Source organism: Rana temporaria, chromosome 12, assembly GCF_905171775.1.
Source record: "Rana temporaria chromosome 12, aRanTem1.1, whole genome shotgun sequence".
NCBI lineage: Eukaryota > Metazoa > Chordata > Amphibia > Anura > Ranidae > Rana > Rana temporaria.
Genome location: NC_053500.1, coordinates 16886731 through 17028832, shown reverse-complemented (window position 1 = coordinate 17028832; position 142102 = coordinate 16886731). Strand labels below are relative to the sequence as shown.

The 142102-nt window shown below is 47.8% G+C and overlaps 2 protein-coding genes and 1 long non-coding RNA gene across 7 annotated transcripts; 2 read left to right on the top strand and 1 right to left on the bottom strand.

The window, feature by feature from the left end:
- The first annotated feature begins 3822 nt into the window (after nt 1-3822).
- LOC120918479 lies at nt 3823-7583 on the top strand. Its single transcript, XR_005744380.1, has 3 exons — nt 3823-3921; nt 4274-4486; nt 7240-7583. It is a non-coding gene; the product is annotated as an uncharacterized LOC120918479 (long non-coding RNA).
- Nucleotides 7584-22350: 14767 nt separating this feature from the next.
- NKAIN4 (sodium/potassium transporting ATPase interacting 4) lies at nt 22351-97598 on the bottom strand. 3 transcript variants are annotated; one of them, XM_040331628.1, is made up of 8 exons: nt 97381-97598; nt 48849-48986; nt 44048-44128; nt 39867-40064; nt 32129-32189; nt 26831-26915; nt 22872-22916; nt 22351-22725 (listed from the first exon to the last, which is right to left on the bottom strand). In XM_040331628.1, the coding sequence occupies exons 1-7, from the start codon at nt 97432-97434 to the stop codon at nt 22874-22876; spliced, it is 660 nt and encodes a 219-aa protein (XP_040187562.1). In that variant the 5' UTR covers nt 97435-97598; the 3' UTR covers nt 22351-22725; nt 22872-22873. The 3 variants fall into 3 exon arrangements, with proteins under 3 accessions (XP_040187562.1, XP_040187563.1, XP_040187564.1); XM_040331629.1 differs by lacking the exon at nt 22872-22916 and having other exon boundaries at nt 97381-97596; XM_040331630.1 differs by lacking the exons at nt 22872-22916; nt 26831-26915 and having other exon boundaries at nt 97381-97597.
- Nucleotides 97599-109993: 12395 nt separating this feature from the next.
- Nucleotides 109994-141617, top strand: ARFGAP1 (ADP ribosylation factor GTPase activating protein 1). Of its 3 annotated transcripts, XM_040331624.1 has the most exons (13): nt 109995-110139; nt 112446-112509; nt 113145-113254; nt 115567-115738; nt 116835-116935; nt 117042-117131; nt 118057-118168; nt 118259-118315; nt 122048-122080; nt 131862-131918; nt 134231-134290; nt 138705-138781; nt 141067-141617. In XM_040331624.1, the coding sequence occupies exons 2-13, from the start codon at nt 112450-112452 to the stop codon at nt 141407-141409; spliced, it is 1272 nt and encodes a 423-aa protein (XP_040187558.1). In that variant the 5' UTR covers nt 109995-110139; nt 112446-112449; the 3' UTR covers nt 141410-141617. The 3 variants fall into 3 exon arrangements, with proteins under 3 accessions (XP_040187560.1, XP_040187558.1, XP_040187559.1); XM_040331625.1 differs by lacking the exon at nt 131862-131918; XM_040331626.1 differs by lacking the exons at nt 131862-131918; nt 134231-134290 and having other exon boundaries at nt 109994-110139; nt 138711-138781.
- Nucleotides 141618-142102: the final 485 nt, after the last annotated feature.

The following is a 142102-nucleotide window of genomic DNA, read 5'->3' as shown; positions in this document are numbered from 1 at the left end:
CAGCAAAAACGAAACTTAATCTAACTCCGGGGGAGGAGCTGGGAGGAGCAGCAGGTCTGCACTGAAACACAGGCTTTGTTGGGACACTCCCTCAATGCCTGTCAGAAGGCAAAGCAAGCCCCGCAATTCGAGCAGACTCCGTTCCTGCAGTGAGTCTGGTGACTGAACATGCGGGCCGGACAAAACCTCCTAACGGGCCGGATGTGGCCCGCGGGCCGTACTTTGGAGACCCCTGCCCTAGACTAAATGAGAATGCATCTAAGGGTATCAAAGGTTAAAAAAACATTTATGGGAGAACCCCCTCTTTAATGAATAGTCTCTTGCTTTTTTGATTAAAAGGTTTGAATTTGGTTGGGGGAGGGGACATTGGATGCCCATAGGACAGGGGTGTCAAACTCGATATCATTGTGGGCCACATCAGCATTATGATTGCCCTCAAAAGCACCGGTTGTAGATGTCCAGTGCATCCCCTCCCATTAGATTAGGGTGACCAGACATCCCCGGTTTCAGGGGACAGTCCCCTGATTGAGGACACTGTCCCCAGACAAAATCTGTCCCCAGTTTTGTCCCCGGATTGGATTTGAACAGGGGGTGGGGCAATTTCAAAGACAGTCAGTGCAGAATAAAAAAAAAAAAACGGAATTCCACCCCCACGCTTCGCTGCGCCTAGTAGCTTAGGGGGTGTATTTTTTCCATTATCTGTGCCCCTTTCTGATGATCATGTGCTGGTCAGAATGAAGTGAATATTTCTTCAATTTCGGGTGCATGCCCATTCAGCCCCGCTCGCATGTTCTTCTGCCTTGGCTCACGTCTCGGCCAGCCACCTGCCTACTTATGTTCTTGCCTTCCCCAGTGGAGTGATCTTCCTCCACTCCCCACCCAGTAGTAGCCGGGGCCCGGAGAGTGAGACTTGAGAGGCTGTGAGGGGGGGCGGTGGCGGGCAGAGAGTCGCTGATTGCCACCATTACTAGTAAAAAATGTCCCCTGATTTCATTTTAAAAATCTGGTCACCTTACATTAGATGTCAAGAGCCACCCCACCATCTGAAGTTGAGTCCCTTACATCACAGTGCACCCCCTTTCCTTATGCTGCTAGGAAGAAGCTGGATGCATTGCTTGAAAGGGGTCTGGAGAGGACCAGAGGAGGGCTGGAGCTCTCCTGCAGCTGCAGGAGGCGCGAGGGCAATATGAAATGGCCTGGATTTGGCCCACGGGCCTTGTTTGACACGTGTCATAGGATGAATAGTACTTTGTAGAATAATAGTTGTGTCGCACTTCTCAGCAGAACAAAAGTAACTGCACATATACTTCTCAGAACAAAGATGGTTGACTCTGAACTTGACAATCTTTTCCTCGACGCACAACTTAAAGCTCTTCACTGTCCATTAGTCTCCTGTCACACCATCAGCATGACTAGGCCTCACTCTGAATCTGTCTAGTGTCCTTTGTTGATGGTCCTTTGTAGGCCGGGATCTGCAGTACTCCTGTTGTAGTAACCGATTTGATTAAGAATAAGGGTACTTGGTGGACTACTGATCCCAGAAAGTCCAACTGCAAATCCTGGCTGCAGTGACTTGACACAAACTCCCAGTCTCTCCCTCTGGCTCTACATCCAGCTCCCCTGGCATGCTTTTCAGAGCTTTCCACTGTGTTTGCCACTCACTGACTCCTGTCCTGGATCCTTCCTGAATGACTTTACTCTGGGTGTGCTGACCAACTTTCTCTTTCAGCTCCTGTTCAGGACACCTCTCCATGACCGTGTAAGGAGGCTCCTGAGCTCCCTACCTGAGGTACACCCCCTCAGAAAGGGGGTTCCCTCAGACATGAGTCTAACACTCCATCATCCAGTTCACGCAGCCGACAACCCCCAGCAGGCTCACAATGGGTGTATGTAGGAGGCCTGCCAATCCTAGTTGGGGTTTGGTCAGGGCTCCCACATGCACCCCATGTCACTCCACCTCTCTGCCCTTTCCCTTTTCCAGAACCTTCTCCCTGGAAACAGGATATGCCCAAGAGCTGAGGCACATGTCGCTCACCTACTATACTAAGCCACTCCCCCCCCCCCAAAAAAAAACAGGCCTAGCTCACAGCATAGGCCTGCCTAAATTTACCTGCACAGCTAACAAAACAACCTACACTTGGCACCTACCTAAGGTAGAGGGTGCTACAATGTATTGAGCTTCATCAGGGTTTTTTTTTTTTTTTTTTTTTTTAGAACTAGAGTTCATCTTTAAAGAGAATCTGTCATGAGAAATGTCCTTCTGAAGATGCTGGGACCCTGGCTAGGGTTGCCATCTCATCCCTTTTAAAACCAAACACATTACCTAGGTTATGTGGCTGATTAAGGTAATTAAACTCGGCGCCTTATCTGCAATAAATTGACCTCAGAACCTGTGTAATTTGGGTTTAAAGGGATGAGGTGGCAACCCTAACCCTGGCTGCCATGCTGATTCTCTGGTTTCCCAACTGAATGACCAGGCATGGTCATTCTAGTTTAAATCTAGGTAGGTGTTCATGGTTTTCTTCTAAAAACCCATGAGCAGGAAAACCAGACATCCAATATCTTTAGAATACTAATGGAAAATGGCAACTTCATTTAAATAGACTACATTTTAAGACGAGTCGCTGTTTTTAGTGGCAATGGTTCTGAAACTTCATACAGTATTTTAGACATGTAACACTACCCCCGAAGGAGCTGCTGGTTTGTTTTGGGTGGCACATTACTTCGTGGCTCCTCCACCGTCCTAGAGGTATATAGTGAATATAGCCGTAACGGAATGTCTTTTTCTGTGCAGAATTACCCAGCTGGGTAAAACATTTAAACTTGTGATGAGTAGAGGTGAAGTAAAGGTAGCAGACTCAGGTGTAACAGGGAAACAGTCCTGCTCCCAACAATACCCCCTGAAGGTGGGTGCTGCACTCCAAAGAACCCAGACTAATGGCGTCTGTCCCATAAATGCCCTCCCCGAGCATGCACAGCAAGGCTGAACCCTCCTGATAGGCTGCTGGGGAAAATCGCCCAAACCTCGACTCCACTGCTGCCACCCATTGCTCTACACCCCAGCAACAATAGATGGCCCACAGCCAAGCTGAGACAGACCCAGTTTTGAACATAATAGTCGGTTAACACGCTGATCCCTCAATTTAACTAGCACTGGTACTTTTCGAAGTAACCAGGTGCTACAGACATATTTTCCCTTGTTTTGAAGCCAGAGATGGGAAGTGAACAAGGTCTGTAATTGTTGCTGTCTAGTACAGTAGGCCAAGGTTCTCCACGAGAAGTTCATTTAAAGCGGGGGTTCACCCTAAAAAAAAAAATTCTACCTTTACATTGTGCTCGCTTGCAACAATGAAAGTATGCGTTTTGTTTTTTTTTTCCGCTGTACATACCTTCGTACAGCTATTTTTTTTTTCCCACGGCTTCCAGGTAGTGAATCCCGCGGGAGTGGGCGTTCCTATCCAGCAGGTGATTGACGTGATGACAAACTGCCCCCCCCCCCCCCCCCCGTCGCATAAGGAGCGTCTCGAGTTGCCGAAAGAAGCAGAACAGCGGTGCGCAGGCGCCGACTCGCCGTTGGGCTTCTTTCGGAAACTCGTGATGCTCCTTATGCGACCGGGGGAGGTAGTTTTTGTCATCACGTCAATCACCTGCTGGATAGGAACGCCCACTCCTGCGGGATTCACTACCCGGAAGCCAGGGAAGAAAAATAGCTGTACGAAGTATGTACAGCAAAAAAAATCTAATGTTGGAAAATAGTTTTTAGGGTGAACCCCCGCTTTAAGTGTCAGGTTTGGTACATTGTTTAAACGTGGATTTTTGTTGTGCAGATCTGTATGACAAATGCTCTTCTCTTTCCAGAACCTACCCACATTTCAGAAGGTCCTGCACAAAGATCTGCAATCCAGTCCCCCAAACAACCAGGTAATCGTGACTTATTCAAAATGTTGTGGCATGCATGATTTAACTGTTTCTCGATTCCCAGTCCTCAAGGTGCCCCAACAGGTCATGTTTTCAGGCTTTCCATTTTGCACATGTGATTTTATCAGGTTTGCTGCCTTGGTAATTACCACAGCTGTTTCTGAGGGAAATCCAGAAAACATTACCTGTTGGTGTGCCTTGAGTTGAGGAACGCTGATCTAACTCATGGGTCAGGCATTTGAAGTAAAGGCAAGATATGCCAAAGCCTGTAATTGCTTGTTTGGGTTACAGTTTTGAAGGTTGGATGAGGTGAATCCCCAAATGGTTTGGTTTTGACACAATTTTCTCTCTTTAGAAATGACGCTCACTACAGAGGAACAGCTGCGCCGGCTGAAAGAGGAAAGGATGTGTAAAGTCTGTATGGACAAAGACTCGTCAATGGTCTTCGTACCTTGTGGACACCTAGTGGTGTGCATGGACTGCGCCCCTAATCTCAGACATTGTCCCATTTGTCGGGCAACCATCAGAGGCAGCATGCGGGCATTCATGTCTTGAGCTGGCAGGGCAGGTGAGTAAGCTTGACTCTAAGCTCCGCTATACCATTAACCAAAAAACCTGACCAGATGCCTTCCATCACTTTAACTATTCCTGACTGGGTGCTTGTCTTGACTAGACCAACATTACTTGTATGTAGCTGGGTAAGTAGGTCTAGGTGCTGTGAACTTGGTGTAGCAGGGTTCATTTTGGTATCCATCTTGGGCAGAGTGGGAGTTGATTGGCCAGCTGTAGTTGGGAGTTATTCTAATGCTGGTTCCAGGGCTTGAGTGAAAGCTTTGCGCTCAGTGGACATGCCTCCCAACTTGCAGATTCTGCAGGACTTTCCCACATAGTGTCTTCCTAGAGTCCCGCGGTAGAGGAATTTTTCACCGCACAGAAAGAGGAGCCTGCCTGTTTGTGCTCACAAACTTATGAATAAGGATGAGCTGCGGCGTGTTCGCAGAGCCCGCCAGGAAGACGGCACGGTGCTGCGCTAATCACAGGCAGGGAGACTTTGTCCCGATGCTCAGCTGCAGAGATCGGGAAATGTCTCGCTGCCTGTGATTAGCGCCGTGCCGACTTCCTGGCGAGCTCTGCACGTGGACTCTGCGAACACGCCGGAGCTCATCCTTATGAACACAGGAAAACTTTGGTCTGAAAGGTCACACTTCTTCAATTCTCTGCCTGAAGTTTTGAAAACAAAGTTGGCAAATGGTGAAATGCATAGATGGGACACTAGAGCAGGTAACCTGCGCAAGGATTTGCATTTCGGTCCATCCAGGTTTTAAGACCGACACAGCCCTAATAGACACAACAGCCAAGGGGGTGACTCCAAATTGTTAAGCTATGCTGTCACCTCTCCACCCTATGATCTGCTGGCTGGACAGGGGAGTAGAAGACTGAAGTTGCCCTCTGCTCACTTTTCCCATCAGCAGGGACCTTGCCACATGCATGCAGCACACCTGGTTGGACTGGGGTTGCCACCTGTCCAGGATTCACCCAGACAGTCCTAGTTTTGAGTCATGTGTCCAGGTTTCAGTCCACCTGAAACCCAGATGCATTATTTAGATAGGAATGTGGCTTGGAACAGAGCTTGACAGGAGGGCGAGGGGGCAGTATGGGTGCCACATTACTATTCTCTTTGGAGTGTCCAAAGAGGTGTTCCAGGTCTGTTACAATCCTACAGTGCAGTGGTCGTCAACCCTGTTCTCGGGACCCACTGACGGGCCAGATTTTATGTATTACCTTGGGGAGATGCAGACTAGACTAACAGGCCATGTTTGCAAGATAACTGAAATACACCACCTGTGGTATAATTTTCTGCTCGGTGATTGCAGTAGTGGGCCCTGAGGACAGGGCTGATGTCCACTGATATAGAGCAGTGGTCATCAACCCTGCCCTACAGGGCCCACTAACAGGCCAGGTTTTATGTATTACCATGGGGAGATGCAGACTAGAATACTGCAATCACTGAGCAGCAAATGATATCACCTGTGATGTATTTCAGTTATCTTGCAAACCTGGCCTGTTAGTGGGCCCTGAGGACAGGGCTGATGTCCACTGATATAGAGGATCTAAAATAAAACATTTACTGTGCGCAGCTAAAGTGTTCGGCTTGATGGAAAAGGTGGCAACCCTAGGTTGGACCCCAGTCTTGGCCATCTCTCTAGAAGGGATTGTAAGACTTTGAGAAGTCAAATTTAGATACTTTCACCAGTTGTGTTTTACAAAATGATCTAGTAATGGAGCTGCATGCTACAGCTGAATTTTCGCCAACAGCCTACAAGCTTTAGTCACATTTACTTACAGTAATGAAGTGTCCATATTATACAGGCAGCTGGATCCTTGAGAAATAATCACTCCAGGGATGCCCGTCCTCCTCCTGGCTCTGAACTTCTAGAGATGTAACAGTAGTTTGAGTCTTTGGGCAGAACGGCTTTAAAAAATGGTCTGGGGGGAAAATGAAAGCATGACCCACTTGGGTTGTTGCATGCAGTGTAAATTATATACAGGTTCTGTGGTTTAAAGTAGAACTATAGGAAAAACTTAATTCAGGATAGAGTAAGAGAATGGGGGGGGGGGGGGGTTTATAAGTTGCCAGTTTACCATCTGTGTCCCATTGGGAAGATTTCCCTTTTACTTCCTGTCCACTAACCAAACAGGAAGTGAGGGCAAGTGAAGGAATCCCTTGGGGTAATCAGAACTGGTGTCCACATTGGAAGATTACATTCTATGCAGCCACCCACCACGCAGGCAACCAATTGTACCCATCATGCCAATTGAAAATATTATGTTGGACTGCCTGAGAGGAGACGCCCTTGGAGAAACAGCATAGTAACAAACCTAAAACTATTGATTGGTGCTATTGGTTGCCCGTGTGGTTGGCGGAGTCCCCTTGGTGTGTATAGTTTGATTTTCATTTTAATGTTTCCGATGTGACCAAGGTGGTTTGCCGAAACGCATTAGCCCTTGTACCTTGTAAACCGGAACCAATTGTTTTCATAAGGATTTGTAATGCTGGCTTTTTTACAAAACTTGCCGGCCAGATGCAGCTTTTTATTGCCTTTTGTCTTGCCCTGGGGGCACCATTCTCTCCCCCCCCCCCCCCAAGGATGGGGGCACTATTCTTCCCATTCCTGCTGACCACCTCCCCTGTAGCCATGGCACATTTTCTACTCCCACTGGCCACAATCTGCCCCCACCCCTAAAGCCTGAAAGCTCATGAACTGGCCCTTTGCTTGCTCTTGGCTGTTAGACTAACTTTCCTTTGTGTTTATCGCACAGGTTCAGCCTTGTCTTCAGCATCCCTGGATACATCAAGCATGATCACCCCACGTGCATCCAATCACTGAACAATGAGCTGGTCTCGTAAAGCGCCCAGTTCCTGCAGACTGGCATCTCTGTACAGGACTACAAAAGGCAATCTTTTCTGTCCATATTGGAATGAGAGTGTGAGCTTTTTTTTATACTTGATTATTGTTTTTATCTTTCTAGTAGCTCTGTCTTTTGCAGTCCTGTGCTTTTTTTATTTAATGACAATGGCTTCCTGTGGCCAACATGTATTTATGATGTGACATTCAGCTAATCTATGATGTGCTATTGAATAAAGTATATTTGGTTACAAAATTGTCCTGATATCTGTAATGTGCTGTTGGCCTCAAAACTAAAATGGTTTCAACATGTGGCAGAGGGGGCTCTAGGCTTTGAGGCCTTAGGTAAAACTTGGACATGAGGCTCCACTCGCACCCATAATGGGAAACTTAATTCAAGCAAGAAAAATGGCTGCAGAAAATGCACAGATCTAGCACACAGGTTATCAGCACCACTTCCAGCGCACCCTCCTCACCCATCAGACATATTCAGCCAATGCAAGAGGGGGGGGGGAGAGGGGAATGTGAGAGAGGGGTAATAAAGCGAGGCCTTAGGCGACTGCCTAATTAGAGAGCCGCCTCTGGGCAGAGGGCTATGCTGTACAAATTTCCTAGTGATCAGTCCTTTCATAAAGGCAACTTAAGCCAAATTCCTCTAGACCAGTGATGGTGAACCTCGGCACCCCAGATGTTTTGGAACTACATTTCCCATGATGCTCAACTACACTGCAGAGTACTTGAGCATCATGGGAAATGTAGTTTCAAAACCTCAAAGGTGCCAAGGATCACCATCAGTTTATGGATGGCACTGGTTCCACTGACTTCTGTATGGCAGTGATGTGATATTGTCAGGTCTTGAACTCCAAGTTTAGCATTCCTCCTGTTAAGGAAACTTCCTTTTTTTTTTTTTTTCAAAAAGAAGGGAAACTCCTTTTTGCCCTCCCCCCCCCCCCCCCCTCCTGGTTTTCAGTTACCCACCCCCCCTCCTTCCCCCACAGCCAGCCCATTCAGAGCGCAGTGTGATTCGCGCATGCACAGTGGGAATCCGCGGGGCTTCGTTGCTATTTTTCCCTTAGCGGAGATGGCGGCGGCAGCACCCAAAAGCCAATTGAAAAATCTGCTTGGGTGAAGACTGCTGGATTCCTGTCCTAATAAGTCAGCCGCTACAGTATTTCTAGCTGTTGACTTTTTTAATTTTATTTTCTGCTGGCGCTCCTCTTTACCATCCTGTTCAAGACGAGAAGTTTAGAGGCTTGCCAGTGGAGACCAATTGCAATAAAAAAAATTAGCAGGGGTTCCAACTTTAAAGTTTTTACTGCAGTCGCCCCCCCCCCCTTTGGCTAGAGTTCACTGGAATGGCATCCTTTTACTTGTACCCCTATATGACCACTAGATGGCAGTCCTAGTTTGGGCTTCAACCAGGCGCAACACCCACTGCAGTCTAGAATGTCCTCAATCACTCATCTGCTTTTTTACTTTTCCACCTTTTCCCTCACATTAAAGCAAAACATTTTTAAAGGTATGGTATAAGATGCATTTCTCAAAGCTTGGAACGTCCACTTTCCTAAGAAAAATGGATTTGAATGGCTTGGTCTCCTATTACTATGCTAGAGGTTTCCAGAACCTCTGTTCTTTGTAACAGGTAAATGCCGGTTCACACTACAGCGACTTGGGATCCGTCATGAGAAATTCCATTGAAGTGAATGAAAGCCGTCTTGATGCACACTACTGAAGTCGCTCCGACTTCAGAAAAGGTTTCTGTACTACTTCTTCTAGGCGACTTGTACCCATAGATATCAATGGAAGTCGCCTCCAGTCTTAACTGAAGCAACTTTACAGGTGGGTTCACACTACTACACTACTTTCATCCTACTTTGCTCTGTGTTCAATGTTTCCCTATGAGAGCGTCTTGTAGCGTCCTACACAAGTCGGTCCGACTTTGAAAATGCTCCCTGTACTACTTTTGGTCCTACATTGATCCTACTTCAGGCCCATTGAATATCATTGAAGTCGGACCAAAGTAGTATCCTGTTCATGAAAGTAGGATGGATGTAGGACCAATGTAGGATAAATGTAGGACCGATGTAGCAGAGCAAAGTAGGATGAAAGTAGTGTAGTAGTGTGAACCCAGCCTACAGGAAAAGAAAATAGTTTACTCAGGCAAACCCCTCCCACAGAGCTGATTATTCTGTGATTGGCCACAGCTGCATGTCCTGGAGGAAACTTTAAAGCGGGGGTTCACCCGGAATTTTTTTTTTAACATTAGATTGGGGCTAATTGTGGGAAGCAGAATCGGGTGTGGTTTTTTTTTTTTTTTTTTTTTTTTTTTTTATCAATGCAGTACTTGCCTTTTTAGAGATGTTCTCCGCGGCTTCCGGGTATGGACTGCGGGACTGGGCGTTCCTATTTGACAGGCTTCCGACCGTCGCATACAGCGCGTCACGAGTTGCCGAAAAGCCGAATGTCGGTGCGGCTCTATACGGCGCCTGAGCACCGACGTTCAGCTACTTTCGGCAACTCGTGCCGCGCTGTATGCGACAGTCGGAAGCCGGCCAATCAAATGGGAACGCCCAGTCCCGCAGTCCATACACGGAAGCCGCGGAGAACATCTATCTCTAAAAAAAGTACTGCATTGATTTAAAAAAAAACACCTGATTCTGCTTCCCACAATTGGCCTCAATCTAATGTTAGTTTGTTTTTTAGGTGAACCCCTGCTTTTAAGGCGGGTTGCCTCTGTGTGAACCGACGATATGGTTCCGGCTATCGAGATGGTTCCTGTAAGGGCTGCACAGGTGCAATCCTTGCTGACAGAAATCACCGAACCTCCAGGGCGACGTGGAATTTGAGGTAAGTGGCCAGTCGGCCTCAAGTCCTCGCTTCGCTCGGATGGCTCGCTCGGCCTCCTGGCTTTTTTTTAACATCCTCCAATCCACGGGGATGTTAAGGAATGAGCCTGGATGCCGGCCGAGGTTCGGAGATTTCCGTCGGCAACAATTGCGTCTGCGCAGTCCTTACATAGAGGAGCCATACCGACAAGTCACCGGCTCTTGTTAACGAATTGTTTTTGTCTTTGTGTGGGGTGTTTGTTTTTTTGCTTTTTTGCAGCTTGGACTCAAAGTATCCAACTTTTGCTTTATGTGCAAAATGTATAGGTGGACCCTGCTTTGTCTTGGGTACTGCCAACAGCAAAATTCCCTTTAATTCTAGACGTGTGCTCCCCATCCACCTTATGTCCCAGATCTGTCGGTTGACCTCTCCATAGTATAGAACAGGGTTTCTGGATTGTTTGTATTTTATTTTTTACCTTGGTGAAAAGTCTGAGATCTCTAACAACCCTTGAAATTTCAACGTCTACAGCTCATGGAACATTGGTGGGAGCTGTTGAGGGGGGGTGTGTGTGGCGGCCTGCTACTTTTTAGCCGGCGCTGCATTAAATTTAGAGGGTAGTCTGAATTATTTGACTCGGACCGTATGATTCTTTCCAAATTTTGGGCCTCTGTGCCAGCCATGGCTGTACTGTGAGTGACCACTATTGTCTGGGGTGCCGTTACCACCCCAGGCCAAGGGTGGCAGCAGTCGGGTCAAGGTGTTTTGGGTGTTCCACTGGCTGCCGAAGGGGGAGTTGATCATCCCGCTGTGCATGCTGGGGAGGAGTACTTAAGTGACAGACTCCATTGGACCCGCGGTCGTCCATCCTGTCAAAAGCTACGTTGCTGGAAGCAGGAGTGTTTCCGGACAGAAGTTATACACCTGAACCTGTTACCCTTCCACCTCTTCAACTACTTTTATTCTTTTTACCAAGTTCAGCAAATAAAACAAAGTCTAAAGTGTGGACATTGAACTTTTTCTCAACTCTCATCTGATACCCTAGTCGGCGAGGAAATGGAGGTAACTTGCCACCCAAAACAAACCAGCAGCTCATTCGGGGTAGTGCTACAAGTATATATTTTTATTTTTGTATGTGTTAAATGGAATCCATATTAACCACTTGCTTACTGGGCACAATTACCCCCCCTCCTGCCCAGGTGAAATTTCAGCTTTCGGCACTGCGTCGCTTTAACTAACAATTGCGTGGTCGTGCGACGTGGCTCCCAAACAAAATTGACGTCCTTTTTTCCCCACAAGTAGAGCTTTCTTTTGGTGGTATTTGATCGCCTGTGCGGTTTTTATTTTTTGCGCTATAAACAAAAAAGTGCGACAATTTTGAAAAAAATACAATATTTTTTACTTCTTGCTATAATAAATATCCCAATTTAAAAAAAAAACACTTTTTTTTTCTCAGTTTAGGCCGATACGTATTCTTCTACATATTTTTGGTAAAAAAATCGCAATAAGCGACTGGTTTGCGCAAAAGTTATAGCGCTTACAAAATAGGGGACAGAATTATTATTTTTTTTACTAGAAATGGCGGCGATCTGCGATTTTTATTGGGACTGCGACGTTATGGCGGACACATTTTTGGCGCCATTCACATTTATACTGCGATCGGTGCTATAAATTTGCACTAATTACAGTATAAATGTGACTGGCATTGAAGGGGTTAACACTAGGGGGTGAGGAAGGGGTTAAATATGTTTCCTATGAAGTGTTCTAACTGTAGGTGGGGGTGACCGATCTATGTACAAGAGACACAGATCGGTCTCCTCTCCAGAGACAGCACTGCTGTCTCTGTGTAAAACGGCAATGAGAGATGATCTCATATGTTTACATATGAGATCATCTCTCATTGGCCGCACAGATCGCATCGCAAACGCCCACTCTGATTGGCCGTTCGCGGCAATCTGTAATTGGCTGTGTCCACACGGCCAACACAGATTTTTTCCCCGCTGCGCGCTCTGGAGCGCCTAAAGGGGCAGACGTCAATTGACGTCCACTTGGATTTTGGGATCCGGCGCTGTAGCCGTCAATTGACTATACCGCGGGTCCCAAGTAGTTAAATATACCTAATGTAAATGTGTGCTTGCTTCTATCTGCACAGATTTCTGGGATAAAGGGGTTGATTTACAGATAACGTAGAGTGTAAAATGCGGTGCTGCTGCACATAATATTCAATCCATTTCTAACTTCAGCTTGTCAATTAAGCCTTTGTTTTAAAAAAAAAAAATCACCTGGAAGCTGATTGGCTTCTATGCACAGCTGCGCCCGATTTTGCACTCCAGTTTTATTCGTCCCCAAAGTGTACAGGGGGGTAGCAGGGCATGTTACATGGGGCCACGCTGGACCCTCCTCCCCTGTAATCCCATATACAAATGCATGGGAAGGAGGGGGACAGTGTACTTGGCTAGTACTCACAGAGCTGGGCAGGGAAGCGGGTGGATGTGTCGGCAGAAGGGATGTGATCTACCGCTCGGCTGTGTGATGGGTAGAATAGTGGCAAAACCCTGTTTGAGAAACTCAGATATAGAATGTAAAATGCAGTAAGGATGGTGAAAGTCCCTCATAATGGGGACAGGCGGTGTATAGGCTCAACTTGGAGCTGAGATCTTGCCTGTAGATGCCAAACGAGATGAGACCGGTGGGGTGAGTTTTCAAAATCCAATAAACACTCAATTGGTTTTGGGTGGCTTGAGGCTTTTTCAATATCCTACACCAGTGGTTCTGAAACTCCTGTCCTCAGGACCTACGAACAGGCCAGATTTTCTGTATTACCTTGGGGGAGATGAACACTAGAATACGGCAATCACTGAGCAGCAAATGATATCACCTGTGATGCTTTTCAATTATCTTTCAAACCTGGCCTGTTAGTGGGCCCTGAGGACAGAAGTTGGGAATCTGATCTACACAATGGGCTTTGCTTTCATGCACTGGTATGTTTTCTATTACTGACATCCTTGAATATCAAAATGTAACATTTTGGAGAAGTGATTTCAAATGACATGTTGGGACATAGTGATTCTCCAGGACACAGCTGACTTATTTATATAAAACTTATTGTGATGCCACCAAGCCCAATAGCATTGCTTAACTTGACATACAGTAGGGTGTCCTGGATTGCCCGGGATTATCCCGGCCCTTCAGTCTGAGGTCCAGAGCGCTATGGAGCAGGTTTTCATCAAGGATGTCTCTGTAAATTGCTGCATTCATCTTTCCCTCGATCCTGACCCAGGATCGACCCAGTTCCTGCCGCCGAAAAACATCCCCACAGCAGTGGCGGTGCTTTCACTAAGGGCGCACAGGCACCGTCTAAAAAAAAAAAGCGAACTGCGATTTGCAGTTCACACAGGTTTTTGCTTTACTAACACTAAACCGCCTCTCAGCCAATCGGGAGGCGCGGATCTAATGCCCATCACCTGATTGGCTGAAGACACAGGTGCCCCGATTGGATGCTGGAACAGAACATAAGAATGGGAGGACAGAGAGCTATGGAGGACACAGGTGCTCGCTGCCGTCGCCTGCTGCATGTCCCACAGCTCGCCCCCGTCGCCAGGATGGGGTAAGTGTGTGCCGGTCAAAAGGCGTGGGGGGTGGTCACAGGGGCTGCATTTTATGGGGCACAGTGAGGCTGCAATTGATGTTTTTTTCTCAAGTCGTCTTCCAGGACGGCACCTTGAGAGTAGACTGGCTCCACCTGACAGGAAACACAATCAGAAAGAGGTTTAAAAGCCCCGCCCCTCCCCGTGCACCTCAGTTATTGATTGTGTTTCCCACCAGCGAAACAGTTTGTTATTTTTTATCAGACCTAAGGCCTGGGGCTGGTGGTCCCCCTCCGGGTACTGAGCAGTGGGTCCTGGGGGCCGTCCCTGCCTCAGCTTAAAGGTGTAATGCCTGTCCCGGGGGGTTTTCCCCGTGTGATAGGGGGGGGGGAGGAAGATTGCAAACAATACCCCCCTTCTTTCCTTTCTGTAGGAATCCCTGGGATAGTGGCTATTCCAGTACTCCTATGTGGCCATGTTCCCTCTCCTCCAGGACCCCTTACCTGCTGGGCGGGTGTGAGGGCTTCCTCAGCGTGGCTCCGGTGTACTGTCCTCCCGGGGACATTTTCGAATGGAGCCAGCAGTCGACGCCGCGTCACAGGCGGCGCGCGGTGATGACGAAGTTCCGCTTCCGGTCTTCACCAAAATGGCGGCCGCCAGCGGCGTCGGCTCCTCGCTGTTCTCACTGCAGCAAGGAGGAGAGTGGCGCCTACACGACTTCGCTATGGAGCGCGAGGATCGTTCGCTAGCAGCCGCTGCCGAGGACACCACCAAGGGTGAGTCTGCCTCAGAATGTCAGGGGGGCATATTGGACTGGGTCCTCTCCCTCCCCCCCCCCCCCCCCCCTCTCCTCTCCTCTCACACTTGATGTTTGAACTGTGATATATTTTTTCTCTCCCCTTACAGGGGAGGAGGTTTCTGCCCAGGGGGAAGCTGCTATTCTCTCCCTAAAACACACTTCCAAAACCAAGAGGTGTGGTAACTGTAGCATTAAGCTGGCTGCAGATTACTCCAAACTTCTTTGTGCCAAATGCATACAAAAATTGACAGCAAAGGAAACTTCCCTGATTATGAAAGAATTCCTAGCTGTCCAATCCCAAATGCTCTCCACATTAAAGGAATTTAAGGACACCTTAAAAAATAGGGATCCTGAGCCCATAGCAGCCGGCCCCTCTTCTCAAGAGAGCTCATCCACCCCAGTGCCACGAGTTTCCAGGGCTAGGGAGTCTCTCCTATCTGACACCGAAGATTCAGAGGCTCCAGAAGATGGGGTAGTTGATAGTCATTCTGAGGATGAGGATGAGGATGCCAGATCAGGCAAATATATTTTTTCTACAGATGACATGGGGGGTCTGCTGTCTGCTGTCTATGCCTCTGAGGGGATCCAGCAGCCAGCAGAGCTAGTGTCACCTCAGGACAGAATGTACCAGGGTTTAGCTAAACCCCAGCCAAAGGTTATCCCAGTCCATCAGTCACTTAAAGCGGGGGTTCGCCCTGTAAAAAAAAAAAAAAAAGTTTTTTTTTATTAGACAATTAAATTCGGCATCGTAGCGCGAGCTACGGTATGCCGGTCTTACATTTTTTATGCCCGTACTCACTGCGGTATCGTTGATTGAAGAATCCGGGGAATGGGCGTTCCTCTGGTGAGAGAAGGTGATTGACGGCCGGCCCTGGCACGTCACGCTTCTCCGGAAATAGCCGAAATAGGCTTGGCTATTCACGGCGCCTGCGCATAGCCTGTGCGCAGGCGCTGTGAATAGCCGAGACCTACTCCGGCTGTCTTCGGGGAGCGTGACGTGCCAGAGCCGGCCGTCAATCATCCTCCCTCTCCATAGGCACGCCCATTCCCCGCGGGAGTCGGATTCTTCAATCAACAATAGCACAGTGAGTACGGGGATTAAAAATTTAAGACCGGCATACCGTAGCTCGCGCTACGATGCCGAAAGTAATGGAATAATGGGGTGAAGGAGGGTGAACTACCGCTTTAAAGATATAGTTCTGAGGGAATGGGCTGAGCCTGAAAAGAAACTACTAAGGTACAAGACCTGGAAGAGGCGCTGTCCCTTTAAGGAGGAGTTAGAAAATACTTTGTTTAAAACTCCTAAACTAGATGCATCTCTAGCCCAACTCTCCAGGCAGTCTGACCTCTCGTTTGAAGATGCAGGAAACTTAAAGGATTCCTTAGACAGGCGGGCAGACACCTCCCTTCGCAGGGCCTGGGAGGCTAATACGGCCGCCCTTGGACCCGCTTTAGCCTCTTCCTGCATCGCTAGGAATGCAGATACCTGGTTAACCAGACTTCTGGAGCATGTACCTCAGACCTCCAAGTTTAAAGAAATTAGAGATTCTCTTACAGTCATAGGCAGTGCGGTTGCCTATCTTGCAGACGCATCGATTGAAACAGTCCGATCCTCTGCTAAGACGGGTGCTCTCGTCAACGCCGCCAGAAGGGCGGTATGGCTCAAGACGTGGGAAGGTGATCTTGCTTCCAAGACCCGTCTATGTGCCCTGCCCTTTGAAGGTACTCTTCTCTTTGGGGCAGGACTTGATCAAGCTCTAACTAGGGCCTCAGAAAAGGGGAAACGGTTCCCCCCAAAACCTAGACCTAACAGGAGAAGATTTTTTCGAGGCCCCCAGAATAAAAACCGACCTTCTGACCGAAGATCGGCCTTTAATAAGCGTTGGATCGCGGGAAAGGATAAGCCAAAAGGGGGTATCCTTTTCCCCGATCCCAAACCCGCAGGTAAGGACTCCAAGTGACTTAAGAGTCGGGGGAAGACTCTCCCAATTTTTTCCAGCCTGGGAGAGTATAACACGGAGTCCTCACATTCTGCAAATAGTGAGGGAGGGTTACAGATTGGAATTCCGACAACTTCCCCCCCCAATATTTCTCCTCACTCATCTACCCCAAGATCCCCTCAAGGCAGCTGCCCTTCTGGGAAGTGTCACAGATCTAGCTCAGCAGGCAGTCATAATCCCAGTTCCGCCAGGACAACAGGGTCAGGGGGTGTACTCACATATTTTCATGGTGCCCAAACCTTCGGGGAAATTCCGATTGATCATAAATTTAAAACTTTTAAATACCTTTCTCCTCTACAAGAAATTCCGCATGGAAAACATTTACAGTCTCAAGGGACTGTTGTTAGAAGGAGTCTTTATGGTAACCATAGACTTGAGGGACGCCTACCTCCATGTCCCAGTCTTCAGGGACCATCAAAGGTTCCTCCGATTTGCCATTGCCTCCCCTCAGGGGATTCAGCACTGGCAGTTCACCGCACTCCCCTTTGGTCTGGCCTCCAGCCCAAGGGTTTTCACGAAGGTCCTGGCAGAGGTGGTCGCCTTTCTACATCTGAAAGGGATCTCCCTTGTCCCCTACCTGGACGACCTACTGCTTTTCAACCCCAGCCGAGAACTCCTTCTCTCGGATCTGGCCACCGTCCTGACTACTCTGGAATCTTTGGGATGGATTGTAAACAGAGAAAAATCTTCTCTCCTCCCAGAACAGAGAAAAATGTATCTGGGATTCCTGATAGATTCCATAGAGAAAAAGCTGGTTCTTCCAGAGGACAAGATCCAGAGACTCGGGTCAGTGGTCAGGTCCGTCATGGGGTCAATAGAAATTTCCCTCAGACAGATCATGAGGTTACTGGGACTGATGACCTCATGCATCCCAGCGGTCCCATGGGCCCAGCTTCATTACAGATCCCTGCAGGCCTTCCTGCTCTCCTCCTGGGACGGGAAGGACTCATCCCTAGACTCCAGGGTCAGCATCCCGGAGTCAGTAAAATGCACACTGGGGTGGTGGCTCATTCCTCAGAATTTGGAGGAAGGCCTCCCATGGAACCAGACAAATCCTCTCAGGATAACCACGGATGCCAGCTCCTGGGGGTGGGGAGCCCACATGTCGGGTCTCCAGGCCCAGGGGTGCTGGGATCGACAACAGAGCAGGTCCTCTTCCAACTTCCGCGAATTATTAGCGGTCGGGAAGGCCTTGGAGGCGTTCGAGGAGAGAGTCATAAACCAAGAAATACAGATTCTCTCCGACAACGCAACCACGGTGGCGTTCATAAATCACCAGGGAGGCACCAGGTCCCGTTCCCTCCTAAGGCTGTCCTTAGAAATTCTGAGTTGGGCAGAACAGAGAGTCCTCTCCCTTTCAGCAATCCACATCAGGGGAGTCTTAAACTTAGAAGCGGACTTTCTAAGCCGCCAACCCATCCTCCAGGGGGAGTGGGAATTAAATCGAGAAGTCTTCGACTGGGTTCGACATCGTTTCGGCAACCCAGAGATAGACCTCTTCGCGAACAGGAAGAACAGGAAGGTAGAAAGGTTCTTCTCCCTCTCCCGGGATCAGGGATCGGAGGGTGTGGATGCGTTGGCCCAGGCCTGGACATTTCAGCTGGCCTATGCTTTCCCTCCCCTGAGTCTGATCCCAAGGGTCCTACAGAAACTGAGTCGCTCACGGGGGAAGCTGATCCTGATCGCTCCCCAGTGGCCCAAAAGAGCTTGGTTCCCAATGTTAGAACGTTGGTCAGTTCTTCCTCCCCTTCCTCTCCCGGTCCGAGTGGACCTTCTGCGGCAGGGACCGATCTTTCACCCAGAGCCCGACTTTTTCAGTCTGACGGCCTGGTACTTGAGAGGTGGAACCTGCAGCGGAGAGGTTGTTCGGAGAAGGTAATAAATACCCTTTTGGCTAGTCATAAGGAGGTCACTAGGAAAATCTATGCTAAGACCTGGGGGGTTTTTTCACGCTGGTGTGCAGCCAGGCAAGCCCCACTACCTGAAATATCTGTCATCCTGGAATTTCTCCAGGAAGGAGTTGATCTAGGACTAGCCACAAGAACCTTAAGAGTACAGGTAGCCGCCTTGTCCTACTTTTTAGACAAGAGGCTGGCCCTGGATCCGCTGATCAAGCGATTCCTGTCGGCTAGGGATAGGTTATCCCCTATTCAAATCTCCAGGGTTCCCCCCTGGGACCTCACCTTGGTTCTAGACCATCTATCCAAACCTCCGTTTGAACCGATAGACAGCATTCCGGTTAGGCTGTTGACATTTAAATTCTCCTTTCTTCTGGCTATTACTACGGCCAAAAGAATAGGAGACATGCAGGCGCTCTCAATCAAAGAGCCTTATTTTCGTCTTTTTGAAGACAGGGTAGTCCTAAGTCAGGATCCCCTGTACCTACCTAAGGTGGCAACGAAATTTCATAGGTCACAAGAAATTATTCTTCCTTCATTTTGCGCAAATCCACAGAACGAAAGGGAAGAGACCTTCCACTGTTTGGATGTAAGACGCTGTTTGTTAAGTTATTTGGAAAGGTGAGCGAGTTCAGACGCTCATCTCACTTGCTAATTAATTTTTCAGGACAGAAAAAGGGTTGCCAAGCATCTAGAGCCTCTATATCTAGGTGGATAAGACAGGCAATTTCATTAGCATACATTAAAGCTGGCAAATCTGTAGATCAGCAACGTGGTCAAGCCAGAACACCTTTCTCAAACACTACCGAGTGGAACTTCTGTCACCCCAAGACTTGACGTTTGGCAGAAGAATCCTGCAGGCAGTTGTCCCGCCCTAAGGTAGGCCTGAGGGTTACTTGCTTATCTCTCAAGGTGCCGTCCTGGAAGACGACTTGAGAAAATACCAGTTACACTTACGGTAGCTGTTTTTCTGTAAGTCTTACAGGACGGCAGGCCTATTTCCCACCCTGAGGAATTTATATGGTTTGTATTTTTATATACTGGTTCCCGTGCTCTTATGGTGGTTACTTTATCACTAACTGAGGTGCACGGGGAGGGGCGGGGCTTTTAAACCTCTTTCTGATTGTGTTTCCTGTCAGGTGGAGCCAGTCTACTCTCAAGGTGCCGTCCTGTAAGACTTACAGAAAAACAGCTACCGTAAGTGTAACTGGTATTTTTTCAGTTTGTTTGCACAAATTTTGAGCACCAGCCGCCACTGCCCCACAGCATGATGCTTCCACCACCATGCTTCACTGTAGGGATGGTATTGGTCAGGTGATGAGCAGTGCCTGGTTTCCTCCAGACATGACATTTGCCATTCAGGCCAAAGAGTTTAATCTTTGTTTCATCAGACCAGAGAATTTTGTTTCTCATGGTCAGAGTCCTTCAGGTGGCTTTTGGCAAACTCCAGGCGGGCTGTCATGTGCCTTTTACTGAGGACTGGCTTCTGTCTGTCCACTCCCCCACACAGGCCTGATTGGTGGAGTGCTGCAGAGATGGTTGTTCTTCTGGAAGGTTCTCCTCTGGAGCTCTGTCAGAGTGACCATCGGGTTCTTGGTCACCTCCCTGATTAAGGCCCTTCTCCCCCGATCGCTCAGATTGGCCGGGCGGCCCGCTCTAGTGGTTCCAAACTTCCATTTACAGATGATGGAGGTCACTGTGCTCATTGGGACCTTCAATGCTGAAGACATTTTTTTTTGTACCCTTCCCCAGATCTGTGCCTCCATACAATCCTGTCTCAGAGGTCTACAGACAATTTCTTAGACTCCATGGCTTGGTTTGTGCTCTGACATGCACTGTTACCTGTGGGATATTATATATAGACAGTGGCGGCTGGTGCTCAAAATTTTTGGGGGGGCACAAACGAAAAAAAAAAAAAAAAATTGCAGCCTCACTGTGCCCATCAAATGCAGCCACTGTGCCATCAATTGTCACCACTGTGCCATGCCATCAAACGCAATCACTATGCCATCAATTTGCACTACTGTGCCATGCCATCAAACGCAGCCACTGTGCCATCAATTGTCACCACTGTGCCATGCCATCAAACGCAGCCACTGTGCCATCAATTGTCACCACTGTGCCATGCCATCAAACACAGCCACTGTGCCATCAATTGTCACCACTGTGCCATGCCATCAAATGCAGCCACTGTGCCATCAATTGTCACCACTGTGCCATGCCATCAATTGTCACCACTGTGCCATGCCATCAAACGCAATCACTATGCCATCAATTCGCACTACTGTGCCATGCCATCAAACGCAGCCACTGTGCCATGCCATCAAACGCAGCCACTGTGCCATCAATTGTCACCAATGTGCCATGCCATCAATTGTCACCACTGTGCCATGCCATCAAACGCAGAGACTGCCATCAATTGTCACCACTGTTCCATGCCATCAAACGCAGCCACTGTGCCATCAATTGTCACCACTGTGCCCTGCCATCAAACGCAGCCACTGTGCCATCAATTGTCACCAATGTGCCATGCCATCAATTGTCACCACTGTGCCATGCCATCAAACGCAGTCACTATGCCATCAATTCGCACTACTGTGCCATGCCATCAAACGCAGCCACTGTGCCATGCCATCAAACGCAGCCACTGTGCCATGCCATCAAACGCAGCCACTGTGCCCCTCAATTGTCGCTACTGTGCCAATTGTCACCACTGTGCCCTTTAATTGTCGCCGCTGTGCCCATTGTCGCCGCTGTGCCCTGTAAAATACCCCCTCGCCCGGCACTTGCCTTTCTCCCACATCCCTCGATGTCTTCTCCCGCCCTCGATGACGCTTCAGCCAATCAGGTTACCGATCACCACAATCGGTGAACCTGATTGGCTGAGACGGCCGTCAGTCTTATCCAAGGAACGCACCTCCTGTACGTTCCGAGGATAAGACATCCGGGAGCCGAGGGCTGTACTCGGAAAGCCTATCAGAGCCAACGCTTCTGCACAGCCAACCAGCTGCCGTTATTCAGGTGGTCGGTGCTCACCGTCCGGCCATCTGATTAGTTGCGGCGGCGATGCACTGTTATTCAGTGGCGGTGCGAGAGCCAGAGGGGGCGGCGCTCCAGCGCCCTCTATAGACGCACCGCCACTGTATATAAACAGGTGTGTGCCTTTCCAAATCATGTCCAATCAACTGAATGTACCCCAGGTGGACTCCAATCAAGTTGTAGAAACATCTCAAGGACGATCAGTGGAAACAGGATGCACCCATTCGATCGATCGGATGAACATGGGTAAGTGGATTTAGGATGATGGGTGAAATTTGGAGTGTCATGGCAAAGGCTGTGAATACTTATGTACATGGGATTGTTTTTATTTTTTATTAATAAATTTGCAAAGATTTCAAACAAAATTCTTTCACATTATGGGGTATTGTTTGTAGAATTTGGAGGAAAATAATGAATTGAATCCATTTTGGAATAAGGCCGTAACATAACAAAATTTGGAAAAAGTGAAGTGCTGTGAATACTTACAGGATGCACTGTGACAGCGATGGCTTTGCCACAGATTTGTCTGACTTTTTTTTTTTTTTAACAAATGATTATCCTAACAAAAAAAAAAAAAAACACCGTCCAATTACCGATCAAATCGTAGATTGGCTGCAGAGCCGGTCATGTAAAAAAAAAAGCTGCGGCTACAGGAAAGTGCGTGCGATCGTTCAGCTACTGTACGGTTAGAGAAATGGATGTGACACGACCCCAATGGTAGTCAATTTCAATCGTTCAAATTACTTTTTTTTTCTAGATCTAAAGATCCATGTCGCGGTTTGCGAGGACCGCACTCGATATCCGCGGGTGATCTCGGATAACCGGCCATTCTGTTCCCGGGAAGCAATGCTGGTAAGACGGTCGCTTGACACGGTAAACAATCTAATGTGACAATTTTTATTAAACCTTAAAAAAAAAAAAAACGTTGTATGAACGGGCTGCTCCTCCCCCCCAGGACGATGGGCGCACACTACCTCTGGGGGGTGCTGTATTTTGAACAATGACTTTACATAGGATTGGATTCAGAGAAGGCCTGGGAATCTGAGGGTGGGGGGGGGGGTCAGGAAAAAGGGGGCAGGGGCACCGGCCCAGTAACAGAAGTGCGCAGTCCTTTTTGTCGCTTCGCTGTGACGCATTATGTACAGTGCTGGTTCTTGGCGACTCCTCTGCCCGATCCCGAGTCTGTATCATGGCTGCGACGGGCGTCCCCTATTCCGCGGCTGGATGTACGCTCCTCTCACTTACGCCGGCCTGTGGGGAAGACATGACAGTCAGACTCATAACAACTACGATGACGCGGTGTGATTGTGAATCACTTATCAATGTTATTGGTGATTTATGATCATTATTTCTGTAGCGGACATATTAGTCATGTATGGGAAATTAGAGGAGTTTACCGTCAATTTAGGAAGGGATTCTTTACGGTAAGAGCGGAGGATTCCCTACCGTATGAAAAAAAAAAAGCATGACTGTAGTAAAAGAAAAAAGGTACAAATGACATTTTTATTAAAAGATAAGATCACTTTTTTGTGATTTGTGGGTTGTCACATGCATGGAGGGGGCGGAGACTGATTCCGGCTCTCCAGATTGTGCTGTCTGTTTCTATTGCGCACCAATGGATCAAAAAATGAGGCTACGGAACTCCTGTCAATCAAATCCTAGATCAAGGGGGCGGGGCTGAGCCACACTGCCAATAGACGCAGACAGGGCCGCTCGGGAGCGAGCCTGTGCGAGTGCCCCCATATAAAGCGGTTTTCTATGGGGGCACTTGGTGGTGGGGGGGGGGCAGGAGCACCAGTAAGGGACCCCAGATGAGGAGGATCAGGGTTGCTCTGTGCAAACCCGTTACACAGAGCAGGTAAGTATGACGTTTATTGTTTTAATAAAAAAAAAAAGGAAGCGTTACACCCACTTTAAGGATGCCCATTAAAATCATTGGTTTGCCAACGTACCAGAACGTCTCGCAAATCAAAAGTGCCACATTATTTGGAATGCAATGCACTAGGGTTGCACCAATACCGTTTATTTTTTTTATTGGCAAGTACTTGACTGAAAGTATTGGTACTCACTGATCAAACAAAACGGTAATCGGTACAACCCTAGTGCATTGCATAGATTATATATATATATATATAAACAGTAGATGATGTCAGTAGGGCGGAGATTTGTGGCAGTATTTTTTTATTTTTTTTTGTTACAATAAATTTTCATTCATTTTTTTTTTTTTACAAGTTTTTACAGCCTCATTGGGGTTCTTTGGTAAAATATCAGGGGCCAAAACAGACCTCTGGTGTCTCACTTCTGAGACATGGAAAGGGACTGAGGAGAGAGATTCCCCCTTTCCTCTCTCTGCAGCCAGGCAGCAGGGGGGGGGGGGGGGGGGGGGGCACAAAGCAAACAAACAAAAGAAAATATTCATCAAATGATTACAATGGCCCAGATTCAAGTAGCAATTGCGCCTGTGTAACCATAGGTTACACAGCGCAATTGCTTACTTGCCCCGGCGTTACGAATGCTCCTGATTCAGGAACATCGTAACGCCGACTGCAGCCTAAAATCTGCGTGGCATAAGGCTCTTATGCCACGCATATCTAGGCTGCATTCTTGCGATGACCGCTAGGGGGCGCTCCCATTGTGGTCAGCGTATAGTATGCAAATTGCATACTAACACCGATTCACAATGTTGCGCGAGCCCTGCGTACGCAATTTACGTTGTTTCCGTACGGCGTGTTTAGCGTAAGGCTGCCCCTTCTAATAGCAGGGGCAGCCAATGCTAAAGTATACCCGTCGTTCCCGCGTCGCGACGTTCGAATTTTACGTAATTTGCGTAAGTGATTCGTGAATGGCGCTGGACGCCATTCACGTTCACTTTGAAGCAAATGACGTCCTTGCGACGTCATTTGCCGCAATGCACGTAGGGAAAGTTTCCAGACGGAGCATGCGCTCTACGCTCAGCGTGGGAGCGCGCCTAATTTAAATGATTCCCGCCCCCTACGGGATCATTTACATTAGGCGCCCTTACGCAGGGCAAGTTTACACAGCGCACACGCAATTTACGGAGCTACTGCTCCGTGAATCGCGGGTAGCGCAGTAAATTTGCGGGGCGCAGGGCAAAAACGCTGCCCTGCGCCTCCGTAAATAAGGGGCAAATCTACCTGAATCCGGGCCAATGACTCTTTAACCGCTTGTTTACCGGGCACTTTCACCCCCTCCCTGCCCAGGCCAGCTTTCTGCGCTGTCACACTTTGAATGACAATTGCGCGGTCATACAACACTGTACCCAAGTGAAATTGTTATCATTTTGTTTATTTCACACAAATAGAGCTTTCTTTTGGTGGTATTTAATCACTGCTGTTTTTTTTTTTTGCTTAGAAAATGAAAAAATACAGAAAATTAGAAGAAAAAAAAAAAAAGTTTCATCGTTTTTGAAAACAGGTAATTTTTCTCCTTCATTGATGGGCACTGAAAGGCTGCACAGAGGCACTGATGAGGGGGTACTCATAGGTGGCACTGCTGATGAGGCATTGATAGGCGGCACAGGTAGGCCACACTGATAGGTGGCACTGCTAGTCATTGATGGGCGGCACTGATTGGCAGTACTAATGGGCACTGGTAGGTGACACTGATATGCAGCACTGATGAGCATTAAAAGGCTACACAGATAAGGGGGTACTGATAGGTGACACTGCTGATGAGGCATTGATAGGTGGCACCTTTGGGGGGGTGACACTGATGGGCACTGGTAGGCGACACTGATGGGCATTGAAAGGCTGCACTGATGGGCTGCACACATAGGCAGTGATGAGGCAGTACTGGTGGGCACTGATAAGTGGCACTGATGGGCAGTTGTAGGCCACACTGATGATGCAGCTCTGATGGGCAGCACTTGTAGGCCACACTGATGATGAGGCACTGGTTGGCAGCACTGATAGGCACCTGTAGGTTCCCTCACATGAGGGGAAAACAAAGTAGATTACTGATCTTCTGTTTACATCACGTGATCATCTGTGATTGACTGACAGCTGATCAGGTGGTAAGGGGCCGGAATCGATGGTCACTGGGCGCGCCCCCCAGGGGGCATGCAGACAACTCATGCACAGGAGCACGTCAAATTACGGCCTTTCCGGCAATTAAGGCCCGCACTGTAGTGATCATTCGGCTATAGCGAGGGGGCGGGAGAAGGTTAAATTTGCATTTGGCTTTACAATAAATGTACAGTAATAACACCCAGTCTTTGATTTCAGAAATATGTTTACAGTTCGAATTTGAATGGAATTCGATGGAAAATTCGATTCAAATTTCAACTTGAACTTTGGAAAATTGGGATGAATTTGGTTTGGTTATTCGGTGAACTTTGTATTTGCTGTAATTTGTGTATCCGGATATTTATCCGTATCTCCATATAACGAAAAAAAATCATTTGAATGTTAATTCAGAAACCCAACGAACCGCACATGTCTATCCACCAATGAGTTTTTAGGATCGGGGGCGGGGTACATTTTTAGTCTTTTTCTTCCTTTTTATATATTAAAACATCACCTAAAGAAAGCTCTACCTGATAAAAAAAATAATATAAAACTCATTTGGATACAGTGTTGTATGGCAGAATAATTGTCAGTCAAACTATCACAGCACTAAACACCAGCCTGGTAATGAAGGGGGATGGAAGGGCTGCTACTCAAGTGGTTAAAGGTTATGGATCAAGTCAAAGTGTGCCGGAGCTTCACCCAGAAATGTTGCATTGAGGGGGATTTTACTAAAGGGAAATAGGCTGTGCACTCTGCAAAGTGCTTAGTAAATGAGGGAAACCTCTGCTGACTTCCATCATCCAATCGCGTGCTGTTTTTTTTTTTCTTTGCACGTGATTGGGTATTCTTTGCAGTGAAGCCTCCCCTCATTGGCTAAGCTCTGGAGAAAATGCACTTTGCAAGGTGCACAGTCTATTTGCCTTTAGTAAACCAACCCCAATGTATCTATTCCAGTGTTTCCCAACTCCAGTCCTCAAGGCGCACCAACAGGTCATGTTTTCAGGCTTTCCATTATTTTGCACAGGTGGTTTGATCGGTTTCACTGCCTTAGTAATCACCACAGCTGTTTCATCTGAGGGAAATCCTGAAAACATGACCTGTTGGTGTGCCTTGAGGACTGGAGTTGGGAAACACTGATCTATTCCAACACATCGGCTGAACCTTGGCTCAGAGCTGACCCAGCCCTACAGGTGACGGGTGCACCGAGGCAGCCAATGGTGTGCCTGCATCCATCAGAAAGGTATGATTGGTTAGTGAAGTCCAGTTGGGCATGGATCTGATTGGCTGGAGACGACAGGGCAGGCCGCAGAGTGCCGTCTTATACTTACAAATAACTCTGCTTGAACAGCGGGTGGGTGGACTTTTCATTGACATGGTAGAGGGGGAATGGATCAAATCCACCAATGAAATCAACTGAAAGAAACAAAATCCCAAAATAAAAGCAACAAAAACAATGAGAAGGCATGCAGGGAGGGGGAGGAGCAGAGACATGGGAGGAATGGAGGACAGACAATATGGGTCACACCGGGGGAGGGGTGAAGGTTCAATGACCCCAAATTATAAAAAATGGTTCTTAGATTCGCCCTTCTGGGGCCCCCATCACTGTACAGAACACCAGCTGTGATATCGGCCATTGTAGGCTATGGGAGGGGGGTGGACCGGGCCATGACCTTGTGTCCCCCCCGGTCATTGGCCAGCACTTCTGCCTTGCAGAACCTGAGCGCTGGGTTCACAACCAAGCCAAGACACCCCAACACTCCAAAGACATGCCCTCATATGTGTGATAGGGACCTTCGATTGTAAGCTCTTGAGGGCAGGGCCTCATGTACAATGTATTGCCAAAAGTATTGGGACGCCTGCCTTTACACAGATATGAACTTTAATGGCGTCCCAGTCTTAGTCCGGAGGGTTCAATATTGAGTTGGCCCCGCCCTTTGCAGTTATAACAGCTTCATCTCTTCTGGGAAGGCCGTCCACAAGGTTTAGGAGTGTTTGACCATTCTTCCAGAAGAGCATTTGTGATGTTGGACAAGTCCTGGCTTGCAGTCTCCACTCTAATTCATCCCAAAGGTGTTCTATCGGGTTGAGTTCAGGACTCTGTGCAGGCCAGTCAAGTTCCTCCACCCCAAACTCCCTCATCCATGTCTTTATGGACCTTGCTTTGTGCACTGGTGCACAGTCATGTTCGAATAGGAAGTTGGGAGCATGAAATTGTCCAAAATGTCTTGGTATGCTGACGCCTTAAGAGTTCCCTTCACTGGAACTAAGGGGGCCAAATCCAACCCCTGAAAAACAACCCCACAGCATAATCCCCCCTCCACCAAATAGTGGTGCAACGGATCACAGTTGATCCGTGATCTGAACGGGTCACCCCATTCGGAATCGGCACACACTGTGACCCGCGGATTGGCGGCGGCTCCGGAGCTAGGCCGAAGCCGCGTCCATAACATTAGGAAAGGCCACGGCTTCGGCCTAGCTCCGGAGCCGCGGCCATCTTGGTACACCCGGCGGCGGCCCTCCTCTCTGTTTACACCCACAGAGGAGGAGGAGCCAGCACTCGTGGGACATACAACGCTGGGAGTACTACCTGGGGGGGTCTGTCTGCACTACCTGGGGGGGTGTCTGCCTGTTACTACCTGGGGGGGGGGGGGGGTGTCTGCCTGTTACTACCTGGGGGGGGGGGGGTGTCTGCCTGTTACTACCTGGGGGGGGGGGGGGTGTCTGCCTGTTACTACCTGAGAAGGGGGTGTCTGTACTACCTAGGGGGGGAGGGTGTCTGCACCGAGAGGGTTCTTTACTGAGGGGGGGACTATAGTTGGTGGGAGGGTGACACCATTTTTTTATGCACCGGGTGACACCAACCCTAGTGAATTAGAGTGGAGACTGTGAGCCAGGTCTTCTCATCCAACATCAGTGCCTGACCCCACCTTCTGGAAGAATGGTCAAACACTCCCCATAGACACACAAGCTGTTCTAGCTGCAAAGGGCAGGGGGCCAACTCAATATTGAACCCTACAGACCAAGACTAACCCTACGTGTAAGCGTCCCAATACTTTTGGTAATATAGTGTACATGAGGTCCTGCCCTCAAGAGCTTACAATCGAAGGTCCCTATCACACATATGAGGGCAATGTAACCTTCCAGCATGTCTTTGGAGTGGTGGAGGAAACTCCAGTGTCATGTGTGCGGCGTGTAAAGGCAGGCGTCCCAATACTTTTGGTAATAATATGTTGTATATGTAGAGTGCGGGGGACATTGTTGGTGATCTATAAATACATGAGATAGATATGAGATCACAGTGTCGGCTTTACATCAAAAATCTTTTGTTCCCAAGGAATCCCCTCCCCCCTTGTCTTTTATAGGCTGTGTGTGTCCCTTTAATTGTTTCCCCCTGTAATGTGCGGCTCCCTCCAGTGCTACCTCTCCCCCCCCTCCCCCCCACACACTGACTGATTGTCCCCAATCTGGGTTAATCGAGGGACACGTGATGCCAACTATTAAAGAGCCCGGAGCTCTTCCAGACAGAGAATAACGAGGACACACGCGGGACCTCCGATTCATGGGGGGGGGGGGGGGCTCCGCTAATGAGACCCCCTCCCCCCCACACACCCTGCTGTACATCATTAATATCTGACAGCTGTGTTCTGTACATTGTATGATCAGCCACACACCTAACAATCTGATCTCTCCTATAGATCACCAATGATTGGAAGGGTGGTCCCCACACATGGATTGATTTCTCATCAATTTATACTGGCGAAAGATATATTGATTTATGGCGGCCGTATATGTATCGATTTCTGATCAATTTATGGTGACCGTATATGTATCGATTTCTGATCAATTTATGGTGACCGTATATGTATCGATTTCTGATCAATTTATGGTGACCGTATATGTATCGATTTCTGATCAATTTATGGTGACCGTATATGTATCGATTTCTGATCAATTTATGGTGACCGTATATGTATCGATTTCTGATCAATTTATGGTGGCCGTATATGTATCGATTTCTGATCAATTTATGGTGACCACACTCATATTTATTTGACATCGGTTTACATATAGTAGCCATACATGTATTGATTTGTGATCAATTTATAGTTGCGACACACATTATTGATATATGGTGGCCATACATGTATCAATTTGTGATCAATTTATAGTGATGACACACATAGGCCCAGATCCACGAAGAAGTTACGTCGGCGTATCTATTGATACGCCGCGTAACTTCTAAGTTGCTCCGGCGTATCTTTGTTTTGTATCTACAAAACCAGATACGCCTGAATGGGGGTTAGATCCGACTGGCGTACGTCTTAGTACGCCGTCGGATCTAAGGTGCATATTTACGCTGGCCGCTAGGTGGCGCTTCCGTTGATTACCGCGTCGAGTATGCAAATGAGCTAGATACGCCAATCCACAAACGTACGTCCGGCCGGCGCAATTTTTTACGTCGTTTACGTAAGGCTTTTTTCGGCGTAATGTTACCCCTGCCTCTATGAGGTGTACTCAATGTTAAGTATGGACGTCGGGCCAGCGTCAAATTTTACGTTGTGTACGTCGTTTGCGTAAAACGTTCGCGAATAGGGCTTTGCGTAAGATCATATGATGAGAAACAATCTATAGCGGGGATATGCAATTACCCTGTTTCCCCGAAAATAAGACCTACCCCGAAAATAAGACCTAGCGTTATTTTCCAGGAGGGCTGCAATATAAGCCCTACCCAAAAAATAAGCCCTAGTTTAAAATGCTTTTACAATCCTATAATCCACTCTATTACAGTAGTATATAATGTACAATGTGTGTGTTTCTGTAGTATAATTGCGGGGAAGCGAGCTCTGGCGGGTCACAGAAGCGCAGAGCTGCACTATAAGGAAGATATTTGCCACCATTATATTACAGAAACACACACAATGTATATTATATACTCCTGTAATAGAGTGGATTATAGGATTTTACAAGCATTTTAACTCGGGTCACACTGGGGATTCCTGGCCGGCAGGGAATGAGAGGGGGGTGAGAAGACAGCACATTACATGGTAAAACCTACCCCGAAAATAAGCCCTACTGTGTCTTTTGTTGCCCAAATTAATAAAGGACCCGGGCCTATTTTCGGGGAAACACGGTAGCAGACCTCTAGCTGTTGCAGAACTACAAGTCCCATGAGGCATAGCAAGATTCTGACAGCCACAAGCATGACACCCAGAGTCAGAGGCATGATGGGACTTGTAGTTTTGCAACAGCTGGAGGTCCGCTAATTGCATATCCCTGAATAGCGTTCTGACAGCTAATTGACTTTCCAGCATTCAAATCAATCCATCCAATGGAGGGTGAAGGGGGAGGGGCTTATTTTGGGGGTATCAGTTGGATGGAGGATCTGCAGTTCATGATTCCTATTCAATGGGATCGTTTTTGTCACAATGGGGGTTGTTTTACTAAAACGAGAGAAGGCAAAGTCTGGCTCTGCACAGCAACCAATCAGATTCCAGGTTTTATTGTCAGATTAACAGAACAGGCTGAAGTTAGAAGCTGATTGGCTCCTATGCACAGCTGCACCAGATTTTGCACTCTCCAGTTTTAGTAAATCTCCCCCCGTTGTGTGAGGGACTGACTGACAACCTTAATTGGAGTCGCACTGGGCGGATCGCATAGGAGGGGCAATCATAGATGTTGGTGATTGGACAGCATTTGTTCAATTAGATTGTAACGAGTGTGGGGCGCAGAGATCACGTGGGGTTGGATTGTACAAGAATGGCCCGTCGTGAGTCTCGGTCAGATGGCGAGGAACCTCCCTGGCCCACCACCCATGGGTCCTCCTTGTGATTGGTCAGATGTGAGATTGTCATTTGTTCTTCTCAGACTTGCAGACAGCAATGAAAACCCTGACAGAGGGTCTAACCCAGGTGAGGGCAAACTCGGCCCTCCAGCTGTTTTGAAACTACAAGTCCCATGAGACAATGCAAGACCCTGACAATCACAGGCATGACTCCTAGAGGCAGAGGCATGATGGGATTTGTAGTTTCACCACAGCTGGAGGGTCGAGGTTGCCTACCCCGGGACTCTAACCCCTTGCTATCAGAGGAGTCCCCTTCTCTTCCTTTTCCAAGGACAGCTGTCAAATGTCATCTGCCCCCCCACTTTATATCACCAGAGGTGATCAATTATCGACACAGCATTAAAAAACCTGACAGGAGCCCCAACCCTTCCACCCCCCCCCCCCCCTTCCATCCCTGAAGTAGAGACACTTGGCGCCTCCTTTAGCCTAAAAAATGACCACGACAGGCTGCAGATACAAATCTGACATTCAGGGTCTGTACAGGTCCGGGGGGCTTCTACATTAATAATCATGAATGGCATTTCTATCCCTTTCACTTCCAGTAATCTTTATTAGATTCTCTTTACCATTCCAAAGAGGAGATGGCTCTGTGTATAAGGGTGGCCGCCATACACACTACAACCTGATTGTACAGTTTCCTTCACACTCCTGTCAGGACAACCCTGACCAATCCGTTCAACTGCTATCCAATCAGGAGTGACCCTCACATTACAGAGATCTAAAGGAGATTGTATAGTGTATGGGGAGTGTCTGCAGCCAGGACTATAGAGGGGGTTATACTCACAGCTGTCCTCCTCTTCTGTGAACACGCTGGTCACATAACAGGCGTACACAAAGCCAAAGAGCTGGAAAAGAATCAGTGCAGGGGGTTAGACAATGAACATGTACCAAATACATCCTGAATAATAACATTATTAATATTATGTATTATATCCTGTATAAAGATATAGAATTATTAGAAACAATAATAATAACATGAATAATACCCTGTATAACGATATAATAATAACAACAATAATAATAATAATAATATGTATAATACCCTGTATAAAGATATAATAATAATATGTATAATACCCTGTATAAAGATATAATAATAATAATAATAATAATAATAATAATATTTATAATACCCCGTATAAAGATATAATAATAATAATAATAATAATAATAATAATAATAATATGTATAATACCCTGTATAAAGATATAATAATAATAATAATAATAATAATAATAATATTTATAATACCCTGTATAAAGATATAAATATAATTATTATTATTATTATTATTATATCTTTATACAGGGTATTATAAATATAATTATTATTATTATTATTATTATTATTATAATGCCCTGTATAAAGATATAATAATAATATGTATAATACCCTGTATAAAGATATAATAATAACAATAAAAATAATAATAACATGTATAAAAATATATATATATATAATAATAATAATAAGATATTATAATAATAATAATAATAAATAATAATAATATGTATAATACCCTGTATAAAGATATAATATAATAATAATATTGTAGTATAATAATATGTCTATAGCTGCAGCCATTTTAACTGTGAAGCTGCTGCCTGTTCACTTCCTGGATTTACACAGACACACACCTCCAGCTCTGCAGCTCTCACTGGCCCTCTTATGACTCATCCTCCCTCCCTTCCTGGCAAACTCTCACAAGAGTGAAAGCGAGAGCTATTCATGAGGCTAATGACCAGACAAGAAACAGGAAGTGAGCTGTATAAGGTATTTACTGGCAGAACAAAAAAAAAATTACTATCCAAAGTTAAAACAACAACAAGGGCAGAAGATTTAATAGATGAAAATATGAAAAAATTACTAGGACAAATTCCTCAAACAGCCAAGGCAAAAGGGTCATAAAGCGCCCCCCTCCCCATGATCTGTGAACTACTTCAAAATCCTCTTCCATTCATGGAAACCCTTACTCTTCAACTTCAAACTTCCCCCCAGGAGACTGTTCACATTCTCCTCTGCTATAGGCCACCTGGGCCAAAATCGCAGCTTCTACCATCATTAACAGAGTTTATATCCACTTATACCCTTAACAGCAAACACCTTTTGCTGCTCGGGGACTTCAATCTGTGGGCCAACTCCTCACAGGATCCCATTGCGGATGCCTGCATCGATCACCTGGAGGGATTAGGACTACAGCAACTTATATGCGGGCCAACACATGCTTCAGGTCACACACTCGACCTAATTTTCAGACAAAATCTGAAAATAAACATTTTGGGAAATGAACCTTTGCCATGGACAGACCACCATGCAATTAGTTTCATAATTTCCAAAATTCCACCAGTTATAAAAGTACCCAAGCCGGTGACAATACACTGGGCTAGATCTCAGAGGAAGCTCCATTCGGAACTCTTCAAATCTACCTTGGGAAACCGAATCAAAACTATTCATCCTCAGTTAACAGCCTCAGATACACTGGATGCCATAAATGCAGCTCTGCTACAGTCAGCCGACTTAGTAGCACCGAAACGCAAAGTCCGCATCCGGAAAAAAAAGTCCGGCTGGTTCAACAACCAGCTGTCCCTACTGAAGCAAGAGCGCAGAAGGGCGGAAGCCGCCTGGAAAAGAAGCCCTTCAGAAGATCACCTCATCATCTACAAGGCAATAACAACACAATATCATAAAGAAATCTTCAAAGCAAAGAAACATAATTTTTCTATGACGATTAACAGCGCCATGAACCGCCCCAGAGAACTATTCAAGATGGTCACCCAGACCATGAATCCGGGATGTCTTGAAGTCCCCAATTCAGACACTCAAGAGTTCTGTAATGAACTATCGGATTTCTTCATCGACAAAATCGAAAGAATCCGGGTAAGTATTCTGCAAAATAATACCCCCCTCAGCCCCCTCTTCAATCAACTACAAAACACCAACAGAAACCTTCTACAATCAACTAAGTTCACTCTGGAACCCATCTCCATCGATACCACCAAAAATATCATTGGTGCGTTGCGGAACAGCACAGCACCCAATGACATCATTCCCACCAAGCTGCTGAAGGAATGTGCCGACATCCTGGCACCACCCATCACACAGCTTATAAACCAGTCATTTAAGGAAGGCACAGTGCCATCCCTGCTGAAAGAGGGCACAATCCAGCCCATCCTGAAAAAACCTAACTTGGATCCCAAGGACCCAATTCACCGCCGCCCCATAACAGGCCTAAATATTCTCTCCAAGATAATGGAGAAAATAGTGGTACAACAGCTGCAACAGCATCTGGATACCCACAATCTACTCGATCCATTTCAATCAGGTTTCCGTCCCGGACACGGGACAGAAACGGCCTTACTCAAAATACGGGACGATGCCCTCGAGGCCGCAGACGAGGGAGAATCCTGTCTCCTGGTTCTGCTGGACCTAAGCGCAGCCTTTGACACAGTAGACCACAAAATGTTACTGATGCGACTAGCCAAGGTAGCAGAATCGCAGAAGGTGATTTACCATGGTTTTCCTCCTTTCTTGAAAACCGATCACAAACAGTGAAACTGGGATCTTTCACGTCGGAAAAACGCACGGTGCCATGTGGAGTCCCCCAAGGATCCCCCCTGTCACCGGTACTGTTCAACATCTATCTTCGCCCTCTCTTTGATATTATCAGTAGCCAAGAACTACTCTATCACTCTTATGCAGACGACACGCAACTGTATTTTCGCATCTGCAACAAAAAGGATCATCATCTCAGTTTAGAGAAATGTCTCTCTTCGATAGAAAACTGGATGACAAAGAGTTATCTTAAACTCAACAGTTCCAAAACAGAACTTCTTATGTTTCACGCCAGCCGAAAGAGTCAACTGGCAACAACCTGGACACCGCCGCCCATTCTGGGCCAAATCATCACCCCTAGCTCCAAAGTCAAAAGTCTCGGGGTCATCTTCGACACCTTCATGACAATGGACGCACAAATAGGGTCAGTAGTCAGCGGATCGCACCATTTGTTGCGCCTACTACGCAGACTTATTCCATTTATTCCTAAAGAAGACGTAGCAGTCGTGGTGGGAACAATCGTGAATTCCAGACTGGACTATGCTAACGCCCTGTACCTCGGACTCCCAAAGTACCAAATCTCCCGTCTGCAAGTCGTTCAGAATACGGCCGCCAGACTGGTGACTGGGAAAAAAAAATGGGAATCAATCTCACCTTCGCTGAGAACCCTTCACTGGCTGCCAGTAAAAGACAGAATTGTATTTAAAGCACTCTGCCTGACACATAAGTGCATCCATGGGAAGGCGCCGCAATATCTTTGCGACAAGATAGAACCTCACAATTCTAATCGCGTTCTGCGATCCACTGACCAAAATCTGGTCAAGGTGCCAAAAACCAAATACAAGTCCAAAGGAGAAAGAAGGTTTGCTTTTCAAGGTCCTAGACTATGGAACGCTTTACCAACCAGCATTCGGTTGGAGGAAAACCACCTGATTTTCAGAAGACGGATCAAAACTCTGCTCTTTTGATGTCATGAGACACGAAACATCAAGCGCCCAGAGGCGATTCAGTTCGCATGTGCCGCGCTATATACGTTTTTTCATTCATTCATTCATTACCTCATCAGTACAGATTGCGGGTCCTACCCTTTTTTGCACCCCCCTCCTACTTAAGCACCCAAGGCATCTGCCTCTCCTGCCCCCCCTCCCCCGTATGAATTACAATAATAATATTATGGAGGACAGAAGGCATCCCCGGCACTCAGCTGCTTGTCATGGATGATGTGTGAAGTATGCACAGCTGGATGGGAGGGGTGGCCGGGGATTGGCTGAGGAATGTTCAGTATTGGGGAGACCCCCTGCGCTGTCCCAGCGGGGACATAAAAAGATCACACTCTGCAGGAATGGTGCGCATGGCGGAACGCAGAGAGGGGTTCACGCCGAAGCGTGAAAGTAACATTCCCCCAACATCTTACTTCTAAAAATAATCCTGTGTTTTTCTGCTCTTCCGTCATCCTTCAGGGCAAAACATTCCCAGCTGCTCCTCCAAATACCGGCGAGCGCCGAGATCTCCAAGTGTGCGCCATTTGTAACTGACATCGCGGCTATGAGAATGCATGACGCTCTTAAAGGGACAGTCTACCTAAAACATTTTATTTTAGTTATATGAGGAGTCTAGTGAGTGGGCAAAGTCAGCTCGGACAACAAACTTTGCACACTTGTAGAGGAAGAGTGGGGCTACATGTGTGCCATGTTTGGGGGGGGGGGCAGCCAGTACCGGGTCCCCAAATTCCAGGAGATCAGGCGCAAAAAGGTGACTCGAGTGTAAGCCGAGGGGGGCATTTTCAGCCCAAAAAAATGTGCTGAAAAACTCGGCTTATACTCGAGTATATACGGTAGATATTAACCACTTGCCGAATGGCGCACACACATATACGTCGGCAGAAGGGCTCGTACAGGCAATAGGGCGTACCTGTACATCCCTTTGAATTTTGCTGGCGCGCGCGCCCGCATGTCCCACATACTCGATGTTCGCCGGCGGCACACGGAGCTGCAAAATGGGGAGATACCTATGTAAACAAGGCATTTCCCTCTTTGCCTAGCGACCTGACAGGGATATACTGCTCCCTGTCATGTCAGTGGTAGCCCACCCCCCCCCCACTTACCCCCCCCCCCCCTTACAGTTATGGCACGTACACACGATCTGAAAATCGGACTAAAAATTCAGCTTTCGACACGGTCATACAATAATCGGATCGTTCACGTGTTTACTGTGAAAATTACACTGGCAGTGAAGGGGTTAACCACTATGTGGCGCTGTAGGGTTTAAGTGTCCCCTAAGGCATGATTCTTACTGTAGGGGGGCGTGTGACGTCAATGATCATGTTCCCGATGACAGGAAACACGATCAGTGACAGTGTCACTAGGCAGAACGGGGGGAGATGTTGTGCGCGCCCACGGAGATCGAGGCACACGTGCCCGCAACAACCACTTCTTAAAAGGGACGTACAATTTTACAATTTTATATTTTACCCAATTTTTTGGGGTAAAATATAAAAGATGATGTTACGCCGAGTAAATGGATACCAAACATGTCAAGCTTTAAAATTGCGCACACTCGTGGAATTGCGATAAATTAAATCTCCATAGGCAACATTTTTTACAGGTTACCTGTTTAGAGTTACAGAGGTGGCCTGGCGCTAGAATTATTGCTCTCCAGGGTGGATATAAATCAATGATTTAAAAAAAAAAAAAAAAATGTAATAAAAAAAATCTGATTTTTTTTACATTTTAAATCAGATTTTTTTTATTTAATAATTAATTTTTACCAAATAGATTTTAATAAAAATGCTTTTGGAGTAAAAATCTAAGGAAAGTTTTTTCTTTTTAAGATACATTAATAATGGAGCTTAGTTATGTAGCATGAGGCTGTAACTTTTGCAATATTACACATTTACTTGACTTAGGCTGCATTCACACCTCCGCGACAAGATACGCCACGTACGCGGCGTATTTTGCCGCGAGTGTGTAACTTTTTTTTTTTTTAACAAAGTCTTCCCATTGCTTTGCATGGCCGAACGCCAATGCCGCCTGAAAAAAAGGGTCCGGGACTTTTTTTCAGGCGGCAGGCGTATGGCGTCTATGAGATGTGAACCATCTCATAGACAGCAATGGGAATTCTCCCCTCCAGCGGCACGAGCGTCCGGCGTCGGGCGTTTTGTCGCGGAGGTATGAATGGGGCCTTAAAGAAAATGTGTTTTCAATTTTATTTTTAAAAATCGTAGTCCTAAAAAAAAAAAGGGAAATCTCTAGAAAACGTCATTCCCTGTAAGCCTTCCCTTGCACGCCATGTCTTCTCCTGATAATGTGTCTGTGTATTCTGTGCCAACCTCCTTCTACAAAGCAGCGGGTGAGGATTTCTATGGACTCGGCCCATTAGAGGGCGCCCTTCACACACTCTTTGTTCTTCGCCTGTCAATCATCCCGCTGAATTATTTAGAGACTAATGACCCAGAATTGTGTCTGCCAGGCTCTGGCCCCTCCCTGGGGGCTCCCGGCTTTGTGTGGCTCCCAAATTCCTCCCACAGCCTGATCTGGTGGTGGAGGGGGAGGGGGGATGGGGAGGTAAGGACCAGGCAGAGAGCAGAGCAAAGGGGCTGTAAGCTACCGACCAATCAGAAATCATCACACACTGGAGAAGGGAGAGGGGGGTACTGCACATTGCTTTGGCTGGGCCACTTAAAACTGATATTTCATTGTTTGGTGGAAGCTGGAGAGTTAAACCAGGTATGTACACCTACTGTGCCCATTATGAGGGGTTCCCACCATCCCTGTGCTGAGCTTCCGGGTCTGTACACCTGCTGTGCCCATTATGAGGGGTTCCCACCATCCCTGTGCTGAGTTCCCGGGTCTGTACACCTGCTGCGCCCATTATGAGGGGTTCCCACCATCCCTGTGCCGAGCTCCCGGGTCTGTATACCTGCTGTGCCCATTATGAGGGGCTCCCGCCATCCGCTGTGCTGAGTTCCCGGGTCTGTACACCCGCTGTGCCCATTATGAGGGGTTCCCACCACCCCTGTGCTGAGTTCCCGGGTCTGTACACCTGCTGTGCCCATTATGAGGGGTTCCAACCATCTCTGTGCTGAGTTCCCAGGTTTGTACACCTGCTGTGCCCATTATGAGGGGTTCCCACCATCCATGTGCTGGGTTCCCGGGTCTATACACCCCCTGTGCCCATTATGAGAAGTTCCCCTCCATCCCTGTGCTGAGTTCCCAGGTCTGTACACCTGCTGTGCCCATTATGAGGGGTTCCCACCATCCCTGTGCTGAGTTCCCAGGTCTGTACACCTGCTGTGCCCATTATGAGGGGTTCCCACCATCCCTGTGCTGAGTTCCCAGGTCTGTACACCTGCTGTGCCCATTATGAGGGGTTTCCACCATCCCTGTGCTGAGTTCCCAGGTCTGTACACCTGCTGTGCCCATTATGAGGGGTTCCCACCATCCCTGTGCTGAGTTCCCAGGTTTGTACACCTGCTGTGCCCATTATGAGGGGTTTCCACCATCCCTGTGCTGAGTTCCCAGGTCTGTACACCTGCTGTGCCCATTATGAGGGGTTCCCACCATCCCTGTGCTGAGTTCCCGGGTTTGTACACCTGCTGTGCCCATTATGAGGGGTTTCCACCATCCCTGTGCTGAGTTCCCAGGTCTGTACACCTGCTGTGCCCATTACGAGGGGTTCCCACCATCCCTGTGCTGAGTTCCCAGGTCTGTACACCTGCTGTGCCCATTATGAGGGGTTCCCACCATCCCTGTGCTGAGTTCCCAGGTCTGTACACCTGCTGTGCCCATTATGAGGGGTTTCCACCATCCCTGTGCTGAGTTCCTGGGTCTGTACACCTGCTGCGCCCATTATGAAGGGTGAGGGAAGACTCAGGAACTGGAGATTTAGGGGTATAGTTCTTATGGGGGTCGGGGTACAGCTAGGCTCCTGGTAGCCCCACATACTCCAGAGAATATTAAGCTTGCACTTACCGCCAGCAGGATCTGGGTGGCGCTGTGTAACACTTCGATATACTGGTACTCTATGGAACATCCCACCACTGACACGTAAGAGTGGCTCTCCATGCCAGCCATGCCAGCTACAGGGGCCTCCTTCCTGACACAGCCAGGTCCATGTTCACTCCACCACGACTGGTGCTGAGACACGCGGAAGGTCAGAAGGTCGCTGTCCTGTGTGGGGGAAACACAACCACCAATTATCATCACACACATTAACAACCCTCCAAAGTCTTAGCTGAAGGCCACTCTTCTCATTGATGGTGGGGGAGGAGCCGGGGCTGGGTGGAATTACATTGTGAGTAATGGCTAATCGGTGTCTGGAAGCTGAATGGTTATAGGAAATAGGCAATTTCCTGTGGCAAACCCAAACATGAAAGTGGATGTAAACCCTCAATGACATCTAGTTTGTCTTATAAACAATTGCCATTTTTATTCTCCCTTACATTTAATTGCAGCTGACCTCCTGCAGCCTATTTGCAGTCACTTCCTGACTCGGTGAAGGCTGCATGGCATTTGTCAGGGTGGGTTTCCTGATGGGGTCACCAGTGGACCATGACTGTTCAATGTGTGTTGGCACAGCTGCTTGTAGCCAGTATTAAAGCTGAAATTCAGGCTGGGAAAAACGTAATATATGCTTTCCCTCTACCCCTAAAATTGCCAGCTACAGGGATCTCCTTCTTGGCACAGCTCACCTTCCTGGAATCAGGGAAAGTAATATAGCCTTTCCCTCTACCCCTAGAAATGCCAGCTATGGGGGCTTCCTTCTTGGCACAGCTCACCACTCTGGAATCAGGGTAGGCAATATAGGCTTTCCCTCTACCTCTAAAAATGCCAGCTACAGGGGCTTCCTTCTTGGCACAGCTCACCCCCTTGTAATAAGGGTAAGTAATATAGGCTTTCCCTCTACCTCTAGAAATGCCAGCTATTATAAAAAGCCTGCCCGTCTGCAGATTTGGAAGACTGAGTGTAGGACCACTTCACAGCTTCTATGGGATTCTGATTTACAACTTTCTTCTAGAATGTCATTCCAAGTGACAGAAGCGATAGACAAGGAGTGAGGAATGCTGACAGATGGGGCCCCTCTGTGCTGGAGGAGACAGAATACAGCTTGGTATGTCATATACATGTACATAGAACAGGTGATGACATGTATGTGTTAGGTCTGATATGAACTCTACAATAGGCGATTATCCATCTAATTATCGCTCAGCACGGCATGCTCATTAATCCTCCATTCATTCATAATTGATAGAGGAAAATCACACAATTGTGTCATGCCTTACATAATTCCCCTTCCATTTATAGTCCACAAAGATCTCTAGATAAGCAATATGAAGGGTAGGAACCTGAATTACACTTAAGGGGTCTAATTATAAATAAAAAAAAACATTTGCATCGCTATTGTCCAACAAAACTGATCGACATTTCTTCTGTGCAAGTGGATGCTGTGAGAATGGGGAAAAATCCAATGTGGGTATTTTCTCTTCTGGTCGAATGCTCTTAGGTTTTTTTTTAGGTTAGTTTTTACACCATTGTTTAGGCTGTTCTCTATTCTGGTTGAATGCTCTTAAGCTATTGTTTTAGAATATTTTCTCTTCACAGTCATAGACGGTGCAAATTTTATTAACTGCAACCATGGGTTGAAGGGAGCCGCTAGCAATAATTGCATCTGATGTCCAGTTGGCTGGTTGACATTTAGCCTGTCCATTCATGGTTCAAAGCAGGAACCGGCCCAAATACAAACCGTCTATGGCCATCTTTAGGCCATTGTGTGACTATTTTCATTTCTGGCTGAATTTTCTTAGGCTATTGTTTTCGGGCTCATTTATTTTATGGTCAAATGTTTTTAGGTTATTTTTTATTCTGGTTAAATGCTCTTAGGCTACCATTTTAGACCATTTTCTCTTCTGGTCAAATGTTCTTAGGCTATTGTTTTAGGTTAGTTTCTCTTCTTGTCCAATGTTTTTAAGCTATTGTTTTATACTATTGTATCTTTTGGTTGAACGTTCTTAGGCTTCTGTTTAGGTTAGTTTCTCTTTTGGTTGAATGCTCTTAGGCTATTGTTTTAGACTATTTAATTTTTTTGGTTAAATGTTCTTAGGCTATTGGTTTAGGTTAATTTCTCCTCTGGTCAAATGTTCTTAGGCTATTGTTTTAGGTTAGTTTCTCTTCTTGTCCAATGTTTCTAAGCTATTGTTTTATACTATTGTATCTTTTGGTTGAATGTTCTTCAGCTTCTGTTTAGTTTAGTTTCTCTTTTGGTTGAATGCTCTTAGGCTATTGTTTTTAGACTATTTTTTTTTTGGTTAAATGTTCTTAGGCTATTGGTTTAGGTTAATTTCTCTTCTGGTCGAATGTTCTTAGTTTCTATTCTGGTCAAAATGTTCTTAGGCTATTGTTTCAGACTATTTTCTCTTCTGGTTGAATGCTCTTAGGCTATTGTTTTAGGTTAGTTTCTCTTCTGGTTGAATGTTCTTAGGCTATTGTTTTTAGGTTAGTTTCTCTCCTGGTTGAATGCTCTTAGGCTATTGTTTTAGGCCCCGTACACACGGACGGTCCGATGAAAAAGGTCCGCCGGACCGTTTTCATCGGACAGTCCTCTGCCGGATTTCTGTTTGATGGTTGTACACACCATCAAACAGAAATCCGCACGGACACGATACGCGGTGACGTGGCCGTGCCGTCGCCGCGACGATTACGCGGCGACGTGCACGGCCCTGGAAGGTCAATGCTTCCACGCATGTGTCGAATCACTTTGACGCATGCGAGGGGTTTGGGCCGAGCGGACATGTCCGGTGAGTCGTACAGACGACCGAACATGTCCGACGGACAGGCTTCCAGCGGACATGTTTCTTAGCATGCTAAGAAACATTTGTCCGCTGGAAACTGTCTGATCCGCCGGACAATTGTCCGGTCGGCCGTACACACGACCGAACATGTCTGCTGAAACTGGTCCGTCGGACCAGTTTCAGCAGACATGTTCGGTCGTGTGTACGGGGCCTTAGACTATTTTCTTTTCAGGTTAAATGTTCTTAGGCTATTGCTTTAGGTTAATCTCTCTTCTGGTCGAATGTTTTTAAGCTATTGTTTAGATTGATTTCTATTATGGTCAAAATGTTCTTAGGCTATTTTTTTTTCGATTATTTTCTCTGCTAGTCAAATGTTCTTAAGCAGCCCATCGATAATGCAGTTTTATTTCCTTTCACCACAGGTGCAAGGAAAGATAATTGCTTGATTCCCCCATCAACACTGACACAATCCCTCCCACTTGCGCTACTGTGTTCTGTCGGCAGTGATCGAATGAAAAAAAACCTGACAGGCTGGTTGTACTAAAGTCAATCAATAGTCCTTACTGAACCAACCAAGATTTAATCCATCTATGACCGGCTTTAAGCTATTGATGAGGCTATTTTCTGCTTGAATGTTCTTAGACTATTTTTATAGGCTAGTTGCTCTTCTTGTTCAACGTTCTTAGGCTAATAAGACAATAGCCCAAGAACATTCAACCAGATTAGAAAGTAACTTAAAAACAACAGACTAAGAACATTTGTCCAGATTAGAATGTAACCTAAAACAACAGGCTAAGAATATTCAACCAGAATAGAAAGTATCCTAAAACAACAGGCTAAGAATATTCAACCAGAATAGAAAGTATCCTAAAACAAAAGGCTAAGAATATTCAACCAGAATAGAAAGTATTCTAAAAAAATAGAAGAACAATAATATTGGACCAGGTGAGGAAATAGCCTAAAAACAGCAGTTTAAGCACACAGAACGAAAGCACATGCCATTTCGTTGGACAAATGGCTATAAAACTTTTTTTTATAAATAGACCCCTTAAGTTGAACTCCAGTGAAACATTTTTCTGGTTTTTGGTAGACTGGTGAAGAGTTGGAACCCCTGTCAGGCCAAGACTTCTGCTTTGGGTCAAAGCCGTGTCATGCCCCCTCCCCCCCAACATCCAACAACCCAGTGCCAATGTCACTACAGAAAAATGGGGCTCTCATACTGGATTATTAATTGTTGCGGGACATGGCTCGTGTCATGTGCTCCTGGTAAAATGATTTGCAGGGTGATAATGGCTCCTGCAGTATTTAGTATTAGACTGATCTCGACTGTGGTGTCTACTATATGGCATCCCCCGAGGGTCTTACCTTGGACAGATCGCCCACTTCCAGGTAGAAGCAGATAAGGAATACATTCCAGGTCACCCACACAGCAGCCCAGATGGCGTACTAGAAGGAACAGAGAGGAGAGAAGAGATTAGCCAGGGTCAGATGGTAACTGATACCCTACCTAATATTTTTAGGCATCAGCTTAACACATTTTGGGCAGAGACAGCCCCCTCCCTCCTCGCACATCATAGCTCTCTCTTCTTCTGGGAGTGTCTAATTACTGTATGTGCTGGCCCAGCTCCCTTGCCCCTCCCCGCTCTACATAACCTTTTATGTAGCAGCTTGGGGGGGGGGGGAATACTATAAAGTGAAACCTCTGAGTTCGTGCTGACATGACCTCACTTCAAGTCTGAACAAGCCTAAGCTCAGCCTAACTAGCAGGGAGGCAGGCCATCTGCAGAATAAAAAAAGGCCTGACAACCCTCCTGCCCCCGGGGTGCATGCCACTTCTTTACAAGGCATTAGGTATCTGCAGAGGAGTCAAGTGCCTTATCCCCAATCCACGCTGGAGTTTGGCCAAACTCACCAGTAATAGACAGGGAGGCGGGCCATCTCCAGGAAATAAGAGGCCTGAAAACCCTCCCCTACCGCCCCCGAGGTGCAAGCAACTTCATTACAAGGGATTAGGTATCCTCAGAGGAGCTAAGTGCCTCTTCCCCAATCTATACCAGAGCTCAGCCTAACTGACCAATAATAGCAGAAAGGGAGATGGGCCATCTTCAGGAAAGAAGAGGCCTGACACCCCCGAGGTGCACATCACTTCATTACGAGGGATTAGGTATCCCCAGAGGAGCTGAGTGCCTCTTCCCCAATCCATGCCTGAGCTCAGCCTAATTTCCCAGTAATGGTAGAAATGGAGGCAGGCCATATCCAGGAAAGAAGAGACCCGACACCCCTGCCTTTGCAAGGTGAAAGCCACTTCATAATGAGGCATTAGGCATCCTCAGAGGAGCTGAGTGCCTCTTCCCCAATCTACACCAGAGCTCAGCCTAACTGACCAATAATAGCAGAAAGGGAGACGGGCCATCTTCAGGAATGAAGAGGCCCGACACCCCTGCCCTCCCAAGGTAAAAGCCACTTCATTACAAGGAATTAGGTATCCCCAGAGGAGCCGAGTTCCTCTTCCCCAATCCACCCCAATAATTTTCCAGTAATTGCAGACAGGGAGGTGGACCCTCTCCAGGAGAGAAGAGGCCTAACAACCCTCCCCTGCAGAAAGGGAGGTGGGCCATCTCCAGGAGAGAAGAGGCCTAACAACCCTCCCCTCCAGCCCCTGAGGTGCACGCCACTTCATTACAAGGGATTAGATATCCCCAGAGGAGCCAAGTTCCCCTACTTCAATCCACGCCGGAGCTCAGCCTAACTGGGCCAAATTAGCAGAGAGGGAGGCGGGCCATCTTCAGGAGAGAAGAGGCCTAACAACCCTCCCCTCCAGCCCCCGAGGTGCACGCCACTTCATTACAAGGAATTAGATATCCCCAGAGGAGCCAAGTTCCTCTTCTTCAATCCACGCCGGAGCTCAGCCTAACTGGGCCAAATTAGCAGAGAGGGAGGCGGGCCATCTTCAGGAGAGAAGAGGCCTAACAACCCTCCCCTCCAGCCCCCGAGGTGCACGCCACTTCATTACAAGGGATTAGATATCCCCAGATGAGCCAAGTTCCTCTTTTTTAATCCACGCCGGAGCTCAGCCTAACTGGCCCATATTAGCAGAGAAGGAGGCGGGCCATCTCCAGGAGAGAAGAGGCCTAACAACCCTCCCCTCCAGCCCCCGAGGTGCACGCCACTTCATTACAAGGGATTAGATATCCCCAGAGGAGCCAAGTTCCTCTTCTTCAATCCACGCCGGAGCTCAGCCTAACTGGGCCAAATTAGCAGAGAGGGAGGCGGGCCATCTTCAGGAGAGAAGAGGCCTAACAACCCTTCCCTCCAGCCCCCGAGGTGCACGCCACTTCATTACAAGGGATTAGATATCCCCAGAGGAGCCAAGTTCCTCTTCTTCAATCCACGCCGGAGCTCAGCCCAACTGGCCCATATTAGCAGAGAGGGAGGCGTGCCATCTCCAAGAAAGAAGAGACACCCCTCCCCTCCGGCCCCCGAGGTGCACTCCAATTCATTACAAGGCGTTAGGTATCCACAGAGGAGCCGAGCGCCTCTTTCCCGATCAGTATTCTAAAAATAAAACAAAAGCGTGAGGCTGATTCTTTTCTAATCCTCTTTTATTAGCGGCAGCGTGGAAAAATACATAATTGTTCTGTTCCTGACAAAAGCTGCTTTAGCGGCTCCGAGGAATACTTAATGGAATAAAATGAACAGATTTGACTAGATCTCTGTGTCGGGCCCCCCCTCCACTCGCGTGTCGAAATTTGCAAATAAACAATGTATTATGTATTAGAGGACTTGTTTTTCTTGGAATGGTGATTGTATTAGGAGGTGACTCATACATAATTCAGTTTATTCATCATTGCATTAAAGGCCAGCACCACCCAAAAGGGGCTCAGGTTCAGATGGGCTTCATATAACTCCTGTGTGGGGACCACAAGGATATTGTCCCTGATCAAAAGTGAAGCCGTCTGGAGTGGATTTCTGCTTTATATCTGACCACCAGACTTTCCTCCAGTCTTGCACAGTTGTAGAGGATCCTCTCCTGGACTGAATTGGCTTACTTTGATTTCACTGCACACTGTGAGCTTCTCACAATATGCATTAGAAGCTGCAGCAAGCCAGATAAAGCCTGCTTTATTTTCTAGTTGAAGGATATCCAGCCTAATTTTTCTCGCCGGCCTGACTGTCCCTGGCCCGCCCCTTTTATTAATTTATTTTAGTTCTTTAACCACTTCAATACCGGGCTTTAAAACCCACCTCCATACCGGGCCTATTCTGGCACTTCTCTCCTACATGTACAGATCATCATTCTTTTGCTAGAAAATTACTCAGAACCCCCAAACATTATATATGTTTTTTAGCAGACACCCTAGGGAATAAAATGGCGGCAATTGCAACTTTTTATCTTGCACAATCATTTTTCAAACGCCTTTTTTTCATAAATTAAAAAATAACAAAACAGTAAAGTTAGCCCAATTTTTTTGTAAAATATGAAAGATGATGTTACGCCGAGTAAATAGATACCTAACATGTCACGCTATAAAATTGCGCACACTCATGGAATGGCGCGAAACTTCGTTACTTAAAAATCTCTATAGGCGACGCTTTAAAATTTTTACAGGTTACCAGTTTAGAGTTACAGAGAAGGTCTAGTGCTAGAATTGTTGCACATGCTCTAACGCACCCGGTGACACCTCACATGTGTGGTTTGAATGACGTTTATATACGTGGGCGGGACTTACGTGTGCGTTCGCTTCTGAGCGCGAGCTACCGGGGACAGGGGCATTTACATTTTTAATTTTTTTTACACTTTTATTTTATTTTTTTGATCGCTTTTATTCCTATTACAAGGAATGTAAACATCCCTTGTAATAGGAATCGTGTGTGACAGGTCCTCTTTAAGGAGAGATGCGGGGTCAATAAGACCTCCACATCTCTCCTACAGGCTGGAAAGAATGAGATCGTGAAAAAAAATTCACAGATCTCATTCTTACTAGCCGCAATTACGATTTGTTTACTTATGGGTACCCGGGCGTGACGTCATCACATCGCGCCCGGGCCTCTGACGGTCATAGAGATGACTGGTGACCATCTGGTCACCAGTCATCTCTATGCCTCCCATCCGGCGCACGGCGATCATCTCTCCGGGCCCCCGATGGCACGGGAGAGCCCGGAGAAGCACCGGATGGCGGCGGGAGGGGGGGTTGTCCCCTCCCGCCGCCTATAAGAAGGATCAAGCGTCGCTATGATCCTTCTTATGGTGCGCAGGATCACGGCCGGAACAAAATTATATCTGAATGATGCCTCTAGGTGCAGGCATCATTCAGATATCACCGCACAAAGTACAGGACGTCATATGACGTCCACCCGGAATAAGAGATCCCCTTTTTGGACGTCATATGACAAATTCTAAATGACTGCATTTGTAAATTCCAAGAGCCAATATAAAGGAATAGTAGTTGTAAAAAAAGCACTTGTGGGTTTAACCAATCTTGTTGTGTTTTTTTTTTTACAATTCTCCTTTAAGGAGGGTGTGGCAGGGGGTGTGTCCTATACCTGCATACTTTTGCTAATAGGTGTCCCTCATTCCCACCTCAGAAAGTTGGGATGTATGGCAAAGGTTTTTTTTTTTTGTAAAGGGAACACACCCCTGTCTGTCCTGCAGTGGGATAAAGCTGCTGAACCAATGACGTCAGCTTCATTTCCCAGAATCCTTTGTTACTGTACCTTACCTCCCAACTTTCTGAGATGGGAATGACAAACACCTACTAGCAAAAGTATGCAGGCATAGGACACGCCCCCTAAATAGGATACACCCCCTAAAGGAGAATTATACATAAGAAATTGATTGGTTAAACCCACAAGTATATTTTTTATCACTAATATTCCTTTATATTGGCTTTTGGAATTTACAAATGCAGCAATTTAGAATTTGGATAAAAGGTTTAGCGCGAGGAAACACTTTTTGATAGATAAATAATGCATTTTATATACAACTACAGTATATAGATCAGACCAAAATGAGGCGCTATGAGGGACAGAGGGTTTCAAATCGGGGACAGTCCCTCGAAATCAGGGACAGTTGGGAGCTATGCTGTACACATGGAGCTGGTGACTCTCTGTCTGTGCCTCTCTCTTGTAGTACCCAAAGCACTCCACCAATGACATGAAGACTTACCGCGGTGACATAGCGAGGCCTGTACTGTAAAGTGCCGAACAGGCCTAATATGATGGCGATGATGTGTAGAAAATTGGCCAAAATTGGAGCCCATTGATAGCCCAAGAAGTCAAAGACTTGACGCTCTAGTGCTGCGATCTGTACAGAGAGAAGAAAGAAAAGGAAAGCGGATGTTTAGGAAACTGAACATGAGTTGAATAAATTTCCATTTTTCTTGTGTGCTACTTGATAAAAGTATTCATACCCCTTGAAATTTTCCACATTTTGTCATTTCACAACCAAAAACGTAAATGTATTTTATTGGGACTTTATGTGATAGACCAACACAAAGTGGTACATAATTGTGAAGTGGAAGGAAAATGATAAATGGTTATCAACATTTTTTACAAAGAAATATGTGAAAAGTATGGCGTGCGTTTGTATTCCACCTTTTACTGCCTTCCAATACTTCTCCTGGCTCGCCCGTGCGATCAGGGAGCCAGGGAATAAATTGGCCGGTGGTGGCGGTTTACCATAGAGCTGACCGTGGACCAGATGGTCCGCGGCCATCTCTATGACCCTCAGAGGCCACATGCGGTGTTAATATCAGGCTTTCCAGCATAGAGGAGAGATCTGAGGACTTATAGACCCCAGATCTCTCCATTATGAGGAGCTGTCATGCCCTATTCCAGCAACGCCTATTTAACCAGCTGTACTACGGTAATTACAACATAAAAAAGAATTATGTGGTTATTGAACATGTTTGTACAGTAAGGAATGTGATTCGATAGAGTTATTATTTTGGGTGAACCACCACTTTTTAGAGTTTCAATTTGTATGCAATCAGGTAGGCCCTTGCACCATATGGTTTTGATAAATCTGAAGACAAAAATCTGCAGAAAATACAGTCCTGATCAAAAGTTTAAGACCACTTGAAAATGGCAAAAAATCATATTTTATATTGTTGGATCTTAAAGCGGATGTTCCACCCCAAAAAAATATTAAAAGCCAGCAGCTACAAATACTGCAGCTGCTGACTTTTAATATAAGGACACTTACCTGTCCTGGAGTCCAACGTCGATCGCAGCAGAGCACAAGCGATCACTCGTCACCCTGCTGCTCCCCCCTCCATCCACGCTGAGGGAACAGGAAGTGAAGCGCTGCGGCTTCACTGCCCGGTTCCCTACGGCGCATGCGCGAGTCGCGCCGCGCCCGCCGATTGGCTCCCGCTTTGTGCTGGGAGCCGAGTGTTCCCAGCACACAACGGGGGGGGGGGGGGCGACGGGATGTGACGCAATGCCCGTCTTTTGCCCGAATGCCGGGCCGGAAGTGGGTGCAAATACCTGTCTTTAGACAGGTATCTGCACCCCCCTCCCCCCTGAAAGGTGTCAAATGTGACACCGGAGGGGGGGAGTGTTCCGATCAGCGGGACTTCACTTTAGGGTGGAGAACCGCTTTAACAAGGTTCCAAGTAGAGCTTCAACATGCAACAAGAAGAAATGAGAGTGAGACAAAACATTTTTTGAGCATTCAATTAATTGAAAATAACGATTAAACTGAAACAGGCTGTTTTTCAGCTGATCAAAAGTTTAGGACCACATGCCTTTAAAAGGCCAAATCTGTGCAAAGATGTGGATTCATTGTCATTTTCTGTCAGGTAGTCACACGTTGTGATGGCAAAGGCAAAAAAACTCTCCCTTTTTGAACGTGGTCGGTTTTGAACGTTGCTGAACTGCATAAGCAGGGTCTCTCACAGCGCGCCATCGCTGCTGAGGTGGGACGCATTTGGAATTTCTTAAATGATCCTGAGGGTTATGGAACAAAAAAGTCAAGTGGAAGACCCAAAAAAATTCCACCAGCACTGAGCCGGAGGATCCAATTGGCTCGTCAAGACACTGGACAATCCTCTACCCAAATTAAGGCCCTTACTGGTGCCGACTGCAGCCCCATAACCATCAGACGGCATCTGAGACTGAAGGGCTTCAAAAACAAAAAACGTCTTCAAAAACCTCGTCTCCTTGAACGCCACAGAACTGCTCGTTTGGACTTTGCAGGACTTTGCAAGAGAGCACCAAACATGGGACATTCAAAGGTGGAATAAAGTTTTATTCTCTGATGAGAAAAAATGTAACCTTGATGGTCCTGATGGTTTCCAACGTTATTGGCATGACAAGCAGATCCCACCTGAGATGTTTTCTACGCGCCACAGTGGAGGGGGCGCCATAATGGTCTGGGGTGCTTTTTCCTTCAGTGGAACAATGGAGCTTCAGGAAGTGCAGGGACGTCAAACGGCTGCTGGCTATGTCCAGATGTTGCAGAGAGCATTCCTCATGACTGAGGGCCCTCGTCTGTGTGGTAATGACTGGGTTTTTCAACAGGACAACGCTACAGTACACAATGCCCGCAGGACAAGGGACTTCTTCCAGGAGAAGAACATCACTCTTTTGGCCCATCCTGCATGTTTCCCTGATCTAAATCCAATTGGGAACCTTTGGGGATGGATGGCAAGGGAAGTTTACAAAAATGGACAACAGTTCCAGACAGTAGATGGTCTTCACCACTTGGAGAAATGTTCCCACTCACCTCATGGAAACGCGAGGCATCAAGCATGCAAAAACAAATTTTTGAAGTGATCAACAATAACGGCGGAGCTACTCATTACTGAGTTCATGTTTGGAAGTTGGATTTCTGTTTTGGGGGGGGTTTAGTTTTTTTTTTGGAGGTGTGGTCCTAAACTTTTGATCAGCTGAAAAACAGCATGTTTCAGTTTATTCGTTGTTTTCATTAAATTGAATGCTCAAAAAATGTTTTGTCGCACTCTCATTTCTTCTTGTTGCATGTTGAAGCTCTACTTGGAACCTTGTTAAGATCCAACAATGTAAAATATGATTTTTTTCCATTTTTCAAGTGGTCTTAAACTTTTGATCAGGACTGTATAATAGTGTGTATGGAGCTTTAAAGTGTTCACCTTTTCAGATTTTTTTTTATAAAAAGGTGAACTAACGCCAAGTTCTGGTAGCCGCCCCATGATGACGTGCATGCGCTGCGACTCGTCATCAGGAGCTGGATATCTTCTCTGGGTTCCTGCCTCCACACCCCCTTTATGATGTACATGCAGCATGGCATGTCAATATGGGGCCAAATACAACAGCCAGGAAGAGACAGCCGGCTCCCTGATGATGCCCCAGTGGTGCATGCACCCTACAGCAGTGGTCGTCAACCCTGTCCTCAGGGCCCACTAACAGGCCAGGTTTTATGTATTACCTTGGGGAGATGCAGACTAGAATACTGCACTCACTGAGCAGCAAATGGTCTCACCTGTATTTCAGTAATCTTGCAAACCTGGCCTGTTATGCCTTGTACACACGGTCCGACTTTTGACCGTGCAAAAGTCTGCCGTGAGTCCGTCGGAAGTTACATAGTTAGTCAGGTTGAAAAAAGACACAAGTCCATCCAGTCCAACCACAAAAAAAATAAAACAAAATAAAAAACATAGTACAATCCCATACACCCAACTCCATACCCACAGTTGATCCAGAGGAAGGCAAAAAACCCCAGCAGAGCATGATCCAATTTGCTACAGCAGGGGAAAAATTCCTTCCTGATCCCTCGAGAGGCAATCGGATTTTCCCCCGGATCAACTTTACCTACAAATCTTAGTACTCAGTTATATTATGTACATTTAGGAAAGTATCCAGACCTTTCCAATGGAAAGAAAAAGAACAGGTTCTCTATCTAAGGTCCGTCGGACTTTCAAGAAAAAAAGTCCAAAAGGAGGCTACACACGGCCGGACTTTCCGAGGAAAAAAAGCCAGTCTCGGAAAGTCTGTCCGTGTGTACGAGGCATTAGTGGGCCCTGAGGAGAGGGTTGATGACCACTTCCCTACAGTACTTCAAGTCCTCCTGGAATGTGTGACGTGGGCATCCCAGAAGGGCAAAAAATATGTCATTCTCACCCAGGTGAGAATCGAGAAGTTACGGGGAGTGTTCCCCGAAAAAAAAAATATCTGGTTGTTGGAGAAGAGGTAGGTTAGAGTGGAATGGCTGAGGGTGAAGGTTATAGCCAATAATGAGTATCATAAGCTCGAAACTTTCTGCAATATTCATTCTAATTCTAATTATTATTATTGTGTAGGCGTACAGCTCTCACAATCTTCTCAACTGCTAAACACTATAATTTGATCCTGTTAGTCACATTTAGTAGGTGGGAGATGTTATTATCACAAGCTTCGAAAAACGACAAGGCGTCAACTGCTGTATAATAATAGTTCGGGCAAATTCTGGCATAAGCTCTGCAGCCATTAGTTGACTTTATCAACCTTTTTTGGTGGACAATGTGTTCTTCTACCGACCTATTCTTTAGAGCTGATAGAGGGAACGAGCGCAGAAGGAAAAGGGACAGAGGGGGGGGTTGGGTGGTAGAAGGGACAGTTGGGAGCCATGTCGAAATGTTATTGGTTCCTGCGGGTTAATGTACTGTCGCTCTTCCCGCCGTCTGCCCGAACAGGCCCATATAGGTGTGAAATTGTTTGTGTGCCGGAGGTGCCTAGGGACACGTCGGTTGTCCTCATTATCGAGTTTACCCTTGCTCAGCACCAAGGGGCCTTTGGCCACTGTACAGCAATTACAGTCGGAGCAGCAAGGCTCCTGGGAGCTGGCTTGCCATCCAGGCCTCTCCTCCGGCATGATGGATATCCCTGTCCACTTTCTTTGTGAGGAATCCATCATCCTGTCTCCGTGGCCACTGCTCCTGATACCAAGCGGATTCATCACGTGGCCCCCTTCTAACATACATTCTCTGCGACAACTCTCCAGGGTCACCCCGGTGAAGATGAGACAGGCTTGGCACTGCCAACGACGTTTGCTACAGATCTGATTTGCATGCAAATGATCCTGGAGGGGAGCGCGAGAGAGGGAAGAGACTCCTACCTGTGTGCTTTTCTGCACACGCCGCAGCCTACCTGCCACCTCATCGTGTTTGTTTTAATTGGTTTACCCCCCGCTGGGGTTGCTATGGCGACCTTCCTTGGGGTCCTGCAATTTGTGATTCATTTCCCAGCATCCTTTGCATGCAAGCAAAGGTCACCCATGAAGGATGCCTAAAGTCAATTTTGCATTTAACCCCTTGCCGAGCAATAGTATGGCTGCAGCTCTGCAAGAATTCCAAGTGCTTGGGTAGGGGGTACCTGTTTCAGTTGGCTTCCAGCGAGGCAATTAAATTGCTCTGTAACACATTTTTATCTTCTAAACAAGTTAATAATGCAATTAGTGGACCTCCGCTTGGGGTACGTCTCATTTATTCTTTCCTTGCATGGCTCATAGGAATTGGCCAATGCCCTCTAGCACTGCTTTTAAGATACCCGCAATGCCCATGTCCGCCAATGTACAAAACAGTGGTAACCACCCCAACCTATAACTGGCCTTTGCTACAAGGTACATATGGAAGGGCAATGAACATCACAAACAAACAAACGATTTCCCAGCACACTTACCAGCCAGCCTATAAAACAACCAAATTGGCCCTGTCTAACATTTTTCGTTAAAAACAGAGGGTTTTGTTTGCAAACGTTTGCAAATGTGTGCATAAGCCACAGTGCCCACGCCAAGGGACCTCTGTATATACTGCAGTCCTAACTCTAAATTTCTAGGGCCTCCATAGTAGGAGCATATATATGTAGCACTACCCCCAAAGGAGCTGCTGAATTATTTTCGGGCGGCATGTTACCTCTATCTCCTCGCCGTCCAGGGTGGTAGATGAGAGTGGAAAAAGTTCAATGTCCACACTTTACACCTCTTTTTCTAAGATTTATTTGTAGAACTTGGTAAGGAAAGAAGAAGTGGTTGAAGGGATGGAAGGGTAAACAGGTAGATAGGTTCAGGTGCATAATTTCAATCCAGAAACACTCCTGCTTCCAGCAACACAGCTTTCGTCGCCACTCCAACCCTAGCAGCCGGAATGGCGCACGGAACAAAGTACAGTCTCTGCCACAGACCTTCCTTTGAGTGGAGACACTTTCGTTCCAGAATCCCCTAGCACAGGATTCAGCACCCGCATCTCAGATTCATTTCTGTAGAATTCAAGTCTGATAGGCGATCACCATCAAGCCTCTCAGTACATGGTGCATCCTTCGATTAAGTTTCCAGGCCTCTCCCGAGATACAAACCTCTTGCTTGGTCCTCTCCATGATAGGTCCTTCATCAAGCGGCTTCCTCCCTCCAGGACGGACAGCACAGGATCACCTTGAAACCGTAGACCCAGTCTGACAACTGGGCCTACTCAACAGATCACAACCCCGGACCAACGTGGTCCCGAAGCTAGGATTGCAGGAGCACGCACCCCCGGCCAGGAGGGCCACGAGGTGGTGGGACGACAGACCAAGGTCCAGTGGCGTCTGTTCCTTAAGTTCCCCTCCCCAGCATGCACAGTGGGACGACCAACCCCCACTGATTGGCTGCTGAGGGGAGACACCCAATATCACCCTGACTTAGCTGCTGCCACCCTTGGCGTGGGGTGGTAACAACACCCCAGGGGAACAATGGTGGTCACTCTCAGCACAGCCACGGCTGAAACAAAAGCCAAATTTAGCCAAAATGATGTGTGTCTGAGTCAACTAACACTCAGACTCCCTTCTAAATTTAAAGCACCGCCAACCCAACAGGAGCAGGCCGCTACATATACTAATACCCATGTGTCTAGGGATGACTGGAAACCTTTGACCTGGGGGCTAAACCTAACCTAACCAACTGGCCCCTTTCATGGTAGTACCAGCTTTTGGTGGGCTAAAGAAAGAATACCACCCAAAGTATGATATGGTGCCATAGTGATTGGTGGGCATGGTAAAAGGTTGACATGGTTTACTGTGACACATCTTCCAATATTCCTCGAGAATGGCTCTTGACATTCAGTCAAATGGCATCCGAGAGTTACAAAGGAAGTCGGTGCTGGAAGACTTTCCCTTGCCAGATGCTATGGTGACAGGTCTAAACAGGGAGCTATACAATACCCAGTATGTGACAGAGAAACCTTTTGGGTTAATGTAGCTTCTGGCTAAGGGGTTTTGAGTTTTCCCACTCATCCTGCTGCATTTTTTACCCTACAGTATATAAGAACGTAATTGTCTAGCTAAAAGAGACAGAGCCATTTGAAATGAAATTACTCAAGAAATGGCCAACCAGCTTTCTGGAGTTGGCAAATATCCTCAGTGCTAGGTGGTACCTGTTTCAGCAGACTTCAGCAAGGCATATAATTTGGGGTATGTCTCATCCGTTTTTTGCTTGCATGGCTCATTAGAATTGGCCAATGCCATCTGCTTTTAGGAGTCCGGCAATGCCCATGTGTCTAAGGATGACTGGAGTGGAAACCTTTGACCTGGGGGCCGAACTCAACCAACTGGCTGCTCTCTAGGGGACTCCAGCAGGGAAATCTCTGGGTCAGTGTAGCTCCTGGGTATGGGGTTTTGGGTTTTCCCACTCTTCTTGCTGCAACCTTTATCCTATATTAGAAGATATTGGTCAAGCTAAGAGAGAAAGAGAGAGAGACAGACATTTGTAATGGCATTGCCTAGGAATTGGCCAACTAGCACTGCTTTCAGGAGTTGCCAAATGCCCACTGTGCTAGATTTGAGTCTTGACTTTCTTAAAGGTCCAGTCCGCTCAAAAGTCATATGCTAGCTAAGGGTCTGGATAGCTGGGTCACTCAGACTCTAATGCAGTGTACACAAGATCAGATTTTCCAACAAGAAAAATCTGATGTGAGCTTTTGGTCGGAAATTCCGATCGTCTGTGGCAATTCTGATGCATGCTCCGAAACAATTCCACGCATGCTCAGACGCATTGAACTTCATTTTCTCGGCTCGTCATAGTGTTGTACGTCACCGCGTTCTTGACAGTCGAAAGTTCAGAGAACTTTTGTGTGACCGTGTGTATGCAAGCCATATGCTATGGACTCCAGCATTGAGATCCCCAAGTCCCTGAATCTCTGAAGTTCTAGGTGTTCCCACTGTTCCTTCTGCAACTTCTATCCTATACATTGAAATACAAATCCAACAAGGGTAAGGTATGTAGTCCAGGGGACTCATTAGGTGACTTATCTCTCCATCGTTTATCCTTTCAGAGCCCTGACCTTTATAATTGACCCTGGCCTGTGTTTATCCATTAGGGATATTGAATTGCAAGCTCCACTTGGCAGGGGATGTTTTGCATGGCTCAATGTTTCCTCTACAGACCTGCAAAATATATTATGCCATATAAATTAAAGATAGTGATAGTAAAATGTCTCAGGCATACAAAGCTCATGTTTCTCCTCCTGCAAGTAAGGTCACCTCTCCGAGACGGGGAGAGAAGGTGTAAAAAATTATCCCAGGGTGCAGTGCGGGTCAACTTTTCATGTATGGTCATGGCCTGGCTGACGAGTCAGCAGTAAATGCAGTAAAAGCTATAGAGGAATTAATAGAGTCTGAGTGCAGTCATATTTCACAGCCAGGAGAAGGGGGCTTACCAAGACATATATCTTCCATACAGACTTAGTTATTCAAAGTGTGAGAACATAGCTAAGGGAGAACCATGCTAAGCTAAGCACATAATTGTATTATATTAACCACCTAACAAATATAAATCCAACCACAGAAAAACAACCCTTCGTCTAGAATGAACCCCCATAGTTTATGGCTCTAGCATTCATTAACATGTAGCAGAATTATTAAACAAACGGAGCCACTCCTCCTCCCCTGCATGACCTGTGTGTGGCCACTCCTCCTCCCCTGCATGACCTGTGTGTGGCCACTCCTCCTCCCCTGCATGACCTGTGTGTGGCCACTCCTCCTCCCCTGCATGACCTGTGTGTGGCCACTCCTCCTCCCGTGCATGACCTGTGTGTGGCCACTCCTCCTCCCCTGCATGACCTGGGTGTGGCCCAATCCTCCTCCCCCTGCATGGCCACTCTTTCTCTGGGTGGTCACCACTCCTCCGCATGACCTGTGTGTGTGCACTCCTCCCCTGTGGGACCTATGTGCAGCCATTCCCCCCCTGCATTAACTGTGCGCATCCACTCCTCCCCTGCGTGACCTGTGTGTGTCCACTCCTCCCCTGCGGGACCTGTGTGTGTGTGTCCACTCCTCCCCTGCGGGACCTGTGTGTGTCCACTCCCCCCCCTGCGGGACCTGTGTGTGTCCACCCCCCCCCTGCGGGACCTGTGTGTGTGCACTCCTCCCCTGTGGGACCTATGTGCAGCCATTCCCCCCCTGCATTAACTGTGCGCATCCACTCCTCCCCTGCGTGACCTGTGTGTGTCCACTCCTCCCCTGCGGGACCTGTGTGTGTGTGTCCACTCCTCCCCTGCGGGACCTGTGTGTGTCCACTCCCCCCCCTGCGGGACCTGTGTGTGTCCACCCCCCCCCCCCCCCTGCGGGACCTGTGTGTGTCCACTCCTCCCCTGCGTGACCTGTGTGTGTCCACTCCTCCCTTGCATAACCTGTGTGTGTCCACTCCTCCCCTGCGGGACCTGTGTGTGTGTGTGTCCACTCCTCCCCTGCGTGACCTGTGTGTGTCCACTCCTCCCTTGCATAACCTGTGTGTGTCCACTCCTCCCCTGCGGGACCTGTGTGTGTGTGTGTCCACTCCTCCCCTGCAGGACCTGTGTGTGTCCACTCCTCCCCTGCGGGACCTGTGTGTGTGTGTCCACTCCTCCCCTGCGGGACCTGTGTGTGTCCACTCCCCCCCCTGCGGGACCTGTGAGAGAGAGAGAGAGAGACTTGTAAAGCGCAACACATGCAAACTGAATCGCCTCTGGGCGCTGTATCCATTTCATGGGTAAGGAACCCCTTGTCCACTCCCCCCCCCTGCGGGACCTGTGTGTGTCCACTCCCCCCCTGCAGGACCTGTGTGTGTCCACTATCCCCCTGCGGGACCTGGGTGTGTCCACTCCCCCCCTGCGGGACCTAGGTGTGTCCACTCCTCCCCTGCGGGACCTGGGTGTGTCCACTCCTCCCCTGCGGGACCTGGGTGTGTCCACTCCTCCCCTGCGGGACCTGGGTGTGTCCACTCCCCCCCGCGGGACCTGTGTGTGTCCACTATCCCCCTGCGGGACCTGTGTGTGTCCACTCCCCCCTGCGGGACCTAGGTGTGTCCACTCCTCCCCTGCGGGACCTGGGTGTGTCCACTCATCCCCTGCGGGACCTGGGTGTGTCCACTCCTCCCCTGCGGGACCTGGGTGTGTCCACTCCTCCCCCTCTGCTCTTGTAGAAGCCAGAACCAAAAAAATAAAAAGATCCGACAGCTTCCAGAAGAACAATTGATGTGCCAGTGGGAGCTCCCTGGTGAACGTAACGCTATCATCTGTTTCAGAAAACGGTATCCTGCTGTGTATTGCAATAAAAGCTCAGCACTCCCATATTTAGCTGGCGTGCAGCAAGCAGGAGTCAATAAACCGCACAAACAATCTATGTAGATGTTAAAGCTGAGCTCCGGGGCTGATATTAAAAATACCATTTAATCCTGTTTACTCCTGAGGGGCAGGCGTCAGCTAAACGTTATTTTGTCACAAAATGATCAATTCTTCTAATTTTAAGGTGTCTGCACGGAGAGAAATAACAGAATAGTGAAAACTGGGGTAAAAAACATGGCAATTTCTTCTAAAGTGATTGGAATTATTCACCGGGTTAAACAGATGACTTGCTGCCTTGCCTGCAGGGACTTTACAGCTTGTACGATTCGTAGTGGAAATTCGACTGACAATTGCCACGTGTATGGCCAGCTTCCGAGTTTGAGTGGTTTTATCTCTATTGTGTAGCACTACCCCTGAAGGAGCTGCTGGATTGTTTTGGGTGGCATGTTACCTCTATTCCTTCGCTGTCTAGGGTACTTGATGTGAGCTGAAAAGGAGTTCAATGTCCACACGTTGCGCTTCTTTTTCTCTGCTTTATTTACCAAACGTGGTAAAAGGACAAAGGAAAAGTTGAAGAGGTGGAAGGGTAATAGATAATAGGTTCAGGTGTATAACTTTTGATCGGAAGCACTCCTGCTCCCAGCCATGTAGCCTTCATCGCCACTCTAACCAGAGTGGGTATTGTGCACCTGGATAGGCCTCTCACTAACCTAGCAGCCGGGGTGTCACACGGAACTTGGTAAAGTCTCTGCCATAGACCTTCCCAAAGGTGGAGATATATTCAGTCCAGAATCCTCTCAGCATAGGATTAAGCACCTGGATCTCTTCTTGAAATAAGTCCTTGTGAACAGGGCCGTTTGAAGGAATTTGAGGGCCCCAAGCAAAATGGGGGCGCCCAAGCACCCCCCTCCCCCGCATGCAAAGCCTACGTTAATGCTACACTAATTTTTTTTTCTATTCTTACCTCCCGTTCTTCCCTGTAGGCTGCCGCTGTAGCGTGGCCGAGCTCCTCTTCCCCCTGCCTCTTCCCCAGTCCCCTATCAGATAGTGCCGGGTACAGGAGATTCAGTTTCCTGTCTTCCCGGCCAGACTGAAAGGAAGTGAGGACTCAGTGTGCCGGGAACAGGAATCTGAATCTCCTGTACCACGCGCGGTACCCGGTCAGACTGACAGTACTCCAGGTGCAAGGAAGAGGAGCTCGGCCACGCTACAGCATGGGAAGGGGAAGTTGGGGGCCCCAGGTCAGCTTGGGGGCCCCAAGCAATTGTTTGTTTTGCCTGTCCTGTAGCGACGGGCCTGCTTGTGAACTCAGAACTGACAGGCGACCTTCACTTGGCCTCTCAGTATTAGTGCGTCCTTCAATGAAGTTAGTTCAAGGCCTCTCCTGAGCGTACCAGCCTTCTGCTTGGTGCTCTCCAGAACAGGTGCTTCATTAAGTGGCTTCCTCCCTCTAGAACGGACAGCACAGGACCACTCTGCAAGCATAGACCCAACCTAACTACCGGGCCTACTTGGTAGATCACAACTCTGGACCAACGTGGTCCCAAAGCCAGGAACACTTGAACAAGCACCCCCGGCCAGGAGGGCCACTCACGGGGGGGTGGTGGGACGACTGACCAGGAACGGACGACGACGACCCAGAAGCAATGACGTCTGTCCCTTAAGTACTCTCCCCCAGCATGCACAGCAAGGCGATCAACTCCCACTGATTGGCTGCCGAGGAAAAACACCCAATACACCCTGACTCGACTGCTGCCACCCTTGGCCTGGGGTGGTACCAACACCCCAGACAACAATAGTGGTCACTCACAGTACAGCCACGGCTGGAACAGAGGCCTAAATTTGGTAAAACAATACAGTCAGAGGTAGTTAAATCTCTGGCTACCCTCTAAATTTAAAGCAGCGCCAGCTATAAAAGTAGCAGGCCGCTACAATTGTAAACATCCATAAGAACAAACCAACACACTACGGATCTTAAGGGCCCCTTCATCAGTGGTTACGTTCAGTAACTTTCACAACCCCAATGACTGATATGTAGCAGGAGGTCACTTCTCAAGTCTTGGACACCGAATCTACGATCAACGATAATCCACCAAAGAGTTCCCTCGCTCAGTTGGCCGGGTGGGTTAGAAATGAAGCTTGACATTTTTAAATTTTTAGGGGAACCATTTAAGGCCTCGTCTTTACCTGCATTGGTCTCTGAAGAGCAATAGACTGTTTAACCCCTTAATGGCTGGACTCTTGTGCCACAACCATTGCACTTGAATGGAACAAGGTTGCTCTTAAATAGGTCACGTCAAGTAATATCGTTTCCTCTGCGGATGTGAAGCAATGAATCACGGCTGCTGCATGTGAAGAACTCCAACTGGGGAGTAGGATTGCCTTTCCAGCTAAATGGGGATTAGTGGAGCCCCTGAACTGTAATAATACAGCTGGACTGGGCTGTACACATGCCATGGCCGTCATGCTGTGCTTAACTGGAAGTGCAGAGTTTGACAGGCAGCACCACCTGTCAAACTCACCTGTCTCGCAATGTAAAAATTTACATTTGCCAATTTAAATGAAGTAATGCCCCTCTGAAAAGCGATCCACTGCAGATATGAAAGAAGCCCAATGGGTAACCGGTGATCCTGGGGCGGCACTACCATCCCAGTGGGTCCATTGAATCAAGTCAACACTTTGAGAGGGGCAGCAAATTAAACCACGGCCGCCTCTCCTTCTCTGCCTCTCAGCAAATTGACGGCCAAGATTTTTTTTTCCAGCAGTTTTGTGTGTCATGATAACTGCCCCCCCCCCCCCCCCCCCCGGGCCACTCCGCCTGCCTCTAGCCCACACCGATACTGCCCTAGCCTGTCTATATATTGCCCTAGCCTGCCCCTATACTACCCTAGCCTGCCCCTACACTACCCTAGCCTGCCCCTACACTACCCTAGCCTGCCCCTACACTACCCTAACCTGTCCCTACACTACCCTAGCCTGCCCCTATACTACCCTAGCCTGCCCCTACACGACCCTAGCCTGCCCCTATTCTACCCTAGCCTGCCCCTATACTACCCTAGCCTGCCCCTACACTACTCTAGCCTGCCCCTACACTACCCTAGCCTGCCCCTATACTACCCTAGCCTGCCCCTATACTACCCTAGCCTGCCCCTACACTACCCTAGCCTGCCCCTACACTACCCTAGCCTGCCCCTATAATACCCTAGCCTGCCCCTACACTACCCTAGCCTGCCCCTATACTACCCTAGCCAGCCCCTACACTACCCTAGCCTGCCCTACACTACCCTAGCCTGCCCCTATACTACCCTAGCCTGCCCCTACACTACCCTAGCCTGCCCCTACACTACCCTAGCCTGCCCCTATAATACCCTAGCCTGCCCCTACACTACCCTAGCCTGCCCCTATACTACCCTAGCCTGCCCCTATACTGCCTTAGCCCACCTCTTGGAATTGAACATAATGGTATACCATATAATTTTGCACATAGACAAGTTGCTGTTGCATGCAAATCTGACTTCCTGATAAATTTAATTTTAGTTTTAATTATCATGCTATAAAATAATGGATGTGGGGGCCTTTTGGTGGGCTGTTTTTTTTTTTTTTGGGGGGGGGGGCAGCATTTAATTCTTGGACCCAGGGAGCACAATGTCTTGGGCCAGCCCTGCATTGACCTCCTGCTACATTTCAGTCACTGGTGTTCTGAGAAGGTGAAACATACTCATCATAATAACCCCTGAGAACGTGCACTTCTCCCTGAATAGGGAGGCCTTAAAGGGGTTGTAAAGGTACAATTTTTTTTTCCTAAATAGCTTCCTTTACCTTAGTGCAGTCCTCCTTCACTTACCTCATCCTTCCATTTTGCTTTTAAATGTCCTTATTTCTTCTGAGAAATCCTCACTTCCTGTTCTTCTGTCTGTAACTCCACACAGTAATGCAAGGCTTTCTCCCTGGTGTGGAGTGCCGTGCTCGCCCCCTCCCTTGGACTACAGGAGAGTAAGGACTCAGGACGCTCTCTACGTTGCAGATAGAGAAAGGGGCTGTGTGTTAGTGGGCGTCCTGACTCTCCTGTAGCCCAAGGGAGGGGGCGAGCACGACACTCCACACCAGGGAGAAAGCCTCGCATTCCTATGTGGAGTTACAGACAGAAGAACAGGAAGTGAGGATTTCTCAGAAGAAATAAGGACATTTCAAAGCAAAATGGAAGGATGAGGTAAGTGAAGGAGGACGGCACTAAGGTAAAGGAAGCTATTTAGGGAAAAAAAAATTGTACCTTTACAACCCCTTTAAGAACCAAAGTGCGCTGGTTTGTTCTTATGGATTTTTATGATAAAAATAAAAACGTATGAACCCAAAAGCTGGCCATACACGTGGTCATTTTCCTGTCAAATTCCACCAAGAACCGCACATCGCAAGTAGTATCCAGAAACTGAGCAATCTACTAGTTCAGTCGACCAGTTAGGTTGATAAAAAAGTCGAACGCAGCCAACAAATTGAAAGCTTTAGTATCGTTTACTGAAAGAACGAATGGAAAAACGGGAAGAAATTATGGCAATTTTGTCAAAAGCAAAAAAATGATTCCAATAGGGTAACCAGAGGTGGGAGGACTTGCAGTGTCTGTGAGGTTTTAGCGCAGCGGACAGATGTCGCTGCAGACACGGGGAGGTGGGGTGTAGATTGAGGCACACAAAACAATTCCCCCGCGGTAAAACAAAGCATCCAAACCGGCTCATTGTCTGCACACATTTCCATCCTGGAGCTGTAAAAGCCCGGGGGGAATCCTCTGTCATGCAAGACCGTTAGACAAAGCCGCGGCACGCGCTCAGCGCCAGACTGAGACGGGTAATTAAAGAGAATCTGCAACGAAGGCCCCAAATAACCCCATCCGGCAGTCTGCAATATGGGGCGTTCAACGCATGCAGGGTCTTGTGCATGTAGGCCTCAAGCAAGCGTGATGACATCGCTGCATGGGATGACATCATTGTGTGCGTTGTGCATGTATATTGTTGTTTTTATGTGCCCAAGTTTCCTATCCCACCCTTTCTTTAAAGGGGTTGTAAAGGTTCGTGTTTTTTCACCTTAATGCATCCTATGCATTAAGGTGAGAAAACACCTTGATGTCACGGGCCCCCCAGCCCCCCCCCGTTTTACTTACCTGAGCCCAGCCAATGCTCCCGGTGCTGTCAATCACATCCAATGACGCGGCTGCCGGGGGGCGGGACCGAGTCATATACTTGGCGTCTATGGACACAAACTGTATGACACGGGAGCGCACCGGCCAACTATCCTCCTCGGGAAAGAGCTTCTCAGAGGGGGTTAGTTTTAGCGTGGAGGAGCCGAGACAGTCGCAGTGGGACCCCAGAACAGAAGGATCGGGGCCACTCAAAAACGTGTGTTATTTTTTTTTTAAAAAAAAACCCATACAACCCCTTTAAGCCAAACCCAAACACATTTTGAGACTATGGCCCGGATTCACAAAGACTTACGCCGACGTATCTAATGATACGCTGCGTAAGTCCACGGATGCGCCGTCGTATCTATGCACTTGATTCTGCAAAGGAGATACGCCTGAATTTCAGCTCCATCCGACCGACGTAAGTCTCCTACGCCGTCGTATCTTGGGTGCATATTTACGCTGGCCGCTAGGGGCGCTTCCATTGATTTACGCGTCAAATATGTAAATGACCTAGATACGCCGATTCACGAACGTACTTGCGCCCGTCGCAGTAAGCTATGGCGTTTACATAAGGCGTAAAGTTAAACCATCAAAAAGTTGGTCTAAGTCATGTAGGGTATGGACGTCGGAACTGCCGTCGGATTTTACGTCGTTTACGTAAGTCGTACGTGAATGGGGCTGGGCGTAGGTTAAGTTCACGTCGTAGGCATTGAGCTGGCGTATCTTAGGGAGTAAATTTGACGTGATTCTGAGCATGCGCGCGCATGCGCCGTTCGTTCGGTGCTTCATTTACATGGGGTCACGATTCATTTTAATACAACACGCCCACTACCTGCCTACTTTGAATTAGGCGGGCTTACGCCGGCCCATTTACGCTACGCCGCCGTAACTTAGGGAGCAAGTGCTTTGTGAATACTGGCCTTGCCTCTCTATGTTACGTCGGCATAGCGCATATGAGCTGCGCTACGCCCGCTCAAAGATACGCCGCTGTATGTGAATCTGGCCCTATAGGATTATAAAAGACCTGGAACACATTTGGGTGCCCCATGGAGATTAGTAATGTAGCGCACAGAGCGCGCCAGTGGGTGTGGCCAAATTTTCCTTGCTGACATCATCACCCCACCCTTCTGTGATGCCAAACCTACCCCCAAACAGCCGCCCACAACGGCAACAGATTTGTGTATGACTATCGCGGTTACTTGGGGGAGCCACAGCCTGGTCTGAATAATGTGTCCGGGGGTTCAGGTGGACTGAAACCCTGACACATGATTCAAAACCCGAACTGTGAATCCGGGGTAAATCCTGGACAGGTGGCAACCCTAGTAGGAAAACAGTTACCCCTTATCTTCCTTCTACTTCGCCTCCTCCTGTTTGCAAAAATGCTCATTATATGTTGGGATTCTGTCTTTCAGATTTTTTATTCGATTTTTTTTTGTCCGCTTGTCTTTTTACAACCAGCAGCTCTTTAGTTGAACAAGCCGCATGCCAAGGGAAGGAAGATCTTTAACCACTTCCCGAGCGCCTCATGTAGATATACGTTGGCAAAATGGCACGGACAGGCACATCAACGTACCTGTACGTGCCTGCCTAGACGTGGTCGGGGGTCCGATCGGAACCCCCCCTGCTACATGCGGCGGTCGGATCCCCTCGGGGAGCGATCCGGGACGACGGCGCGGCTATTCGTTTATAGTCGCGATCGCTCCCCGGAGCTGAAGAACGGGGAGAGCCGTATGTAAACACGGCTTCCCCGTGCTTCACTGTGGCGGCTGCATCGATCGAGTGATCCCTTTTATAAGGGAGACTCGATCGATGACGTTAGTCGTACAGCCACACCCCCCTACAGTTGTAAACACACACTAGGTGAACACTAAATCCTATAGCGCCCCCTGTGTTTAACTCCCAAACTGCAACTGTCAGTTTCACAATAAACAATGCAATTTAAATGCATTTTTTGCTGTGAAAATGACAATGGTCCCAAAAATGTGTCAAAATTGTCCGAAGTGTCCGCCATAATGTCGCAGTCACGAAAAAAATCGCTGATCGCCGCCATTAGTAGTAAAAAAAAAAAAAATTAATAAAAATGCAATAAAACTATCCCCTATTTTGTAAAGGCTATACATTTTGCGCAAACCAATCGATAAACGCTTATTGCGATTTTTTTTTACCAAAAATAGGTAAACGAATACGTATCGGCCTAAACTGAGGAAAACATTTTTTTTTAGATATGTTTTTGGGGGATATTTATTATAGCAAAAAGTAAAAAATATTGCATTTTTTTCAAAATTGTCGCTCTATTTTAGTTTATAGCGCAAAAAATAAAAACCGCAGAGGTGATCAAATACCGCCAAAAGAAAGCTCTATTTGTGGGGAAAAAAGGACTCCAATTTTGTTTGGGAGCCACGTCGCACGACCGCGCAATTGTCTGTTAAAGCGACGCAGTGCCGAATTGTAAAAACCCCTTGGGTCATTTAGCTGCATATTGGTCCGGTCCTTAAGTGGTTAATGAACAGCCGGTATTTAAGAACAATAACTTTCTAACAGATAAGCGAAGTAGGGTGAAAAGATTCCTTCAAACAGATCACAACATTAAACTTGATTTGTATTCAATCTTTTCAAATAATGTTCTCGGTACCTGCGCCTTACATCCCTCTCCCCTCCGTCCAACACCCCTGGCCCATGCAGAGATCTCTACAAATCCTATTACATAAGGCTTAGCGCTGACAAATGCGAACGGCCGTATTCCGATGGAAAATTAAAACTCATTACAGATGTATCGGTCTTCAGGTTCCCTGACCTTCTGGGCCCCGCATTCCGATGGACACAAAGGCTCTCTGTCTGCGAGGAGAAGAACTGTATCTAAAAGGCAAAGATGGCAGCTGCAGAACTGGCCCGCTATGCCATTCTATTCATTCAGGTTTAATGAATTTACATTTTTCCTCCTGCACGTGGAGGGCACCGATATGCAGCATAATTCAAAAGGGAGGATGGCTGTATGTATTCGAAAACCTGCAGAGAGTCTTGAGGCTCCTTTCTCCTATCCCCAGAGCACCAGTCACCCTGTTCTCTGCAGTCAAACTTGTGATCTGCCGCTGGATCTAACCACAAGTGGCCAGTGGCACCCAGACAAGAGAAACCTGAATTGGCCCGATTATGTCTTTGCATGTGCGATAGTGAATGAATGAATGAATGAATGAAAAAACTTATATAGCGCGGCACATGCGAACTGAATCGCTTCTGGGCGCTTGATGTTTCGTGTCTCATGACATCAAAAGAGCAGAGTTTTGATCTGTCTTCTGAAAGTCAGGTGGTTTTCCTCCAACCGAATGCTGGTTGGTAAAGCGTTCCATAGTCTCGGACCTTGAAAAGCAAACCTTCTTTCTCCTTTGGACTTGTATTTGGTTTTTGGCACCTTGACCAGATTTTGGTCAGTGGATCGCAGAACGCGATTAGAATTGTGAGGTTCTATCTTGTCGCAAATATATTGCGGCGCCTTCCCATGGATGCACTTATGTGTCAGGCAGAGTGCTTTAAATACAATTCTGTCTTTTACTGGCAGCCAGTGAAGGGTTCTCAGCGAAGGTGAGATTGATTCCCATGTCCTTTTCCCAGTCACCAGTCTGGCGGCCGTATTCTGTACGACTTGCAGACGAGCGATTTGGTACTTTGGGAGCCCGAGGTAAAGGGCGTTAGCATAGTCCAGTCTGGAATTCACGATTGTTCCCACCACGACTGCTACGTCTTCTTTGGGGATAAATGGAATAAGTCTGCGTAGTAGGCGCAACAAATGGTGCGATCCGCTGACTACTGACCCTATTTGTGCGTCCATTGTCATGAAGGTGTCAAAAATGACTCCTAGACTTTTGACTTTGGAGCTAGGGGTGATGATTTGGCCCAGAATGGGCGGCGGTGTCCAGGTTGTTGCCAGTTGACTCTTTCGGCTGGCGTGAAACATAAGAAGTTCTGTTTTGGAACTGTTGAGTTTAAGATAACTCTTAGTCATCCAGTTTTCTATTGAAGAGAGACATTTCTCTAAACTGAGATGATGATCCTTTTTGTTGCAGATGCGAAAATACAGTTGCGTATCGTCTGCATAAGAGTGATAGAGTAGTTCTTGGCTACTGATAATATCAAAGAGAGGGCGAAGATAGATGTTGAAAAGCACCGGCGACAGGGGGGATCCTTGGGGGACTCCACATGGCACCGTGCGTTTTTTTTCCGATAGTGACCTTAGATTGCTCCTTGAGGGCTTTGCATGTGAGATAGGGGCCACAGATTGCCCCTTGAGGGCTTGGCATGTGCGATAGTGACCTTAGATTGCTCCTTGAGGGATTTGCATGTGAGATAGGGGCCACAGATTGCCCCTTGAGGGCTTTGCATGTGCGATAGGGACCTTAGATTACTCCTTGAGGGCTTTGCATGTGCAATAGGGGCCACAGATTGCCCCTTGAGGGCTTTGCATGTGCGATAGGGACCTTAGATTACTCCTTGAGGGCTTTGCATGTGCAATAGGGGCCACAGATTGCCCCTTAAAGGCTTGGCATGTGCGATATTGACCTTAGATTGCTCCTTAAGGGCTTTGTATGTGAGATAGGGATCACCGATTGCCCCTTGAGGGCTTTGCATGTTAGATAGGGACCTTAGATTGCCCCTTGATGGCTTTGCATGTACGATAGGGACCTTAAATTGCTCCTTGAGGACTTTAGCTAGGGACCTTAGATTGCTCCTTGAGGGCTTTTCCTTTGCCATAGGGACCTTAGATTGCTCCTTGAGGGCTTTGCATGTGCCAAAGGGACCTTAGATTGCTCCTTGAGGGCTTTGCATTTGAGATAGGGACCACAGATTGCTCTTTGAGGGCATTGCATGTGTGATAGGGACCTTAGATGGCTCCTCAATGGCTTTGCATGTGCGATAGGGACCACAGATAGCTCCTTGAGGGCTTTGTATGTGAGATAGGGGCCACAGATTGCCCCTTGAGGGCTTGGCATGTGCGATAGGGACCTTAGATTACCCCTTGAGGGCTTGGCATGTGCGATAGGGACCTTAGATTGCTCCTTGAGGGCTTTGCATGTGCCAAAGGGACCTTGGATTGCTCCTTGAGGGCTTTGCATTTGAGATAGGGACCACAGATTGCCCCTTGAGGGCATTGCATGTGCAATAGGGACCACATATTGCACCTTGAGGGCTTTGCATGTGCGATAGGGACCACAGATTGCACCTTGAGGGCTTTGCATGTGCGATAGGGACCACAAATTGCACCTTGAGGGCTTTGCATGTGCGATAGGGACCACAAATTGCACCTTGAGGGCTTTGCATGTGCGATAGGGACCACCGATTGCCCCCTGAGGGTAGGGACTGATGTGAACGTGCAATATGTAAAGCACTGCTTAAATTCTCAGCACCATATAAATCCTTGTAATAAATATTGCAATGATCACTCAAGAATTTGTCCACCGCAATTTTTTTAAACGACCAAAATGGTCAGGAGCAAAAAGTTCCCATGATGAAAACGACGAGATTGACATTTTTACCCTTATGAATAAGCCTAGGTGACAGGATTCTAAAAATATAAAGTGAAAACAGACGGCTGGCCAGACAGACGAGGCTACAGCATCCGGCAAATGGACCAAACATCCCCTGCTGGGCCGTCAATCTTAATAAACAAAAAAAAAAAAGGCCAGAGGACAAAAGGAAAGGATGAACCCAAATCTCAATTCTCTAATTTCATGAAGGAAAGGGACTCCTGAATGACCCGATAGAAAGGACGGGCCAAGTACAGAGGTGATTTTCCCATATGACCCGATAGAGAGGACGGGCCGAGTAAAGACGTATATCTAAGAAATGTGATAGCGCTGCTGCAATCTGACAAATAATACATAAATCCAATAATATGCAGTAAACGCATGTGCTGAATAAATATACAATCCAATAGTAAATGTATAAAAGTTGATTGAAACAAAAAAATCTTATAATAGAAAGTTCTTCAAATTACACTTTGAGAAAAAAGTGCTTCTCAAGTAAAAACTGTAAATAAATCCAATATTGATGTGCAAAAAGTCCAATATCAAATATAAGTATATATGAAAAGTAATTGGAACACAAAGGCCCAGATTCACAGAGTGTGGGCGCACATTACACCGCCGTAGCGCAAACGCTGTACGCCACGCCGGCGTAGCGGCAAGCATTGAATTCAGCAAGCCAGTGCTTCCAACGATACGCCAGCGTGGCGTAGGATTCAAAGGCGTAGGCAGGCGTAGGTGGAAGTGGGCGTGACCCATGCAAATGAGGCGTGACCCCATGCAAATGATGGGCCGAGCGCCAGACAGATATGTATTACGAACTGTGCATGCGCCGTGACGTGGACGCATCCCCCTGCGCCTGCTCACAACTACATTGGAACAACTGGCTAAACTACGCCGGATCACTTCGTACGGCGTGAACGTAACCTACGCCCAGCCAGACACACGTCCAACGTAAAATACGCCGGCTTGTGTTCCATGGTGCAGACCTTTGCATATCTGCTGCTGGGTTGCGCCTCCTTTATGGGGAATAACTTTACACCTCGCGTAGCCTACGTCGGGCGCATGCAGGTTCGTGAATCACCGTATTTCCCTCATTTGCATGTTTGAATGGCTAATCAATGGGAGCGGCACCATGCTCCCAGCCTAAATGTGCGCCCACTCTACGCCGGCGTAAGAAAGATACGTCGGCGGGGTGTAGCCTGTTTTTAGGCGCATATCTGTTTGTGGGTCTGGCGCACAGATACGACGGCGCACATTTGCACTTACGTCGGCGTAACTTGTTATACGTCGGCGTAAGTGCTTTGTGAATCCGGGCCAAAATCTTCTTATAGAGTGTGCTTCAAATTCCACTGTGAGAAAAAAAGTAAACCAACAATCTGTGACTAGCGCTCTCTTCATCAGGAGAAATGGCTGCTCACCTCCTTCTTAGACCCTGAAAGGGTCAAACTCGCTCACAACTAATAAAAATTCCCATCAGGAAAAAGGCTCCACACTGATCTTTAATGGTTCCCACCAAGGTCCTGCAGGGATCAAACATGCTTTGCACCTCGTATACTTCTCCTTTCAAGGTTGCCTCCGTGATGATCACCAGCAACTCCAGACCGCCATGCAAAAATATAAAGTGCCTCCAATAGTGCAGTAGCAGGTGTTAAATGGAATAAACCTCACCCACCCAGCTTCATCTATTAAACCCACATTATTCAACAAAAAACAGCATATAACATAATAAAAATCCAACAGGTCTCACGCATGTCACCACCAGGTTCTAACTTCTACGCGTTACGCCACCATCCACTTGGCTTCATCTGCAGGGCCTGAGTACAGATGTATTTCCCAAATTACCCGAGAGAGAGCGGATGGGCCGAGTACAGACATGATTTCTCGATTGACCCAATAGAGAGGACAGGCCGAAAACAGATGTGGCTGACCCGATAAAGAGGATAGGCCGAGAACAGACTTATTTCCTGAATGACCCGATAGAGAGGATGGGCCTAGTAAAGACGTATTTCCCAAATGATCCCATAGAAGGACAGGCTGAGTACAGCCATATTTCCCAAATGACCCGATAGAGAGGAAGGGCCGAGTGCACATATATTTCCAGAATGATCTGATAGAGAGAATATCTATCAGAATATACGTATTAGAATATACGTATATTCGAATATACGCCTAGAATATACGTATTTCCCGAAAGACCCAATAGAAAGGACCGGCTGAGTACAGCCATATTTCCCAAATGACCCGATAGAGAGGAAGGGCCGAGTGCAGATATATTTCCTGAATGACCCGATAGAGAGGACGGGCTGAGTACAGATGTATTTTCTGAATTATCCAATAGAAAATACGGGTGGAGTACATGACCCCTTAGAGAGGACGGGTCGAGTACAGACGTTTTTCTGGAATGACCCCATAGAGAGGACGGGCCGAGTACAGACGGTTTTCTGGAGTGACCCCATAGAGAGGACGGGTCGAGTACAGACGTTTTTCTGGAATGACCCCATAGAGAGGACGGGTCGAGTACAGATGTTTTTCTGGAATGACCCCATAGAGAGGACGGGCCCAGTACAGATGTTTTTCTGGAATGACCCCATAGAGAGGACGGGCCGAGTACAGACGTTTTTCTGGAATGACCCTATAGAGAGGACAGGCCGAGTACAGACGTTTTTCTGGATTGACCCCATAGAGAGGACGGGTCGAGTACAGACTTTTTTCTGGAATGACCCCATAGAGAGGATGGGCCTAGTAAAGACGTATTTCCCAAATGATCCCATAGAAGGACGGGCCGAGTGCAGATATATTTCCTGAATTACCTGATAGAGAGGACAGGCCAAAAATAGATGTATTTCCCGAAAGACCCAATAGAGAGGACCGGCTGTGTACAGACATTTTCCCCAAATGACCCGATAGAGAGCAAGGGCCGAGTACAGACGTTTTTCTGGAATGACCCCATAGAGAGGACGGGTCGAGTACAGACGTTTTTCTGGAATGACCCCATAGAAAGGACAGGCCGAGTACAGACGTTTTTCTGGAATGACCCCATAGAAAGGACAGGCCGAGTACAGACGTTTTTCTGGAATGACCCCATAGAAAGGACGGGTCGAGTACAGACGTTTTTCTGGAATGACCCCATAGAGAGGAGGGGCTGAGTACAGACGTTTTTCTAGAATGACCCCATAGAGAGGAGGGGCTGAGTACAGACGTTTTTCTGGAATGACCCTATAGAGAGGACGGGCCGAGTACAGACGTTTTTCTGGAATGACCCCATAGAGAGGACGGGTCGAGTACAGACGTTTTTCTGGAATGACCCCATAGAGAGGACGGGTCGAGTACAGACGTTTTTCTGGAATGACCCCATAGAGAGGACGAGTCGAGTACAGATGTTTTTTTCTGGAATGACCCCATAGAGAGGATGGGTTGAGTACAGACGTTTTTCTGGAATGACCCCATAGAGAGGACAGGGCGAGTACAGACGTTTTTCTGGAATGACCCCATAGAGAGGATGGGTTGAGTACAGACGTTTTTCTGGAATGACCCCATAAAGAGGACAGGCCGAGTACAGACGTTTTTCTGGAATGATCCCATAGAGAGGACGGGCCGAGTACAGACGTTTTTCTGGAATGACCCCATAGAGAGGACAGGGCGAGTACAGATGTTTTTCTGGAATGACCCTATAGAGAGGACGGGCCGAGTACAGACGTTTTTCTGGAATGACCCCATAGAGAGGACGGGCCGAGTACAGACGTTTTTCTGGAATGACCCCATAGAGAGGACAGGGCGAGTACAGACGTTTTTCTGGAATGACCCCATAGAGAGGACGGGTCGAGTACAAACGTTTTTCTGGAATGACCCTATAGAGAGGATAGGCCGAAGACAGACGTGGCTTTCCCAAATGACCCAATAAAAAGGATGGGCCGAGAACAGACTTATTTCCGAAGGATGGGCCGAGCGCACATATATTTCCTGAATGACCTGATAGAGAGGACAGGCCAAAAATAGATGTATTTCCCGAAAGACCCAATAGAGAGGACCGGCTTTGTACAGACATTTTCCCCAAATGACCCGATAGAGAGCCGAGTACAGATGTTTTTCTGGAATGACCCCATAGAGAGGACGGGTCGAGTGCAGACGTTTTTCTGGAATGACCCCATAGACAGGACGGGTCGAGTACAGACGTTTTTCTGGAATGACCCCATAGAGAGGACGGGTCGAGTGCAGACGTTTTTCTGGAATGACCCAATAAAGAGGACAGGCCGAGTACAGACGTTTTTCTGGAATGATCCCATAAAGAGGACAGGCCGAGTACAGACGTTTTTCTGGAATGACCCCATAGAGAGGACAGGGCGAGTACAGATGTTTTTCTGGAATGACCCTATAGAGAGGACAGGCCGAGTACAGACGTTTTTCTGGAATGACCCCATAGAGAGGACGGGCCGAGTACAGACGTTTTTCTGGAATGACCCCATAGAGAGGACGGGCCCAGTACAGATGTTTTTCTGGAATGACCCCATAGAGAGGACGGGTCGAGTACAGACGTTTTTCTGGAATGACCCCATAGAGAGGACGGGTTGAGTACAGACGTTTTTCTGGAATGACCCTATAGAGAGGATAGGCCGAAAACAGATGTGGCTTTCCCAAATGACCCAATAAAAAGGATGGGCCGAGAACAGACTTATTTCCGAAGGATGGGCCGAGCGCACATATATTTCCTGAATGACCTGATAGAGAGGAAAGGCCAAAAATAGATGTATTTCCCGAAAGACCCAATAGAGAGGACCAGCTGAGTACAGACATATTTCCCAAATGACCCGATAGAGAGCCGAGTACAGATGTTTTTCTGGAATGACCCCATAGAGAGGACAGGCTGAGTACAGACGTTTTTCTGGAATGACCCCATAGAGAGGACAGGCCAAGTATAGACGTTTTCCTGGAATGACCCCATAGAGAGGACAGGCTGAGTACAGACGTTTTTCTGGAATGACCCCATAGAGAGGACGGGCCGAGTACAGACGTTTTTCTAGAATGACCCCATAGAGAGGACGGGCCGAGTACAGACGTTTTTCTGGAATGACCCCATAGAGAGGACGGGTCGAGTACAGACATTTTTCTGGAATGACCCCATAGAGAGGACGGGCCGAGTACAGACATTTTTCTGGAATGACCCCATAGAGAGGACGGGCCGAGTACAGACGTTTTTCTGGAATGACCCCATAGAGAGGAGGGGCTGAGTACAGACGTTTTTCTGGAATGACCCCATAGAGAGGACGGGTCGAGTACAGAGGTTTTTCTGGAATGACCCCATAGAGAGGAGGGGCTGAGTACAGACGTTTTTCTAGAATGACCCCATAGAGAGGACAGGCCAAGTACAGATGTTTTTCTGGAATGACCCCATAGACAGGAGGGGCTGAGTACAGACCTTTTTCCGGAATGACCCCATTGAGAGGACAGGCCGAGTACAGACATTTTTCTGGAATGACCCCATAGAGAGGAGGGGCCGAGTACAGACGTTTTTCTAGAATGACCCCATAGAGAGGAGGGGCTGAGTACAGACGTTTTTCTGGAATGACCCCATAGAGGACGGGCTGAGTACAGACTTTTTTCCTGAATGACCCCATAGAGAGGATGGCCAAGAACTGACATTACCCAATAGAGAAGACGGGCTGAGTTCAAACATATTTCCCAAATGACCCCATAGAGAGGACAGGCCGAGTACAAACTTGTTTACCAAATGACTCAATAAAGAGGACGGACCGAGTATAGACATATTTCCCAAATTACCTGAAAGGAGAGGCCAAGAACAGATGCAACTTTCCCGAATGACCCGATAAAGAGGACGGACCGAGTATAGACATACTTCCCAAATTACCTGAAAGGAAGGGCCAAGAACAGATGTAACTTTCCCAAATTATCCGATAAATAGGACGGGCCGATATCAGACATATTTCTGAAAATGACCCAACAGAGAGGACAAAGCGAGAACAGATGTGAATTTCCCTAGTGATCCGACAGAAAAGATAGCCCGAGAACAGACCTGCCTTTCCCGAATGACTCTGGTGGCAACCATCAGGTTGGCTGCACAGACTCCTGTGTGAGAGCTGCGGAGAACTCAAGTTCATTGTGAACACATCAAGTCTTTTTCTTTCAGCGGCATCTGGAAACAGTCCCTTGAAGCCATAATGAAAGCAGAAGAGTGTCAGTCCATGTAATAGGACCATCTGGCGGGGCAGCCATTGAAAGGGGAGGCCGGGATATTTTGGAAAGTGTTATTACTGCAGCATCCCACAGGACCCCCTGCAGTAACACAAATAGCGCTCTTCTGGATAAACAATTCAGGGTCAGTTTAAAGGGCGCCATACGCTTAGCGAGACTGAGGCGGAATACAGACGATTCCCACACAGTCTGCTCATGGTGTGTCTAAGGCTCGGTCCACCCAGAACTGACATGTCAGTGTTTAGTAGACGCTGGAAAGTAAAAGCCGACCTTCATCCTCATTTAATGTTTTACACCCTCACTTAGCAGTATTTTTTGATGAAATATAATTATACATCTTTCTTTCGGATTTTTTTGCCAAGGACGAGATGTCACTGGTATTGCCCGCAGACTCCTGGGATATGAATGTCATATAGGCCAGATGTTTTCGGGCAACTCCAGGAGTGCTGGGTGCACCTGCACATACTCAGCGCTCTATACCCATTAGTTATATTGTTTACACATCATCATTGTATCCCATGGGGATAGATAATTCTGTGGGTAGAGAGCTGAACGTGCATCTACTGCCAATCCTGTGCCTATGCCCCCAACCCCTTGCATGTTCTGCCAATCCTGTGAACCCAATCCCTTGCATGTGCTGCCAATCCTGTGCCCCTAATCCCTTGCACGTGCTGCCAATCCTGTGCCCACAATTCTTTTGCATTTGCTGCCAATCCTGTGCATGTACCCAAAATCCCTTGCATGTGCTGCCAATCCTGTGCCTATGCCCCAATCCCTTGCATGTGCTGCCCATTCGGTGCCCCCAATCCCTTACACGTGCTGCCAATCCTGTGCCTGTACTCCCCATCCCTTGCATGTGCTGCCAATCCTGTGCCTGTGCCCCCAATCCCTTACACATGCTGCCAATCCTGTGCCTGTGCTCCCAATTCCTTGCATGTACTGCCAATCCTGTGCATGTGCCCCCAATCCCTTACACGTGCTGCCAATCCTGTGCCTGTGCTCCCATTCCCCTGCATGTGCTGCTAATCCTGTGCCCCCAATCACTTGCATGTGCTGCCAATCCTGTGCCCCCAATCGCTTGCATGTGCTGCCAATCCTGTGCCCCCAATTCCTTGCATGTGCTGCCAATCCTGTGCCCTCAATCACTTGCATGTGCTGCCAATCCTGTGCCCCCAATCACTTGCATGTGCTGCCAATCTTGTGCCTGTGCCCTCAATAACTTGCATGTGCTGCCAATCCTGTGCCCCTAATCCCTTGCATGTGCTGCCAATCCTGTGCCCCCAATCACTTGCATGTGCTGCCAATCTTGTGCCTGTGCCCTCAATCACTTGCATGTGCTGCCAATCCTGTGCCCCTAATCCCTTGCATGTGCTGCCAATCCTGTGTCCCCAATCACTTGCATGTGCTGCCAATCTTGTGCCTGTGCCCTCAATCACGTACATGTGCTGCCAATCTTGTGCCTGTGCCCCCAATCACCTGCACATGTTGCCAATCCTGTGCCCTCAATCACTTGCATGTGCTGCCAATCCCATGCCTGCACACTCAGCATTCTAGCTGGGGAAGTATAAGCTTACACATTACCTTTGTATCCAATGTGTATATATGATTCTGTGGGTAGAGATCTGAATGCACAGGTGCTGCCAATCATGTGCATGTGTTGCCAATACGACACCAGCGCACTCAGCTCTCTAGCTGGGGAGTTACATTGTTTACACATTACCATTGTATCAAATGTGTATATATGACTGTGCAGGTAGACAACTGAACAGGCAAGTGCCACTAATCCCGTGCATGTGCTTTCAATCCCACGTCTGGCCTCTAAGCGCTGAAAGCTTGGGAATTACTGTATTTTACACAGGGCCATTGTAACTTAGGCCCGGATTCAGAAAGCCCAGCGTTACTTTGTGCGGGCGTAGCGTATCTCAGATACACTACGCCGCCGTAACCTAGTGAGGCAGGTTCTGTATCCAGAAAGAACCTGCGCCCAAAGTTACGGCGGCGTAGCGTATGAGGGCCGGCGTAAGCCCGCCTAATTCAAAATAGGAAGATGTGGGCGTGTTTTATGTTAATTCAGTGTGACCCCACGTAAATTACGTTTTTAACGAACGGCGCATGCGCTGTCCGTGGACGTATCCCAGTGCGCATTACGCCGCAAAGCCTCATTGGTTTCGACGTGAACGTAACTTATGCAAAGCCCTATTCGCGAACTACTTATGCAAACGACGCAAAATTCGACGCTGGCCCGACGTCCATACTTAACATTGGCTACGCCTCATATAGCAGGGGTAACTTTACGCCGGAAAAAGCCTTACGTAAACGACGTAAAAAAATGCGCCGGGCGGACGTACGTTTCTAAATCAGCGTATCTACCTAATTTGCATATTCTACTCGTAAATCTCCGGAAGCGCCAACTAGCGGCTAGGGTTGTCCCGATACCGATACCAGTATCGGGACCGATACCGAGTATTTGCGGGAGTACTTGTACTCCCGCAAATGCCCCCGATGCCTGAATAGAATACTTGCCCCCCCCGCCACCGCCGCAGCGTTAATCAGCGTGCGGGGAACATTACAGCTTTCGTTTGAATAGCTGTATCCCGCCGCGCATAGACACTCCCCCTTGCACGAGATTGGAAAGATGATCTGTCCAATCCCGAGCAAGGGGGAGTGTCTATACACGGCGCGGCAGGGATACAGCTATTCAAACGAAAGCTGTAATGTTCCCGGCACGCTGATTAACGCGGCAGCGGCGGCATCATCCAGGTATGGGGGACATGGCTGCATTATGTGGGGGGACATGGCTGCATTATGTGGGGGGACATGGCTGCATTATGTGGGGGGACATGACTGCATTATGTGGGGGGACATGGCTGCATTATGTGGGGGGATATGGCTGCATTATGTGGGGGGACATGGCTGCAATATGTGGGGGGACATGGCTGGATATATGTGGGGGGACATGGCTGCAATATGTGGGGGGACATGGCTGCAATATGTGGGGGGACATGGCTGCATTATGTGGGGGGACATGGCTGCATTATGTGGGGGGACATGGCTGCATTATGTGGGGGGACATGGCTGCATTATGTGGGGGGACATGGCTGCAATATGTGGGGGGACATGGCTGCAATATGTGGGGGGACATGGCTGCAATATGTGGGGGGACATGGCTGCAATATGTGGGGGGACATGGCTGCAATATGTGGGGGGACATGGCTGCATATGTGGGGGACATGGCTGCATTTGGGGACACATTTAAAAAAAAGTATCGGTATTCGGTATCGGCGAGTACATGAAAAAAAGTATCGGTACTTGTACTCGGTCCTAAAAAAATGGTATCGGGACAACCCTACTAGCGGCCAGAGTAAATATGCAACTAAGATACGACGGAGTAAGAGACTTACGTCAGTCGTATCTTAGCCAAATTTTGGAGTATCTTGCTTTCTGAATACAGGAAGAAGATACGCCGGTGCATGCTAGAATTTACGCGGCGTATCAATAGATACGCCGACGTAAATTGTTTCTGAATCCGGGCCTTAATTTTTTAATACAATTCTATGGGTAGAGTAGTGAATGTGTAGGTGCTGCCAATCTGGTGCCCTCGTACTCTTGAAGTTGCCTGAGGACTTCTGGGTAAATGACGTTCATATCCCAGGAGCTTGCCCGCAGTACCAGTGACGTCATGCTTGCCTAGGCAAGAAATACGGAAGTGGAAGGAAGGAAGATTACGAAATGGTATTTACACATTGCGACACAATGGTCACATATAAACAATATAATTCCTCGGCTACAGCGTTGAGTGCGCAGGCGCGGGAACTTCTGGAGCATCACCAGGGATTAAAGTAACTGATAATTCTCTGCCACTCTCTGCCAGGATATGATCAAGGTTTTTAAAAGTTAAAAGTATCCATGTAAACCAAAAATCTCGGAACTTTCTATTTCAATCATTCTTATTGTTTTGTCTACAAACTTTCTAAACAAAGGGCCAATAGACTTACCCTCCACTATCGCTTGTGTCCTGTGTGCTGCTTCCCCTCTCTCCCTACGGAGCGTGACCTAGGGGACGCGACCTGGATCCACAGACTTTAGAGGACCGCACTGTGGCCAGCAGGAGTAGAAAATGATCTGGGGCACAGTAGCAACAATTGATGGGCACACTGGCAGCATTTGATGGGGCACAGTAGCGGCAATTGATGGGCACACTGGCAGAATTTGATGGGGCACAGTAGCAACAATTGATGGGCACACTGGCATTTGATGGGGCACAGTATTGGCAAATGATGGGCACACTGGCAGCATTTGATGGGGCACAGTAGCAACAATTGATGGGCACACTGGCAGCATTTGATGGGACACAGTAGCGGCAATTGATGGGCACACTGGCAGAATTTGATGGGGCACAGTAGCAACAATTGATGGGCACACTGGCAGCATTTGATGGGGCACAGTAGCGGAAATTGATGGGCACACTGGCAGCATTTGATGGGGCACAGTAGCAACAATTGATGGGCATGCTGGCATTTGATGGGGCACAGTAGCAACAATTGATGGTCACACTGGCAGCATTTGATGGGACACAGTAGCGGAAATTGATGGGGACACTGGCAGAATTTGATGGGGCACAGTAGCGGAAATTGATGAGCACACTGGCAGCAATTGATGGGCACAGTAGAGGCAATTAATGGGCACACTGGAAACAATGGATGGGTACGGTGGATGCAATTGATGGGTACAGTAGCTGTGTTTGATGGCACAGTGGCGGCAATTTATGGGTACAGTAGCTGCATTTGATGGCACAGTGGCGGCAATTTATGGGTACAATGGCAGCGTTTGATGGGCACAGTGGCAGCGCTTGATGGGTACAGTGGCAGCGCTTGATGGGCACAGTGGCAGCGCTTGATGGGCACAGTGGCTGCATTTGATGGCACAGTGGATGCATTTGATAGGCACAGTGGATGCAATTGATAGGCACAGTGGCTGCAATTGATGGGCACAGTGGCTGCAATTGATGGGCACAGTGGCTGCAATTGATGTTTTTTTTTTTTCAGTTTGTTTGCGCCCCCCCCAAAAATGTTTAAACACCAGCCACCACCGGTTAGCAAACACCATAGAGCAGTGTTTTCCCTCATACAATCTCGGTGGGGTCGGTGATTGGAAGGACAGAGGACAAATCTCTCCTCTAACGTCGGATAAAGTTTATTAAACCGGTTATATAAAGTTTTTATTTCCCCTTGTGATAAATGAAAAGGCCCCTTGTTGTTCTAATAAACTTGCATTCGCATACTCCCTCCTCTGCACACAGGCGGATTACAACACAAAGGACCAGCAGTGGAGGAGGGCGACGATGGGGCTGGGTGGAGGAGGGTGACGATGGGGTTGGGTGGAGGAGGGTGACGATGGGGTTGGGTGGAGGAGGGTGTGTGACAATACTTCTCCATGGCAACCTGCGATCTATTGCTATAACAGGGACCTGACAGCAATCAAATCAGAGCTTCATTACTGAAGGTTGCGTCTTTTTCTCAGTAATAATAATAGACCTCTGTATGGAGGAACGTGAGAGCATCCCAGCTGTGCCGAGAGAAAAATCAATGACTATGAATTACAAGGATTATGGAAAACTTTACTGCAGAGCCTAACCTGCTTGTGCGCTGGAGATACTAGGATAAGGCTACTGCAATGCAGTGACTGCTTCATAGAAGAGTAAGGCCCCATACACACTATAATGCCCCATACACACTATAATGCCCCGTACACACTATAATGCCCCGTACACACTGTAATGCCCCATACACACTATAATGCCCCATACACACTGTAATGCCCCGTACACACTGTAATGCCCCATACACACTATAATGCCCCATACACACTGTAATGCCCCATACACACTATAATGCCCCGTACACACTATAATGCCCCATACACACTGTAATGCCACATACACACTGTAATGCCCCATACACACTGTAATGCCCCATACACACTATAATGCCCCATACACACTGTAATGCCCCATACACACTATAATGCCCCATACACACTATAATGCCCCATACACACTATAATGCCCCATACACACTATAATGCCCCGTACACACTATAATGCCCCATACACACTATAATGCCCCGTACACACTATAATGCCCCATACACACTGTAATGCCCCGTACACACTATAATGCCCCATACACACTATAATGCCCCATACACACTATAATGCCCCGTACACACTATAATGCCCCATACACACTATAATGCCCCATACACACTATAATGCCCCATACACACTATAATGCCCCATACACACTATAATGCCCCATACACACTATAATGCCCCATACACACTATAATGCCCCATACACACTATAATGCCCCGTACACACTGTAATGCCCCGTACACACTGTAATGCCCCATACACACTGTAATGCCCCATACACACTGTAATGCCCCATACACACTATAATGCCCCGTACACACTATAATGCCCCATACACACTGTAATGCCCCATACACACTATAATGCCCCATACACACTATAATGCCCCATACACACTATAATGCCCCATACACACTATAATGCCCCGTACACACTATAATGCCCCATACACACGAACGGTTTTCCCGTCTGGAAAAAAACTGATGTTTTTTTCCGACGGATTTCCTCTCAAGCCTGCCGTGCATACACATGGTCACATAAAGGTTCGGTGAACTTTTGACTGCCAAGAACGCTGTGACGTAAAATGACCCTATGATGAGCCAAGAAAATTAAGTTCTATGCTTCTGAGCATGTGTGTTTTTTTGCGCGTCGGAAAAGCATACAGACAAACGGTTTTCCCGCTACGATTTTTTCCTGACGGGGAAAAAAAAGATCCTGCTCTCTTTTTTTCCCCAGCAGTTTTCCTGTGGGAAAAAGTCCGATGGAGCATACAGAGGGTCGGGATTCCCGATGAAAAGCTCTCATCTGACCTACCTGTAAAGCTCACCTAAGTGTTCCTTGCACTGAAGGACCCCCTTATGCTTAAGGACCCCCCTTTCTGACACCCACTTCTTAACCCAACCCTAACAATTAAAATGCACCTGTGCCCATACTTGGCAAAGGAACGGGTACATTTTGCTTAGCTTCTACTGCAGTGGTTCTCAACCTTCTAGTGCTGTGACCCCTTGATAAAATGTTCCCAGTTGTGGGGACCCCTAACAGTAAAATAATTTTCATAGCGTGTATTGTCAGCACCCAAGGCAAGACAAGTAATTTGTGCCCCTAATCCGCAGACATTTAGCGCTCCCCAAGCCCTTTTAATGACAACTATAATCACAAGTAGTGTTACGCACTGTGGGCCGGATTCTCAGAGATCAGCGTATCTCTGTGCGGGCGTAACGTATCTCATTTACGTTACACCGCCGCAAGTTTTTCAGGCAAGTGCTTTATTCACAAAGCACTTGCGTGTAAAGTTGTGGCGGCGTAACGTAAATCACCCGGCGGAATTCAAATTCGGCGGGTAGGGGGCGTGCATCATTTAAATGATGCGCGTCCCCGCGCCGAACGAACTGCGCATGCGCCATCCCTAAAATATCCCAGCGTGCATTGCTCTAAATGACGTCGCAAGGACGCCATTGGTTTTGACGTGGACGTAAAATACGGACTACTTACGCAAACGACGTAATTTTATAAATTTTCGACGCGGGAACGACGGCCATACTTAACATTGACTGCGCCTCATAGACCCAGGGGCAACTTTACGCCGGGACAAGCCTAACGTAAACGTTGTTACTTTACTGCGTCGGCTGCGCGTACGTTTCGGGAATTCGCGTATCTAGCTAATTTGCTTACTCGACTGGAAAATCGACGGAAGCGCCACCTAGCGGGCAAAAAAAAAATTGCAGTTAAGATCCGACGGCGTAAGAGACTTACGCCTGTCGGATCTACTGAATATCTATGCGTAACTGATTCTATGAATCAGTCGCATAGATACGACGGCGCAAGGCAGAGATACGACGGCGTATCTGGAGATGCGCCGTCGTATCTCTTTTGTGAATCTGGGCCTATGTCTCCAGCTTCAATGTGTCTCCAACTTTGTGTCTCGTAGCAGTGACACCTATGCCGTAATCAGGAGATGGGGTCTCCTCCAGCCCCTCCCACTTCACATTCCTTACCAGTCAGCTGACCTCTAGTCTCTGCCCCCCAGCCATGCCATGAACCTGCGAAGAGGCTGAACAGCCCAGGATTCGTGACCCCTGGCAAATCTTTATTTGACCCCCGAGGGTACGCCGTTGGATCTATGGTGCATATTTACGCTGGCCGCTAGGTGGCGTTTACGTCGATTTCCGCGTCGAGTATGCAAATTAGCTAGATACGCGAATCCACAAATGTAGTCTGGCTGGCGCATTTTTTTTACGTTGTTTCCGTAAGGCTTTTTTCGGCGTAAAGTTACCCCTGCTATATGAGGCGTACTTAATGTTACTTATGGACGTCGTTCCCGTGTCGAATTTTGAAAAGTTTATGCCGTTTGCCTAAGTCGTTCGCGAATAGGGCTTTGCGTAGAATTACGTTCACGTCGAAAGCATTGGCTTGTTGCGGGTTAATTTGGAGCATGCGCACTGTGATACCCCCACGGACGGCGCATGCGCCGTTAAAAAATGTTTTAATTTACGTCGGGTCAAGACGTATTACCATAAAACACGCCCCCATCTCATCCATTTGAATTGGGCGCCCTTACGCCGACAAAGTTACACTACGCCGCCGTAACTTACGGTGCAAATTCTTTCAGGATACAGAAAATACGCTGTAAGTTACAGCGGTGTAGTGTATCAGAGATACGCTACGCTGGACGGAAAGATGCGCCAGGGTACGTGGATCTGGCCCACTGTTTCTGATGGGCAATGCTTTGGTAGTTGTTCCTGTTTATGGGACGATCGCTGGTACAGATCAGGTCTGTCACATGGGAGGAGAAGCTGATCTTAGCTAGCCTAATGCCGCGTACACACAATCATTTTCCGGCATGAAAAAAAACTTTATTTTTCAAAAACGTCATTTAAAATGATGGTGTGTGGGCTTCACATCATTTTTCAGGTTCTGAAAAACTGCACAAAAAAAAAATCGAACATGCTGCATTTTTTAAATGTAGTTTTAAACAATGTCGTTTTTCGGTTTGTAAAAAATGATCGTGTGTGGGCTAAAACGACGTAAAAAAACCTGCGCATGCTCAGAAGCAAGTTATGAGACGGGAGCGCTCATTCTGGTAAAACTACCGTTCGTAATGGAGTAAGCACATTCATCACGCTGTAACAGACTGAAAAGCGCATTTCGTCTTTTACCAACACGGAATAAGCTAAAAGCAGCCCCAAGGGTGGCGCCATCTGAATGGAACCTCCCCTTTATAGTGCCGTCATTAGGGTGACCACGTGTCCCGGATTGCCCGGGACAGTCCCACATTTTGCAGGTCTGTCCCGGGCACCTTCATTCCAGGACAATACAGTGTCCCGGAATGAAACTGACACAGCCACCCGATGAGAGAGCGGGGCTGGGAAGCCGGCGTCCCTAACAACTGATGAGTCTTCAGCTGTCAATGGGCTTTCCCGCTGACGGCTAAATAAAAAATAAAGCTGCCAGTAAAAAGAAAAACATGGCATGGGGTCCCCCTCCCCTAGTCCATTCCAGACCCTTTGGGGGCTTCCAGATTCTGATAACCCCCCCTACCTGCATGCCACAACAACCACCAGCCAGGGTAAGATGGGGACGTGATGCTTTGGGGTAGAGGAGGGGGGGGGGTAGAGCCCGTGGGTGCTGGTATGGACTGAGGGGGGGAGCACTAGTTTTTTTTTTTGCTTTTTCTTTATTTCCAATTGCCGGGTGCCAGCAATTGCAACCGTGAGTCAATTTAATTGACTCTTTTTTTCTTTAGAAATTTCATTTTTGCTGCAGCAGGTTCTATACATGGTACACATGCCCCACTTTACAGGCAGACTAAGGGGACCCCCCAGTCACTATATTTAGAGGAATTGTTTTTTTATTGTTGCACTTTAAGCATCATTAGAATCACTGCTCCTGAAAAACGTTAAAATTGGCAAATTTTTGTAAAGGAGGGGGGTGTCCCTGAATGGCAGTTTGGAAATGTGGTCACCCTAGCCGTCATACGTGTTGTACGTCACCGCGCTTTGCTAGAGCATTTTTGAAAAACGATGGTGTGTGGGCAACATCGTTTTTAATGATGAAGTTGGGAGAACGTTGTTTTTTGGACATGCTGAAAAATGATGGCGTGTACGCGGCATCGCGCTATATCTTCCTTTGTTTGCTGGGATGGGGTCCAGCACCGGCAGAAAGCAACCAACTCAGGCTTTAGGATGGATGACTTGAGTGAAAGGGATATTCGGTAAATAATCTCTCATAGGAAGCCTGGCTGAGTCACTTCCATTTTCCTGAAGAGCTCAGGATTCTGGAAGCCTGACGTTCCTACAACGGGTGCTTGGAAACCGGCCTCCCTGGAGTCCCAACCCCCCCAACCCCTCCAACCCCCCACCATAATGACCACCCAGGTTTCTACAATGTACTGAGTACACAGTGCCTGCCTGTGCACATCCACTGTGTGCCTACTGATGTCTAGTGTTGAGCAGAATACGCCATATTCGATTTCGCGATATATCACGAATATATAGCCGAATATTCGAGAAATATTCGCTAAATTCGAATATTCGTGATATTTTATCGAAATGAAATGTTTGCGAAATTTCGCTATTGCGAATGCGAAAATAATTGCGAAATTTCGACAACTGCGGACTAGGAGCACTCTGATTGGCTCAGAATATTCGTGATATTTTATCGAAATTTCGCAAAATGCGAATGCGATATTTATTGCGGAATTTCGACAACTGCGGTAGGAGCCCTCTGATTGGCTCAGAATATTCGTGATATTTTATCGAAATTTCGCAAAATGCGAATGCGATATTTATTGCGAAATTTCGACAACTGCGGACTAGGAGCACTCTGATTGGCTCAGAATATTCGTGATATTTTATCGAAATTTCGCAAAATGCAAATGCGATATTTATTGCGGAATTTCGACAACTGCGGTAGGAGCACTCTGATTGGCTCTGATGCAAAAGAAGGGCGGAGAAAATAATCGCGCAATATTCCTATTGCCGAATAATCGCATTGCGATTTTTCGGCAAGATAAAATGATCGCTTCAGCTACTCGGCCCAAGGTCTCTAATCATACCAGCAATGCTTTTAGACGTCGATGGAGATCTCTAGGATGTGATCTGTTAGCGAATATTCATCGCGAAATTCGAAATATATCGCGAATACTCGAATATGCCATATTCGAAACGAATATTCGCAATACGAATATTCGTGAGCAACACTACTGATGTCTCCTCAGCACTACGACCCCAGGATCCGACACAATTCACCAACCCCGGGATCCGACACAATTCACCAACACCAGGATCCGACACAATTCACCAACACCAGGATCCGACACAATTCACCAACACCAGGATCCGACACAATCCACCAACCCCGGGATCCGACACAATCCACCAACCCCGGGATCCGACACAATCCACCAACCCCGGGATCCGACACAATTCACCAACACCAGGATCCGACACAATCCACCAACCCCGGGATCCGACACAATTCACCAACCCCAGGATCCGACACAATTCACCAACACCAGGATCCGACACAATTCACCAACACCAGGATCCGACACAATCCACCAACCCCGGGATCCGACACAATCCACCAACCCCGGGATCCGACACAATCCACCAACCCCGGGATCCGACACAATTCACCAACCCCGGGATCCGACACAATTCACCAACCCCAGGATCCGACACAATTCACCAACCCCAGGATCCGACACAATTCACCAACACCAGGATCCGACACAATTCACCAACCCCAGGATCCGACACAATCCACCAACCCCGGGATCCTACACAATCCACCAACCCCGGGATCCCACACAATTCACCAACCCCAGGATCTGACACAATCCACCAACCCCGGGATCCGACACAATTCACCAACCCCGGGATCCCACACAATCCACCAACCCCAGGATCCGACACAATTCACCAACACCAGGATCCGACACAATTCACCAACACCAGGATCCGACACAATTCACCAACACCAGGATCCGACACAATTCACCAACCCCGGGATCCGACACAATTCACCAACCCCGGGATCCGACACAATTCACCAACCCCGGGATCCGACACAATTCACCAACCCCGGAATCCGACACATTCCACCAACACCGGGATCCGACACAATTCACCAACACCAGGATCCGACACAATCCACCAACACCAGGATCCGTCACAATTCACCAACCCTGGGATCCGACACAATTCACCAACCCCGGGATCCGACACAATCCACCAACCCCGGGATCCGACACAATCCACCAACCCCGGGATCCAACACAATCCATCAACACAAGGATCCGACACAATCCACCAACCCCGGGATCCGACACAATCCACCAACCCCGGGATCCGACACAATTCACCAACCCCGGGATCCGACACAATCCACCAACCCCGGGATCCGACACAATCCACCAACCCCGGGATCCGACACAATCCACCAACCCCAGGATCCGACACAATTCACCAACCCTGGGATCCGACACAATCCACCAACCCCGGGATCCGACACAATCCACCAACACCAGGATCCGACACAATCCACCAACCCCGGGATCCGACACAATCCACCAACACCAGGATCCGACACAATTCACCAACCCCAGGATCCGACACAATTCACCAACCCCAGGATCCGACACAATTCACCAACACCAGGATCCGACACAATCCACCAACACCAGGATCCTACACAATCCACCAACCCCGGGATCCCACACAATTCACCAACCCCAGGATCTGACACAATCCACCAACCCCGGGATCCGACACAATTCACTAACACCAGGATCCGACACAATCCACCAACCCCGGGATCCGACACAATCCACCAACCCCAGGATCCGACACAATCCACCAACCCCGGGATCCGACACAATTCACCAACACCAGGATCCGACACAATTCACCAACCCCAGGATCCGACACAATTCACCAACACCAGGATCCGACACAATCCACCAACCCCGGGATCCGACACAATTCACCAACCCCGGGATCCGACACAATTCACCAACACCAGGATCCGACACAATTCACCAACACCAGGATCCGACACAATCCACCAACCCCGGGATCCGACACAATCCACCAACACCAGGATCCGACACAATCCACCAACCCCGGGATCCGACACAATTCACCAACCCCGGGATCCGACACAATTCACCAACACCAGGATCCGACACAATTCACCAACACCAGGATCCGACACAATCCACCAACCCCGGGATCCGACACAATTCACCAACACCAGGATCCGACACAATTCACCAACCCCAGGATCCGACACAATTCACCAACACCAGGATCCGACACAATTCACCAACCCCGGGATCCGACACAATTCACCAACACCCGGGATCCGACACAATTCACCAACACCAGGATCCGACACAATTCACCAACCCCGGGATCCGACACAATTCATGCGGCCTCACAGATTGGCTACCACAGTGATCAGTGTTTTTCTCTTTCTGTGAATGGACAGGAAAGATACAATGTTAATGTATCTTTCTCTTTCCTTGCAGAAAAGGAAAAAAAGAGTTTGTAAAAAAACAAAAAAAAAAATAATTAATAAAAATGCAATAAAACTATCCCCTATTTTGTAAACGCTATACATTTTGCGCAAACCAACCGATAAACGCTTATTGCGATTTTTTTTTACCAAAAATAGGTAGAAGAATACGTATCGGCCTAAACTTAGGAAAACATTTTTTTTATATATTTTTTGGGGGATATTTATTATAGCAAAAAGTAAAAAATATTGCATTTTTTTCAAAATTGACGCTCTATTTTTGTTTATAGCGCAAAAAATAAAATTCGCAGAGGTGATCAAATACCACCAAAAGAAAGCTCTATTTGTGGGGAATAAAGGACGCCAATTTTGTTTGGGAGCCACGTCGCACGAGCGCGCAATTGTCAGTTAAAGCGACGCACTGCCGAATCGCAAAAACTGTCCGGGTCCTTTAGCTGCCTAAAGGTCCGGGTCTTAAGTGGTTAAATACAGTTTTTCTGTATTAACCACTTACAAGCGGGGGCCGGTGACAGTGACCCAATGAAGTGCACTGGAATCTTCTCTCATGCTGCACCTCGGCTCATCCCTGCTCCGTCATGGCATACTGACAGCGGGGAGAGGCCGGGCGCTCTACATTCCTCCATGTGCAGATGAATGTGCATGGCATGGGAATGTGTTTTCTATAGATGCCAATGGTTTCTATGGTCTTCATTACATGTGCAGGCTCTGCTTCCTGCTCTGATGTGTTATGCAGTGGGCTGTGTACTTCTGTGGGGTCTGTTTATAAAGCAGTGAATGTGACTTTGGTGAAACTACAAATCCCATCAAGAACCTGCTAGCCTTGCCATGCCTTCTGGGACTTGTAGCAAAGGCTGCCTACCCCTAGTATAGGGCCAGCTGGCAGGTCACATTGGGACTTGTAGTTCCACAACAGCTGGCAGGTCATGCTGTGACCTGTAGTTCCACAATGGCTGGCAGGTCATGCTGTGACTTGTAGTTCCCCAATAGCAGAGGTTGCCTACCCCTAGTATTGGGCCATCTGGCAGGTCATGCTGTGACTTGTAGTTCCCCAATAGCAGAGGATGCCTACCCCTAGTATTGGGCCATCTGGCAGGTCATGCTGTGACCTGTAGTTCCCCAATAGCGGAGGTTGCCTACCCCTAGTATTGGGCCATCTGGCAGGTCATGCTGTGACTTGTAGTTCCCCAATAGCGGAGGATGCCTACCCCTAGTATTGGGCCATCTGGCAGGTCATGCTGTGACTTGTAGTTCCACAATAGCAGAGGTTGCCTACCCCTAGTATTGGGCCATCTGGCAGGTCATGCTGTGACCTGTAGTTCCCCAATAGCGGAGGATGCCTACCCCTAGTATTGGGCCATCTGGCAGGCCATGCTGTGACCTGTAGTTCCCCAATAGCGGAGCATACCTACCCCTAGTATTGGGCCATCTGGCAGGTCATGCTGTGACCTGTAGTTCCCCAATAGCGGAGGATGCCTACCCCTAGTATTGGGCCATCTGGCAGGTCATGCTGTGACCTGTAGTTCCCCAATAGCGGAGGTTGCCTACCCCTAGTATTGGGCCATCTGGCAGGTCATGCTGTGACTTGTAGTTCCCCAATAGCGGAGGATGCCTACCCCTAGTATTGGGCCATCTGGCAGGTCATGCTGTGACCTGTAGTTCCACAATAGCGGAGGATGCCTACCCCTAGTATTGGGCCATCTGGCAGGTCATGCTGTGACTTGTAGTTCCACAATAGCAGAGGATGCCTACCCCTAGTATTGGGCCATCTGGCAGGTCATGCTGTGACCTGTAGTTCCCCAATAGCGGAGGATGCCTACCCCTAGTATTGGGCCATCTGGCAGGTCATGCTGTGACTTGTAGTTCCCCAATAGCAGAGGATGCCTACCCCTAGTATTGGGCCATCTGGCAGGTCATGATGTGACTTGTAGTTCCACAATAGCAGAGGTTGCCTACCCCTAGTATTGGGCCATCTGGCAGGTCATGCTGTGACTTGTAGTTCCACAATAGCAGAGGTTGCCTACCCCTAGTATTGGGCCATCTGGCAGGTCATGCTGTGACTTGTAGTTCCCCAATAGCGGAGGATGCCTACCCCTAGTATTGGGCCATCTGGCAGGTCATGCTGTGACCTGTAGTTCCCCAATAGCGGAGCATACCTACCCCTAGTATTGGGCCATCTGGCAGGTCATGCTGTGACTTGTAGTTCCACAGCAGCGGGTGAGTCTAGCAGTGAGCATCACCTGCCCCTCTCTCTCTGCATCTCCAACAGCTGTTGTGTTTCTGCTACAGAACCAGGATAAGGGATCTGTGCGCCCCCCCGGGGGGGACATCAAGTTTTATCGGTGACGCCGGACCACGACAAGTCACAGCAGATCGCTTAGTCGTCTATCAAATCAATACACAACACAAGCGTGAGAAGAGGCCCGGGGGAGGAGGGGGAGAGGAATGAAACGTCCCAAACAACAACAGGGAATACACTTCAAAAAATAACGTGATATTAGCTTTACCAAAACCATGCAAGACTCGGGTCACACCTGTGCGGGTGTCGGAGCGTGCGCGCGTTTCCATGCAGATGGTGGGGCAGATCCTCGTACAGCGGCGCAGCTGTACGCCGGGCGCAGCGTATCTAAGATACACTACGCCGCCGTAACGTTTTTTTTTTTCTCGAATCCACAAAGAATTTGCGCCATAAGTTACGGCGGCGTAGTGTATCTTGGGCGGCGTAAGGGCGCGGAATTCAAATGGTTGTAATGGGGGCGTGTTTTATGTAAATACATCAAGACCCGACGTAAACAACGTTTTTTTTTAACTGCGCATGCGCCGTCCCTAAAAAACGTCAAATACGCGGGGTCACAGTTAATATACATAAAACACGCCCACATCATCCACATTTGAATTAGGCGGGCTTACGCCGACACACATACGTTACGCCGCCGTAACTAAGGGCGCAAGTTTTTTCTGAATACGGAACTTGCGCCCGCATACGTTCTGCCCGCAGATAGACAGACAATTCTATCTGAATCCGGGCCACAGTCTAAAAGAGATACAGAATGCAGACCTATTGGCTCATTACATATGTAGGCTTTGCTTGGCAGCACTGCACAGTGGTTGTGCTTTACTGCTCCCCGTATCCCAATACAAGTCTATGAGTCAGCTGACTGACGCCATGAAATCCATGCCCCCCATGTGCGGCTGATATCACAGAAAAGACACAGAGATCTCCTTTATACTCTTCACTCTACAAATATCAGATTTTTTTTTTTTGTAAGCTGGAGCCATCTGGTGGTGGCCGTTGGTATTACAAGCTAAGCATTACAAGTTAAACAGCAATTCTAATGTCATTTTTCACTATTTTCACTGCCATCTCCTTCCCTCTAATTAGAACCCCCAAACATTATATATATTTTTTATCCTAACACCCTAGAGAATAAAATGGCGATCGTTGCAATACTTTCTGTCACGCCGTATTTGCGCAGCGGTCTTACAAGCGCACTTTTTTGGGAAAAAATTACACTTTTTTTAATTTAAAAATAAGACAGCAGTAAAGTTATCCCCATTTTTTTTAATATTATGAAAGACAATGTTACGCCGAGTAAATTGATACCCAACATGTCACGCTTCAAAATTACGTCCGCTCGTGGAATGGCGTCAAACTTTTACCCTTTAAACGTTGCCTATGGAGATTTTAAAAAAATCTACAGGTTGCATGTTTTGAGTTACAGAGGAGGTCTAGGGCTAGAATTATTGCTCTCGCTCTACCAATTGCGGCGATACCTCACGTGTGTGGTTTGAACACCGTTTACATATGCGGGCGCTGCTCACGTATGCGTTCGCTTCTGCGCGCAAGCTCGTCGGGACGGGGCGCGTTTTCTGGCTCCTAACTTTTTTAGCTGGCTCCTAGATTCCAAGCAAATTTGTCAACCCCTGGTCTATACGTTACACCGCCGCAAGTTTTCAGCGCAAGCGCCCGATTCACCAAGCACTTGCGTGTAAACTTACGGCGGTGTGTAACGTAAAGGCGTCCGGCGCAAGCCCGCCTAATTCGAATGGGGGCGTGTACCATTTAAATTAGGCACGCTCCCGCGCCGGACGTACTGCGCGTGCTCCGTTTTGAAATTCCCGCCGTGCTTTGCGCAAGTGACGTCATTTTTTTGAACGGCGATGTGCGTAACGTACTTTCGTATTCCCGGGCGTCTTACGCAAAAAAAAAAAAAAAATTGGGAAATTCGACGCGGGAACGATGGCCATACTTTAACGTGGCTCGTCTAAAGTTAAGCCATGTAAAAGCAGGTGTAACTTTGCGACGGGAAAAAAATGACTAGCGCAAACGTAACAAACGCGAAAACCTTCGTGGATCGCCGTAAAAGCTCATTTGCATACCCGACGCTGGAAAACGACGCGGAATCCACCCAGCGGCGGCCGAAGTATTGCAGCCTAAGATCCGACGGTGTAAGTCAATTACACCTGTCGGATCTTTGGGCTATCTATGCGTAACTGATTCTATGAATCAGGCGCATAGATACGACAAGAGATACGACGGCGTATCAGGAGAAACGACGGCGTATCAGGAGAAACGCCGTCGTATCTCCACTGTGAATCTGGCCCGAAATGTTTATCACTGTGCAACACTTCTGATAGATAAATAGTGGCCCAGATTCAAGAAGCAATTGCGCCTGCGTAACCATAGTTACACAGCGCAATTGCTAACTTGCGCCGGCGTAACGAATGCTCCTGATTCAGGAACCTCGTTACACCGACTGCAGCCTAAGATATGCGTGGCATAAGGCTTTTATGCCACGCATATCTTAGGCTGCATTTTTGCGATGGCCGCTAGGTGGCGTTCCCGTTGTGCTCAGCGTATAGTATGCAAATTGCATACTAACGCCGATTCACTACGGTACGCGCGCCCTGCGTACGCAGTTTACGTCGTTTGCGTACGGCGTGTTTAGCGTAAGGCTGCTCCTTCTAATAGCAGTTCCCACGTCGCGAAATTTGAAATTTACGTCGTTTGCGTAAGTGAATCGTGAATGGCGCTGGACGCCGTTCACTTTGAAGCAAATGACGTCCTTGCGACGTCATTTACTGCAATGCACGTCGCATGCAATGCATGCGCCCTACGCTCGGCGCGGGAACGCGCCTAATTTAAATGATTCCCGCCCCCTACGGGATCATTTAAATTGCGCGCGCTTACGCCGGGGCATTTTGCCTGGAGCGCCCACGCAATTTACGGAGCTACTGCTCCGTGAATCGCGGGTAGCGCAGAAAATTTGCGGGGGCGCAGGGCAAAAACGGCTACGTAAAAAAAAGCGCAAGGCTACCTGAATCTGGGCCACTGTATTTTATACACAACTATAAAGATCAGACCAAAACGAGGGACACAGAGGGACAGAGTCACGGGACAGTCCCTGGAAATCAGTGACACTTGGGATCTGTGTGATATACAGGTGCCCACCAGAGGGCGCATTTCAAATGAAACATGGAACAGCAAAACAAGCACCAAACTAACATCCATACAATGACCATCAGCTGAATGTCAGCGGAAGAACGGAAAGACGCATATTTACTAAAAAAAGGACATTCCATTTAAAACCGCAAAATATGTAAAAATTAGATCCGCTTTTTAGAGATGCAGGGATTTTTTTTAAAGTGGTAAAAGACTTTGGTGGAGGGGGGAGGGGGATCCCCCTGTAATTCCAAGTACAGGAGGCAGTCTCACTCCTCTCGCTTCACTCCCTGTAAATTAGTAAGAATGTTGTTGGGTAAGGGGGGGGGGGATAAGGAGGTAAACCCCTCTTCCTCCTCCTGTGCAGTCTCACTCCTCTTCCTGCACTCCCTGTAATGTAAATTATAATAATGAATGGGGGGGGGGGGATAACGGTGAGACCCCTTATTCTTCCTCCTGTGCAGTCTCACTCCTCTTGCTTCACTCCATGCAATGTAAATAAGTAAGGAATTGGGGGGGGGGGCAAGGGAATTAACCCCTCTTCATCCCCCTATGCAGTCTCACTCCTCTTGCTTCACTCCATGTAATGTAAATAAGTAAGGAATTGGGGGGGGGGGACAAGGGAGTGAGCCCCTCTTCCTCCTCCTGTGCAGTCTCACTCCTCTTCCTGCACTCCATGCAATGTAAATAAGTAAGGAATTGGGGGGGGGGGACAAGGGAATTAACCCCTCTTCATCCCCCTATGCAGTCTCACTCCTCTTCCTGCACTCCATGCAATGTAAATTATAAAAAGAATTACGATGAGACCCCTCTTCATCCTCCTGTGATCAATGCCAAGGGAGTCTCACTAATGTCGCTACATTGTAACATAAATTCATTTGGGGCCCCCCTCACCTATAAGCAATACCAAGCACGGGAGGCAGTCTCACTCCTCTTGCTTCACTCCCTGTAATGCAAATTATATAAAGGAAGGGGGGGTGGGGGGGATAACGCTGAGACCCCTCTTCATCCCCCTATGCAGTCTCACTCCTCTCGCTACATTGTAACATTAATTAATTGGGGGGGGGGTGAGAGGGAGAGCCCCCCTCACCTATCAGCAATACCAAGCATGGGAGGCAGTCTCACTCATCTCGCTACATTACAAGATAAGTTATAAAGGGACCTGGGGGGTGATGAAAGTGAGACCCCCCCCATGAGAAATGCTAAGTGAAGTCAGTCTTACTTGTCTTGCTTCACCCCCTATAGGAATCGGGGGGGCAATGCTGAGACCCCTCTTCTTCCTCCTATGCAGTCTCACTCCTCTTGCTTCGCCCCCTATAGGAATTGGGGGGGGGGGGGGGTGAGGGAAGCCCAACGGCGAAACGCGTAGACGATGTACAGAGGAGATTGTCCATACCTACTATACAATCTATATGGTTTTATTATTTCTATTGTTTTTTGTAATAAATTTATATTATTTTATATACTTCCGTCTTGTCTCCAAAATCCGACCATCAATTGCTACTTTTTTTGTCCTCCTATGCAGTCTCACTCCTCTTGCTTCACTCCCTGTAATGTAAATTATAATAAGGAATGGGGGGGGGGGGATAATGCTGAGACCCCTCTTCTTCCTCCTATGCAGTCTCACTCCTCTTGCTTCACTCCCTGTAAATAAAATGAAATAAGGGTCTCCCCTCTCTATGATGATCTGGGACGGAAGGTGTCCAGGGCTCCTGTAGGGACGGAGAGGGGTGACCCCAGAAATGGAGGGGGGGGGGATAATGCTGAGACCCCTCTTCTTCCTCCTATGCAGTCTCACTCCTCTTGCTTCACTCCCTGTAATGTAAATAAGTAAGGAATGGGGGGGGGACAAGGGAGTGAACCCCTCTTCCTCCTCCTATGCAGTCTCACTCCTCTTGCTTCACTCCATGCAATGTAAATTATAATAAGGAATGGGGGGCAATGCTGAGACCCCTCTTCATCCTCCTATGCAGTCTCACTCCTCTTGCTTCACTCCCTGTAAATGAAATAAGGGTCTCCCCTCTCTATGATGATCTGGGATGGAAGGTGTCGGCGGCTCCTGTAGGGACGGAGAGGGGTGACCCCAGAAATGGGGGGGGGGGGGGACAGTCCCTGGAAGAGAACAGAACTTGTACTCACCAGCTGGACGGTGCAGAGGAGGACCAAGGTGCATCTCCCAGAACAGCATCCCATCCTGTCACTGTGGGGGTGGGGAGACCTGTGCCAGGGACTAGGCGGCTCCAGTGAGGACCATGTTCAGTAGTCCTGATCGGGGACAGATGCTGTGACCACACGATGGATGCCGAGTCTCTTCTCCCCCCCCCCTAACCTCTATTTCTCACCATAGCAAGGAGGAGGGAGGGGCCAGGGTCCCTCTTAAAGGAGCCGTGTCACGCTAAATCACAAACAAAAGAGCCTGACAATAGTCTCACACACACATGGGGGGGCAACAGGCACTTAAAGGGAAATTGCTTCTTCTTTTTTTTTTTTCTTATATTTTGTCTTTTTTCGGTGTGAATGTCTTCATGTCACCAACGTCTTTTACCACTAAATCGCAATACCCCGTGATCTCTAAAAAGCGCATATATATATATATATATGCACTTTTTAGAGATCAAGGAGTGTGGCGATTTTTTTTTTTTTGAAGTGGTAAAAGACGTTGGTGACATTCTTCATTAAACCGCAAAAAAACACCAAAAAAAAAAAAAATATATATATATATATAATTGTGTAATATATCTATCTATCTATCTATCTATCTATCTATCTATCTATCTATCTATATATATATATATTTTTATAATAATTTTTTTGCGGTTTTAAATGGAATGTCCATTATATATATATAAAATGGACATTCCATTTAAAACCGCAAAAAAATAATTATAAAAAAAAAAAATATATATATATATAGTTAGATAGATAGATAGATAGATAGATAGATAGATATATTACACAATTTTATATATATATATATATATATATATATATATATATATATATATATATATATTGTTTTTCTTCTGTGTGAATGTCTTCTATATATATATATATATATATATATATATATTTTTTTTCTTCAGTGTGAATGGAAGACATTCACACCGAAGAAAAACAAAATAAATATATATATATATATATATATATATATATATATATATAAATGGACATTCCATTTAAAACCGCAAAAAAATTATTATAAAAGATAAATAAATATATATATATATATATATTTATTTATTTATTTTTTTATTATTTTTTTTGCGGTTTTAAATGGAATGTCCATTTTATATATATATATATATATATATATATATATATATATATATATATATATTTATTTTGTTTTTCTTCAGTGTGAATGTCTTCCATTCACACTGAAGAAAAAAAAAAAATAAATAAATAAATAAATAAAATAATATATATATATATATATATATATATATATATATATATATATATATATATATATATACAGATATATATATAGATATATATATATATATATATATATATAATTGTGTAACAAATATAAATATATATATATATATATATATATATTTTGTTTTTCTTCGGTGTGAATGTCTTCCATTCACACTGAAGAAAAAAAAAAAATATATATATATATACATCTATATATTTTTTTTTATAATTATTTTTTTGCGGTTTTAAATGGAATGTCCATTTTTTTTTTTTTTTTTAGTAAATATGCCTCTTTACGTTATTTCGGTAACATTCAGTTGATGGTAATTATTGGATTTTAGTTTGGTGCTTGTTTGCTGTTCCATATTTCGCATTAAATGCGCCCTCTGGTGGGCACCTGTATATCGCGTAGCTTCCAAACTGTCACTGATTTCCAGGGGCTGCCCGTGATTCTGTCTCTCTTTCCTCCTCATTTGTCCCTCGTTTTGCTCTGATCTCTAGAGTTGTATATAAAATGCACTTTTTATCTATCAAAAAAAAAAAGTGTTTCCCAGTTCTAGACCTTTCATTTAAATTTCTAAATGGCTGCATTTGGAAATTTCCAAAGCCAATCTAAAAGGAATATAGTAGTTAAAAAACAACAACAGCCACTTCCCGTTATAGGGTGACAACCCTCTGTCCATGTCTGCAAATGATGCTCCTGTGTTGTCACCCTGCTACATGAGCTTCCAATGGAGACTAATTACACCCTAAAATGATTCCTGGTCATCCTGCCATGACGGTTCTTGTTCAGGCACTTCACGTTATAGGGTGACAACCCTCTGTTCCTGTCTTCCAATGGTGCTCCTGTGTTGTCACCCTGCCACATGGGCTTCCTATGGAGACTACAAATAACAGATGCAACACACACGACGCAGATATGGTCCCCTGTTGTCACTGGCCCAGATTCAAAAAGCAATTGCGCCTGCGTAACCATAGTTACGCAGCGCAATTGCTTACTTGCCCCGGCGTAACGAGTTCTCCTGATTCAGCGAGCTCGTTACGCCGACTGCAGCCTAAGATATGCGTGGCATAAGGCTCTTATGCCCTCATATCTTAGGCTGCATTCTTACGCAGGCCGCTAGGTGGCGTTCCCATTGTGGTCAGCGTATAGTATGCAAATTGCATACTAACGCCGATTCACAACGTTACGCGAGCCCTGCGTACGCAGTTTACATCGTTTGCGTACGTCGGGTTTTCGCGTAAGGCTGCACATGCTAAAAGCAGGGGCAGCCAATGCTAAGGATACCCGTCGTTTCCGCGTCGCGAGGTTTGAAATTTACGTAGTTTGCGTAAGTGAATCGTGAATGGCGCTGGACGCCATTTACGTTCACTTTGAAGCAAATGACGTCCTTGCGACGTCATTTACCGCAATGCACGACGGGAAAGGTTTCCCGACGGAGCATGCGCTCTACGCTCGGCGCGGGAACGCGCCTAATTTAAATGATTCCCGCCCCCCTACGGGATCATTTACATTAGGCGCCCTTACGCAGGGCATTTTTAAAGAGCGCCCACGCAAATTACGTGGCTACTGCTTCATGAATGAAGCGTAGCGCAAATAATTTGCGTAGGCGCAGGGTAAAAAGGGTACACTGCGCCTCCGTAAGGAGCGCGCAGCTGTACCTGAATCTACCCCACTATCAGGAAACCTGCCCCGATAAGTACAACCATGCCCACTCTGAGCCTCATACATCCCCGGCGATCCTGCCATGAAGGTTCCTGTTCAGGCACTTCCTGTTATAGGGTGACAATGCCCTGTCCCCATCTTTTATTGTCCTCCTGCATTGTCACATAGCCTTCTGATGGGGGGCTACGAGTAGTAAATTACACGGGCATGGTCCACCGTTGTCACCACCAGGAAGCCCGCCCTGAGAAATGCCATGCAGCCATCACTGGAGAGCATGTAAACAGGAAGTGGCCGCAAAGAGGCGGCAGGAGATCAGCAACGCCGAGATGCAACGAGTGGTATAAAAGGTGAAAAGAGAATTTCTTGTAAAACACGGCGATGGGTAACGAGCGCCCTTATCACGCGCCCCCCCATATGTCTAGATCTACGAACGTGCACGGCATGATGGGAAGGCCAGCTGTTCAGACCCCACATTCACTCGCAGGAATGTCATTCTGCCTTAAAAATTTCCTTGGCTTTGGAGGAACATAAACCCCGAGCTGTGCAGCATTTGTTCCAGAAATAATGGTATTTTCCGCTTTTCTATTTATCTGTTCCTGGCAGTAAAGCCGGCTCGCCCCCCGCGTTTTCATGTGTCGGGGGAGGGGGGGGGGGATAATTAGCTGAGCGGAAAAAGAGACGTCCGCTGGGTGGTAGCTGTTTATAGAATAGACTGAGGCCTCCTTTTTTTTCTAGGTATGGATGTAACACAAAGCAGTCCAAAAAAATAAAAAAAATAAAGGAATAACCTGTTAGAAGGAAATACAAACTGTCGGAAGCAGTGATCCTTTTCTGCCACTAGGTGTCCTCAGTCAGCCTCATTCACATCACTTCCAGGCACAGGTTATCCCGGACGAGCCCCCAACCTGTGACTGGACAGCAGTGGCGGCTGGTGCTCAAAATTTTTGGGGGGGCGCAAACGAAAAAATAAATAAAAAATTGCAGCCTCACTGTGCCATCAAACGCAGCCACTGTGCCATGCCATCAAACGCAGCCACTGTGCCATTAATTGTTACCACTGTGCCATGCCATCAAACGCAGCCACTGTGCCATCAATTATCACCACTGTGCCATGCCATCAAACGCAGCCACTGTGCCATGCCATCAAACGCAGCCACTGTGCCATCAATTGTTACCACTGTGTCATGCCATCAAACACAGCCACTGTGCCATCAATTGTCACCACTGTGCCATGCCATCAAACGCAGCCACTGTGCCATCAATTATCACCACTGTGCCATGCCATCAAATGCAGCCACTGTGCCATCAATTGTCACCACTGTGCCATGCCATCAAACGCAGCCACTGTGCCATCAATTGTCACCACTGTGCCATGCCATCAAACGCAGCCACTGTGCCATCAATTGTCACCACTGTGCCATGCCATCAAACGCAGCCACTGTGCCATCAATTGTCACCACTGTGCCATGCCATCAAACGCAGCCACTGTGCCATCAATTGTCACCACTGTGCCATGCCATCAAACGCAGCCACTGTGCCATCAATTGTTACCACTGTGCCATGCCATCAAACGCAGCCACTGTGCCATCAATTGTCACCACTGTGTCATGCCATCAAACACAGCCACTGTGCCATCAATTGTTACCACTGTGTCATGCCATCAAACGCAGCCACTGTGCCATCAATTGTTACCACTGTGTCATGCCATCAAACGCAGCCACTGTGCCATCAATTGTTACCACTGTGCCATGCCATCAAACGCAGCCACTGTGCCATGCCATCAAACGCAGCCACTGTGCCATCAATTGTCACCACTGTGCCATGCCATCAAATGCAGCCACTGTGCCATCAATTGTTACCACTGTGCCATGCCATCAAACGCAGCCACTGTGCCATCAGTTATCACCACTGTGCCATGCCATCAAATGCACTCACTGTCCACTGTGCCATGCCATCAAACGCAGTCACTGTGTCATACCATCAAACACAGCCACTGTGCCATCAATTGTCACCACTGTGTCATGCCATCAAACGCAGCCACTGTGCCATCAATTGTCACCACTGTGTCATGCCATCAAACGCAGCCACTGTGCCATCAATTGTTACCACTGTGTCATGCCATCAAACGCAGCCACTGTGCCATCAATTGTTACCACTGTGTCATGCCATCAAACGCAGCCACTGTGCCATCAATTCGCACCACTGTGCCATGCCATCAAACGCAGTCACTGTGCCATGCCATCAAACACAGCCACTGTGCCGTCAATTGTCACCACTGTGCCATGCCATCAAACGCAGCCACTGTGCGTGCCCCTCAATTGTCGCCACTGTGCCCTTTAATTGTCGCCACTGTGCCCATTGTTGCCACTGTGCATGTCACTGTGCCCTTTGATTGTCAACACTGTGCCCATTGATGCCACTGTGCCCTTTAATTGTTGCCACTGAGCCCATTTTTGCCACTGTGCCCTTTAATTGTTGCCACTGTGCCCATTGTCACCACTGTGCCCTTTGTCACCACTGTGCCCATTGATGCCACTGTGCCCTTTGTCGCCTCTGTGCCCATTGTCGCCGCTGTGCCCTGTAAAATGCACTTACCTTACTCCTTCTACGTCCCTCGATGTCTTCTCTCGCCTTGGTGACGCTTCAGCCAATCAGTTTACCGATAACCAGAATCGGGGAACCTGATTGGCTGAGACGGCCGTCAGTCTTATCCAAGGAACGCACCTCCCGAGGATAAGACATCCGGGAGCCGAGGGCTGTACTGGGAAAGCTCTGGCTGGCTCTGATAGGCACTTCCGCACAGCCAACCAGCTGCCGTTATTCAGGTGGCCGGCGCTCACGTTCCGGCCATCTGAATAGACCAGCGGCAGCTGCCAACAATAACATACATTCATGCAATGCATCAATGTGTTATTTGCGAGAGCCAGAGGGGGCGGCGCATTTTAAGAATAAAAAAAATCTTAAAGGACGGGCCGCCGCTGCTGGACAGTGAAAGGAGAAGCAGCGCAGCGATCAGCTTGTCTTTCTGCTCTCTTCTCCTATCAACATGCCCTTTGCCAGCACATGAACTGATTGGAGAGCTCTAACTCTGACTCAGCAGGGGCTGAGTAGAAAACCCTGTGCCTGCCTAGCCACCATTCTCTAGAGAAGGACCCGCGTGGAAGCAGTGGTCCCTCTGCAGAGGTCCAATGCATCAAAAATCTCCAATAATCAGGGAGCGCAAGCTTTGCTTTGAAGAGTTCTAGTTCTGATTCGTCAGAGGGCGTGTTGGACCTGAGCAGAACAGCCTGTCCCTTACCAGCATGCGGCAGAAAAAGGCTTGTGTGGAAGCAATGGTCCCTCTGCAGAGGTCCAACACACCCCCTGTTGAATCAGAGTTAGAGATCCCTAATAATCAGGGTGAATGAGCTTTGCTTTAAAGTGTACTAACCAGAGGGTGTGTTGACCTGAACAGCAAAGCCTGCCCCTTGCCAGCATGCTGCAGAGGAGGACCTGCGTGGAAGCAGTGGTCCTTCCGCAGAGGTCCAACATGTCCCTGTGAGCTAGAAAATCTCCATGAATCGGGGCAAACGAGCATTGCTTCGAAGAGTTCAAGCTCTGACTCATCAGAGGACTGGTCGGACCTGAGCAGAACAGCCTGTCCAGCATGCTGTAGAGAAGGACCTGCGTGAAAACAGCGGTCTCTCTGCAGAGGTCCATCACGCCCCCCCCCCCCCCCCTTTGACAAAGCACAGTTTTTTTTATGATTTTACATAAAGAAAGGCGTTCTGGATCTCAGCATTGGTGTGCAACCACTTGGATTTTCTTTCCTTTAAGACACCCCCCTTTCAGGTTAAAAATCTCCAATCATCAGGGAGCGTTAGCTTTGCCGTGAAGAGTTCTGACCTATCAAAGGGGGGTGTTGGACCTCTGCAGAGAGGCCGCTGCTTCCACGAGTAAGGGTCCTTCTTGGCAGAGGCGTTGCTAGGGGGGTGCGGTCCGCACCGGGTGACACCCGCTAGAGGGGTGACACCATCCCGTTTTTTTATTTTTTTTAGCTGACATGCCCAGCCTGCCCTGTGCAATCCCAGCCTGCCCTGTACCACCCCAGCCTGCTCTGTGCCACCCCAGCCTGCTCTGTGCCACCCCAGCCTGCCCTGTACCACCCCAGCCAGCCCTGTACCCCCCAAACAGCCCTGTACCACCCCAGCCTGCCCTGTACCCCCCCAAACAGCCCTGTACCACCCCAGCCTGCCCTGTACCCCCCAAACAGCCCTGTACCACCCCAGCCTGCCCTGTACCCCCAAACAGCCCTGTACCACCCCAGCCTGCCCTGTACCCCCCCAAACAGCCCTGTACCACCCCAGCCTGCCCTGTACCCCCCAAAACAGCCCTGTACCACCCCAGCCTGCCCTGTGCCACCACAGCCTGCCCTGTGCCACCCCAAACTTTCCCATGCCACCCCAACTTGCCCTGTGCCACCCTAACTTGCCCTGTACCACCCCAATCTGCCCTATGCCACCATAACTTGCCCTATACCACCCCAACCTGCCCAATGCCACCCTAACTTGCCCTGTACCACCCCAACCTTTTCCCATGCCATCCCAACTTGCCCTATGCCACCCTAACTTGCACTATACCACCCCAACCTGCCCTGTACCACCCTAACTTGCACTATACCACCCCAACCTGCCCTATGCAACCCCAACATGCCCTATACCACCTTAACCTGTCCTATACCACCCCACTACACCAACCTGCCACTATACCACTCTATACTACCCTAACCTGCCACTATACTATCATTTACAGGGGCTGGTTTGGGGTGCGCCCCGTGCCCGTGCGCTGCCTGCTTGGTGCTGGGCAGCCTAGACAGAGGGGGGGTGACACCATGTTTTACCGCACCGGGTGACACCAACCCTAGTGACGCCACTGCTTCTTGGGACAGGCTTTTCTTCTCAGGCTGTGGCTGAAAGCCGACTGGATTCTATAACTGAAGTGTTTGAAAACGTCGTTGAACTATTTCAAATAAAGCTTTATTTGTTTGTGTTTGTGTCACGTGAGCCGTAACATTTGTTTCACTGAATTCCGCCACCTGCTGGGTGTACTGTGGGCACTGCTGCCCCCTGGTGGCCTGAATACAGCATAGCAATCCCTCCATCATTAGTTCATGGTGGGTTCAGCATCCCTGTATTCCCCCATAGAGCTGACATTCTAACACACCATCATTATGGGCACAAGACAGGTCCACTTTAAAATGACCAAAAAAAGTCCCAAACAAGCCCCGATTGAAGCTTACCTGCTCCACACATTTCCATTGGCCCGCCAGTAGGATTGACTTCTTCAGGGGAAATGTGTATGTGGGGGTGATAGGTGACCGGCCTGAGTCCACCCTAAAGCAGAACTCCGACCCAACCTGCTTAATACAGACCTGACATCAGTGGCGTCACTAGGGTTGGTGTCACCCGGTGCGGTAAAACATGGTGTCACCCCCCCTCTGTCTAGGCTGCCCAGCACCAAGCAGGCAGGGCACGGGGCACACCTCAAACCAGCCTCTGTAAATGATAGTATAGGGCAGTATAGTGGCAGGTTAGGGTAGTATAGAGTGGTATAGTGGCAGGTTGGTGTAGTGGGGTGGTATAGGACAGGTTAAGGTGGTATAGGGCATGTTGGGGTGATATAGGGTAGTTTGGGGTGGTATAGGGCAAGTTAGGGTTGCATAGGGCAGGTTGGGGTGGTATAGGGCAAGTTAGGGTGGTACAGGGCAGGTTGGGGTGGTATAGTGCAAGTTAGGGTGGCATAGGGCAAGTTGGGATGGCATGGGAAATGTTGGGGTGGTACAGGGCAAGTTAGGGTGGCATTGGGCAGGTTGGGGTGGTATAGGGCAATTATGGTGGCATAGGGCAGATTGGGGTGGTACAGGGCAAGTTAGGGTGGCACAGGGCAAGTTGGGGTGGCATGGGAAAGTTTGGGGTGGTACAGAGCAGGCTGTGGTGGCACAGGGCAGGCTGGGTGGTACAGGGCAGGCTTGGGTGGTACAGGGCAGGCTGGGGTGGTACAGGGCTGTTTGGGGGGGTACAGGGCAGGCTGGGGTGGTAAAGGGCTGTTTGGGGTGGTACAGGGCAGGCTGGGGTGGTAAAGGGCAGGCTGGGTGATACAGGGCAGGCTGAGGTGGTACAGGGCAGGCTGGGGTGGCACAGAGCAGGCTGGGGTGGCACAGAGCAGGCTGGGGTGGTACAGGGCAGGCTGGGATTGCACAGGGCAGGCTGGGCATGTCAGCTAAAAAAAAACAAAAAAAACGGGATGGTGTCACCCCTCTAGCGGGTTTTACCCGGTGCGGACCGCACCCCCCTAGCAACGCCTCTGCCTGACATACAAACACATAGACTGTCCTATCTGCCCATGGATCTGTAACTCTGTCCAGCCAGTCTTCTGATTCAGGCAGCCCTGCCAGACAGCACAGCCAGGTGGGTGACTTCACTTTTCTGCAGTTAAAAATAAAAAATAAAACAGCCTGGTCACAAACCCCGCCCCAACCTGTGATTGGACAGGAGGTCGCTCCTTTTCCCTCTTGTAACTGTGTCTGCAGAAAGGGTCCCTTGTGGCAATGGCATGTTCATTATGAATGGCACCCCAATGCACTATGGGAACAGTGTGCCCCCATGTGTGCCCAAACTGAGCGCTGCATGGTGGGTCCAAAATAAGAGCCTCATCTGATCCCCGGCACTCAGCTGGCAGCTCATTCATTTCCTTAATGCAAAAATGTAAATGGGCCCTTAAAGACGAACAGCACTGGGCGGAGCTACAGGGCCACCATGTACCTCCTTAGACCCCTATATTGTCTGCGTGGCCCCTGTATTGTCTGTCACCCCTGTATTACCTGCGCGGACCCTGTATGGTCTGTGTGGCCCCTGTAGTACCTGTGTGGACCCTTTATTGTCTGTGTGGCCCCTGTAGTACCTGTGTGGCCCCTGTATTGTCAGTGTAGCCCCTATATTGTCAGTGTAGCCCCTATATTGTCTGTCACCCCTGTATTACCTGCGCGGACCCTGTATGGTCTGTGTGGCCCCTGTAGTACCTGTGTGGACCCTTTATTGTCTGTGTGGCCCCTGTAGTACCTGTGTGGCCCCTGTATTGTCAGTGTAGCCCCTATATTGTCTGTCACCCATGCATTACCTGCGCGGACCCAGTATTGTCTGTGTGACCCCTGTATTACCTGTGTGGACCCTGTATTGTCAGTGTAGCCCCTGTATTGTCTGTGTGGCCCCTGCACTACCTGTGTGACCCCTGTATTATCTGTGTAGACCCTGTATTGTCAGTGTGGACCCTGTATTGTCAGTGTGGACCCTGTATTACCTGTGTGGCCCCTATATTGTCTGTGTGGACCCTGTATTGCCTGTGTGGCCCCTATATTGTCTGTGTGGACCCTGTATTGCCTGTGTGGACCCTGTATTGCCTGTGTGGACCCTGTATTGTCAGTGTGGCCCCTGTATTACCAGTGAGACCCCTCGATTACCGGTGTGGCCCCTGTATTACCTGTGTACACCCTGTATGGTCAGACTAGCCCCTGTATTAACTGTGTGCACCCTGTATGGTCAGTGTGGCCTATATTACATGTATATAATTTATATTACATGTGTATCACGTATATTACATGTGTGGCCCCTATATTACATGTGTATCACGTATATTACATGTGTGGCCCCTATATTACATGTGTATCACCTATATTACATGTGTGGCCCTATATTACATGTGTGCCCCCTAAATTACATGTTTCACCTATATTACATGTGTGACCCCTATATTACATGTGTGACCCCTATATTACATGTATGGCCCCTATATTACATGTGTGACCCCTATATTACATGTATGGCCCCTATATTACATGTGTGACCCCTATATTACATGTATGGCTCCCTATATTACATGGTGGCCCCTATAGTACATGTGTGGCCCCTATAGTACATGTGTGGCCCCTATAGTACATGTGTAGCACCTATATTTCCCATGTAGCCAATATATTGGCTGTGTGGCCACTATAGTACATATGTGGCCCCCTATAGTACATGTGGCACCTATATTGCCAGTGTAGTCCCCCTAAATTACATGTGCTACTCCTATAATACATGCGTGGCCCCCTATATTACATGTGTGACCCCTATATTACATGTATGGCCCCTATATTACATGTGTGACCCCTATATTACATGTATGGCCCCTATATTACATGTGTGACCCCTATATTACATGTATGGCCCCTATATTACATGCATGGTCCTATATTACATGTGTAGCACCTATAATTCCCATGTAGCTAATATATTGCCTGTGTGGCCCCCTATAGTACGTGTGGCACCTACATTCCCAGTGTAGTCCCCCTAAATTACATGCGCTACTCCTATAATACATGTGTGGCTCCCTATATTACATGTGTGACCCCTATATTACATGTATGGCCCCTATATTACATGTGTGACCCCTATATTACATGTATGGCCCCTATATTACATGTATGGCCCCTATATTACATGTGTGACCCCTATATTACATGTATGGCCCCTATATTACATGTGTGACCCCTATATTACATGTATGGCCCCTATATTACATGTGTGGCTCCCTATATTACATGTGCGGCCCCTATAGTACATGTGTGGCCCCTATAGTACATGTGTAGCACCTATATTTATCATGTAGCCAATATATTGGCTGTGTGGCCCCTATAGTACATATGTGGCCCCCTATAGTACGTGTGGCACCTATATTGCCAGTGTAGTCCCCCTATAGTGCCAGTGTTGCCCCTATATTACTTGTGTGGACCCTATATTACATGCGTGGCTCCTATATTACACTTGTGGCCCCTATATTACATATGTGGCTCCCTATATCACATGTATGGCTCCTTTATTACAAGTATGGCCCCTATATTACATGTGTGGCTCCTATATTACATGTGTGGCCCCTATATTACATGCATGGCTCCCTATATTACATGCGTGGCCCCTATATTACATGTGTGGCCCCTATATTACACGTGTGCCCCTATATCACATGTGTGGCCCCTATAGTACATGTGTGGCCCCTATATTACATGTGTGGCCCCTATATTACATGTGTAGCATCTATAATTCCCATGTAGCCAATATATTGCCTGTGTGCCCCCTATAGTACGTGTGGCCCCTGTATAATGCCAGTGTAGTCCCCCTATAGTGCCAGCGTGGCCCCTGTACATGTGTGGCCCCCCTATATTACCCATGCAGCCAATATATTGCCAGTGTGGCCCCTGTATTACATGTGTGTTCCCTATATTACCCATGCAGCCAATATATTGCCACTGTGGCCCCTGTATTACTATTGTAGCCCCTATATCACGTGTGGTTGTGGCCCCTATAATTCCTGTGTGGTCTTTATATTGCCTGTGTGGCTCCTATATTACATGTGTGGCCCTTGTATTATCTGTGTGGCCCCTATAATTCCCGTGTAGCCACTATATTACATATGGGGCCCCTATATTACCCGTGCGGCCCCTCTAGGCCTTCTGTATTGATGACTATGTGGCCCCTGTGTGACGTGTAATAATAATAATATACAGTCACTGAGGTGATGGGGGGCGGGGAGGAGACTCTCCTCATATATCGGTACACAGGGCAGGGGGCGGGGTTTGTGTCCTCCGGCGGAGGAGGGGTTAATGCCGGCCTCTCCCACAATCCTCCGCGCGGCTGCAACGTAGCCGGAAGATGGCGGCGGAGAGACACTGACATCACCGATCACCACCGACCGACCGACAGCACCGAGCACAGGATCACGTGACCCGCCGCCCGCAGGTGAGACTCCTCCCCCACCCCGGCTCTCCGGTGCTGTCAGTGTGTCCTCCCTTCCCCCTATGAGATCGGATGACCGATGAATGGAGGATCTCCATCTTCTCTATCATGGACCGATAAAACTGATTCATAGATAAAATTGATCGATCACCAATCCCCCCCATCCATTGGCTTATTCCTGCGCCGGGTGATCAGATTGCTGAAGAGATCCGATCGGCGGCGTTGAGGGCGCATCCGTTATTTGGCACCTGAGTGGTTGCCATCGGTAACGATAAGATGGCGCTGTGTATGGGATCTCCCATTGGTGTTCTGGAGATCAGAGCCATGGGGGGGGATGGGTGACATGGCGTCCCAGGAAACCGTCCCATGTATGGCGTCTGGAAGAATAATGTCCGATGAGCCGGGACGCTGCAGAATTCTACATACGTTGGCGCTGGTCAGAGGAGGCTGACACTGATTGGCTGGCAGAGGGATGGTGGTGACATATTGATGTCACTGGTTTGGGGCGGAGCAACTCTAGACATGACCGTCCACGTATTGGTGATCAATTCATGGTGACCGTCCACGTATTGGTGATCAATTCATGGTGACCGTCCACGTATTGGTGATCAATTCATGGTGACCGTCCACGTATTGGTGATCAATTCATGGTGACCGTCCACGTATTGGTGATCAATTCATGGTGACCGTCCACGTATTGGTGATCAATTCATGGTGACCGTCCACGTATTGGTGATCAATTTATGGTGACCGTCCACGTATTGGTGATCAATTCATGGTGACTGTCCACGTATTGGTGATCAATTCATGTTGACCGTCCACGTATTGGTGATCAATTCATGGTGACCGTCCACGTATTGGTGATCAATTCATGGTGACCGTCCACGTATTGGTGATCAATTCATGGTGACCGTCCACGTATTGGTGATCAATTCATGGTGACCGTCCACGTATTGGTGATCAAATCATGGTGACCGTACATGGGTAGGAGATGAGGGGCCATGGGACAACCATGAAGCATTTTGGTTTCAGGAACTGGGTAGGAAATAAGGGACACGGGACAACCATGGAGCACTGTGGTTTGAAGAGTTGGGTGGGAAGATGAGGGACCATGGAGCACTGTGGTCTGAAGAGTTGGGTGGGAAGATGAGGGACCATGGAGCACTGTGGTTTGAAGAGCTGGGTGGGAAGATGAGGGTCCATGGAGCACTGCGGTTTTAAGAGTTGGGTGGGAAGGTGAGGGACCATGGAGCACTGTGGTCTGAAGAGTTGGGTGGGAAGATGAGGGACCATGGAGCACTGTGGTTTGAAGAGCTGGGTGGGAAGATGAGGGTCCATGGACATCCATGGAGCACTGTGGTTTGAAGAGTTGGGTGGGAAGATATGGGACAACCATGGAGCACTTGGGTTTGAAGAGTTGGGTGGGAATATATAGGACATCCATGGAGCACTGTGGTTTGAAGAGTTGGGTGGGAAGATGATGGACCATGGACATCCAGGGAGCACTGTGGTTTGAAGAGTTGGGTGGGAAGATATGGGACAACCAGGTAGCACTGTGGTTTGAAGAGTTGGGTGGGAAGATGAGGGACATGGGACAACCATGGAGCACTGTGGTTTGAAGAGTTGGGTGGGAAGATGAGGGACCATGGACATCCATGGAGCACTGTGGTTTGAAGAGCTGGGTAGGAAGATGAGGGACCATGGACATCCATGGAGCACTGTGGTTTGAAGAGCTGGGTAGGAAGATGAGGGACCATGGACATCCATGGAGCACTGTGGTTTGAAGAGCTGGGTAGGAAGATGAGGGACCATGGACATCCATGGAGCACTGTGGTTTGAAGAGCTGGGTAGGAAGATGAGGGACCATGGACATCCATGGAGCACTGTGGTTTGAAGAGCTGGGTGGGAAGATGAGGGACCATGGACATCCATGGAGCACTGTGGTTTGAAGAGTTGGGTGGGAAGATGAGGGACATGGGACAACCATGGAGCACTGTGGTTTGAAGAGTTGGGTGGGAGATGGACCAACCCTAGAACACTGGTTTCCTAATCTTGGCAGGGTATGAGGAACATGGGACATGTGGTTTTATAATTTGAGTAGGAAATGATGGACCAGGCCAACCTTCGAGAACTGCACTGTCTGGAAATGAACACGACTTGCTTATAGAACACACATTTTTTACACGTTGGGCAAGAAATGACTGACCTGGGCCAATCACGGGGCACTCTGGTTTCCACACTTTTCAGCCCTCTCCCCCGGTATCCTCGCCTGTCTTAATGGTCCTAACTCTGTGTTTTATGTCTTGCAGAACAATGGCCAGTCCTCGGACAAGGAAGGTCTTGAAGGAGGTTCGAGTACAGGATGAGAATAACGTAAGTCCACCTCGATTTATCTTCGTGAGTGATGTCACTTCCTGGCTGGTTTTATATCTAAAGCCAAACTTTTTTCTCATTTTATTTTTGGATAGACTGTGGAAGGGTTTAGAACCTCTGACATGAATCGCCACAATAGGTGTCCCTTTATGGGGGGGGACTGCTTTTTTAGATGCATCGCCCACCATTGGGTTTGTTCTTGTAGAGCCCAGGTAACAGGTTGGAGGCCAAGGGTGCCAAGATCTGATGGTGCCACCTTCTACCCATATAGTGTTTCCAATTTTTTTCTTTTGGAGTTCAACTCTCGATATCTACCAGGGGTCACAGATGGTAAGGTGCCAGTGATGAGCTTTAGTAGACCGTTGGCCAGATGGTGCTCCATCTTTTGGGGACTCTGCTGGGGGGGGGGGGGTCTGTTATGTAGAGTGTGACCAGCTGTCCTTGTCAAGAGCCAAGGCACCTAGTCTTACTCTTAGGTGATCACTTGGATTGCCCGTGTGGCCAGTAGCTGGGCACAGAAAGTGGAAAAGGCGGGGCCAGGCTTAGGACCAGGCTACGGCTATTTCTGGAACCTGATTGGCTGTTTATGGGATCATCTCAGTAGCTATGACCATGTCTCTGTCTCTCTCTTCTAGACCTGCTTTGAGTGCGGGGCGTTTAACCCTCAATGGGTCAGCGTGACTTATGGTATCTGGATATGTCTAGAATGTTCCGGAAAACATCGGGGCCTCGGAGTCCATCTCAGGTGAGAGTCTCCAATTCTCCTTTTACAGCACCTATTTATCTCTATATATGCTTCTGATTCATCTTCGAACAGGTGTATTGGAGCTCCCTCCTCTGTCACCTTTTTTCCTCTTGGTGTCAGGAAAACTTGTCGGAAGGGATTCATGCTGATGGCAGAGGAAGGAAGCAGCAGACAGAATTGGCATTCTGGATTGCACACTATATAGAGCAGGGATATGCAATTGGCAGACCTCTAGCTGTTGCAGAACTACAAGTCCCATGAGGCATAGCAAGACTCTGACAGCAACAAGCATGACACCAGAGTCAGAGGCATGATGGGATTTGTAGTTTTGGAACAGCTGGAGGTCCGCTAATTGCATATCCCTGCTATAGAGGGATATGCTTTCTTCCCACTGACTATCCCACTAATCTACCATGACCTGTAAATACAATCATTGTTAGCCAGGGGTTACCTGAAGCCAAAAAGTTATTTTAACCACTTAAGGACCGCCTCCTTCACCTTTACGTCAGCAGAATGGCACGGCTGGGCACATGTACGTCCTCTTTAAGTGCCCAGCCTTGGCTCGGTCCGAAGCTCCGGGACCCGATCGCCGGTGAAGTCCCCGGAGCTGAAGACGGGGAGAGCCGTATGTAAACACGGCTTCCCTGTTCTTCACTGTGGCCCTGTCATCGATCGTGTCATCCCTTTTATAGGGAAACACAATCGATGACATCACACCTACAGCCACACCCCCCTACAGTTAGAAACACATATGAGGTCATACATTACCCCATCAGCGCCCCCTTGTGGTTAACTCCCAAACTGCAATTGTCATTTTCACAGTAAACAATGCATTTTTTGCTGTGAAAATGACAATGGTCCCAAAAATGTGTCAAAATTGTCCGATGTGTCCGCCATAATGTCGCAGTCACGAAAAAAATCGCTGATCGCTGCCATTAGTAGTAAAAAAATTTTTTTTATTATAAAAATGCAATACAACTATCCCCTATTTTGTAAACGCTATAAATTTTGCGCAAACCAACCGATAAACGCTCATTGCGATTTTTTTTTATTTTTTTTACCAAAAATATGTAGAAGAATACGTATCGGCCTAAACTGAGGAATTTTTTTTTATATGTTTTTGGGGGATATTTATTATAGCAAAAATGAAAAAATATTGATTTTTTTTCAAAATTGTCCCTCTATTTTTGTATATAGCGCAAAAAATAAAAAACGCAGAGGTGATCAAATACCACCAAAAGAAACCTCTATTTGTGGGGGAAAAAAGGACGCCAATTTTGTTTGGGAGCCACGTCGCACGACCGCACAATTGTCTGTTAAAGCGACGGAGTGCCGAATTGCAAAAACTGGCCGGGTCCTTTAGCTGCCTAAAGGTCCGGGTCTTAAGTGGTTAAGGGTTCCTCCATGTTAAAAAGGCTGAGAGAGGCTGATCCATTATATATTTCCTCATTGAGGTTTTCGGGTAAATTCTAACACATGTTGGCCACTAGATGGCGCTGACGGTCATAGGAATAAATCTATTACAGCAGTGGGTATGCAACATGGGGCCCTCCAGCTGTCGTGGAACTACATTTCCCATGAGGCATTGCAAGGCTGGCAGGTAAAATTGCTCCCAGAGGCATGATGGGACTTGTAGTGCTGCAACAGCTGGAGGGCCCCCAGGTGGTCTACCCCTGTATCACAGGATATACAGGGAATAATTCACCCATCCTGCATGAATGTCCAACGAATTTTTTATAAATTGATCGCTTATTGGTAAAGTCTTTCCAAGTTATTAAAATACCTCGAAACGTTCTTGGGATCGTTCATAACAAGGTCATACAAACGATCGATCAAATCATTTCTTATACGCTGAGTGGTCCTGCCAAGATTGGGAGCTTGGCATTAATTGTTGGTAATTGCATACACTACATACTGGTTATTGCGGTTGATAAATTGCATACACCAGTGATGGTGAACCTTGGCACCCCAGATGTTTTGGAACTACATTTCCCATGATGCTCCAATACACTGCAGAGTGCCTGAGCATCATGGGAAATGTAGTTCCAAAACATCTGGGGTGCCAAGGTTCTCCATCACTGCTATAGAGGGATATACTCATGTCTGAGGTTTACAACCTCTCCAACAGGAAAACCTCTACCATCAATGGTTGACCTGACTTCACTAGGTCAAGGACTCCTACTAAGCTAAGGATCCCCCCTCCCCCGACATAAGGTGCTCAGACCTGATGATGGACCACACGGAAGTTAGGACCCCCCCCCCCCATGGATATAGTTAATGCAGCTGATGTTGATGTGTTTGCTTCCTCCCAGCTTTGTCCGTTCGGTCACCATGGACAAGTGGAAGGATGCGGAGCTGGAGAAGATGAAGGCCGGTGGGAACGCCAAGTTCCGCCAGTTCCTGGAGACGCAGGAGGAATACGACGCCTGCTTGAGCCTGCAGGAGAAGTACAACAGCCGAGCGGCAGCTCTCTACCGCGACAAGGTGAGACCCCCCGTCCGAGGGGACCGGTGACTCCGCTGTGACTTCCATTTGTAGAAATACAATCTGAACTCAGACATGCTGGGTCAGGCCACCCAATCGGGGGAACTCTATTTCATGGAGACTCGAGTGGTGAGATCTTTATGATGGGTTCCCGGGTCTGTACGCCTGCTGTGCCCATTATGATGGGTTCCCAGGTCTGTACACCTGCTGTGCCCATTATGATGAGTTCCCGGGTCTGTACACCTGCTGTGCCCATTATGATGAGTTCCCGGGTCTGTACACCTGCTGTGCCCATTATGAAGGGTTTCCAGGTCTGTACACCTGCTGTGCCCATTATGATGGGTTTCCAGGTCTGTACACCTGCTGTGCCCATTATGATGGGTTTCCAGGTCTGTACACCTGCTGTGCCCATTATGAGGGGTTCCCACCATCCCTGTGCCGAGTTCCCGGGTCTGTACAACTGCTGTGCCCATTATGAGGGGTTCCCACCATCCCTGTGCCGAGTTCCCGGGTCTGTGCACCTGCTGTGCCCATTATGAGGGGTTCCCACCATCCCTGTGCCGAGTTCCCGGGTCTGTACACCTGCTGTGCCCATTAAGGGGTTCCCGGGTCTGTACACCTGCTGTGCCCATTATGATGGGTTTCCAGGTCTGTACACCTGCTGTGCCCATTATGATGGGTTTCCAGGTCTGTACACCTGCTGTGTCCATTATGAGGGGTTCCCACCATCCCTGTGCCGAGTTCCCGGGTCTGTACAACTGCTGTGCCCATTATGAGGGGCTCCCACCATCCCTGTGCCGAGTTCCCGGGTCTGTACACCTGCTGTGCCAATTATGAGAGGTTCCCACCATCCCTGTGCCAAGATGATCTGTGATCACCGGCTGCTTACAGACTTACAATTACCAAGAGCATTTATAATGCCATGTTCTGAGTTGCCAGGGTGCAATTAAGGTGAAAACAGGACTTGATAAACAAAAGCAATTATTTGATACACCGGGCAACGGCAATATAAATGTCATTGAGTTGGGGTTGAAGTCCACGTTCTCTGAGGAACACTGTGAGAACATTATGGGATATGTACTTTCACACTTCTCAGGTTGCCACGTTGGCTGAAGGGCGCGAGTGGTCAGAGGAGACATCTTCAGCCCAAAACTGGACTCCTCCGCAGCCGAAGATGATGGGCGGCCCGTCTCATCGGTAAGACATTTCTGGCTCTCCTCCTCTTGGTCATGTGACGCGTCTGGTCCTGTGGGGTTCTTACTGGTTAATGAGACCAATCTGTGTCCTGTTCCTCCATACCCAGCTCAAATGTTGGCAGCGGCAACACCGGAGGGAGATCTGGAGACAAGGCGTTTGAGGACTGGTTGGATGATGACATCAATTCCTATCAGAGGTAAGGCTCGGATGTTTCGTAGCTCATTTGAGTTGCACAACTATCACCTGCAGATAGTCCTCTCCTTCACTAGATGGCGCCCCTTTGCTAGGTTAAATGGCAGCCTGCATCCTGTCAGCCCAGGTTGTCATGGACCTGCCACCATAAAGGGGAGCTGTCCCCTGCAGATAGTACTTTCTGTCACTAGATGGCGCCCCTATTCTAGGTTAAATGGCAGCCTGCATCATTGGCTTCTGGCCCAGGTTGTCAGGGACCCGAGTCCCTAGGTGGGAGCTGTCCCTTGCAGATAGTCCTCTCCCTCACTAGATGGCGCCCCTCATCTAGTTTAAATGGCAGCCTGCATCATTGGCTTCCTGTCAGCCTAGGTTGTCATTGACCTGCCCCATAGGGGGAAGCTGTACCCTGCAGATAGTCCTTTCCATCACTAGATGGCACACCTCTTCTAGGTTTATTGTCGGCCTTTAATGACATCATTGGCTTCCTTTCAGCCCTGGTTGTCATGGACCTGCCTCCCTAGGGGGGGAGCTGTCCCCTGCAGATAGTCCTTTTTGTCACTAGATGGCGCCTGTCTTCTAGGTTAAATAACAGCCTGCATCATTGGCTTCCTTTCAGCCCTGGTTGTCATGGACCCGCCTCCCTAGGGGGTAGCTGTCCCCTGCAGATAGTCCTCTCCGTCACTAGATGGTGCCCCTCTTCTGGGTTTAATAACAGCCTGCATCACTGGCTTCCTGTCAGCCCAGGTTGTCATGGACCCGCCTCCGAGGGGTGATATCCTGCTGTGTGGGCGTGCAATAGGCAGCAGTGAGAAGCTGTGCAAGGGATTATGGGAAGGAATTTTTTTCTTTATGAATTTTAGCTTTATTTGAGTGTTAGGGATTGAACATTTTCATGTCCTGGAGATGATCGGATCACTCGTGTTTTGTAGTGGCGGTGGTGCAGGGAACCAGGAAAATCGATACGTCGGTTTCGGGAATACCGTTGATCCTCCGAAGAAAGAAGACGATTTCTTGAACACCGCCATGACCTCGCTGTACTCGGTATGAGAAGAGTGACCCTTCATGTTTATGGCGATTCCGATGGCGTTTGGTCCTGGGGTAGGAAAATACTTTGTATTTCTTTTCTTGCAGGGCTGGAGCAGCTTCACCGTCGGGGCCAGCAAGATTGCATCTGCTGCCAAGGAAAGTGTAAGTGTCGCCGTGGCGGGCCTGTCTGCCTTCTCTGGGCGCCATATTGTAGGAGGCATTCAATCCAGAGGGTTATCAGAACAGGCAACTTCCATATCTCTATAACCACTTGACCTCCAGAAGGTTTTACCCCCCCCCCCCCCTTCATGACCAGGCCATTTTTTTGCTATTCGACACTGTGCTACTTTTAACTGACAGTTGCACGGTCATGAAACGCTGTACATTAAATACATTTTATATATTTTTTTTCACACAAATCGCTTTCTTTTGATGATATTTTATCACCACTTGTTTTATGCGATTTTAACCACTTAAAGTGGAGGTTCACCCTATAAAAAATGTCTAACACTACATCCAGCCCAGTTCTGCATATAAAATTACACTGAAGGAAGCTCGGGTCGGCTCGGCTCTATTCGGCGCCTGCGCACCGGCGCCGATTAGAGCCGACCCGAGCTTCTTTCGGGAAGTCGTGACGCGATGTATGCGCGGTCGTTTAGCATGTCAATCAATTGGCATGTCAATAGGAACGCCCACTCTCGCTGGATTCCCTACCCGGAAGCCGCGGTGAATTCCACGGCTAAACGCTATCTACGGCAAAAAAAAAAGGTCAGGGTCATTTTATATGCTGAACTGGGCTGGATGTAGTGTTAGAAATTTTTTATAGGGTGAACCTCCACTTTAACCCCCGGACCATATTGCTGGTCGAAGACCAGAGTACTTTTTGCGATTCGGCACTGCGTCGCTTTAACTGACAATTGCGCGGTCGTGCGGCATGGCTCCCAAACAAAATTGACGACTTTTTTTTCCCCCACAAATAGAGCTTTCTTTTGGTGGTATTTGATCACCTCTGCGGTTTTTAGTTTTTGCGCTATAAACAAAAATCGAGCGACAATTTTGAAAAAAAAAATGAATATTTTTACTTTTTTGCTATAATAAATATCCCCCAAAAATATATAAAAAAAAACATTTTTTTTCCTCGGTTTAGGCCGATATGTAGAAGAATACGTATTTTTCGTAAAAAAAAATCGCAATAAGCGCTTATTGATTGGTTTGCGCAAAAGTTATAGCGTTTACAAAATAGGGGGTACTTTTATGTCATTTTTATGAATATTTTTTTACTACTTATGGCGGCGATCAGCAATTTTTTATTTATTTTCTTCCAGTACTGCGACATTACGGCGGACACTTTTGACACATTTTTGGGACCATTGGCATTTTTATAGCGATCAGTGCTATAAAAATGCATTGGATTACTATAAAAATGCCACTGGCGGGGAAGGGGTTAACACTAGGGGGCGGGGAAGGGGTTAAGTATGTTCCCTGGGTGTGTTCTAACTGTAGGGGGGGTGGCCTCACTAGGGGAAATGACAGATCGCTGTTTATACATTGTATGAACAGAGGATCAGCATTTCTCCCCTGACAGGACCAGGAGCCCCGCGCTGTAACGAGCGATCGCGTGTGCCCAGCAGCGATCACCCCCGCCGGGCATGGGAGTCGGGGGCGAGGGGGGGAGCCCTAGTGGCCTGCGAGAGAGCCGACATAGAGCTACGGCTCTCGCGCAGGGGAGCCGACCTGCCGCCGTAAAACGACAGCGGCTGGTCGGCAAGTAGTTAAAAAAAAAAAATTGTGGGAAAAAAAATAGAATTGTTTACTTTCTGCTATAAAACATATGCAATAAAATAAATCTAATTTCTTTATAAATTTAGGCCAATATGTATTTTGCTACATGTTTTTGATTTAAAAAAAAGTGTTTATTGATTGATCTGGTCACCAGTCATCTCTATGCTTCCTAGCCTGCGCCGGACAATTCTTTCTCCGGGCCCCCGATGGCACAGGAGAGCTGGAGAAGCGGCGGGAGGGGGAGGATGTCCCCTCCCGCTGTCTATAAGAACGATCAAGCGGCGGAACCGCCGATATGATTGTTCTTATCGTGCGCAGAATCGCCGGCACGAAAGAATATCTAAATGATGCCTCTAGCTGCACCCATCATTCAGATATCGCCGCACAAAGCCCAGGACGTCATATGACGTCCACCCAGGATGGGAGATCCCCTCTGTGGACGTCGAATGTCTATGGGCCGTTAACCCCTTCCCGACCACCGCATGTACATATACGTCGGCAGAATGGCACGTACAGGCACATTGGCGTACCTGTACGTCCCTGCCTAGACGTGGGTCGGGGGTCCGATCGGGACCCCCCCCCCCCCCGCGACTTGCGGCGGTCGGGTCCCCTCGGGGAGCGATCCGGGACGACGGCGCGGCTATTTGTTTATAGCCGCTCCGTCGCGATCGCTCCCCAGAGCTGAAGAACGGGGAGAGCCGTATGTAAACACGGCTTCCCCGTGCTTCACTATGGCGCTGCATCGATCGAGTGATCCCTTTTATAGAGAGACTCGATCGATGACGTCATTCCTACAGCCACACCCCCCTACAGTTGTAAACACACACACAGTGTACACCAAATCCTACAGCGCCACCTGTGGTTAACTCCCAAACTGCAACTGTCATTTTCACAATAAACAATGCAATTTAAATGCATTTTTTGCTGTGAAAATGACAATGGTCCCAAAAATGTGTCAAAATTGTCCGAAGTGTCCGCCATAATGTCGCAGTCACGAAAAAAATCGCTGATCGCCGCCATTAGCAGTAAAAAAAAAAAAAAAAATTAATAAAGATGCAATAAAACTATCCCCTATTTTGTAAACACTATAAATTTTGCGCAAACCAATCGATAAACGCTTATTGCGATTTTTTTTTTTTTTTTAACAAAAATAGGTAGAATACGTATCGCCCTAAACTGAGGGAAAAAATAAATTTTATATATGTTTTTGGGGGATATTTATTATAGCAAAAAGTAAAAAATATTGATTTTTTTTCAAAATTGTTGCTCTATTTTTGTTTATAGCGCAAAAAATAAAAACCGCAGAGGTGATCAAATACCACCAAAAGAAAGCTCTATTTGTGGGGAAAAAGGACGCCAATTTTGTTTGGGAGCCACGTCGCACGACCGCGCAATTGTCTGTTAAAGCGACGCAGTTCCGAACTGTAAAACCACCTTGGGTCTTTAGGCAGCAATATGGTCCGGGGCTTAAGTGGTTAAGGAAGTGGTTAAATGCCACCAAAGGAAAGTGTTTTTTTTTTTTATCTAGTGCAAAAAAAAAAAAAGGAAAATGTCATATGGGTACAACGTTGCATGACCGCACAATTGTCATTCAAAGTGTGACAGCTGAAAATTGGCCTGGGCAGGATGGGGTAAAAGTCCCCGGTATTGAAGTGGTTAATGCTTCAGTTTGGTAACCTGGTATAAACAGGGGATGAGGAAACCCAGACTGTGTTCATATGTTTGTTTTGAATGACTTGGACCCCTTTCACACTGGGGCCACGATGGCACTAGCGGTGATTTAGCCCTTTTTAATCCGCGCTTTTCGACTGCTAGCGGGGAGCGTTTAACCCCCAAAAAAAGGGTTAAAAACGTCCTTGTTGTGGTGCTTTTGGAAGCGCTGACCATTTATTGCAATGGGCTGTGTAAAGCGCCCCAAAGACTTTTCTGAACGTCCGGCAAGCGCCCCCCCCCCCCCCCCCCCCAGTGTGAAAGCTCCCATTGTAATGAATTGGAGGCGGTTTTCAGGTGATATTTCTAGCGCTAAAACGCCTGAAAACTGCCTCAGTGTGAAAGCGGTCTTAAACTGCTGCTTACCCTTTGCCTGTATGTATTTTTTTTTCTCTGTATTAGGCAACCAAGCTGGGAACACAAGCCACACAGAAGGTAAGATGACCCAGGACTGCAGCCCGGTGTAGTAGGGGATCCGAGTGACACTTCTTGTGATGTTAGCTGTCCTTGGGGGGTTTATAAATGAGGCCGTGGTCTGGGCTTACCGCTGCTTTAAAAATGATATATACCCTTTACGTTGCACATTTATAAAGTGCTTCCCGGCTTTGAGAGTCTGAAGCCAGTAGAGCGTTATTCTATTCTTCAGAAGAACCAATCCTAGGATGAGATCCTTGTCATGTGACCGTCTTCTTCCCCCAAATGTAGAGTTGGTCCTCCTTGTGTTTAAGCGGAGAGAACGCCGTGGGGTATTGTAGGCTCTGCGTAATTTTATACACCAGCATAGCAGGCATGTCATGGGGTAGACTAACATTGTAATCAGGCCCGGATTTCCCACAAGGCCACTGAGGCCAGGCCTTGGGGCGGCAGGGCACCAAGGGGCAGCAGTGGCATGGAGTCCCCCGGCGCCCAGTTAAGGGCGGTAAGTTATGGGGGAATCCGCTCGCTCATTAACAAGTGATTGCAGCGATGTCGCCGAAATCACTTGTAAAATGTGTGCTCCCGTCCGTCCTCCCCTCTCCCCCCACCCCACATACCTCTCTTTGCTGGTTCTGTCTTTGGGACTCCCCCGGCCACTGAGTCTGTCTCCTGTCCCTGCTGCCGATGTACACAGAGAGAGGGGAGAGCTGTGCTCTTCCCAGCTCAGCTGTGACAGGAGTTCTAACACAGCGCTAGGACTCCTGTTTTGGAGGTGACACGGTCAATAAAGAGAACATGTCACCTCCAATTGCTATCACACAGGGAATTGTTTTCTCCTGTGTGATAGCAAAAAAGTTAAGTGAAAAACATTGATACAAAATAAATAATAAGAAATACTAATTAAATTAATGAAATAAAAATGTAAAGAATAAGAAAAATAATAAGAAAATTATACAGAAATGTAAAAGTAAGCGACAAGCTACAAAAAAAAGTGATAAAGTAAAAAAAATGTAAACAATTTGAACTAACCGTGCTGCCCATTCTCCGTTGATTTGGGGGAGGGGGGGGTTCGGTTGGCGGGGAGGGGGTGCATTGCCGAAACCTGGCCTTGGGGCGGCAGGGAGAGCAAATCCGGCCCTGATTGTAATATACGGTCCTATAATACAATGGGGAAAATAATGATTTGATCCCCTGCAGATTTTGTACGTTTGCCACTTACATAGAAATGAAGGGTCTATTATTTTTTATTATAGGTGTATTTTATATGATAGAGACAGAAGATCAACCAAAAATCCAGAAAAAACACAATACAAATGTTATAAATTGAGTTGCAGTTCAGCGAGTAAAATAAGTATTTGATCCCCAAGCAAAACATGACCCTTCGTTTCTTTGTAAGTGGGAAAACGTACAAAATCCGGAGGGGATCAAATAATTATTTTCCTCTTTTGTAGAGAGCGAACTCCTCTCTCTATTATAAACGCCGTACTCATTATGAAAAGAAAATGCCATACTCCTTGTGAAGCTATACAGTATTAAAGTAAAGAAAACTGCTGATGTTGTTTTTTAGTGAATGATGTGATTTTATAATTGCTCACCCCGGTACTGATATCCCTGCATGTGTGGTTCATGTAGATGTAACCTGTCATTGTGATATGAACACCCCCTTTTTATTTTTTTACAGGGGTGGGCTACACTGATTGTGTTCGGTCATCACAGTGATCATTTTTGGTACAGAGCCGCTCTGATCAGCTCTGTACCTAGTGTCTGTGAACCGAGGACGGCTCGGTTCACAGCTATATTATGGGCGCAACGGCTGCCCGTTCACCTTGTTGCTACTGTGTTTCCCCAAAAATAAGCCAGGGTCTTCTATTTTATTTTGGCAACAAGACACAGTGGGCCAGATCCACATAGCGAGTACGCCGGCGTATCTCCAGTTCCCCCGGCGTACTTTCAAATTTCCCGCGTCGTATCTTTAGTTTGAATCCTCAAACCAAGATACGACGGCTTCTGGGTTCGATCTGACAGGCGTACGGCTTCGGATCGTAGGTGCAATACTTCGGCGCCCGCTGGGTGGAGTTCGCATCGTTTTCCGCGTCGGGTATGCAAATTAGCTTTTTCCGACGATCCACGAACGTACGCGCGGCCGTCGCATTCTCTTACGTCGTCTCTAGTCGGCTTTTTCCGGCGTATAGTTAAAGCTTCTATTTTGCGGTGTATAGATAGGCTTGCCATGTTAAGTATGGCCGTCGTTCCCGTGTCGAAATTAGATTTTTTTTTTTTTTGCGCAAGTCGTCTGTGAATAGGGATGGACGTAAGTCACGTCTAAGTTCAAAAAATTACGTTGTTGGGACGTCATTTCGCGCAAAGCACGGCGGGAAATTTCGAAACGGAGCATGCGCAGTTCAATCGGCACGAGGACGCGCTTCATTTAAATGAATCGCGCCCCCTACCCGCCGATTTGAATTCCGCCGCCAGAAATACACTATGCCGCCGTAACTTACGGCGCAAAATCTTTGAGGATTTGAAAGTACGCCAGGTAAGGTACGGCGGCGTAGCGTATCTCTGATACGCGGCACAAGTGTAAATGTATGTGGATCTGGCCCAGTAGGTCTAATTTTCGGAGTAGGTCTTACTTGTAATGTGCTGTCTTCTCTCCCCTCCCTGCCTGTCGGGAATCTCCAGTGTCAACGAAGTAAAAATGCTTGTAAAATCCTATAATCCACTCTATTACAGTATTATATAATGTACAATGTGTGTTTCTGTAATATAATTGTGGCAAATACCTTCGTTATGGCGCCGCTCTGCGCCTTTGTGACCCGCCGGAGCTCTCTTCCCCACAATTATATTACAGAACAGTACACATTGTACATTATATAATACTGTAATAGAGCGGATTATAGGATTTTACAAGCATTTTAAACTAGGGCTTATTTTCCGGGTAGGGCTTATATTGCACCCTTCCTGGAAAATTACGCTAGGTCTTATTTTCGGGGAGAAACAGTATTTAAGGACATATGGCAGGAGGTAAGCGGTTACAATAAATTAAATAGATCAATATACTGGCCCGGATTCAGAAAGAAGATACGCCGCCGTATGTCTGAGTCCGGCCGTCGTATGTCTGAGTTCCGTCGGTCGGATCTATGCGGCTGATTCATAGAATCAGGTTACGCATAGATATCCCTAAGATCCGACAGGTGTAAGTGACTTACACCGTCGGATCTTAGGCTGCAATCTCACGCTGGCCGCTAGGTGGCGCTTCCGTTTGTATACGTGAGGAATATGCAAATGAGGAGTTACGCCGATTCAGAAACGAACGACCGCCCGTTTTTTTTTTTTTTTACGTCGTTTGCGTTTGGCTTTTTCCGGCGCATAGTTACCCCTACTATATGCGGCGTATCCTATGTTAAGTATGGCCGTCGTTCCCGGGTTGAATTTTGAATTTTTTACGTCGTTTGCGAATACGGATGGACGTAATTTACGTTCACGTCGAAACCAATGACGTCCTAGCGACGTCATTTAGAGCAATGCACGCTGGGAAATTTTACGGACGGTGCATGCACGCGCCTGATTTAAATTTTACACGCCCCCTAGCCGCGGAATTTTAATTCTGCCGGGGGATTTACGGTACGCCGCCGCAAGTTTACAAGCAAGTGCTTTCTGAATAAAGCACTTGCCTCAAAAACTTGCGGCGGCGTAACGTAAATCAGATAGGTTACGCGGATCTAAAGATCCGCTGACCTATCTAAATCTACCCCACTGTGTTTGCCTGTACATACAGTATCCTCAGTTATATTGAAGACCTAATTTGAGAAGGTTTGGTTTACTCTCCACAACGACAACTTTCATGAAGAAGGTAGAAAAGCTATCCAGGTGTACAGCGCCGAGCAGCTCGAAATCTCCCACCAATCAGAGTTGCTCAGTATTTTTGGTACAGCCTTGCCATTAATATACTGTACAGTGGAACCTCGGATTACGAGGATAATCCGTTCCAGGAGAATGCTCGTAATCCAAAGTACTCGCATATCAAAGCGAGTTTTCCCATTGAAGTCAATGGAAACTAAAATAATTTGTTCCGCATTGACTTCTATGGCGTGCAATACCGCATGTGGCCAGAGGCGGAGGGGGGGTGCCGGAGAGCCTCTGAAACGCCCGGAAAGGCCTTAGGACAGTTTGCGTGACTCTCGGCAAACCTCAGAAAGACTCCATTCACGAGCCTTACCGAGGTCAGCCGAACTGTCCTCGGGCATTTCTGATCGGCGTCATGCGGCTCCAGCGCCCCCCCCCCCCCACCTCAGCCCAAATCTGGTACTGCACACCGCTTTGGCCTGAATCCTACTCGTTTTGTGAGACAACACTCGCAAACAGAGTTAGGATTTTTAGAAATACAGTGCTCCTATTGCGAAACGCTTGTTAACCGCGTTACTCGCAATCCAAGTTCCACTGTATTGTGCAGCTTCTGGAGGAAGGGCTACAGGACTGATCTATAAAATCTGGAGAATATTGGGGAGGTTTCCAACAGCGTTGATTATTTTTTGAAAATGACCAGTGAAATCTGATTGGCTGTTGGCAACCTTCCCAGCTTCATCCTTCAGCCCCGTATTATCAAGCAACCAATCAGACTGTGGCTGGTTTTGCAGTGGCTATTTCAATTGGACGGCACAACCTTTCCCTATTGCTTCTGATGTTCTATGTAATGTACAAAAGGTGGGGTTATTGAAACCATACTAAAGTGGCTTCTTCTCCCCTCCCCCGCCCCCCTCCATTTCTGCCGGCGCGCAGTTTTGGGGAGGGAACAAGCATCCAGCGGACTCGGTAATGGAGCCGTCTTTTGTAGGCATGGTCTGTGTATGGCTGTTGTGATGGTTTCCTGTGTTGTACAGAAGCCCCTCGACCTTTCCTATTTCTTCCCATTGCTCCCCCTCCAACAGATCAGTGCTGCAGGCCTGGCCAGTCAATCGAAGAGCACAGATGACTTACAAAGTGCAGTAACCAATGAGATTTCAGTTTATTGGAGTCGCTTTAATTAAAGGGTCAGTCCTCTGTAGATATACACCGCTATACGCTCTTCGGGAATGCTCAGAAAGACACGGAAATACTCAGTTCCCGAGCCTTTCTGAGGTTTGCCGAGGTCAGCCGAACTATCCTCGGGCCTTTCCGGCTGTTTTCGAGGCTCTCCGCCACCCTCCCAACTCTGGCTGCATGTGGTATTGCATGCCATTGAACACATTTTTTTTTTTCCATTGACTTCAATGGGGAAACTTGCTTTGATATGCAAGTACCGTATATACTCGAGTTTTTCAGCACATTTTTTATTTTTTTGTGCTGAAAATATCCCCCTCGGCTTATACTCGAGTCACCTTTTTTGCGCCTGATCTCCCAGAATTTGGGGACCCGGTACTGGCCGGCCGTAGGTCCCCCGGACCCCAAACTTGGCACACATATAGCCCCACTTTTCCTCTACAAGTGTACAAAGTTTGTTGGCTGGGGAGCACCGATTTTTCAAAGCCGGGCACTCTTTCCATAGACTCCCATGTTTAAATGGTCATTTCTCTGGTGACTTTGGGGACCCGGTATCCCAAAACTTGGTACACGTGTTGCCCCATTTCTCCTCTAAAAGTGTGCAAAGTTTGTTGTCTGGGGAACCTACGGCTGGGGAGTACTGATTTTTTTTTTTTTAAAGCCGGGCACCCCTTCCATAGACTCCCATGTTAAACGTCAGTCGAGGCATGGGCACAGTGAGGCATGCAGATGGACACCCTAGGCTTATAGTCGAGTCAATAAGTTTTTGTGGTATAATTAGGTGCCTCGGCTTATATTCGGGTCGGCTTATATTCGGGTATATACGGTACTTTGGATTACAAGCATTCTCCTGGAACAGATTATGCTCGTAATCCAAGGTTCCATTGTAATACAAAACCAAACCTAAACACTTTCCACTTGTATGCAAGAGAGATCCACAATGGCTGCCTCCATACTCCCTCACTACAAGTTTCCTTTAATCTATTGACCGCATGGAAACCATTTTTGTACCGGCTTCGGGTGGACTGATGCTTTTAGCTCAGGGGTCTCCAAACTTTCTAAGTAAAGGGCCCGTTTACTGTCCTTCAGGCTTTGGGGGGGGGGGGGGCCGGACTGTGGAAGTAGCGTCAGTAGACATAAACAATGCCCCATCATTGGTTATATTTGGAGGAAAAAGGCTCCATTGTTGTTTGTACCAATGGGAAGAATAGTGCCATTGATGGTGTCAGTGGGAGGAATAGTGTCCCATTATTGGAGTCAGTTGATAGAATAGTGTCCCATTATTGGAGTCAGTTGATAGAATAGTGTCCCATTATTGGAGTCAGTTGATAGAATAGTGTCCCATTATTGGAGTCGGTTGATAGAATAGTGTCCCATTATTGGAGTCGGTTGATAGAATAGTGTCCCATTATTGGAGTCGGTTGATGGAATAGTGTCCCATTATTGGAGTCGGTTGATAGAATAGTGTCCCATTATTGGAGTCGGTTGATAGAATAGTGTCCCATTATTGGAGTCGGTTGATAGAATAGTGTCCCATTATTGGAGTCGGTTGATAGAATAGTGTCCCATTATTGGAGTCGGTTGATAGAATAGTGTCCCATTATTGGAGTCGGTTGATAGAATAGTGTCCCATTATTGGAGTCGGTTGATAGAATAGTGTCCCATTATTGGAGTCGGTTGATAGAATAGTGTCCCATTATTGGAGTCGGTTGATAGAATAGTGTCCCATTATTGGAGTCGGTTGATAGAATAGTGCCCCATTATTGGAGTCGGTTGATAGAATAGTGCCCCATGATTGGAGTCAGTTGATAGATCAGTGCCCCAAGAGCCAGATAAAGGCAAGCAAAGGGCCACATCTGGCCCCTGGGCCGCAGTTTGGAGGCCACTCCTTTTAGCTGATTGATTCTTACTGCACTTTGCACTTCATTATTGCACGATGTAGGGACTTAAAGTAGACAAACTTTTTTTTTTTTTTTTCTTGACTTCTGATAGAGTAAGAAAGGGTTAAAACTGGTGTGTTTTTTTTTTTTTTTTTGTCCCATTGGGAAGGGATTTTTTTTTTCACTTCCTGCACTTTTAGATTCAACAGGAAGTGAAAGGAAATTTCTCCATAAGTGAAATCCCCTCTTGGTTGTCACCAGAAGCAGTGTCCCCGTTTTTTGCTGACAACTCGGTTTGGATTTCCCGTTGTCTTCATTCCCAATGACAAGGGGAAATAGAGAAGGTTAGTCTCAGAGCAAAAAAAAATACTGACAGCGGTTCTGACCCTTCGCTACTCAATCCAGAACTGAAAAAGACTTTAATAAATTTGTGCACCAGAATTTCAAAGTATGAAAAGCCGCTCTTCTCTGTCCTGTGCTGTTGTCTTCTATCCTGGCTTCTTACATTCTCCGCTCCTCATGTCTGCCTGTCCTGGCTCTCTATTCAGTGATGTAGTCTCAGTGCATTGTGGGGTGGGGGGGCTTTTAAATCTCAGTGAAGTTTTGTTTTAAAGCTGACCTCCCGCTGTACATTTTATGCCCCGTACGCACGATCGGAATTTCCGATGGAATTTTCCGTCAGAATTTCCGATGGAATTTTCCGTCAGAATTTCCGATGGAATTTTCCGTCAGAATTTTCGATGGAATTTTCCGTCGGAATTTCCGCTCAAGCTGTCTTGCATACACACTTTCAGACCAAATTCCGACCATCCAAAGCGCGGTGACGTAAAACGCTACGACGAGCCGAGAAAAATTTAAGTTCAATGCTTTTTTTTCTCTGTCGGAGTTCCACACAGACGATCAGAATTTCCGATAGGATTTTTTTCCATTGGAAAAAATAAAACATGTTCTATTTCTAAACTCTGACGGGGGAAAACAAAAGTCCGATGGGGCCCACACACGGTCGGAATATCCGATTTTAAAAAAATTCCCTTTTTTTTTTTCGGAAATTCCGATCGTGTGTACAGGGCATTAGTTTTGCACAGTTGTGATGGCTCCTTTCCTGGACTGAAATGGCATTTTCTGATTTCACTGCACACTGTGAGCTTCTCACATCGTGCATTAGAAGCTGCAGCACATCAGGTAGATCTACCTCATTTCCTGGCTCAAGGATGTCCATCATCTAGTGCAGGGGTAGGCAACCTCGGCCCTCCAGCTGTGGTGAACCTACAAGTCCCATGAGACATTGCAAGACGCTGATAATCACAGGCATGACTCCTAGAGGCAGAGGCATGATGGGATTTGTAGTTTCACAACAGCTGTGGTGCAGAGGTTGCCTACCCCTGATCTAGTCCTGTCTTCCCCAGCCTGACAGTCCCTGGCCCACCCTTTTCATTCTTTTGGCTTTAAGTTCCTTCAATCATGGAGGCTCAGCATCACATGTGGGCGTTACCTAGGGCAATATGCATGCAAATACAGCCTGCCTCGGAGCACTCACTCATTTACAGCCATCCGGTAAGGATATCTTGGCAACTGGTACACAGCAGCAAAAACATGACAGAGTTCCTAGTTCTAATCTGATATAAAGGGGATTCTGATTGGCACCCTGATGTGGGGCGGGATTCTGATTGGCACCCTGATGTGGGGCGGGATTCTGATTGGGACCCTGATGTGTGGTGGGATTCTGATTGGGACCCTGATGTGGGGCGGGATTCTGATTGGCACCCTGATGTGGGGCGGGATTTTGATTGTGACCCTGATGTGGGGCGGGATTCTGATTGGCACCCTGATGTGGGGCGGGATTCTGATTGGGACCCTGATGTGTGGTGGGATTCTGATTGGGACCCTGATGTGGGGCGGGATTCTGATTGGCACCCTGATGTGGGGCGGGATTTTGATTGTGACCCTGATGTGGGGCGGGATTCTGATTGGGACCCTGATGTGGGGCGGGATTCTGATTGGGACCCTGATGTGGGGCGGGATTTTGATTGGGACCCTGATGTGGGGCGGGATTCTGATTGGCACCCTGATGTGGGGCGGGATTCTGATTGGCACCCTGATGTGGGGCGGGATTCTGATTGGCACCCTGATGTGGGGCGGGATTCTGATTGGCACCCTGATGTGGGGCGGGATTCTGATTGGGACCCTGATGTGGGGCGGGATTCTGATTGGGACCCTGATGTGGGGCGGGATTCTGCTCAGGCCATTTTAGGATCTATAATGTTGTGTGTGTTTTTTTTTTTTTTTTTTAAATACTGTAATTGTATCTGACAATTACAGCATTTAAATAGACACATAGTGCTCTCCATTTGCAGGTTGATGGTTTATTTTGAAAATGAAGCCTCCACCCTGCATGAACCGCCCTGAGTGGTTCTCTATTGTTAGTGGAAACATCCAGTGACGGCTAGAAGCCAGGCAGGATGTCGGCTGCTAGCGGTCAACATACCATCAGCATGAGACGTTGTGCAGGGCAACCTTGCAGCTGGAAAGGGGTTGAAGAGTAGCTTCAGGCTTACACAATACCTGAAGCTGCACCACTGAATTTCCATCATGTTGATCCTTTTCCTTTAAATCCCTCTTCTGACCGGCTGTCTTTCTTCCTGTCCCCTTGCATGCGGTCTGTACGGCTCACTTGTTTGCATGACTTGTGAACTGCGCATATGGTTGTGAGACTGAGAACCATTAGCGATTTTCTAGACTTGCGCTCCAGCGTGATCTGAGTGTCATCTAGAAGAATCCTAAGGGTTCACAAACATTCTCTCACAAGTATCCACAATGTGTGCATGCTCCCTATATCCGTCCATTGCCCTCTCACCATCCTGACCGATCTCCTTTTTCTTTTTTTTTTCCCCCCTTGATAGGCCTCTGAGTTAGGCCAGACCATTAATGAAAATGTTGTCAGACCAGCCCAGGAGAAGGTAACTTCACAGAGATGTCATTGTAAAGAATAAACACTGCTGGCTGTGGGGCTCAGCACGGTGTATATGTCAATCTGTGTCTTATGTCTGTGAAGGTCCTATCCATGTCTCTGCACTGTGGCTTCTTCTGTTTCACGCGCACCAAGCTGTACTAACAATGCTGTGAGGTGGAAGCTAATGGGGAAGACACTGGACTTGTTCTACCGTACTTGGTTAAACACGCAGGTCTACCTACAATCTCATTCTAGTCTAATGTTTCTCTAGACTAGCCGTTTTCAACCAATTTACTGCAAAGTAACCCTGGAAATAATTTTTTAGGTCTTGGGGAAATCCTTCTAAACTTCATCGAAGGTCAGAGGCGAAAAAGTCCCTTACACTGGTTGCCAATGGAAAGAAAGTCCCTTATATTGGGGGTCATTGGAAAGACTGTCTTTTAAATTAGTGGCCAGCGGGAAGAATTTCCCCTGCGTTGGGGTGCCAGCGGGAAGAGCGTCCCTTGCGTTGGGGTTCCAGCGGGTAGAACGTCCCTTGGGCTGGGGGGCCCCAACGGGAAGAACGTCCCTTGCGTTGGGGGGGGGGGGGGGCCCCAACGGGAAGAACGTCCCTTGCGTTGGGGGGGGGCCCAACGGGAAGAACGTTCCTTGCGTTGGGGGGGGGGCAACGGGAAGAACGTCCCTTGCGTTGGGGGGGGGGGGGGGGGCCGCCAACGGGAAGAACGTCCCTTGCGTTGGGGGGGGGGGGGGGGCGCCGCCAACGGGAAGAACGTCCCTTGCGTTGGGGGGCGCCGCCAACGGGAAGAACGTCCCTTGCGTTGGGGGGGGCCCAGCGGGAAGAACGTCCCTTGCGTTGGGGGGACCAAAGCGGGAAGAACGTCCCTTGCGTTGGGGGGGACCAACGGTAAGAACGTCTCCTACGTAGGGGATCAGCGGGAAAAATGTCCCTTGTGGGGGGGGGTTAGCGAGAAGCACGTCACTTATGTTGTAGCCCAACGGGAAGCGCATCCCTTACATTGGGGGTCAACGGGAGAAACACGACCTTTGCGTTGTGGGCCATCAGGAAGAACATTCCTTACATTGGAGACCAGCGGAAAGAATGTCCCGTATGTTGGGTGGGCAACAGGAAACACGGTCCTTACATTGTGGGCAAATGGGAACCACAACCCTTACGTTGTGGGGGGGGTGGGGAGGGGGAGGCCAGCAGGTAGTGCCTCCCTTACATTGGGGGGGCGACAGGAAGCGTGTCCCTTGCGTTTGGGGGGCCAACAGGATGCACGTCCCAAACATTGGGGGGTGGGGGCAACGAAGTGCACAGCTTAAATTGGTGGGCCAACAGGAAGCGCGTCCCTTACGTTGGGGGGGGGGGGGGGGGCGCGTCCCTTTACGTTGGCTCTGCTATGTGGGATTGGCTTTGCAACTATGCAGGCACCATCAAATAGGAGATAAAAGTTAGGGCTCCCCTAGCAACCTCCTGAGAGGAGCTTGGTGGCACAGGAGACAGGGCTAAGCTTATAAAGAAAGAAGGGACATATTCGTACGGCTGCAGGGCTTATCACCCAAAATGCCCTGAAACCTTTATAATGAACCAGAACCATGCCGATCTCCTCTACCTTCCTCCTATACAGCATATGAATTTCTGTAAAGCTTCGGGTGCCCTATATAATTGTTGCTTGTCCATCGTCGGACGTTGTCTCCGTTCCGCTTGGCTAAGCTTGCATTGGTCATGTGATATTTTGTCGGTTTCAACTCTAGACCAGAAATCTTAACAACTCTACGGAGCTAAAGTCACCAGAAGCTTTTCCTGCACATTGTAACACTTCTTCTTACACACTTTAGTGAAAATCATTGGATATTGATTTCAAATCAGCATTTGTTGATCACTAACCACAATCGGTTCTCACTTTACCGCTTATCCTTGCAACGAGAGAGCAGCCAATATGAAAACGGAGGATGTGACTCCCTTGCAAGAAGGAGCGGGTAAAGTATCTGTCGGTTATAATTCAGTTTCTTTTTTCTTATAAAGACACAGGCTGAAAACAAAGCTTGCTATTGATTCCGCTGGGCCCTGATTTAGGACTTATGGGACCCCCTTTGGCTTGTCTGCCTTCTGTGTCCTTAATCTGATGCTTCCTGTGCAAGGCGTGATCTACTAACCAACTCTGCACCACCTAACACTAAAGCCCCGCTGCTCTAATCCAACATTGCTGCACCTGATTGGCTTTGCGGTGAAGGGAGTCTGTCCCCTCTGCACATCACCACCACCCTCCACTGAACTCGCCACCCTCTGTATATAACCCTTTTCCTCCCACGTTCTAGGTAAAAGACGGACGAATCTTAGAAGATGTTGGCAGTTCAGTATCCAGTCTAGCGTCAAAGGTAGGGGGCGCTGTGATGGCATGGTGCAGCTTGATGCCACATCCGGCATCTTGGTCAGTTGTCGTGATCATGTGCAAACAGACCTTTAAAGAGAACCTGTCACAGAACATGTTGGGCTACTGTAGACTCTCCATCCTCGAGCTTCCACAACACCCTTATATTCTTGGACTTCTGTAGTTGCAGCATAGTCAAGCCCCTGCATTGCTCGGTGGCCTTGTGACTTGTCACGTGGCGGAGTGCCTACGCTGAGTTTGGCAGTTGGCGTTCATGACACGGTCACCCCCTCAAGCATGCCTTGGATGTGGCGACGGCTCACATGCCGTCTTGTATTTGCAATGTCAACTTCTAATCAAATATGTTTGTTTTCTCTACGCTGCCTTTTTTTTGGATGTGACGGTGAGTCCTCTAGCTGTGTGTCTTACCTATGTAGAGGTAACTGTAGCATGTGTCCTAGTCCTAGCTTCAGTCATATTGTTGCCAGAGATCAATCCGAGCTCTACAAAGCCCTGTGCACTGCATTTAATAGGAGTCTGTCGAGATAGGTAGGTGTTACCAGTACAGAGTTATAGGTGCAAGCTCTGGTCTCATTTTCTACATTGAGATGGTTACCCTATCTAGAACAACTAAGCAGTTTGACTTTGCTGAAGTGAGAGTAAAGCCGGCCATAGATGGAGCTTTTTTTTTTTTCTCCTGCCACCAGAGGTTGCAGGAAAGAAAATTGCTTGATTCCCCTATCAACACAGTGAGTGTTAATGGGGGTATCTCTCCTGTGAAGCCATGGTGCTCTTTCATTCAGGGGGAAGTTATAATAGCTGTTGGCAATAATCGCTTGTAGAATCTGATAGGCTGGTTGTACCCAAATGAATTGATCAACTTGGGTACATTGAGCCTGCCCAGACCCGTTGCTACAGGACAGGCAAAACAAACAATTGCTTGGGGCCCCGAGCTGGCCTGGTGCCCCCAACTTCCCCTTCCCAGGCTGTAGCGTGGCCGAGCTCCTCTTCCTTCCACCTGGAGTCTGACTACCGCGCGTGGTACATGTTCCCGGCCGGACTGACAGGAAGTGCAGGCCCGTCGCTACAGGACAGGCAAAACAAACAATTGCTTGGAGCCCCGAGTTGGCCTGGGGCCCCCAACTTCCCCTTCACAGGCTGTAGCATGGCCGAGCTCCTCTTCCTTCCACCTGCAGTCCTGTCAGTCTGACCAGGTACCGCGCATGGTACAGGAGATTCAGTTTCCTGTTCCCGGCCGGACTGACAGGAAGTGCACACTGAGTGCTCACTTCCTTTCAGTCCGGCCGGGAAGACAGGAAACTGAATCTCCTGTACCACGCGCGGTACCCGTCACTATCTGATAAGGGACTGGGGAAGAGGAGCTCGGCCACGCTACATCGGCAGCCTACAGGGAATAACAGGGGGTAAGAATAGAAAAAAAAATTTTGATTGGGGCCCCCAAATTCCTTCAAACGGCCCTGAGCCTGCCCATACATGGGTCAAATCTGGGCTGGTCCCTGCTGAACTGGCTGAGATTGAAACCGTCTATGGCCAGCTTTATGCCTGGTACTCAGTGAGTTATTTTTTTCTGTTCAACCCGGAAAAAAATCCTGTCGGAGCCTCTGTACTTACAATCCGACGTTAGTGCAGCAATCTCCCCCCACTGAGCTGTTGTGTTCTGACAGGGGGACAGACCCTCCTCCAGAACACTCCGATCAACGCTCTCCGCCATTGGCAGAGCCCGCTGACCAGGACCCGGTTAGCTGCTGATTTTTCCAGCACGCTCGTCCAACAGAAGCCAGCCAAACGGCCAGCTTCTGTCGGACAGAGTGCCATACACACAGGCTGAATGTCAGCTGGATTTTATTGAATGGCCCGGCTTTCGGCTCGTGTGTACAGGGCTTAAAGAGGAAGTAAACCCTGATGGGTTTTACTTCCCCTTCTTTTTTTTCCCCCTGCAAAGTAAAAAGCATAATGGGCATCGCATACTAGCCCATTATGTTGCACTTGCCTGCAAACGAAGCATGCCGTGTCGGCAGTCTCCGCTGGTGGCCGCGTCCATTTTTACCCCTCTTCCTTCCAGGGCAATGAATGCACAGGAGCCGACGGTCACGGCACGAGACCTTTAGAAACGGCACGATCATGACGTTTCTTCAGTGCACATGTGCCGATGGCGCAATCGTTTATGGTAAATATCTCCTAAACCATGCAGGTTTAGGAGATATTTCTAGTACCTACAGGTAAGCCTCATTGTAGGCTTACCTGTTGGTATAAGTGGTGTGTAAGGGTTTACAACCACTTTAAGAATGTGTAAGTGGAGGAGATTGTATCATTTAAAGTGAAGCCACACCCCTTCAGTAGACACACTTCTCTTTCTTCCTTTTGCTTCTATTCTCCCACAGGGATTGCAGAAAAAAAGCCTTGTGTTGGCTCCAAACCAATTTGCTGGTACTCATCCAGAACTATAGGCTCCTTCCCCATGTGACAGTCCTGGGATCTTTATAAGACACCTAATGCTGTTATGTGGGAAAAGAAGAGTGAGTCCCCCTTACTCGAAGTGCCAGGTATTTCACTTCACTCCCATAGGCTATACAGAACAAGGGAAAAGGGAAGTGGTGTTCTGGAGAAGGATGGAGCTAGGGTAACCTTTTTATTTTACCCGGCACAGAAATGTTCACTTTAAAGACACAGGTCAGGACTCTACAGATATAAAACCGCCAGGACCTTGCAGTAGACGACACAATATACTCGCTCCTCTGGCAGCCCATGATGTCTCTTACCTCTCATCCGTTCCAGTGCCGAAGCCTCAATACTCTTTGGCATTCAACTCTTCTTGATTCCTTTCTCATTCACCATGCGCCATATTTCCTTTATTTGACCCCCTAAGCCACTACAGGACTTGACAGAGGAATAGGGGGTCAAAGAACGCAACCAGAGCACATGGTGGAGGACACTGATATCTGACACTCCGAGAAGTGTCTGATGGCGGCTGCAACACTGGATTGGAGTGGGAGGTAGGAGAAGACAGACAAGTATTATGGATCTTTTCTTGCAAGGCTGTTGGGACCTGAATCACCTGCTGGTAGCACTGCGTTTCCCAAAGTGATTGCAGTTCCAGTGTCCGCCAGTGGGTGTCTCCCAGCAGTCTCCAGTAATCGGTCTCCAACTGTTGCTGGAAGAGTATTTAGATTCGCCCACTTTCCTTTTTTTGGTGCCCTTTTGCTTCAGTGCTTTGTCAGGATTCAGCGGCAGAGATGACCAGATCTGCGGAGCTACACAAGGAAACTGAGACCAGACTAGAGATGCTTAAGATTTATTTACAGTAAAACTAAAACCATAAAAACAGCACACAGCAAGCATAAAAGTAACGTGAACAAAAAACCCCAGTGACAGAATACCTGACTAATAAACAGGAAAACTAAGTAATGGCTAACTATATGCAATATATACAACATACGGAACAGAGAGGTGCAGGGAAAAACTGGAGATGCAGGGAGCTGATGGGAAGGGGGAATCTGGACTGGGATCAAAAACAAACACGAGCAGGTACAAGACTGCAGGGTAACAAGGGTACAGGGCAGGAGCCAGATCAATAGTAACAGGTTCTAGCAGCAGGAAAGCACTGAAGCAAGAGCCACCAAAGGGAGGAGGACCTAAATACTCTCCCAGCAACAAGTAGAAACTGATAACTGGAGACTGCTGGGAGACACCCGCTGGTGGGCACTGGAACTGCAATCTCCCAGGAGCACTGCCACCAGCAGGTGATTCAGGTCCAAAAAAAGGCACTTATGGTTTTTTTTTATATGTTTAGCGACCTGACAGGGCACCTTTTTTAAATTGCAGCTCTTTTTGGTGATAGTGGGGAAGAGTTGAAGCCCCTGTTTGGACTTTGATATCTGTGAACCCAGATCAAAGTCTCTGCTGGGAATGAAAGGTCTACTTAGAGGGGTTAGGTAGGATTGTGTAGGTCAGCTTTGAAGCCAACGTGATCATTTATATGACCCCTTCTAGCGCTACTCTCCTTCCTGTTGCAGTCCCACTACCTTGATCAGCCATTAGGAGCAAAGAGAAGTACCCAGTGCTTTGGGGATGGGGAGAGCTTGTGACCCAGTCCCCTTCCATGTTGTTGACTGGCTGCTTAGGCATCCAGCGCTGTCAGACAAGGCAGGTAGATGGTCTTCAGCCCTCTGCAATCTCTGTTATGTTTTGAAGCTTCCACAAGGCTTCTCTTTGCTCCCAGAGACTGAACATAGCAGTGGTAAGGAAGGCCAGCTTGTGTAGAAAGGAAGGGTGGCAATTGAGTGAACCTTTTACTTTGCCCTATATGGAAAGAATTGTGTTACTAGCCCCTGCTGTGGGTATGCTGCTGGTTAGGCTTATGTTGGCACCAAGCAAAATATAACCTTCAGTCTCTTCTCTAGGTGCAGGGTGTTGGGACCAAGAGCTGGAAAGATGTCACCAGCTTTTTCTCAGGGAAGAGTGAGGACAACCCAGACGGGTGAGTAATGAGGCCCTTTTTCATGCACGTTTGCTTAAAGAGAACCTGTACTATTAGAGATGTGCTCAGAAAAGACCAGAAAAGGGCAAAAGACTGTGGTCTCTCTGCAGCTGATCTTTTACCCCCAATACTGACTTAAGATGCCTCCTTTTTGCACTTTGTGTGGAGGCATCCATCTTTGCTTCCTTATGCCATAGCTGCCCGAGTGATAACTGCTAAGGGAATCTGCAGGAGAAGCAAAGATTCACAGAAAGAAGGAAGAACAAGCAGGGGGATCCTTGCATTGTAGGTCCTTGGTTACAGCTTCCTCTCCAGCAAGGAGAACATTGAGCAGTTCAGTAAGGACATCACAAATTCTGCACATAGTTATAGAATTAAACACAAGCAGAGAGATCCTTGCGTCGTAGGTCCTGGGTTACAGCTTCCTCTTCAGCAAGGAGAATTATGGGAACAATGAAATGGATTGCTGCTCCAGGTGAGTATGATAATCCACCAGAAAGGAAAGGATGGGTGCTAGCTCCGGCTCGTAACCGTGAACATGTAGACAAAATAGGAAAAATTGACTGCACACCAACATCCATCCAACAGGTTTATTGAAAGACCCGCCACCAGGACTATGACAACAGACCAAGGGGTGATGACGTTTCACACATACATTGTGCTTCTTCAAAGAACGTCGTCGCCCCTTGGTCCGTTGTCATAGTCCTGGTGGCAGTCTTTCAATAAACCTGTTGGACGGATGTTGGTGTGCAGCCAACTTTTCCTATTTTGTCTAAAGGAGAATTTTATGGTCAGCGCTGTACTGACATCACCCATTCTGCACAGATTTACAGAATGAATGAAGCACAAGCAGGAGGATCCTTGCATTGTAGGTCCTGGGTTACATTTTCCTCTCCTGCAAATGGAACAATGAGCAGTGCAGTAGTGACATCACCATTTCTGCACAGATTCATAGAATGCAGCACAAGCAGGGGGATACTTGCATTGTAGCTCCTGGGTTACAGCTTCCGCTTCGGCAAGGAGGACTGTGACCTTGTACAGTAGTGAAAGCACCAAACTCTGCACAGAATGAATGAAGCGCAAGCGGGAAGATCCTTGCATTGTAGGTCCTGGGTTACAACTTCCTCTCCCAGCAAGGAGAGCTGTGAGCACTACAGTAGTGACATCACCAATGCTGCACAGATTCATAGAATGAAGCACAAGCAGGGGGATACTTGCATTGTAATTCCTGGGTTACAGCTTCCACTTCGGCAAGGAGAACTGTGACCCTGTACAGTAGTGACATCACCAATTCTGCACAGATTCACAGAATGAAGCACAAGCAGGGGGATACTTGCATTGTAATTCCTGGGTTACAGCTTCCTCTCCAGCAAGGAGAACTGTGACCCTGTACAGTAGTGACATCACCAATTCTGCACAGATTCACAGAATGAATAAAGCACAAGCAGGGGGATCCGTGCATTGTAATTTCTGGGTTACAGCTTCCTCTCCAGCAAGGAGAGCTGTGAGCACTACAGTAGAGACATCACCAATTTTGCACAGATTCATAGAATGAAGCACAAGCGGGGGGATACGTGCATTGTAATTTCTGGGTTACAGCTTCCACTTCGGTAAGGAGAACTGTGACCCTGTACAGTAGTGACATCACCAATTCTGCCCAAATTCATAGAATGAAGCACAAGCAGGGGGATACGTGCATTGTAATTTCTGGGTTACAGCTTCCACTTCGGTAAGGAGAACTGTGACCCTGTACAGTAGTGACATCACCAATTCTGCACAGATTCACAGAATGAATAAAGCACAAGCAGGGGGATACTTGCATTGTAATTCCTGGGTTACAGCTTCCTCTCCAGCAAGGAGAACTATGAGCAGCACAGTAGTGACATTACCCATTCTCCAAATAGTACTGAAGATGTACAGCTGTGAGGTCCAGGGCAAGGAAACACATTGCTTGGAAATAAATAATTTGCTTTTCTTGATGTATCTACCAAGATAGAAAATTAGGTCTGCTTTAAATCTCTCTGAGACTTCATTGGTGACATTTTTATGGAAGATTAACTGATTGATCAGAAACTGTCTTGCCTTTTTAGTGCGGTTCTTGTAACCATAGTCCCTTCTCAACCAGGAAGTCGGGCCAAGACAATGCCCACTCCCTCCCTGTACCTTCCATATCTGCCGTGACCGGCTGTCATGATTTGGGCACCCGGATAATGTTGAACTCTGTCTTCTTGCATTACTCCACCAATCTTAAGCATTCTTCTTTTTTTCCTTCTGCTAATCCGCAGTTCTGTGCCTGGCGAAGGCTACCAGCAAAGCGACAGCGACGGCTACCAAAACGCTACTTCAGGAAAATCCTTCTGGGAGACATTCGGCAGCTCCGAGGAAATCAAGAAGCCAACCAAGTCGCCGAGCGGGGACAGCTGGACATTCCCGGAGAACGCGGCAGAGAGGAAGAGCTCGGATAGCTGGGAGGTGTGGGGCTCCGGGACCCCCTCCAACAACAAGAACAGCAATAGCGACAGCTGGGAGAACTGGGACAGCCACTGGGAGGCTGACGGGAAGGGGAAGAAAGGGGGCAAGAGCCAGGCGCCCTCTACGGATGACGGCTGGGAAAGCGCTAACTGGTAGAGCGGAGGTGGGAAAACTTGACGGGGTGGAGTTGGGGAAACTTGAGTACCTTTAACAATCCAGACCAGATATAGTATAATGATATCCCAGGATGCTTTTGGTGCAGACATGGCACCTCTTTTACTGCAGCATTCGTATTACAGTCATTGTCTTTTATACCTGCTAAGCATCTCTGGGATTAAAGAACTCTGATAAAATGTATTTATAACTGAAGTAGCCACATAACTTATTTTAGAATAATGAAAGATGTCTCTTACTGCCTTAGTGGGAACTGAGATGTAAAACCTGAACCATAGTCTAAATGGAGCTTATGTTGCACCCCTCTACCTTCATAAATCTTAATGCCATCAGCAGCTCGGGCACTCCTTTTGCCATTGGTCATGCCTGGAGGTCACATGATGCACCCCTGTGCTTTACTTTCACCGTCATCACCGATAGCTGAAGGATTTACCTGCTTTGAGGTATAAGGGGGGCAGCGTTGGGCCAATTAGGAAGATGTAGGCGTTAAAGTGAACCTGTTTTATGGCCAAAGCACAGATTCATTTTAAAGGTAGCATCTTGGTTGGGCCGAGCTCTCAAATGTTGTTCTAAAAGTGGCCCTAGGACCTAACGCTGTCTGCTGAAGGGAATCCGTTGCTGCTGATGGTTTAGACTAGGGTTCAGGGCTCCTTGTGGGCACTCCTATTCCGCCAA

Bases quoted from the DNA above. Each gene is read 5' to 3' on its own strand.
- NKAIN4 (XM_040331628.1), bottom strand. From the start codon at position 97,434: ATGGGATGCTGTTCTGGGAGATGCACCTTGGTCCTCCTCTGCACCGTC. The intron at 48,987-97,380 runs GTGAGTACAAGT...CTCTCTGTACAG, and splicing joins TCCTCTGCACCGTCCAGCTG to ATCGCAGCACTAGAGCGTCA. The intron at 40,065-44,047 runs GTAAGACCCTCG...TCCCCCACACAG, and splicing joins AAGTGGGCGATCTGTCCAAG to GACAGCGACCTTCTGACCTT.
- ARFGAP1 (XM_040331624.1), top strand. From the start codon at position 112,450: ATGGCCAGTCCTCGGACAAGGAAGGTCTTGAAGGAGGTTCGAGTACAG. The intron at 117,132-118,056 runs GTAAGGCTCGGA...CGTGTTTTGTAG, and splicing joins GACATCAATTCCTATCAGAG to TGGCGGTGGTGCAGGGAACC. The intron at 118,316-122,047 runs GTAAGTGTCGCC...TCTCTGTATTAG, and splicing joins CATCTGCTGCCAAGGAAAGT to GCAACCAAGCTGGGAACACA.